Source organism: Megascapheus bottae, chromosome 14 (genome assembly GCF_031878675.1).
Source record: "Megascapheus bottae isolate mThoBot1 chromosome 14, mThoBot2.hap1, whole genome shotgun sequence".
NCBI classification, from domain to species: domain Eukaryota; kingdom Metazoa; phylum Chordata; class Mammalia; order Rodentia; family Geomyidae; genus Megascapheus; species Megascapheus bottae.
The window spans coordinates 34074113-34218291 of NC_143522.1; the positions used below are offsets into that span (position 1 = coordinate 34074113).

At 39.5% G+C, this 144179-nt stretch overlaps 1 protein-coding gene and 1 pseudogene across 23 annotated transcripts; one reads left to right on the forward strand and one right to left on the reverse strand.

Annotated features, from left to right (window-relative positions):
* Positions 1 to 9574: 9574 nt before the first annotated feature.
* Ktn1 (kinectin 1) lies at positions 9575 to 94190 on the reverse strand. 23 transcript variants are annotated; one of them, XM_090344977.1, is made up of 44 exons: positions 94116 to 94190; positions 77583 to 78135; positions 73638 to 73805; positions 71569 to 71736; positions 69902 to 70032; positions 69075 to 69191; positions 67250 to 67390; positions 65018 to 65124; positions 62745 to 62877; positions 61884 to 61971; positions 57982 to 58148; positions 57123 to 57191; positions 54951 to 54988; positions 54189 to 54279; positions 53495 to 53563; positions 52716 to 52753; positions 52055 to 52136; positions 51548 to 51616; positions 49658 to 49692; positions 49167 to 49257; positions 48436 to 48504; positions 47620 to 47657; positions 46363 to 46453; positions 46068 to 46136; positions 44383 to 44420; positions 43569 to 43659; positions 43425 to 43493; positions 42742 to 42779; positions 41410 to 41500; positions 38492 to 38560; positions 37549 to 37586; positions 35318 to 35408; positions 33069 to 33155; positions 29281 to 29370; positions 24550 to 24630; positions 24018 to 24107; positions 23205 to 23297; positions 21431 to 21502; positions 21128 to 21211; positions 20884 to 20967; positions 16155 to 16238; positions 13559 to 13651; positions 12020 to 12144; positions 9575 to 10063 (listed from the first exon to the last, which is right to left on the reverse strand). In XM_090344977.1, exons 2-43 carry the CDS (start codon positions 78103 to 78105, stop codon positions 12040 to 12042), a joined length of 4080 nt encoding a protein of 1359 aa, XP_090201103.1. In that variant the 5' UTR covers positions 78106 to 78135; positions 94116 to 94190; the 3' UTR covers positions 9575 to 10063; positions 12020 to 12039. The 23 variants fall into 23 exon arrangements, with proteins under 23 accessions (XP_090201103.1, XP_090201104.1, XP_090201101.1 ...); XM_090344978.1 differs by lacking the exon at positions 94116 to 94190 and adding an exon at positions 93619 to 93758 and having other exon boundaries at positions 49194 to 49257; XM_090344975.1 differs by lacking the exon at positions 94116 to 94190 and adding an exon at positions 93619 to 93758.
* On the forward strand, positions 85298 to 85735 carry LOC150055042 (large ribosomal subunit protein eL32 pseudogene; annotated as a pseudogene).
* Positions 94191 to 144179: the final 49989 nt, after the last annotated feature.

Here is a 144179-nt window from a genome sequence, read left to right on the forward strand (position 1 = left end):
TTGAGTTAACCCATTCTTGGGCTAGGTGTTAAACAGGGCAGTGAGATTATCCTGACGTGAATGCTCATAGGATCTGCTAGGCCTTGAGGCCAGCTAACCATCAGGCTGGAACACCTGATCCAACAGTCTTTCCACCTGGAAAGAGGGAAATGAAGGCTGGCATGGAATTTTAGAAGAATAGAAAGAGAGCAGACACCATAGGAAGAAAAATGATGTAGAAACAGCCATAGAACCACCTGCATGCAGTGCTTACACAAGCCCATTCTACCCCAGGCAACAGAGAAAGAACTTCCCGGTACACAGGCAGTAAGTACAGCAGGCCTGCGGACACAGGCTCTGCCTCTGCACCTGTACAAAACCAGTACCTATCACACACCGAAAGTCACACAGGGACCAAAGGCAAAACATTGGTTATGTTGTATCATTTGTTGGGCAATATCTACTATGGACTATTTGTGACAGACATCAGAGAAAGCTTTGTAGAAACATTTCAACAAAAGCACACACTCAACCTTTGCTTGAGATGGCAGCCAGTCCCTAATTTGAACCTTTGCTTGTCTGCTTTAAATCCCAAAGCATCATTTTTAAAGAAAAACGTACTTTCCTCCAAGATTAGGTACTCAGATGCATTGTCTGTTGCCTCCCCCTAGTGTCAGGATGGGTGAAATAGCCCAAGGATCCATGAACAAAGTTGGAAAAACTCAAACGGTGTCCTTTCCCACAAGATACCTTGGGGCAACTGGATAACTCTGGGAAGCAGGCAGGATGGATTCTACCACCAAACTTTCTCTCTGCATTGTTCTAGAGCCACACTGTGGGAAACAACCCAGGGGAGGTGGAGCCAGATCTGTGTTTGTGACCTGGTGCTATAATGCACCCTATTATTTCCACCCATAGGTTTCAACCCCAAGCCTGTGTTTCCATCCATGTAAAATGAGGCTGATTCTGCACTGCTTCATGAAGGTGAGTTCTGTAGAGTGAACTCTGTGCTGATGGAAGTAAGAACTCTTCAGATACTGTGTTGGCTGCTGCTGCTGGGGTTGGTGTATCTTTCACTTACTTAGAATATGTGATCTGCTTGGGGGATGCTGGGAAATCATTCCTAAACTCAGCTCCAAAAATAGTGTCAGCACCTGGACTTAGCAGATGTCAAGACAAAGAGCGAGCAGCTTGTTCCTAAGCAAACATTTTTGACACACCAGGAGTCACCCAGGAAGCCCTTGGAACAGGTGTTGGCTTGTCTCTGCTTCCTGGGAGAGTCAAGAGTCTGCCAGATCTCCTTGGGTTCTTGTGAGATAAGGAAGGACCAATCAGGAACCACAGAAACTTGTCTGTCCTGGTACCTCCCTTCCTAGTACTGAGATCACGCCATTCGAGCCACCACCAAGTGACAGAAGCAGAGATTCCACTTTCTTAGAGCCTTAGGAAGGTCCTTTCCAAACATAGCCCTCTGAAATGTAAGCCATCAGACACAAGCAAGACTGCCCCACCACAACCAGCTCTGTGGTGAGGCTAGCGAACTCATATTCCAGCCTATTAGGGCAAGCAGCAAACTCCATCTACCTATGGGCCTGCACGGAGAGACCAGGCCAACAGAAACAAGGCAATCCCAAAACCTGTCTGCAGACTCCATACTGCGAGCTGGGGGCTTGGATCCCTAGGCTTACTTTGCCATGGTTAGCAAGTTGCACCACGGTATTGCTCTCATCTGTTCAATCACATGGAAGGGGTCGCTGAATGTATACTGAACACACCTTTTCCTGCCTCTAAGAGCTGCATGGTAGAGAAGGAACAGGACCAGGAAGTGATCTCTCTAGCTCGAGAGATGAACACTCACCAAACACCTTCTAAGTGCTAGGTACTGTATTGGATGCCAACCTGTATTGACTGTTTAGCCTCATAATGCCCCATGAGAAAGAATCCTTGCTAGACAGATACAAGGGTCAGGGCTCTGAAGGTTTAGGTCCTTTTCCCATGCCTACACAAGCTCGAGGTGCAGAATAAGAATCTGAAGCCAACACCAGGACACGTAGAGGTTGCTCTCATTACAATGCAGATCCTGAGAGGCAGCAATTGAATACTGTTAGTGAGAAGTGATGTCTAAAAAGACACACACTCGGGTAGGGACATATTTGGCTAAGGCAGATTTTTCTAGGCAAGTTGTGTGCCTGATCAATCAGTGTGGACACTCAAATCTTGATTACAATTGGCAGTTTGGGCCATCCCTTCAGAAGTATGAAGTTGTTCCTTAACTCAATAAAGCCAACCAAAGAACTAGAAGAGAACTAGATGACTCCGTTCTTCCCAGCAAACAGAACTGAGAAAGGCTGTAGAATCACACTGGCAGTGAGGCCTTGACGGGACACTTTGTACAATCTTGGGCAAGTCAATGAACCTTTTTGAGCCTCAGATTTTTATTTTATACAATGTGGGGCTAGAGAACGTGCTATGAGGTACCCAGCGGAGGCTTGGGTAGTAATTTCCAAACTCTACTCAGTAGGATTAAAGAGTAACTTGAATGTTTACTGTTGTTTGGCTTTACATTTTATTCAGGTTCTTTTCTATGTGATATGACACACACACACACTCTTGCCTCATCATTTGTGTTGGACATGGCAGAGCATCCAGGTTGGTCAAAAGACAGCTGGTGTGGTCAAGGAACATTCACAAGGCCTGTGATCCAAGTTTGGCACTAGTAACCCCAAGTATATCAGAGCCCAATTACCTCGACTCCTTTCTCTGGAATCAGGTTTTTTTGTCGGTTGTGGGACTTGAACTCTGGGGCTGGGCACTGTTCCTGAGTTCTTTTGCTCAAGGCTAGTGCTCTACTTCTTGAGACAGTACCACTTCTGGTTTTACGGTGGCTAATTGGAGATAAGACTTTCATGCCCAGGCTGGCTTTGAACCACGATCCTTTGATCTCAGCCTGAGTAATTAGGATTACATGAGTGAGCCACCAGCACCTGAATCAGGTTCTTACTATTAAAAGCAAGAAATACCTTGTATTTGTTTCAAGTCCATGTCATTTGATAGCCTCCATTGCATTTTAAAAGGAAGATATTTTCTTCAATTTGCTGCCAGGTACACATATGGTAGTGCAGTGTATTGATTAGGAATCAACAGAGAGAGAAAGAGAGAGAGAGAGAGAGAGAGAGAGAGAGAGAGAGAGAGAGAGAGAGAGAGAGAGAGAGAGAGAGAGAGAGAGAGAGACCAGAAACAGAGGGATAGAGAATGAGAGTGCCAATAGCATTTCATATGTGTGCATATATAAATATATGTAAATATGCATACACACAAGTGTAGTTGGTTTGTTTTGGTTTTGTTTTTTTTTCCAGTCCTGGGCTTGAGCTCAGGGCCTGAGCACTGTCCTTGGACTTTCTCAAGGCTAGAGCTCAACCACTTGAGCCTCAGCACCACTTCCAGCTTTTTTTCTATGTATGGGATACCGAGAAATCGAACCCAGGTCTTCGTGCATGCCAGGCATGCATGTTGTTTGTTTTTTGAGACAGTCTTGCTATTTAGCCCAGGCTGGCTTTGAACTCATGATATCCTGCATCAACTTCTCAGGTCTTGGATTACAGGTGTGACCAGTACACTCCCATGCAACCTGGTAAAAGGCCACTGGTTGCATTACTGCAAGCCACCTCTGCCCTGCCACATACCTGCTGGCCCTGCAGCATTCTTCACCACCTCAAGACAGGACTCCCATCCCGCATCTTCTGTTATTTTTGTTGCTGAGCTTCATTGTTATTGTAGAAATCCACTAAGGACAGAGATTGCTATGGTGCCCCAAGTCTTCACATTAAAAATGAGCATCCCAGGCATGTGCTGGTGGCTCACACGTGTAAGCCTAGCTACTCAGGAGGTTGAGATCTATGGATCACAGTTCAAAGCCAGCCTGGGCAGAAAAGTATGTGATTCCTATCTCTAATAAACTATCGAGAAAAAATTGGAATTAGTGCTCAAGGGGTAGAGTGCTAGTCTCAAGCACAAAGCAGCTTAGGGACAGCACTCCAGGACCAGCATAAATAAATAAATAGCATCCCAACTGTTCTCTTCCTACCCCAAGTTTTCCACATCATGTTTAAAATGCTAAAAAAATGCATTCATCAGTGACTCAAGTCGTTAATGAAATCAGGGTCTCTAATCTCATTCTCTCAAGCTTATCAAATGACTCCAGCCCCACTTTAAAGGAAATCTTTCTTTCCAGTGATAAACAGTGAGCACCTTGAAGTCTTTCTGCTAGCCAGCTGGCTCTCCCACCTCCTTCCTCTTGGAATTCTTCCCGCACATTCTCCCTTCTCTCTCAGCCTCCCTGCCCTCTTCTGGCCTGCCCCAACACTCTTGGATGACAATTTAAACCTTGCCCTGTGTGCCAGGCTGTTACGAGCAGTGACATGGCCACTGTGCTTTCCAGGAGGGACGAGGCCCTGCCACACTCCAATCTTGCCTAAGGCTACAAATTAGTAGTGATAGCCGTTTTGAACCATTTTTTTTTCACCTCCTTCACCCTCTCCCCTTCCCCTGCCTAGGCACTGTCCCATCTGTTGAGTCTATCCCTTTCTCTCTTAAGAGACAGTCCTGCTGCTGCGGCTCAGCTATCACCCAGTGCCTACACATATAAAAACAGTGAAATGTGTATATACATGTATTAAAACACATCTGCATCTACATATGTGTACATATATATATTTACAAGATCAAATAATTTGATCAGGTATGCAGATATTTGGAGTAGGAAGGCAATTGTATACCCTTCTTCATGGCTATTTGTTGCTTTGTTTTTAATTATTTTCTCCTCATTTCTGTTGGTTCATTAACCAAATCTAGTTTAGCATTGTATTTCTCTTTTTTAGCTTTATTTTTTATTTTTTAGTTTTATTTTCAGCTAGTGCTCTGGAAGGGATCTAGCCAATCATCTGGTAAATGACAAGACACATGGGTATGTATGCGTGCCTGAGGCTGCCTGCCTGTATAGAGAATTGTGTATGACCCTTGAATTATGCGATAAATATCTAAATGGTCCTTACCAGAAAAGGGGTTCTCACCCCTTCAACAGATAGAATACATCTCCTTGACCCATCAGTCTACTTGCACTTAACACAGTAGTATCCTGTCATAAATACTTCCTTCCTTCCTACTTACACACAGAATTCTCAGCATCTTCCTTACATACTCCCTTTCATCCTGTCATTAACTTCCAGCTAGAGAGAACGACCTTTTAAGATGGCTTGTAGGGCCAGGAGTTTAGCCTAGTGGAAGAGTGCTCGCCTAGCATGAAGGAAGACCTGAGTTCGACACCTCGGTATCACATACATAGAAAAACCCAGAAGTGGTGCTGTGGCTCAAATGGTAGACCCATAGCCTTGAGAGAAAGCCCAAGGACAGTGTTCAGACCGAGTTCAAGCCCCAGGACTGGAAAAATAAAGCACTGCTTGTAGTGCAGGTGTGTAGATGATAGGCTCTCTCAACTCACATTCACTTGAAAAATGGTTACGTATATGGCCTTTTACAGTTCCTCTGTATTTTAGTGAAACCTTAGGAAGGAGGAAAAACATCCAATAATACACCTTTAATATGCTTCCTTTAATGTTAAAAGCTTGGCCTTCAGGGTTTTAGTTTCTTCCTGGCCTCTACCAAGGGCCCGTAACTTTGGAAAAGATGTGGAAATTATCAGCCGACCCAGACCTTCCACATCATGAATGACAGTCCTTACCCTCTCAAGCAGGCTCTATCCTATTAACAAATAATGTATGTTCATGCCCCAGATACTCATCTACCCAAGTACTTCTGAGAGCAACCATAGGACCCAGGAAGAAACTTTACTGCCTTGGCAGGGTTGTTGAAAATGGCAAGGACAGTAATGTAGCCATAAAAATAAAGCTATTCAAGAGAGCTGGATTTGAGTGATTTGCTGAAGGGAGCTGGAGCTTGAGTCATAGAATCACTTCCTAAGAGCAGGATGATGGGCAATGCAAGGAGGCCAAATGATTCCCTCAGAATCCTTCAGATCTGTAATTTGATTTGGGAGTGGCTCTGCTTACTGGATAATTTGTGATCTCATGGTCATCTCCTAATATTTACTATGTTTGATATTTTTATTTATTTTGGTTGGTCATGGGACATGAACTCTGCACCTGGCTGTTGGCCCTGAGCTCTTATGCTCAAGGCTACTGCCCTAAGCCCTGAGCCACAGCGCCACATCCCATTTTTCTGGTGGCTAGTTGAAGAGAAGTCTCACGGACTTTAGTGCCCAGACTGGCTTTGAACTGTGATACTCAGATCTCAGCCTCCTGAGTAGTTAGGATTACAGGCTTGTTTGATAATTTAGAATTATGCACAACTCTTACACACGTACAAGATTTGTAATAGAAACTATGAACAACTCAGATATTCATGCACAGATGAGTGGAGAAGCAAATTATACAGTATATATGCAATGCAATATGTAGTTAAAATAAGTTACTACCAAATACTCAACACTTTGCTCTATAGATTCTAAAAATATGTTCAAGCCGTACCTCGTAGATAGCTTCCAAAATCCATGTACTTAATACACTTAGCATGGTATCTGAAAGAGCATTTATTTGCAGTTATGATCACCATCATCTCTGCCATAATTATTAATAAAATGTTCCCAAATAATTGTTTTATGGACCCATCTGGTAAAAAGTTGAGTGATACATTCTAAGTGTGTATTCTAAGGGGTTAAAATAGTCCCACTTGAGTTCTAAGCTGTTCTGGTAGTTGCTAGAAGACCAAGAATAGAGCCAGTTGTCTAACAAAGCTACTTGTGACATTAAACCCAGGTGTTAATCACATAAAATTTTGTATTCTCTTCAAGGGTGGCTTTAATAAACTAGACACCATCTTATTCAGAACGAAGTTATCAAGATCAATCTTGCTTCTCTGACTAGATATACGTAGCTGTTCTGTAGAACACCATGTTTATAGACTTCAGAAGAACCTTTTCCCCAAGATTTTATATTGTTCTCACACAGATACACAAGTACTATGACCATGTTCCTGGTATCAAAAAAAAAACAACAACCAAACAACAACAACAAAAAAAACCACTGGAAAGGTGCTGGTGGCTTAATCAGGAGGCTTAGATCTGAGGACTGTGGTTCAAAATCTGTGGAGACTCTTATCTCCAATGAACCACCAGAAAACCAGAAGTGGCACTGTGACTCAAGTGGTAGAAAGCGAGCTTTGATCTGAAGAACTCAGGGACAATGCCCAGGACCCGTGTTCAAGCCCTCCCCCCCGCCCCCAAAAAAGGTAACATTAAAGCATATTAGACTCGGTGTGTGCATGTGCATGTGTGTAAGAAATGTACCAAAAAGGGGAGAAAAAAAAGGCTTTGATTTTAACATTTTGTTTTGTCAAAGCAGGGCTTCCTGCTATTGCTTACTTGAGTTGTCACTCAAGTCTGGCTCTCTACCACTTGAGGCATACTTCCACTTCTGGTTATTGGATATAGAAGTCCCTGGAGTTGTCCTTTTCGACTGGTTTCAAACTTCAGTTGTCAGCTTCCTAAGTAGCTGTGATCATAGGCATGAGTCATCAGCACCCAGCTTACCTTGCAAGAGGAGGAAATACCAAAAAAAAAAAAAAAGATTACCAACTAGCACCATTTTAGGCCTATGTTGGTAGAATTCAACAGTTATTGTAGTACACTGAGCATATGCTGCAATTTCTCTCTCCCCAGATCTTCCTGCTACTTCAGAGGGAAAAGCTTTGAGTGTTTTGGTGTGTTTGAAGAGGTCCCAAACCAACAAGAGTCTCAACTGTGATCCTAAAGTTCCTTAAATGTGTGTTTTAACTAAACTTACAGAAGTAAAGGAATTGCACAATTATACAATTCTGTGATCAGCTCTGAAGTGAGAGCGGAGAATTAAGAGGTTATTATAGAGGGCAGAACTTGACTCAGGTAGCAGAGACAAGAACTCTTACACAGGCAGAGGACAAAGGAGAATGGAGAAATACATCTACTTTACAGTTCAGATAGCTTGCTATGCAGCCAGCTAAGGCTGACACAGCCTAAATACACAAGCCAGTGCATTACTTGGCCACAAACGCCCTTCAGTTTTTCTCTGCATACTCTAGAAACAGTACTTTGTACCTGCTGTAATGAGAAATGGTTAGGCGGGTTTCACTCGGGATAGGAAGCAACTGAGTATATATTAGAAAACCGTAAGTATTACAGACAAAATTAAGCAAAATTAGGAGAGCCAGGGAGATTAAGGTAGACAGCAGGATGGTGAAGAAGCAGGCCAAAACTGACATTTAAAAAAGTCTTGTGGGAGAAGCATGACTGCTCTGGTTCAAGAAGCAGTAATGCACTCTAAAAAGAACCTTGTGTGCCAGGGGTGGTGGCTCACCAGAGACTCCTATCTCCAATTAACCTCTAGAAAATGAAAAGTGGGGCTTGGCTCAAGGGTAGGGCGGCAGCCTTGAACTGAAGACCTCAGTGACAATGCCCAGGCCCAGAGTTCAAGCCCACAAACCACAAAAACAAACAAACAAACCTTCTTTATATGGAGGGTGAGGAGAAGGGAGCAGAGGGTTGTTGGGGTTTGAAGTTAAGGGTTTCACAGATCACGAGGCAAGGCACTCTACCACCTGAGCGCCGCCCTTCTTCTGTTTTGTTTTCACTGCTATTTTACAGGGTGTCATTTTTTGTCCAGGCTGTCCTGGACCACAATCCTCCTCCTTCCATCCCTCGAAGCTAGGATGGCATACAGGCACCACATCAACTTATTGACTGAGATGGAGCCTTGCAAATGTTTTCTCTTTGCTGGCTTTGAACATGAATCCTCCCAATCCTGCCTTTCCAAGGAGCCACTGTGCTAGGCTGTAAAAGGTAGCTATTAACACTCCATGGCACAACTTCACTGCAACTGACATCTAAGAGAGCAAGTCAAATCATTTGTAACACTTTTTTTTAAAATCTCTAATCGTTGGTATTACTATAGGGTCTAGACAAGCAGTCGACCATTTGAACAATATCATTTTTTTGTTTTTCTTTTATGTTATTTCATGTTTTTGACCTGGGTTGGCCGTAGATGACAATAATCCTACCTATATCCTCCCACGCATGTGGAATCCCAGTTATGCTTATTCATTGAGACAGAGTTATTCTAACTTTCTGCCTGAGCTGGCCTGCAGACAACAATCCCTATCCATTCCTGAAGAGCCGGAATTACAGGATTTAACAGTACTGTTATCTTTTATTGTTTTTCTTACTACTATTTTGTTTTTCTTTTTTAAATAAAAAAGGTAACATATAAACTAATGCAGTATCTGAAAACAATCTCAAAAATTAATTTCACTACTTAAAAAAAAACAACATTCGTTATAGTAAGAATACTGAGGTCCTCTACTGTAAGTGGAGTGCTAAGTCAGCCCTTAACTTCCTATCTTAGCCTTTTCGTAATCCACAACTAAAATAAAAGCAAATAATCAGAGAAGACCCAAAGCTCCAATCAGCAAGGTTATATAAGTAATAAGACCTGCTTACCTGTAGTGCTAATGAAATCTGTTAAACCTCAATGAAAATTATAAGTCAAAGTTTGAATAATAAGTATCCCTTTATTTGTTGACTGCCATTACAAAAACTGATTTCATTAGCAACAAAAGTGTTTTTCTTGATGTCAGAGGCAGTTACTACCCAAAGTGTTAAGTAAAACAGTGTACAATATCAGTATTAAAATGTTAAATTTTATGTTGTTTTGACCACTTTGATCTTCTCAACAATTTCATTGAGCAAAATAAGGTCAAAGTTTACATGTTTATTTTTCTTTAGGAATGTAAAGGTCTAATTATTCAAACGGTTTTATTATAAAACTAAACTCTGAAGATGTCTACAGAGTTGGCTTTTTTTTTAAGCTTTTTTTTCCTCTTTAAATCAGTAGTCTAACAAGGATTAGAAAAGACAAAACCTGTTCAGTGTTTCTGACAAAGTAGAAAGGGTGAAAACATAAATAAGGCTTTAATTTGGCAAAATATAATACAATGCCTTCAGTTATCCTTGAACGAACAGTTTCTGAATAACTTCACTCTGTAAAAAAAAAAATTAATTTTAAAATAAAGCAAGAAATACAATCAGAATATGTTATTCTTGTAAATATTCCATTTGACCTGGCTTTCTTTCTACTGCTACAACAATCTGAGGCATGGGTTTTACAAGGTATACTAGAATACCTGATTCTTTTAGAACAAAGAGTCTCAAAAAGACTATTTGAGTTGGACACCAGTTGTTGGCATCTATAACCCAAACAAAGATGCAGAGAACATAAAGCAAGTTGGGACAAAAAACTTTCCAATTATCCAGCAAAAAAAAAAGTAGGGATGGAGACGTGTCTCAAGTGCTAGAGCATCAGCCAACAAGTGTGAGGGCCCTGACTTTAAAACTTAAGTGCTGAACTGGGCACCAGAGGCTCATGCCTGCAATCCTAGCTACTTACAAGGCTTAGATCTAAGGGTCGTAGTTTGATGCCACCCACACAGTAAAGTCCATGAGACTTACCTCTACTCAAAAAGACGAAGGAGAGGGAGGAAGGAGGAGGAGGAGGAGGAGGAACAGGAGGGGGGGGAAGGGGAAGGGGAAGAGGAAGGGGAAGGGAAAGGGGAAGGGGAAGGGGAAGGGGAAGGGGAAGGGGAAGGAGAGGAGGAAGAGGAGGAGGAGGAGGAGGAGGAGGAGGAGGAGGAGGAGGAGGAGGAGGAGGAAGAGGAGGAGGAGGAAGAAGAAGAGGAGGAGGAGGAGGAGGAGGAGGAGGAGGAGGAGGAGGAGGAGGAGGAAGAAAGCCAACAACAAAGTTGTGCCTCAAATGGTAGAGCAACAGCTTTGAGCAAAAACTTTTTGTTCAAGGACAGCTCTCAGGCCCTAAAGTTCAAGCCTCAAGATCAGTACCAAATAGGTAGTATAATTCATTCAGAGAAGATAAAACCCAGAAAACAACAATAAAGACCTGTATTTACTATCTACAATACAGCAAATCCCTTTTGCTTTTTTGGTGGTATTGGGATTTACTAATAAGCAGGCAGGTTCTCTACAACTGAGTAATGCCATTAACATTTTAACAGTCAGTTTAAAATGTTAAAAAAAAAAAAAAAAGCTAGGCTTTCCAAGGTAACAGATAATAAAAGCATATATTATGATTTAGTTAATAATGGGTTTATTCATCCTCATTTAAAACATTTATTTCATCATCAAAGAATAAAATTCTTAGCCAGACACTTGTGGTTAACTCCTAGATATCTCCCTCTCTCCCCCCCCCTCTCCATTCTGATTCAAAGCAGCTCAGGCAAACAGATCCAGCAACCTGGAAGGGGAAGGCTGGGTCAAGGGGTAGTGTTGGCCTTGAGCAGAAAAGTCAAGCCAAACCATGAGTAATTCTTAGATTATCTATAAAAAGCAAAGAAAGAGGTTCCTGTCTCACACCTATGATTCCAGCATTGAGGAGGCTAAGGCAAGAAGATCACTATCTTGAGCTGCAAAGCAACACATGGTCTCAAAACCAACAAAAACTACCACAAAATCCAGCTTCTTTAAATTTTAGTATTTCCTTGCCTTAGCCATGTAATAAATGTTCTGCATTATTTATCGTATTTTTAAAAATTGTGGTAAATTCCATTTTCAGTTCTGCAATCTTGTATCAGTTTAAAATGTTATAGTCAATTTGTTTATTATCAAGACCTAAAGAGAGGGGAAGGAGGAAGTATCATATAAACACATCTACTGACCTAAGATCAGAATAAAATGACTAATGGACAAACCAAGTAGCCAATTCATAAGAAAGCCTGATTTTTAAACAAGTCAAAGTAGGCAGAGAAAGGGTTTCCCCTCTTCCACATTAAAAGACTTTCAAATTATGGGCAAGACAGAGAAAGTAAAAGTTCTAAGAATGAAGAATGAGAGTTTCCTTCACTGAGGGTAAATATCTGTGTATATTAATGCATACTCCTTCCCCTTCACTAAACCAATTAGCCATAAATATATTTCACTTGTTCTTACCCAAGACCTGTTAAGTGTTGTTATTCCTCCTTTATGAGCTGTTGGTTTACTTCCTGAAGCAATTGTCTTAACTGTGTTAGAGTCTGATTAAGACTTACAAACATTGTTTCCTTCTCAGAAGATTCCTGAAAAAAGATGGAAGTGATTTAAAGAAAAATTTAAATGCCTCCAAGCAGAAAAAGAATGTAACCAAAAACAGAAAAATGCTTTTGCTTCAAATACAAACACGAAAAAACCTGAAATATGACATAAAAATTAACTACAGAAAAATGTCTGCTAAGTAACTGGCACCAAAGAAAGTATATGTTACAAGAAATGCCATTTGGCTACAAATGCAAAAGCAGATTCTATAATATCAGAAATAATTGAAGAATACATGAATAAACAGTTGTAAGTCAGAGTTATCATATACTGAACTCTACCCTCTATTCAAGGTATTTTAGATACACTCATTTCATTCCTTCCAACAGCCCTATATGATAAGTATTGTTATTATTGTCTTTTGTAAATGAGGCAACTAAATTTGTGTGACTGAAGGATTTGCAACAAGTCACAGCAGATTAAGACAGGGCCAACATTTAGATTTTCAGTCAACAATACTATTGCAACAATGCATTGCATGCGAATGTTTCACACTATTTCTACTATAGAGCCAGATGAAGGATGCCTATCAGGGTCAATTTAGCAACTACAAATAATATGGCCTATCTTCATCTTTTGAGTACCAAGGAACTGCATATGGCCTACACTCTTAGGCATTACACTGTAATACCTCTTCAGAAATATTTTAAAATTAACAAAATAGGAAGTGCTGCTGTGGCTCAAGTGATATAGTGCTAAGCCTTGAGCTGAAGAGCTCAAGGACAGCGCCCAGGCCCAGAGTTCAAGGTCCACGATCAATAAATAAATAAATAAATAAATGAATAAGATTAACAAAGTAAGCCAGGTGCAGTGCCTCATGCCTCTAATCCTAACTACTCAGGAGGCTGAGATCTGAGGATCAAGGTTCAAAGCCAGCCTGGGCACAAAAGAAACTTTTATTTCCAATTCATTAGAAAACAGGGAATGGAGCTTGGTTCAAGGGTAGGGTGGCAGCCTTGAGCTGAAGAGCTCAGGGACAATGCCCAGTCCCAGGGGTAGGGTGGTAGTCTTGTGTTAAAGAGCTCAGGGACAGCGCTGGGGCCAAGCTCAAGCCCCATGACCCACCAAAAAAAAAAAAAAATCAGCAAAGTATCTCACAAAGCCAAACTAAAGACCAACATCAATAAAAAATAGTACACTTGTTGAAGAAAAGATAACTTTCAGTTAGGAGGCTGGGTGGTGTATAGCACATGGTGCTTACCTGGCATATGTAACATATGTAAGACCTGGTTTCCATTCCTAAGTGCAAAAAAAAACAAATAACCCCAACAAAAGAAGTGTTACATATAACTGATGGAAGCATATTTTCCTAGTCAGAGCTGGATCTTGCACCACTTATTCTTCACGGAGTTTTCAAAATAATTAGCACAAATATTTAGAGGTAAAGAAAACACATACCTTATCTGGGGAAACATCACTATTATTAATAACAGTGGTGTCTTCAGCAGCTTTTTCTATTTTTGACTGGATAAGATCTAGAGACTGTTGAGCCTATAAGAAAAGCAACATAATAGCTAATAAATATATACAGAACAAGTGATTTTCTTATATATTTTCTAAGAAATTAAAGCTCCTCCTAACTTAGTGTAAAATTTTGCAACCCAAGTGAAAATACCTATACTTTACCACCAGATTATAAGAAAACATGCTCACTATTCCACAAGTTGAAACACAAATCTGAGTGACAATCACCAGTAAATCCTAGTGCTCAAACAGCAGAAGCAAGATAGACAATGTGAGACCATGAGTTCAAATCTAGTATGGTATTCCCACACCAACCGCCCTCCTCCCTAAGAAAATACAAAGCTGTTTTTTATAGCTCATAACTAAGAATGGTTTTGCATTTTCATTTCAACACATTGCTTAAAAATAAGCAAGAATATTTGAGAGATATCACATGTAACCAGTAAATACTTAAAATAACCTATGGATTTGCGCTTGCTAAATCCCTCTGTGCTTAGAGATGTTTTATACTTACTTCTTTATTAAGCATTTTGTTCATTTGCTCAATAAGTTAGTATGTGTATATCCAATTGGCAAGTGCACATTAGTTCTACTGTAGAGGTAGGTGACTGACGCCTACCTTATATAATATGACTTGTCTATAATTTTGAGCATCTATTATCTTAAAGTACTTTCTGAGAAGCTGCATTGTCAAGCAGAGGTCAAAAATTAGAACTGACATATCAAATGTCTAAGTCAAAATTCTAACAGTGTGTAAGATATCGAAGTTGGTGCTCTCAAACAAATACTTTAAGTTCACGTATCTATATTTTGGGATGTAGAAGGCAGTACCCAGGTTTGGAACAAAGGGTCTTTATACCACTTAAGCCTATTTTAGTTATTTTTCAGATTCAGTCTCAGGCTTTTTTTCCTAGGGTCTGGCTCCTGTCATACTCCTATTTCTACCTCTTGATTAGCTGGCATTGCAGGTGGTCCCTCCATACTCAGTCCCATTGATCTGTACTTAATGTGAAGCTCTTTGGGAACCCTATACTTTTGTATACAACAATCATAAACTATAAACACAGAAAAAAAATGAAGCTCTCTCTCATAGGTGATTTTTAAAAATCAAATACTTTAATCAGCTAGAGTAGCAAATGTTTAAATGTTTTACAATATCCAATTTAATAGAAGTATAAGAAAACAGGTATTCTCAGACCATGCTAGAAATGATTACTGGATAGTGTGGACTGATTTACAATAACTCTCAAATTTTAAGATGTGCATACCCCTTTTTGCTATGCTATGTATTTGTTTTGTTAATGACATTTCACAAACACAATAGAACTACAAAAACCTGCTCACCTAATACAAGGAAGAAATATAATCCTAAAAACAAAACCATTAGTGTTTTTTAAAATGCACTTGTACAAAAAAGGGAAGAAACTTATCAAATACCAGAAATTTATACTTCAACTTTTCCTGTAAGTATCAATATAGTAGGAGTGCAAACTTGTTGAACCACTATGGAAAGCAGTACGGCAGTTCCTTAAAAGACTAAACATAGAGCTCCCCTATGACCCAGCAATTCCACTACTAGGCATTTACCCAACCATCCAGAAACAAGGGCATACTAAATCCACTAGCACAGTGATGTTCATTGCAGCACTATTTACCACAGCAAAGATATGGAACCAACACAGATGTCCCTCAGTTGATGAGTGAATCAACAAGATGTGGTATTTATACACAATGGAATTCTATGCTGCTGTCAGAAAGAATGACATCACCCCATTTGTTAGGAAATGGAAAGACTTAGAAAAAATCGTATTAAGTGAAGTAAGCCAGACTCAAAGGAACATAGGCTCAATGGTTTCCCTCATGTGTCATAATCAGTAGAAACCTTGGGCTCTCCTAGCAGAGATTTGCAATAGAGCAAAACCTAGATACAAAAGGCCATATAGTATGACGCTAAATGAAAGGACCTCTAGGATACAGAAACAAAAGCCATATAATCAGTGATTGTTGTCCTTAATGTACTATGTTATCTCTCATCTCTTTTGCTGTCCCTTGGTTATCTCATATTGTTACAATATCTCACTTTGTTATCTGATATATTGGATATATTTGTACTTGTTTATTTGAAATTGGATAAGGAAGGGGGGAAACAAGATGAGGGGTGAGGGTAGGGGGGGAGGGAAATGGGGACCTAGACATGAAAAAGGGTATCAATGTATGTGAATTACAATTAAAAATATATGAAAAAAAAGAAATGTACTTTGTAAATTACCCCCTAGTTGAATTCCCATTTTTAAAAACATGAACATATTCAAATTTAAACAATTCAGATTAAATTTAAATTTTTTATGCTGAATTTTAAACAACTGCACAACTGTAATAATGAAGTGAATTAAGAAAAAGGATGTCAAAATATAGTTCCTAAAGAATAACTGCACCTAAACAAAATATATATGACCAAAGAGCAAGACTAAAATTAACAGATGCTTGCTAAAAACACAAGTCACAATATCATAGGCTCAGAATATTTTACCTTATGTAAATCACCAGCTACCCTCTGTCTTTCACTTTGCTCACTTCTAAGTTTTAAATGTGTTTCATTTAACTGTGTCTTCAGCTAAAAAAAACAAAGGAACAGCACAATTAATTTTCATTTTTCTTTGATTACACTGATACCTCTAGGATTGAAAAGTGAGTATGAAAGAACAGAATCACAAACAGTTACTACGCACAGTGGAATTACCCAATATGCTGCACCAGCTGTACAGAAAAGCTATGCAATGGAAGTTCCTATCTGTAGAGCTAAACATAAAAAAACTAGAGATGAACTAGAGCTTAAGAGTAGAAAACTAAAACTGCAAAAACAAAGCCACTATTCATAATGTACTATGAAAATCCTGAATTAAGAAACAAATACAAATTCTACCCTTAGTTTTTAAAGTCTTAATTAATCAATTTAAGTGTCAACTACAACAAAATTTCTCTTTTTGGGGGGGGGGGGCAGGGAGAGGGAGAGTCGGTCATGGGGCTTGGACTCTGGGCCTGGGGGCTGTCCCAGCTCTTCAGCTCAAGGCTACGCTATCCCTAGGCCTGGGCATTGTCCCTGAGCTCTTCAGCTCAAGACTACTGCCATACTGCTAGAGCCATAGTGCACCACTTCCGGCTTTCTAATTGGAAATGAGTCTTATGGTCTTTAGTGCCTGGGCTGGCTTTAAATGTTATCCTTAGACCTCAGCCTCCTGAGTAGCTAGGATTACAGGCTTGAGCCACCACCACCGGCTAACTACAGAATATTTTAAAAGACACTGAAAAAACAATTACAAATCCAGTAAAATGAACAATTCAAATGTTGAAGTCTGTAAGAACTTCACTAAAGACAGAGCAGTGCATGACCATTGGCCTAAATCATACCAATAAGGAAGGGTTGGATATATACTTCTCAACCAACTATTAAAAGTTATAAAAACTTAGTGCTGATAAGGCCTTTTTCTGATAACTGTTTCAAGGAAACATGAGAAAAATGCATTATGTGGACCACAAAGTAAATTTATTACTAATATATATATATTTTTACTTTTGCCTCTTACTCATCACTTAGAAATCACTTTCCAAATACTTTTTGAGCCTTAAAAGGGGAAAACAGGGGCCAGGAGTTGGACTTAGATGTAGAGTGCTTGACTAGCATGCATGAAGACCTGGGTTCGATTCTATGGTACCATATACATAGAAAAAAGTCGGAAGTGATGCTGTAGTTCAAATGGCACAGCTGTAGCCTTGAAAAGACAGTGCTCAGCTGCTGAGCCCAAGTCCAGGACTGGCAAAAAAAAAAAAAAAAAAAAAAAGTGGGGGAGACATAAGATACTGGCATTTAAAATCTGAGAGAACTCACAGGTGCAGGAGGAAGAGTGGGGAATTCTATTTGAAACTATTCTTTTCTTTTTTTCTTTTTGTCTTTTCTTTTGGGCCAGTCCTGGGCTTGAATTCAGAGTCTGGACAACCCGAGCTTCTTTTGTTCAAGGACAGTGCTGCACCATTTGAGCCACAGTACCACTTCAGTTTTTTCTGTTTATGTGGCACTGTGCATCAAACCTAAGACTTCATGCATGCTAAACAAGTAAGCAAGGTGGCCATTAACCACCTTCCTAGCCCTGGGAACTATTATTAGTTTTTGCTTCTTTACTGAAGCTTATACTATCAGATTTATCTTTTATCCAAAGAACACACAATATACAGGCAAAATGGATTTCATCTTAAAATGCATCAACAATTAACCTGAACAAACAAAAACATAATGACTGCAAATTCAACACAAAGGAAGAAAAAGAAATGTCAATTAAAATGGAGTAGAAGGGGCAGGGAGTTTGGTCTAGTGGTTAAAGTGCTTGCCTAGCATGCATGAAGACCCGGGTTCGATTCCTCGGTACCACATACATAGAAAAAAGCCGGAAGTGGTGCTGAGGCTCAAGTGGTAGAGCTCTAGCCTTGAGAAAATCCAAGGACAGTACTCAGGTCCTGAGCTCAAGCCCAGGACTGGCAAAAATAAATAAATAGATAGATAGATAGATAGATAGATAGATAGATAGATAGATAAATAAAATGGAGTAAAAGTGAAGTTGTGTGGCTCAGTTGGTAAAGAGCTAACATGAGATGAGGGGGGGAGGGGGAGAAAAGCAGGAGCACAAGCCCTGAGAGTTTAAGCTTCAGAACTGGCATGCACGCATGCGTGCACCTCAGCAAAAATAAAGGAGCATCTTGGAATTTGTCCTAAATGAAGATGCAACTATTATTTTACAGGTCTGGTGAGACTGTTCAGTTCACTTTGGAGCATCCAAGTTAAAAAAAAAAAACAACTAAATTTATGACAACTAGCTGGAAATCATTTCCTTTAAGCTAGGCATGATGGCTCTGTCTGTAACCTCGGTACAAGAGGAAAACTGTAAATTTAAGTGAAGCCTGGAAAATGGTGAGAACGTCTCTCAAGAAAAAAATGAAGATTAAAAAACTATAGGGTAGGGCTGGGAGTTTGGCCTAGTGATAGAGTGCTTGCCTAGCATGCATGAAGGCCCAGGTTTGATTCGTCGGTACCACATACATCACAGTCCCAAAATACTCCATGAATAGCAAGTGTATTCATAAAACAAGTCTTACAGAGGCTAGGAATGTGGCCTAGTTGTTAATGTGCTTGCCTGTAGGGCACGTCACATCAGGGAAATGGAAACCTATGCTGTAGAAAAGAAGGCCTACTCATGGCCCAGTGCTCATTCCCTGGTTTTGGGACCCAACCTGTCACCTGGTTGGAAGGCTTGGCTGTGGTTTTGTGATGTAAAGTAAGGCTACCTCTGGGATTGGCACCTGATTCTTTATCTACCTCCCACCGCCCCGCCCTGCCCACCTTTGTGCTGATTGGCTCCTGCGTCCTACACTAACGGAATGTACTTCCTCAATAAAGGAGTTCCTGCCTGACGGGTCTGATTGTCCTGACAAGGGAGCCGACCCTTCCTCTCTGGGCTCATCTTGGTTCTCTCTGTCCCTCTTGCAGGTTGGGAGGGATACAAGGACTAAAAACCCTGACACTTGCCTTGCATGCACAAAGCCCTGGGTTCAATACCTGGTACCACATACACACAAAAAGCTGAAAGTGGTACTGTGTCTCACTATCCCTCCCCCCCCCCCCCACCAAAAAAAAAAATCACTTGTCTTATAGCTGGGCACCACTGGTTCACATTCCTATCCATTCTCAGGAGGCTGAAATCTGAAGATAGCTGTTTGAAGCCAGCCTGGACAGGAAAGTCTTTATGAGATTATCTCCAATTAACTACTCAAAATTTGAAAATGGAACTGGAGCTCAAGGTGGTAAAGCACTCAGGGATAGCATGTAGGCCCTGAGTTCAACCCCGTGACCGACAAAAACAACGAAAAACTATTCTTATGCTGCAATGGGAGTAATTTCAATTGAAGCATGGGTAAATAAATGTTTTAAAAAACTATGTACATATGTAGACTGTTTTCAAAAATTAAATTTTGCCATGATTGCTAATGAGAATTTCAAACTATGTTAATTTGGTATAAGGAACTTATTCTAATATTTCTAAAATATGCTCAGAAACTTTAGAAAACATCAAATTTCATTCTTTAAAAATTTTAAGTCAGGAATGGTAGGATTATTGTGTGAAATGAGATCAAGAAAGCCTCAATCTGTTAATCAATATGAATTTCTGAAAAACAAGGACTGGAATATAGAAAACTGAACATCTTTAGTCATTTAGTTAACTTTACGTTTTTTTAAGTCTATACTTTGGGGACTATTCTATACTAAATAATATGTTGAAAAAGATGTTTTTTTATTTTTTTTTATTTTTTTGGTACTGGGGCTTGGACTCTGGGCCTGGGCACTGTCCCTGAACTCTTCAGCTCAAGGCTACCACCCTACCCTTTGAGCCACAGCACCACTTCTGGTTTTCTAGTGGTTATTTGGAGATAAGAGTTTCATGGTCTTTAGTGCCTGGGCTGGTTCGGGCTGGCTTTAAACCAAGATTCTCAGATCTCAGCCTCCTCAATAGCTAGGATTACAGGTGTGAGCCACCAGGCCCGGCTTGAAGACTTTTACAAAATTGTTGTCATTTGCAATTTATATAACTGAAGTGCTCATGGCTCACATTTGCAATCCTAGTTTCTCAAAAGGCTGAGATATGAGAATTGTAGTTCAAAGTCAGCCAGGCAGGAAAGTATGTACGGCTGTATCTCCAAATCATCATCACCAAAACGCTAGAAGTAGAGCTGTGGCTCAAGCTGTACAACAGCTGCAGAACCTTGAGCAGAAAATGTTCAGGACTGACACATACACACAAAAAGGAAGCTGGGTGGGATAATAGTCCTTAAATGAAGAATATATATCTATAATCTTCAGAAATCTTCTCCCAGGTTAAAACAGAAGAAGCCCAGTGAATATTTTTTTGTTTTTTTTTTTAAATTCACTGAAAATAACATTGTTCAAGAAATTAAGACCATACAAAAAGCAGAAAATTCTGAAAAAAAGATGAGAGCTAAACATGCTGTTGTTAGGAGCTAGGGAAAGAAGAATCATCTTAGGAGTCAAGAAAAGAAAGGCCATCTTAGGAGTCATCAGAATATGAAAACTGCCTTAAACTTACAAAAATGCCAAGCTTAAGATAGCAAAGAAAGAAGTTCGGATGGTTTCTCCACATGTCAACACAAGTGTTTTCAAAGTTTACTAGATACCCAGTGGAGAACAAGCCTCTTACCAAATTAAGCTCTTCATTCTGTCTTACTGCTTCAGAATATGAATCATCAAGTTTTTTCTGCAATTCAGTCAACAGATCTTTCAGCTGCAATGAAGTTAGAGTTTAAGATTGATCTCCTTACGGTATCCCATCTCTTGTATGGTACTTGGAAGCTCTCCCCAAAACAACATTTAAATACTTTATCACTCTATTAAAAACTTAATTTGAACTCAAAAGCAAGTATGAAAAAGATTTTTTTAAGTACCTCTCTGACTTCTGTAACATAGGTAGATCGTTCAATTTCTGCCTTCTCTAGTTCCATTTCCAAATGCTCTCGTTCTCTTCTTAGCTACCAATACAACAAAGGAATTATAACATGTTAAAGATTTTCTCTCATTGTTTCCCTACAATAGGAAGATACTTAAACATTAAACTGTATCAATTCAACAGTATTTGATATATTAAAAAGTATAACTAACATTAGATAAAGGTAACCTCAAAACACAGATTTTTCAGGCAATCCATTACGAAATGCACAAACTACAAAGCAAATAATCAAATAACATACATTTTCCATATCCTTATTTTCTCTTCTTAATCGCTCTAACTCTTGCTCTGAAGAAGAAAATGATGACTGCATCTGAAATGTAAAACAATGTATGATCAAGTATACCACCAAAGATACTGATGTCTCTACCTTAGAAATTATGAATAATTTAAGGCCGGGAGTTTGGCCTAGTGGTAGAGTGCTTGCCTAGCATGCATGAAGACCTGGGTTCGATTGCTCGGTACCACATACATAGAAAAAAGCCGGAAGTGGTGTTGAGGCTCAAGTGGTAGAGCTCTAGCCTTGAGAAAGTCCAAAGACAGTGCTCAGGCCCTGAGCTCAAGCCCAGGACTGGCAAAAAAAAAAAAAAAAAAAAAGAAATTATGAATAATTTAAAACATTGTTTCTGTAGCTTTTAAACTAATGAATTTTTAAAGACCTTAAAATAAGGCAGTAACACATAACTTGATCTCAATTACGGTCTATTTGTATAATACTTTTTTTAAATTTTATTTTTTATTTTCGGGGTAATGTACAGAGGGGATACAGTTACATTCGCCAGGCAGTAGGTGCATTACCACTTTCTCATGTTTTTTCCTCGTTTCCCTTCCCCTACCCCTCCCAATCATCATGTTTCCCCTCCTTTCCCTTTCCTATTTCAAATAAACAAATAAACATATGTAAGTATACCAGGTCAAATACAGTAACAATATGAGATTAACCAAAGGGCAAAAAAGGAGAAGATAAGTAACACAGTACATTAAGAACAACAATCACACAAGATAAAGCTAAGTTCTCATAAATCCTTATGGGTGCTAGTGGCTCACACCTATAATTCTAGGTACTCAGGAGTTGATACTTTCTAGGCAAGTACTCAGCCACTTCAGTCATGTGTTTCCAGTTTTCAAACAGTGTTGTACTTTTCCATAGGCACCCACAGAATGTACAATCAGCCCATTTCTGTGAGGCTGAAGTTACACCCATAAGCCACTAAGACCTGACTGCTTTTGAGATAAAGTCTAACTTTTGTTTAGATTGGCCCTAAACCTTGACGCTCCCATTTTGATTACCAAAACCTGGGAGTCGGCATGTGCTACCATATCCAATTCTTTATTAACAACTAACTAGGCATCAGTTATATTTAGTCCAAAATACACTAGTGATGTACTGGCCCAATAAGGTGACATTCTACCTCACCCACATAAATGGAACAAAAAGTGAGTGGTAATTTTTCTTGAATACATATCATGGGTCAAATATCAGGACTTTAAAACAGTGACACAGAATTCTCCACCTTGCGTTGTCATACAACAGTTCTATAACTGTCAAAGTCCTTTACATTCACCATCATCACTTTTTGGGCAAACTTTAAGCTACTGATTTCTTTTGTGTGTGTGTGCTGGTCCTGGGGCTTGAACTCAGGGCCAGGATGCTGTAACTGAGCTTGCTCAAGGCATCTACTCTTTAAGCCACAGCTCCATGTCTGGCTTTTTGGTGGTTAATTGGAACCAAGAGTTTCATAGACTTTCCTGCTATGGCCGGCTTCATATCTTGATCCTCAGATCTCAGCCTCCTAAAATGATAGGATTACAGGCCTGTGCCACTGGTGCACAGGTCTAAACTAGTGATTTTCAAATGTAGTGGGCATCAAAAATCCTGGATCATTGCACCACAGATTACCCATGTCAGTAAGTTTGGGTACCTCACACATTCCTAGGTGACATTAATTCTGCTGGTCCAGGCCTTACATTTGAGAAAATTATTCACTGTTTTAAGCACTTACTAAAAAAAATACCTGCTTAATAGTCTTCTGTGATTCATCAACCTTCACTTTCCATTTATTTTCTTCTTGTTCTACACTTCTTTGAAGCTTCTGTAAAATTCCTTCCTACAGACAAAAGTATAGCTGTTTTTATTAGTGTTATTGTTATTATTTACAACAGGTAACAACATTACATTTAGGTATTAGAGACAAAAATAAACAAGATAGGCCACTTCCTTAATCTCACGGAACTTTAAATCTAGTGACGATGACAAGGAACAAGAATTCAATGCTTTTGAAAATCTGAGATCTGTATAAGTGAAGCCTTGGTAAATTCTTAGTACATGTTTTTCAAAAGCAATGCAAATAATACACAAGTACACGTATGTGTGTGTTACAAAATAACTAAATGATCTATTTCTATGGAAATTCTTTTTTCTCCCTGCAACCTACACCTATAGGTAGATTCTTCAATTATGTTTAAAAATAACATTTAGACATGTGTGTACACATATGGTTTACATTTACTTTCATGAACAAAATTGTACTGTAAATATTATGTAATTTCAAACTATCTCTGGGAACATTTTCATACAAATATATAGACATACCATATGCTTTATTAAGTTCCCATATATGAACATAACATAATATATAGGATCATTCTCTCTGGGTGATTATATTTATTTGATCACTGTAATAAATTAGCCCAAACTAAAGAAATTTATTGTTTTACAGTTCTGGAAAAAGTATAGTTGCTTTGAGAAATTCATATTCTATTTAAGACACAAAGGAACAAGTTGCTGATTTAAAAATAAAGATGTAGTTTAAAGAATTATTTCCTACTGTTTCTGCAAGGACAGATTTATATTTTTCACATTCCAGCTGTAACAATGTGTGCATTTCATCTGCTTCTTTCAGTTTATGCTCTAGAACCTGAAAATGAGATAAAGAAAAATTCTAATTTTTTTGCCCGTTTTTATGCTTCAAATTTGTTTCATAACTTAATGCTGCATTATAACTTCGAACAAACAAAACATTAAATTTCAACCTTTCCATGTAGTAAGTCAATTTTAATCATATCCTATTTACTAACAGTAATACTTAAATGAGATTCTAACTATAGTTTATTTTTACTTTAAAACCTAGGCTAAAAAGAGGATAATTATTAGCTCTCAGAAATGATTAAGACACGGATTTACAGAAAGGGAAATAATAGTTTCATACACAAATCACATGTCAGAACACCTATACAGCATTAATGCTGAAATCTGTATGAAACAACCTTCCTTTACTTTCAAAAGAACATTAGTCTAGCAATAATATATCTTTTTACCATTCCAAAGCTCACAATAATGAGTTAACCTCTTGAACTAACCTTCAACTCCTCTGAACCTGAAGTTCCAGCTATACATTCTTTTGCCTTCTTTTCAAATCCATGTAACCATTCACTGTAATTCTGTAGGGGAAAGAGACTCAAAATTACCCACTTCTTAAAAAAAAAAAGTCTAAAATATATCAAGCATTCAAGTAACCAAATTAGCTTATTAGAAAAGAAACTTACATGGACAACACTATCATACTTAAAAATTTGAAGAATATAACTTTCATAAACTAAATGTAATCTAGCCTTAAAAGTGAAAAACAGACTGATGGGTGAAGGTAGCTCATGCTGTAACCCTATCTACTCAGGAGGATGAAATCTGAGGAAGACAGATCAGGCAGGTAAGTTCATGAGATTCTTATCTCCATAAGCTACTCAGAAAAAAACCAGAAAGAGAGGAGTGATTCGAGTGGTAGAGTGCTAGCCTTCAGCACACAGAGGCTTAGGAACAGCACTCAGGCCCTGAGTTCAAGCCCCAGGACTGGAGGGAGAAGGAGGGGGAGGAAGGAGAGGAAGATTGGGGGGGGGGGGGGGAGAATCAGGGAATGGGAAGAAGGAAAAGGAGAGGGAGAGAGGGAGATACTAGAGCAAAGGAAGGGGTGACACTGTCCAGAAATAAATGTACTCATTATCTAACTTATTTAACTGTATGTCACCATTGTAACAATTAAAAAGTTAAAAATTACTTATGCATCACCATCAAAATAGTCTTATTTATCCAGACCAAAAATATCTGCAACTGAATTTTGAACTCAAGAGTAGGAGCACTAGTTTGAAACTTGGTTTTGACAACTTACATTAGCCAACTTTAAAAGACTAAAAATCCAAAACAAATAATTTTTCAAAACTTAAGTAAAATTGTTCTTTAAAACTAAGTATGGGCCGGGAATTAGAGTGCTTGCCTAACATGCACAAAGGCCTGGGCTCGATTCCTGGGTACCACATACATAGAAAAAAGACAAAAGTGGTGCTGAGGCTCAAATGGTGGAGCTCTAGCCTTGAGAAAGTTCAAGGACAGTGCCCAGGCCCTGAGTTCAATCCCCAGGACTGGCTAAAATAAATAAGTAAGTCTGTCAAATTCAAAAAAATGAAAACTCAACTGAACACATTTTGTTCAGTGGATTCAAATTCTTTAAAATGTGGCAAAATTCCTGGCAATGCTTCAGTCAATTAAGGAATACAGCTGGATGTGGTGGCCTATGTGTATAATCCAAGTTACTCAGAAGGCAGAGACTCTGAGGATCAAGGTATGTCTATCATCTCAGCTACATGGAAGAAGGGAGACATAGCCCAAGAATGGCCCAGGCAAAAAGCTGGAGACCCTTGTGTGACAAATCACTGAAGCTTTTTAAAAGGGGGCTGGTGGCGTGGCTCAAGGGGTAAAATGCTTGTATACAGCAAATTCAAACCACAGTACCACCAATTCTTCAAGAAATATAATGGAAGTATTTTTAAAATCATAGTAAGCAGGCGCAGGTGGTTCATGCCTACAATCCTAGTTACTCAGGAAGCTAAGACCTCAGGTATGTTCTATGCCAACCTAGGCTTAGGAAGACTCTTACTTCCAATGAACTAGCAAAAAGCTGGAAGCAGAACTGTGGCTCAAGTGGTGGTGTCAGCCTTGAGTGAAAAAAAGTTCAAGGATAGTGCCCAGGCCCCGAGGAGTTCAAGCCCCACCACCACCAACAAAAACCCACATAGGACAAACACATTCATTTGCTTAAATACAACAAATGTTTGTGCTGATAGGTTAACTGATACAAACAATGTATATATTACAGGCATCATTTGCTTCTGGGAAGCAGAGATTAAGACTGTGGTTAAGGTCAGTTTGGCAAAATTTAGTTCAGACCACATCTCAACAAAAAAAGGTGCCAGGAGTTTGGGTTAGTGGTAAAATGCTTTGCCTACCATGTACAAAAGACCAGGGTTCGATTCCTTGGTACCACATACATAGAAAAAGGCCAGAAGTGGTGCTGTGGCTCAAATGGTAGAGCTCTAGCCTTGAGAAAGCCAAAAACAGTGCTCAGGCCCTGAGTTCAAAGCCCAGAACTGGCCAAAAAGTGAGTATGGCTATAGTGGGAAGTTTTAAGTTGGAGAAAGAAGGTGCAGGCCAGGCCAGGAAAGAAGGAAGACTCTACCTGAAAAATAACCTAAATGCAAAAAAGGCTAGGGATATGACTCAAGTGATAAAGTGCTTGCCTAAAAATAGCACCCCCTCTCCTCAAAGAAAAAAAAGAATGGATTTGGCTGGGACATGGTGATGCACAATGTAATCTCAGCACTCAAAAGGCTGTGGCAGGAATTGGCGCTGTGGCTCAAATGCGCAGATCTACCCTTGAGCTGAAGAGCTCAAGGACAGCACCCAGGCCCAGAGTTCAAGCACCATAATCAACAAAAAAAAAGGGGGGGAGGCCAAGGTAGGAGAATCAGGAGTTCAAAAAAGGGGCAGCAGAGATTTGTAACATTAAAAGAAGTATTTTACTGTTGGTAAACCTGAACCATTTTTTGAAAAACATAAACTACCAATGGCTAATTTAGTTGGCTCATAAAATATTGCTAAACAGCCAAACACGAGTGGTTCATGCCTGTAATCCTATCTGAGATCTGCGAATCTAGCAGAGGCTGAGATCTCAAGATTGTGAGTCAAAGTGAGCCCAGGCAGGAGTCTGTGAGACTCTTATCTCCCAATTAATCACAGAAACAACTGGAAATGATTCTGTGGCTCAACTGGTAGAACCCTAGACTTGTGCAAGAAGTTGTTAAGGGACAATGCCCAAGCCCTGAGTTCAAGCCCCAGTCACAGAGGGAAAAAAATAAATAAATAAATCCACTAATAATATGGAGTGAAAGCTAAAACAGATCACACCATAAGAAAAAATACAAAATGTTTTTATAACAGCCTGTTTTCCTGGCTACTTAGAGCCAAGACTTTTCATCAGTTCAACTATAGAAATTTTTAAAACCGGTCAGGCTAAAGCCTGATTATATTCTCAATAGTTACAATGAAGAAAAGAGTTTGTGTTCTATACTTTAATTTTTTAATTAAAAAGATAAAGGCTGGCCAGGAGTTTGGCCTTGTGGTAGAATGCTTGCCTAGCATGCATGAGGACCTGGGTTCAAATCCTCTGTACTACATACATAGAAAAAAGCTGGAAGTGGTACTGAGGCTCAAATGATACAGCTCTAGCTTTGAGAAAGCCCAAGGATAGTGCTTAGGCTCTGAGCTCAAGCCCAGGACTGGCAAAAAAAAAAAAGTTAAAGGCTGTATGTAAATGTAATCCAAGACAGAAAGAACTTAAACTCAGACTACAAAATAGAACAAGCTTAAGTTGGCTTATACTATCTTCAACATTCACATCTACAGAAACCAGAGCGCCCAAGAGAAAGAGGTGAACCCATACCATGAGCAGTTAATGAATATAATAAATTAGGTACAATTAACTGCCAAAAAGCCAGATATGGAGTTGTGGCTCAAGTGGCAGAGTGCAATCCTTGAATGAAAAAGTTAATGAATAGCACACAGGCCCTGAGTTCAAGCCTCAGTATCTGGAGTAGGTAGGTAGATAGATTGATAGATAGATGGATAGACAGATAGACAGCTAAGTTACTATGAATTATTTTTAATTATAAAAAAAACTGGGGGGGGGCAGGAGTTTGGCCTAGTGGTAGAGTGCTTGCCTAGCATGCACGAAGACCCGGGTTCGATTCCTCGGTACCACATACATAGAAAAAAGCTGGAAGTGGCACTGAGGCTCAAGTGGTAGAGTTCTAGCTTTGAGAAAGTCCAAGGACAGTGCTCAGGCCCTAACCTCAAACCCAGGACTGGCAAAAAAAAAAAAAAATTTTATGGCAATTAGAGGAATACATTGACTAAATGAAATTGAGGGTGTATTTTTAATGTAGCCATCTTAAGAAAGGAATTATTATGTTTAGTAATATACTAAAATATTTACAGATGAAATGTTCAGAGGCTTGAATTCTTTCAAAGTAATGGAGATGAAATATGATTGTTTATGCAGGCATGTAGTGATAATTGCTGAAATGGAGAACTAGATTCAGTATTCGAGTTTCAATACCATTGGAAACATACACACCTTTCTATTCAAACAGACAAAGACCTCCCCAGCATTTTAGGAAACTGACATGTACACTCACTGGCATTCTCAAATAGTCATATGCTTTCATATGCTAAAATATGCTCTCAAAGATTTACTGTATTTTCTGAGCAAAAGTCACTTTTCTTTCCCAACTTGTTCAACCTTAAGTAAAGAAAGTTGTTCTCTATTATCTTCAAGACTTTGCTTAAAGAAGTTAATAGATGACCAAAACCTTAAGTTCTGAAATGTAGAGCCTGGTTCATAGTATAAAATATGTAAGAAATAAATTGTTGTTAAAACTAAGATGTAATCACTTAGAATTAAGTTCTACATTGAACAAAGCCATCGAGAATATTACTGACTTCAGTGATTATTCAGAAATACTTTTTTCCAACTAAAGTGTTAATAAAGCTTAGAAATCTTATTCAACAGAATAAGTTTCACATAAATAAATATGAATTCTGAACTAAGTTTTTATTTCTATCTACTCAAAAGCACCCCTGATAAATAATAATGGGATAGATTAAGCAGACAATATAAAATCAAGTGCAGACATAACTGTAAATGCTGTGCAACCACAATGTTTTTGAATAATGTCAAGCTAATAATAGTAAATTAGTCTTACCAAATTAGAAGGGACAGATACTTTTGGAAATAATTTTCTGAGAACTTCTTTAGCCTCCAATTCAACGGACTGTACATGTTGTTGACTTTCCTAAGCAGAAGATATACCAAATAAAACTTAGAAAATAATAGAACTGAGAAAAAGTTCTTAAAAGGCTACAATATTTTAACCTCTAGAGGAAGAAAACGTCAATGAAAAATTATTTCAATACTAACAAATGAAAATTTTCCCATTTTAAGGCACTGAAAGTATTTACATTAAGAAATCTGCAAAATCTCTAAAGCATCCTATAAAGTAATTTTTTATATTAATCAAACCAAAACAATATCTAACAATATGGACATTTTCCTTGGCATTAGAAATCAAGTGATTTGTTTCTAGAGGAACCATTAATTCACTTATATTTCCTCTCTCTCTCTTTCTCACACACACACACACACACACACACACACACACACACACATCCTACTTCCTACAAGTAAAAGGATACCAACTGCCTCACAAAGAAATACATATCTGGAAACATAACTGAGGCTTACTAGCTAGTAAATCTCTAAAAAAAGCTTCAAATGTGTAAAAGATCACAAAGAAAACGCTTGTGCCAATATATGTGAAGTCCTCCGCTACTGTGTGTTAATTTTAGAAATCTGAGTTACAAAATACATCACCAATGAGACTATAATGCCCTATGAATAAAAGGGTAACTTGTGTATTTCCAACTTCAAGGTTAGATGATTCTATTTATATTAAACAAAGTACCATCAAAGTTGGATGGGTGGCAGAAATGGGAGAAAACAACAAGGAAAAAATGATTTTACTAACATCAAGCATTAAAAAGATTAATTCTGACACCTGCAAATGGTTTAAGTCTAAATTTGCTGATTATGAATTAGCTGTAATGGGTATCAATTACACACTCAAAATCATGGTTTGTCAAAATTAGGGTAATTATGCCATCACATAGTCAATGTCACCCACCACCCAAATTATGCTGAACCTACTTCTACAGATGGCTTTTAATTTAAAAAAAAAGAGAGAGAGAGAGAGAGAGAAAGAGAGAGAGACAACTTTTAAAATGCGCACCTAAACCAAGCCAACAAAAATCACCTCAAACAATGTTCAGGAATTTCAACAAGTCACAAAGCAAACAGGCTAGCAATGCCTCAGCCTTGTCTTTCAAATATCATTTTGATGGTTTTTTGAAATATATTAATGACTCCAAATGGACACAATTCAATTTCAGAAAATTTACTCAGATGTAAATCTAACTGAAACACAACAAAACTAGAGATCTCACCGTACCTTTTTTTTTTTTTTTTTTTTTTTTTTTGCCAGTCCTGGGCTTGAGCTCAGGGCCTGAGCACTGTCCTCGGACTTTCTCAAGGCTAGAGCTCTACCACTTGAGCCTCAGCACCATTTCCGGCTTTTTTCTATGTATGTGGTACCGAGGAATCAACCCGGGTCTTCATACATGCTAGGCAAGCACTTTAACCACTAGGCCAAACTCCTGGCCCTCACCGTACCTTTTACACACAAAAAAGCAGTTAATTTATTAAGGATTAGTGGCAATATTTCAAGATAGGTGTTTTACTGAGGTATTTTCAACTATTCAGTTAACCTTGCTAAACTGTAAGAATACAAACTACTGAGAATGAAGTATATTATCTTTCATTCAAAGAAAACCACTGCTTTTTCAGACAATTCAGAAATAACTTTGATCATTGTTAATGCAATGAAAAAGACACTGTAGAACAAGTATGCTCTAAAAACTTAAAAGAAAAAACAACTTAAGTCTGTAACATAATCCAAAGCCACAACGGTAAGTTACTTGTACTCTTTATTAACAACTGTGGCTGAAAATTTTTCATTTAACAAAAACAGTTTGAAACCCTTGAAAGCCAGGAAATATTAAAGTCTCCACTATACTTTCGTCTACTGACCGATTTATCAACTAAAACACTAAAATTTTCTAGTTTTTACTTCTTACAACACAACTTGTAACACTGGGTCAATCAATATCACTTTATCCCCTATGTTATGTAAAAACCATCTAATTTTGGTTACAATAAAAAAAACCCACTATAAACTCTACTCTGTAGATAATTGGCTATGCAAGAAGCCATCAAGCACATAAGTTGCAGTTTTCTTTAAAAATTATTATATGCAAGAAAACCTTTGGTGGGTAGCATTATCACATCCCTAGTAATGCTAGGATCAGCAGTTCCCAGCTAACAAAAGCAAAAAGGCAACTGTTAACAGAAAACAAAGACAGAGGCAACCAGAAATCACACCCAAGTCTTCTGACAAAAGGGACTGCAAAATGAAGCAATTAACACCTTACCTGACCCAGACTCTTCTATTCTCTGTCCTAAATTTCTCTAGTATATGCCAGCCGTCTCATTTAAATTTTAGTGGAAATTAAACCGATGAATAAGATTTTAAGTAAATACAAATCCACTGCATTAAAGGAAATAAAGCCACAAATATAAATATACCAAACTCATAAAACTATGTTCTGCCAAGCACTCTTTCAAATTTCCTTAAAACATGCATTTAAAATTTCAACAGAGGGGGGTGGGGGGGGAGGGAAACAGGTACCAAGACATGTGAAAGGGTATCAATGTATGTGAATTAATGCACCTTCTGTCTGGCAAATATCATGTAACCCTTTTACTAATTACAATAAAAAAAAATAAAAAAAAATATTCCAAAGGAAAAATAAATAAATAAATAAAATTTCAACAGATTACCTTGCTGCACAAAACATTTTTATAATGCTGAAGAAAACCATACAGGTTCCTTCATCTACAAATTTTTTCTTATTGTTTAATTCTCACAGTTCATTTCTCCATTATAATTCTTCATATACAACAGACAACTTAAGCTCAAGGAGAATGTCCTTCATTGTTTTGTTGTTGTTGTTTTGGTTGTCATAAGGCTTGAACTCTGGGCCCTAGGTGCTGTCTCTGAGCTCTTTAGCTCAAGGCTAGCACTCTACCACCTGAGCCACAGCGCCATTTCCAATTTTCTGATAGTTAATTGGAGGTAAGAGTCTCATGAACTTTGGTGCCTGAGGTTGACTTTGAACTTCAATCCTCAGATCTCAGCCTCCTCATTACAGGAGGATTACAGGCATGAGCCACTAGGCCCTGGCTGTCCTTCATTGTTTTGAAGACAAAGGAATACTTCAGAAGTACTGAAGTACTCTTTCTAATGAATATCATACTAATATTCTATACCAAGTATGATAATGGCATAATACTTTACAACTACTTAAAAATCCAAATTAACTCCCCTTCTTGTAATGAACTATCCCCAGAAACACACTAAGAACTAATCCCTTTCTGGTGATACTTAAGACTTTTAAGACTTGCTTAAGTCTTCTTGGTGTGTCCCATAAAACGTAGTTCACTAGGTATGAATCACAGATCATGCCAGGTGTGCAAATGTGTCTTCTAATTAAGTTTGTTAGGAGGTTTTCATCAAAGTTCTCTCAACTATTCCAAAAAACACATTGCCTGACAAAGGCCTGCATTTATAGTGTAAGTCTTCTGAAACTTTCCAGTTTACCAAAGATCTAATGATGCAGTCATTCCCAACCAAACAACAACATGCTCAAAGCCTCAAGGAATAGATGAAAACAGCATAGAGGACAGAGATGAGAGGTGTGGATGATAAGGAGATTTTATATTTAAATTGCAGTAAAATTCAATGCTTTAGTCTGATTTTAGGAAAAGCTGCAGATTTTCTCTGTTCAGTGGATTGCTTCTAGGAGTTAGCATTACAACCTTGGAAGTCTTGTTCACTTTGTCCTGCAGCAATTTTTCAGTTGATGCCAATGCTTCCATTGCTTCCCAGTTTTTCTCCCGAAGGTCCTAATCATTTTTAGAAAGAATGATTTCAGTTTATCCATTATTGAAAGATTTTTGCTTTTTATTTCATCAGTATTTTTGCACTGCATTTAAATGCTGGTTACTGAAAAATTACTTCAATGGGAAAATATTAGCAAAAAATAAAAAAAAATGTTTAGAAGTTTGAATGAGAAAAGAGGCCTACTTTCATGTTTTAGTATATACACCTAATATGCCAGCTTTTGAAACATTACTACATCTGACAAAGAAGAAAGCATACAAAGTAAAGACACAATCAAGACTACAAATACACCAAACATTAAAGGATTAAGGACAGAACAACATGTAAGTACTAGTAATATCTTCCACTTGATTATAAAACAAGGCCCAATATCATCAAGAGACAGTACAGTGCAGTGCTTACTTTCCTTCTAACTCTGTTTTAGCAAAAACCTTTAACAAAATTAATAGATTTCCAACCGATCTAGGAATGATACAGTAACTCGCTATGTTCTTTCTTGGCATGGTATGTACACTACAAAACCAGCTGACATGAATTATATAAGCTAGTCGACCTCAGCAAATAAGAAAGTTAGGAAAACCATAAAACACATTCTTTTTACAAGAAGCAAGTCACTGAAAACAGCTCTGATAGATCCAGATTTTAACAGATTTCATTAGCAAATGTACACAAAAACAGTTTCACCATATTTCAGGCTTATGTCAGAAGTAGGAATCTAAACAAACAAAGCCAATACTCAACTTTACTAAATAGTTATCAAATACTGTACTTGGCATTCATTCATCCTCATTAATGCCTACAATTTATGAGCTATTTGCTCATTTTGCAGATGAGGTTTAAGAAATCTGGCCAACTGTTAACAGCAAATGAGTGGCAGAACTAGAATGGACTGACCCTGCACCCTACTGGCTTCCAGTGTCCTGGCTCTTTCCACAAGCTCCACGGGCATGGGTAGTGCTGCTGCTGCTAATGTGTCATGTACTCCTTATCTCGGAATCCCAACAATAAAATACAGGTGTTAACAGTATACTGGCAAGTTCACCTCAAGTTTTTGGATTAAGCAATGCTGTTAATGGTATTTCGCAACACACAAAAGTCAACTCACATGCCTAATTTTGACAAACTCAGAGGTACAGGAAAATTCCAACTTGTTAAATTAACAACTTAACACAAACATAGAAAATCCAACTTACATTATAAACCACATATCCATTTAATATAAATATCCCTTAGATTTCATAACATTTTAGTCCTGCTTAAGACTTAGTAACCACTTTGTGTCCAAAAATGTCCTCTCTAGCAAGATGGTTGGTCTCTACAGGTTGTAATCGTCTGGTAGAGTGAAATTTGTAAGATTTACCCATATTCACTATTTATCTGTTCAATAAAAGTGCTAGAGAATGTTTCTATTTGAGTGTTGTTAGTGTAAAGGTTCTTAGGTCTCTAACAGACTTAATTACTAAAATTTGCACTTCTAAGTTTTAAAAGGAATGTTTCAGAAGGCTTGAGAATTTGACTAGTGAGAACGTTAAGTTTGAACACAGACCTTATTTTTAGTCTTCAGAAAGGCTAACCTACGTAAGAAAGACCTCTATTTTTTTATTTATTTTTTGCCAGTCCTGGGCTTGAGCTCAGGGCCTGAGCACTGTCCTTAGACTTTCTCAAGGCTAGAACTCTACCACTTGAGCCTCAGCACCACTTCCAGCTTTTTTTCAAACCCAGGTCTCCGTGCATGCTAGGCAAGCACTCTACCACTAGGCCAAACTCCTGGCAAAAGACCTCTAATTTTAAAAGGCTGAATTTGAAGGATTATTTTCCCAATGTGAGTTCAACAAAGTCAACTGGCATTTTTAATTTAAAGAAAAAATTTAAAGATGCAATAATTACAACTACTATATGATATTCCAAAGTATAAAATGACATTCCAAATTAATAATGAATATCATTACGATGACATTCCAAAGCATAAAATTTGGTCTTCTCACCAAGTAAAAAAAATTTGTTGCCCAAGAAAACAGTTAATAACAATCCCCCCAAAGTTATACATAATAAATCAATAATTTCTTGCAAGGAATTAAAGCATCTGAAGTACAAATCGATTACATCAATCAGCTCATCTTTTACCACTTAAGAAAAGCTTCATTCTGATAAAAGATTTACTTACATTGTTTTTTTTCCTCTGGTGTTCAACAGCATTCTTCAAAGAATCTAGCTCATTCTGGAGACCAATTATTTCGTTCTCTCTTTCTGAAATCCTAAATCAGAACGTAGACAATGTATTTTAGATAATCAACAAACAAAAAAATTCAAAATTTAAATTGCAAATATATATATATATATATATATATATATATATATGGGGGAGGGGGGGACCTTAAACTCTGGGCCTGGACACTGTCCCTGAGCTCTTCAACTCAACGCCAGCACTCTATCCTCTTGAGCCACAGCGCCATTTCCAGTTTTCTGGTGGTTAACTGGAGATAAGAGTCTTACAGACTTTTGTGCCTAGACTGGCTTTGAACCATGATCCTCAGATCTCAGCCTCCTGAATAGGTAGGATTACAGGCATGACCCATTGGCTCCTGGCAAATATATCTCTTTCTTAGGCGTAAGACAATATATAAGGATCTAACTACTAGAGATAAATCAGACCGCTACTCTTGAGAGCTATTTGGAGATCCTAGCTGAAGAGCATAGGTGTTCATACACTACTGACCAAAGAATTGTCCTTTTCTGTGGGGGATGGTTATCTTCTTCAGCAGAATGTGCAGTTTCATGCATATGTGCAGACAATGCATAAACTAGAGAAGGAGGGGGAACTGACAACTGCCTAGTCAGCCTCACTGCCTGAATCAACTCTAGTGATCCACGGGGCAGTAAAGTAACAGATGTTACAGCTATATCACCCACACAAATAGCTATAAGGATTGGCCAACTCACTGTCTGGTATGAACCAACAGTTGTTGATGGCTTTATTTTTATTAACTTCGTTTTTTAATGCCAGTCCGGGGTTTAAACTTAGGGCCTAAGCACTGTACTTGCAATTTTTCAAGGCCAGAACTCTACCACTTGAGCCACAGCACCACTTCAAGCTTTTTCTATGTATGCGGTACCAAGGAATTGAACTTGGGTCTTCATGCACGCTAGGCAAGCAATCTACCACTAGGCAACACTCCCAGCCCAATAGCTTTTTTTGAGAAGAAATCTCCTTGTTTCACTCAGCATTCCATGCAGTGGTACATTTGTGAAATGCCAAACTCTACCTATTTTGATGTTCCTGAAAGTAGCCTTTACTAAAAAGAAAGTAACCTTTACTAAAAAGAAAAACAGAATGAAACAAAAGGCTGATAAAGCCTAAAATACTCATTACCAGGTCCTTTACCAAAAATGTTTCAAAACTGGATTTAACTCAGAGGTAGATGGTATATCATGCTTTATATAGTTAACCACAAGATTCAATTTAAAATAGTAATAGCCTTAGTGAAGGACCAGCTTTATAAACAAGCTAAGAAGGGAAAGAGTCAGTTACCTTTATTACACATTAAAATACTTCACAAGGTTGGCATTTAGCACACTGAAATGTAACTTATAAGAAATAATTAGTAGGCTCTTAAGAGCTTTATTATTGCTCTCTTTGAAGATGATTTTCTTTTCTTTGCTGAAACATTTTTCTTGTCAGCCAGCAATTCTTTTCTAAGTTTTCTTAAAAATTGAAGAGGGGAGCCAAAATCTGAACAAGTTAATTATATATGATCCAGAATAAGCAAGCAAGTCAGGGTAGGAAAACAGCAATTTGAAGATAAATCATTTAAAGTACAGTTTAATTTCACTCAGTATTTCCTCATAACAAAATATTGAAAGAATGGGCCAGGAATTTGACCTAGTGGTAGAGTGCTTGCCTAGTATGCATGAAGACCCAGGTTCAATTCCTCAGTACCACATTAATAGAAAAAAGCCAGAAGTGGTGCTGCAGCTCAACTGGTAGAGCTCTAGCCTTGAGAAAGTCTACAAACTTTTTTAGAAGTTCAAAATGCAATAGGCACATCAGCCAAAGGCAAAGCTGTGATACACTGATAATAGATTGGAGTACAGCCACTGAAGTTAGTGATGCTTATAGTTACATTAACTTGTTTCTCTGAGAACTGTAATTTAGCATATAAAAAGTTACCAGTTCACTGGCAACATGGCTCAAGTGGTAGAGTACCAGTGCACCAAGCAGCGAGCCTCTGAGTTCAAATCTCAGTCCTGCAGGCTTCCTCCTCCTCCCCATCCCTGACACACACACACACACACACACACACACACACACACACACACACACACACACACACACACACACACACACACACACACACACTACCGCTTCCCAAACTGTCAACCAAACTTTTTACTTACACTTTTAGTAATTCCTCATGAGGGGGAAAGGAAGGTGCCTATTAAAAAAGGTAAATGTCATTTCAAAACACCATCTTCCCAGCCCATCAAAACTAAACATTCCTTACAATAAGAAAATTAAATTCTCACATATAAATTAAGACAACACTAAAGAAAAAAGTATTATACACGCCACATGCCAGAACCTTGATGTTACTCATGTGGTTTTACTAAAACTCAATGCAAATTCTCCATCCTTACCTAGACTACAAAAACTCTTTATTATTTATTTCCTATGTGTACAGCACTTTAATTTATATTTCACTATTTTTAAGATTTTAAGTGTTCAAAAAGTCAAAAAATGAAATCCACAAGTTAGCTTGCTCATGGATACCAGAAAAGTTAATTTTACATAACAAATACACTACTTAAGATATGGTATTTATTCCTTGACTACAAACTCCTAAACTACAGAAATTACTTGTCAACAGGCATTGTAATTCTTTGTCTTTCAAAACACATTCAGGTCTATCTGGTTCACCCATTAAAGAAAACATATGAGTATGTTTTTCTAAAAATTGTTTTTATAATTTTTTTATCAAGTGGAATTACATCTTGAAACAACTTCAGGTAATAAGATGCTATTGTTTATTATTTATATATTTATTTGTTTCCTTCCATTTGCTGATGTGAGAAAATATTTTTAACTGACATGCTATAAGAAGCATTGCATTCTTGAAGATTCAGGGCTAGAATACACACAGTAATATTTGTGTACACTTTCATGAGTTGTATTTTATCTTAAATATTGCATAGCAAATTGCTTTCTTTTATAGGAAAGCAGTAAGAAAACATTTTATTACCAATGAAAATTTACAAATGGCAAGAATATTTAAAGACAGTCAAGAGTTAACAACATTTTTTTGCAATACAAATCAAAGACAAGATATCTAATAGTACCAACCTGTTGGGAGTTCTCCTGCTTGATATGTTCTATTTGAGATTTAAGCAATTGGTTTTCATCTTGTACCTCCTATTTAAACAAAAATTAAACATGAATACCTAGAGATTTTTATTTCCATTATAAGCTATGAAACATAAACAATCTACAAATTTTCCAAAACCACAACCATTTTAAAAACATGCAACAAGCAATATATTAAAATATACTATGCAATTACCATGTGTATTTGGTAGCAGCTTAGGAGTCAGTATGTCTCAGTAGAAGAAATAAGTTTTAAGAAATAGACCCAAGTAGTGGTAGAAATTAATTCTATGAGAACATATGAATTGAGTAGGCACAGTCTCTCAAACTCAACACTAGACTGGATACATCTTTGTTTTAAGGTGCTGTCCTAGACACCATGGGACATTTAGCAATTTCCATGGCCTCCATAATCTAGTAGTTTCACTAGTAGCATTTTTCTCCCTCCCAAAGATGTCTCCGTGTTTGCTAAATGTCTCCTCGTAAAACTGCTTAAATAATAATGGGTTTGAGTTTTTTGGGGGGAGGGGTATAGTTTTTAGAGGTTAGGGTTTAAACTCAGAGCCTCATGGTTTGAGGCCTCATCCCAATCTAATAATGGATCACTTAATGATGCAGCTAACGTTTAAAAAATTAGCAGAAAGCATTCTGTGCAACAACCTGAAATAAATTATATATATATACACACACACACACACACACACATGGATATATTTGAAAATCTAAATAAAATAGCTGTAAATTTAGTAAAACAGGTTGGAATACTTTTATAATTACAAGTGAGAGATTCCATTCTTCCTAAGACTTAAAAGTAACTTATATTTGAGTAAAAAAGTTTTAGAAACCCACTGGGTGCCAATGGCTCATGCCTGCAATCCTAGCTACTCAAGAGGCTGAGATGTGAGATAGCTTTAGAACCAGTCCCGGCAGGAAAACCATGAGACTCTTATCTCTAATTAGCCAGTAAAAACCTACAAGTAGACCTCTGGCTCAAGGGGTACCGTCTTAACCTTGCAATAAAAAAGCTCAAGGACAGTACCTAGGTCCTTAACCAGTACAAGAACCAGCACAAAATGAAAGGTTTAAACTAATCCAGAAACTGGTGGCTCATATCTATAACCCAAGCTACCCAAAACCCTCAGTTCTGAGGATCTTGTCAAAGCCAGTTCAGGTAGACAAATCTGCAAGATTTTTATTTTGACATTCAATTAATCAAAACAGCTGAACTGGCAGAACAAACCACTGTTGAGTAAAAATAAATGATCAACAATAAACTCTGAGTTCAAGCCCTAGTAACAGAGTAAAAAAAAAGTTTCTAACCTCCAAAATACAAGGGAAAATACAAATGAATTCAAAAGGAAAGTTGGGCATAGTGGGTCACTCTTTATAACCTTAGCACTCAGGAGGTTGAAGCAGGAGTGCCGTTCAAATCCTGAGCTACATAGTGGGACTATCCGAAGGAAGGGAGGGAGGGAGGGAGGGAGGGAGGGAGGGAGGGAGGGAAACTCATTGCAAGTGGGAAAAACAAATTCCCTCATATAACAAGACTCTGCTCATAATATATATATATATATATATGCATGTATGTATGTATGTATGTATGTAAAATCATATATTGATAAGAATATCTATCCTAGAAGAAAAAGTGTAGGAAAAATCAAACACCAATTCATATATGAATGGCTAAAACTTTTGAAGAATGTTTAACTTTGCTCACATTCAAATACAATTTACAATACACCTTTCCAAGTTTAAAACTGAATGTTTCATCATATAAGTGGTGCTGTAGCTCAAAGGGTAGGATGGTAGCCTTGAGGTGAGGGAGCTTAGGGACAATGCCCAGGCCCAGAGTCCAAGGCCAAAAAAGAAAGTAAGAGAGAGAAAGAGAGAGGGGGGAGGACTAAACATATAGCTCCCCTATGACCCAGTAATCCCACTTGTTGACATTTACCCAAAAGTCCAGAAACAAGGACATACAAAAGCTACTAGCACAACGATATTCACTGCATCATTATTTACCGTGGTTAAGATATAGAACCAACCCAGATGAATGGATCAAGAAGATGTGGTATTTTTATACAATGGAATTCTATGTTGTCATCAGAAAGAACAACATCATCCCATGTGTAAGGAAATGTAAAGACTTGGAAAAATCATATTAAAGGAAGTAAGCCAGACCCAAAGGAGCATAGACCCCATGACTTCCCTCATTTGTAATAATTAGTACACATCTAGGACTCTCCTAGCAAAGGATCACAATAGCTTAAAAACTATGTACATATGGTCATACAGGATGCCTAAACAAAATGAACTCTAGGTTATAGAAACAAGAGGTTTATCTTTGTGATGTGAAGTTATTTCTTTTCCCCACTTATGGTTAATTTCATGTAGTTACTGTATCTGACTTTGTTACCCAGTATATTGTATATGTTTGTTTATTTGAAATAGGGAAGGGCGGGGGGAACAAATGTTCGGAAAGGGGTAGGAGAGGGAAAGTAGGACAAAAACATGAGAAGGGGTATCAAGTTTCAAGAAGTAACATACCAATTCCCTGATGAATGTAACTGTAACCCCTCTCTATATACATTATCCCAACAATAATTTTCTTAAAAAAAATTATCTATACTACAGAACTGTGAAATGTAAGGGAAGGGGGGGATGAAAAGGGATGAAGATGTTGAAGTGATAATGAAAACATTCAATATTAACCTGTTGGTTTTTTATTTTTCCTACATGTTTTCTTCCAGGATGGCTTTTTCTTAGCAATATATGATTTTAAGAATAAAAAAAGAAGGCCCATGTGCATAACTTACCTATTCTAATAAAAAAAATCTTATGAACACAAAAGCACACAGACAATAAATCCAACCAAAAATTAATTTTAAGGAATCATTTACCTGCAACAGCTTTGTTTTGCTAGAAAGATCACTTTCCTTCTCATTTAACATAGCTCCTGCTCTCTTCAGTTCATTTTCCTTTTCTTTCAATCTGAAATTTTTAAAAGACCTTATTTTATGGACTTACAAAAACAGAAACCAGATTATAATACCACCTCTAAGAAAGACAGCACAATGCCTACTAGCCATTTCTATCTATATTTTAGCAACAACAGTACTGTCTAGCACTAAGGTTATACTGTTAAATAAAAGAAACATCTGAAAAGGCTACATACTGTTATAGTTTCAATATGACATTTTAGAAAAGGCAAAATTATCTTAATAGTTGATCTTACATAGAAGACAAGTAGCTGCTATGACTTCACAAGGCCCAGAGGAGTAATTTAAGGGACAGTAGTATAAAAACATAGAAATGAGTGATTTTTAAGACAATGAAACTATTCTGTGTAATATAATGATGAAAATGTCATTTTTCCACTAGTTAAATCCTACAGAGCAAATTCCAAAGTAAACAATGGTCTTTAGTTAGTAACAATGTTTTTATAATTAAAGAAATGCAGAGAGTAAATTATTTTCTGTAAACTAAAACTGCTATAATTTATAAAGAAAAAAGACAAAAATGTACAGTAGAAATATTATACAAAATTTAATAAATGTATCTACTATATAGGGGCTACAATTTTGTCCAAAGGCTATGAGCAGATAAAAGAACTCTAAAAAGTTACACAACGTCCAAGGAAAAATTAATTTGTTTTGTAAATGTACAATCTTGGATCCAGGAGTCATTTATTTTGCTTTTTACAGCAAGTGATCTAATAAATACTCTCAATATATTATGCAAAAAAGTTGAGATCTAGATTCACTTCATCACCAGTAATGACTCATTTCATTTACAGAACTGGCATTTTATAGGATTAAATGAATATCTGAAAACGACATTTCTTATGATGAGTCAATTTATTATTCACTACATGATAACAAACATAGCAAGTCCTATTTTCCCCTGTAATAATGGATTTTATAGTCATTATCAGTATTATGGCTATTCTGATTAATTTGAAATTGATCTTATAATAATTACATGCTTTGCTTTGAAAACAGAACTTAAAAAATCTATCTTTACAAAAAGAATATTTGACGAAACATGTTAGATGGGTTTAAAAGGATAAAAACTTTAAATATCCTAAATCATTTAAAGAGCTTTTTTGCTTCTGAACTGTTTATACTTAACATTCAACACTTAACATGATTCCTAAGAGGAATCATAGGCTTTCAGCACATTCTGGAAAATAATGAGAAATTCTTCAAAATACTGGTTAAAAGTATACTTACACAACTTCAAGTTCTTCAAGCTGTGATGCAGAACATGCCTGAGAAACAGATTCACATTTATAAATAAACCAAATACTATAATATAAATGAAGACTCCCTCATCAATAAGATAAAAATGTAATGATGTAGTAGTTTAGATTAGGACATTTTTAACACATAAAGACAGAAAAGTTTCTCTATCAGACTTAAATTTTAATACTTATTTCATAAAAGATTACAGATAACCAACTAAACAGTTAAAAGTGCTGGGGGGCGGGGGAGAATGGGAGTTAGGCCTAGTGGTAGAGGGCTTGCCTAGCATGCACGACAACCTAGGTTTGATTCCTCGGCACCACACACAGAAGCAAGCCGGAAGGGGTGCTGAGGCTCAAGTGGTAGAATTTTAGCCTTGAGAAAGTCACAAGGACAGTGCTCAGGCCCTGAGCTCAAGCCCAGAACTGACAAAAAAAAAAGTGGTTGGGGTGCATTTTTAAAAAAAAGAAAGTGCATGCTTATATTTTACAAATCAGACAAATACATCTTTGATAGGAATAAAAAACTTATTTCAAAAACAATAAACAAAATTATAATACAAGATGGTTTCTCTGTCCAACAAATGGAGAATATTAATTTCTTTATTTTCCAGAACCTGACATAAGTTTCTCATCCCTTACATACCATGTTAAGATATTTTTATACTATACCTCTTGCAAGTTACATTGTGCTGCTTCCTGAACATAAGCCTTTAAAGATTCGTTTTCTTCTTGAAGATCCTTAAAAATAATAAGTGTGAATTGATATTCAATTATTTTAAAAGTTGTTTTGCACTTTTGTTTTTAACTTCTCACCTGTAGCCATTTCCCCCTACTGGCTAGGACTTTCTCCTTCTCTTCTAAAACAGCCTTCATAGTATTCATCTGCTCCTCCTTTCCTTTTAGTCTGAAAATAAGTTGGTAAGTACTATAAATGAAAATGCTGGATGACCATATAAAGCAAAAATACTTAAGCTTGGAAAAGTATGTCTCAGGTAAAATAAACTAATAACTACTTAAAGTAAAAGACATTTTGGAGAAATAACTAAATTCGGGAATTTATGATTTAAAAAATTTCTTTGCCAGAAGCCAGTGGCATTACAGGCAAGCCTATAATCCTAGAGATTCAGGATGCTGAGATCTGGACAACTGAGGTTCAAAGTCAGCCCAGGATGAGAACACCTTGAGACTCTATCCCAGTTAACTAACAAAGCTAGGCTGGAACATGGCTCAGGTGGTAGAGCCTAAGAATGTGAGGCATTGCATTCAAGCCCTGGAACCAGTTAAGACAAAACTATCTTCTTATCAAATCTCCAGATTTGGAATGAATCAGCTATATTAAACAATTATCAGCAAAGTTGGTTTGAGCATAAAATAGGCAGTTCTACATGGCCATTAAAACAAAGCTAGAGGCTATATTCAAATTAGTCAAAGAAAAATAAAACTTCAACCCCACCCCCCACCAAAAAAAACACCTAACAGGTTAAAGTATAATGAAAAATTTACAAGACTTTTGTCTTTCTAAACTAATTTGGAATTTTTTAAAACACTGGGATCAAACGAAAAGAAGCTATGGTTTTCATTATGTTTTATTTGTGGAAAATAGGGTAATTAGAAAAATGGTACTTACAAGTTCTGAAGCTCCTGAACTTGGGAAGTAACAGATAGCTGAAATAAAAAGGACAGGAAAAATAACTTATAATCCTTTACGTTATTAAGCTTTATAATAGAAACACTGATAAGATGTACACTTCAAACTTCAAAGATGTCAAATTACTAAGATGTCATTTTCATCACAGAATGATATGTGTTCTGTTTTCAAACATATATTGTTTTGTGGTTATGCTCTGTGTTTTAGTATCAAACTAACACTTTAACAGTAAAGAGGAAAGACAAAAAAGATGATCACAGTTAATAAGTCTAAATAATGTGATATTTTCTATAGTTGTGATTAAGCACATTATCTGTCCTCATATCCCCCCTCCATTCAATATCAGAACTCTTCTCAGCCTTATCTTTTAAAAACAACAACAAAAAAAAAAACCCTCATTACTCAATGATACTCTCGATTGTCCTTCCTTATCACCTTTTTAAAAGGTCATACAATCTAATGGTACCTTTTAGCCCCCATTCTCTTCCCACAGTCCACTTAGATCTTGGCTTACAGTGGCAATGCTTCACTTCAGCAAGAGCCTCTCCTGCACTCTCAACCACTCAACACATTATCTTCAATCATTAGCACAAGGCGATGGCAAGTAGAAAGAATTGCATAAATATTGTTGAATGAGTCTGCTGGATGAATGAATTCTCTTTTCCATGCAATCTCGTTATTTTTCTCAATGAAGATTTTTTCAAGTTAATTGTAATAAAATGCATCTATTTCCACTAATCATATCTACCTCTAGAATCCCCTATAGAAACTTGATATTTTGTTCTACAGGCAAAGGTTTGACGATATGTATTATATCACAAAACATTCTGGTCCATGCAGTTTCTTTATCTGTTTTTATAATGAGGACCTTAAAAAAGAATTTACAGGGCTGGGAGTTTGGCCTAGTGGTAGAGTGCTTGCCTAGCATGCACGAAGACCCAGGTTCGATTCCTCGGTACCACATGCATAGAAAAAAGCCGGAAGTGGTGCTGAGGCTCAAGTGGTAGAGTGCTAGCCTTGAGAAAGTCCAAGGACAGTGCTCAGGCCCTGAGCCCAAGCCCAGGGGTGACAAAAAAAAAAAGCGAAAAAAGAATTTACAAGTATTTTTAAGTTGGCAAAATTAATACAGAAACTATCTAAAAAGAACCTTTGTTAAAAGTTATTGAAGAAACCAAGTGGTGGCTCACACCTGTAACCTATTCAGAAAGCTGAGATCTGAGGATCAAGGTTCAAAGCCAGCCCGGGGAACAAAAGGACCTGAGACGCTTTATCTATAATTAACCTCAAGAAAATGGGAAGTGGGGCTTGGCTCAAGGGTAGGGCACTAGCCTTGCTCTGAAGAGTTCAGGGAGAATGCGCAGGCCCAGGGGTAGGGGTAGGGGTAGGGCCATAGCCTTAAGTTGAAGACCTCAGGGACAGTGCCCAGGCCAAGTTCAAGCCCCATGACCAACCAAAAAATTTAAAAGAAAAAATGTTTTTGAAGATAATAAATTAAAATATCAAGTACTCTTGGTCAACTCAGACAAAAAAACAAAGCAATTAAACCCAATATACTTAAAGCATACTATTACAGATTTTTTTTTCTCAGTAAGAAGAAAAACAAATAGCTCACAAATAATACATACACTAATAAATCTGTCATGCTATGGCTCTGAGATTTTTACCTGTTGAGCCTTTTCAAGCTGGACATTTCCTATTTCTTCTTTAAGAGCCTCTATTTCCTGTTTCAAATCCTTGACAATGACAAAATAGACGAGATTGGACAATGGAAACACAGAAGCTGACCAAAAAAAATGCAATGCACAGACAAACACATAAAATTAAATGATACTAACTTGATAAACAAAAAGGTCAGTTTTTCTCTCTCGTTTTCTCTGTCTCTCTCTCTCTCTCTCTCTCTCTCTCTCTCTATATATATATATATATATACACATATATGTGTGTTATACACATACATACCTGAATAGTTTTCTCCTTATTAGCAACTTTGAGAAGTTCAACTTCCAGAAGCTCTTCCACAGTCTTGATCTTTCCATCCTTTTCATGGATCCTTAAATAAATGATACATTTGTTTCAACAGAAAACATTGAAATCTAACAAATAAGTTTTTTGTTTCCTGGTAATAAAAAAACAAAAATCATAGCTGGGCATGGTGACTCATGCTGTAATCCTAGCTACTCAGGAAGCTCCTGAGATCTGAAGATCAAGGTTCAAAGCTAGCCCGGGCACTAAAGATCCTCAGACTCTTATCTTCAATTAATCTCTAGAAAAGGGGAAATGGGGCTGTGGCTCCAGTGGTAGCTTTCAGCTGAAGAGCCCAGGGACAATGCCCAGGCCCAGGGTAGGGCAGTAGCCTTGAGCACAAGAGCTCAGGGAATCGATCAATGCCCAGGCCCAGAATTCAAGCCCCATGACCCACCCAAAAAAAAAAAAAAAAAAAAAAAAGTGAAAAAGTTTTCTAAAGCAGCTCCTTTTTTCAACTAAAATATCAATTTAAGTTTGCGGGCAAAAGAGAGGAAATAAACACGTAAAAGCTCCTCCTAACTCAGAATTTCTACTTCAGCAACTATCTAGGAGGTATACATTAGCTGATGATGTGCTTTTTTAAAGTACATGAGAAATGTCATTTTCATTTACAAATCTTACATTTCATTAAAAATAAGATTCCAGGCCTTTGAAAGCTATGGCACAACTTACACACAGCACCACTTCTGGTTTTTTCTATGTATATGGTACCAAGGAAATGAAACTGGGTGCAAGGCAAGCACTCTACCACTAGGCCAAATTCTCGGCCTGATTTTTTTAAGGTACAATAGATGTGAGACAACATGACTAGCTTCCTCCAGCCATTAATGAACCCTTGTACAGTGGAAGTTAAATACCTATTAGGTGTCCCAACTAACCATAAAAACTAGATTTATGCGTATTAAAAACAAGAAGTCAAGCTGGGTGCCAGTGACTCATGCCTGTAATCCTAGCTACTTCAGAGGTATGAAAGTCCACGAGACTCTTATCTCCAATTAACCACCAGAAAACCAGAAGTGGTGCTGTGGCTCAAGAGACAGAGGGCTAGCCTTGAGCTAAAGAGCTCAGGGACAGCACCTAGGCCGAGAGTTCAAGTTCCACGACCGACTAACCTGCCCACCTGCGCCCCTCCTCAAAAATCCCCCCAAAAAAGAGGCCAAAAGAAAAAGACTAGTTTATTATATTACTTACACTTTCTTAAGTTCTTCAACTACAGATGCAAAAGAAACCTGAAATACAAAGGTATCTTAGTAATTTTCTTCAAACTAGGTCAGAAAAAATATATAATCTCTAAATTTGACTCTACACCAAAATCCAAATGAGAAAAATCCAAGAATTCTTTTTAGATTTTTTTTAAAATGTCACAATAATAAAAACAAGCATTTTTTTTTTGGGGGGGGGGGGGGGGTTGGTCATAGGGCTTAAACTCTGGGCCTGGGTGCTGTCCCTGAGCTCTTCAGCTCAAGGTTACCCGCCTGCCCCTTGAGCCACAGGGCCACTTCTGGTTTTCTGGAGATTAATTGGAGGTAAGTCTCACGGATTTTTTAGTGCCTGGGCTGGCTTTGAACCACGATCCTCAGATCTCAGCCTCCTGAGTAACTAGGATCACAGGCCTGAGCCACAGTGCACAGCTTACATTTTAGAAGTATACACTTGCGGCGTTATTTAAAAATATTTCAATTACTTAGTAATTTTACTTAAGTAGTAAGAAAATACAACAAGAAATTGCCTTCTATTTAAAGTCTTAATTACCATTTATATACCCAAAAACTTTTATCACTATAGTTAAAAAAAAAAAAGAAAAACACTCTATTTAATGTGGTCTACACAATGCCTGACATGCAGTCAGTTGTCAATAAACTTCGGCTTGATTACTAATCAAATCACTAATTAATTGATAAAAAAAACTTTCCCTTTGGAGGAGAAAGAGAAACAACAGACTATACATGTTTTTATATAGCAACTTCACCCACTGTTTGAAAGGAGCAGTTCTACAACTATTCTTACCTGATCATTTTGCTTAGCCTTTAAAGCTTGAACTTCTTTCGTCAGGGTTGAATTTTCTGTTCTTAGAGCCTTTTTCAAAGACAGGTAAGCACAATGTAATTTTATTTTCTATACCAAGTTTCCAAACTCACTAAGTTCTCCTTTTCTTTAGCTGATTCTTTTACTCTTTGGAAGGTCCCAAATTCCTTTAGTTTCTTTTGTCTACAGTTTCATAGCTTCTATAACTAGCCAACTATTATTCTAACTCAATTACCATCTATGTATTTCTACTTGTATTTCCAAAAACTACATTGTACACCAACTGAGCCATGGATCTGAATTTAAATATACTTTTTAACTTACTTTCCCCTCTCAGCAACTTTATTCCTACTCAAAAAAATCAAAAGAGAACCATAAAACATAGTTACATTTTCTTTCCATAACGTCCAATACTGTTCCCTGGACTTCTTAGGAAGTTTGCTAGTAATCTTTTGGTTACAATTTGGACATGGGTTCCAGTAAGGAATCTTTTATTATCAACTCCAACAACAGTTAACTACCTCATTAAGGTAGTGAATGCTAAATCAACTATATATATTTGAATTCCTGAAGAAATCTTAAATTTAATGAAAAAGGACATTTTATAAACATATATAAGGTAAGATATACGGGGAAATCTCACACTATAAGAACCAAACCCCTTGATATTCATGAAATAAGCACAAGGAAAACAAATCTACAAAATGTTTTACATTCAGTTCCTCCTCTTTAGTGGCCACCTGAATAAGTCCAGTTTCAAGTAATTCTTCTACAGTCTTTAACTTCTCATCTTTCTCTTGAATGCTGAAATTATGAATTTGGAACACTTTGTAAATAACGATACCATCAAATTTAGAAGATCAAAGTAAAAAATATCCCTAACTATTTTACATGTGTCAGCACCCTCTTAAGATTTCTTACAGCATTTTTAGTTTTAGAAATGTTTCTTCAGTCATGATCAAGATACTTCCTCTTGACTAACTAAAATGTGCTAGAGTATTACATGGTAGCCTAAACAAGTCAATCAACACAGGACACCCATAAACTATAATTAATCTCATCTTTCCAAAAGTATACCATACTCTATTCTATCCACAAAGTAGAAAGAATTTAAGAACTCGATTAACGTACTTTTAATAATGCTATCACTTCAAACTGGCAGAAATAAGTCATCAAAATATAAAAAGAAAAAGTTAAAACTTACCATTTCTCCATTTGTTCCACAATATCTTTATTAGGCTAAAAATAAAAATAAATCACAAAGAAGTTTAAATCTAGTAAGTCTATATGAATTAAAACTAGTTTAGAAATAAAAGTCTGCAAATTGTTTAGGATTCTAAATATTTCCAGAATTCAGGCAATTGTTCCTATTTGAAGATTAAAAGTCAGCACAAACTTAATTCAAAGACATGAGAAAAGAGATGTCTACACAGGTGATACAAAAAAATGAAATATATGGGACTGGCACAATGAATTATTAACTTATGAATAATTTTTGATCATTATCAAAGTTAATTTGAACAATTTTCTTCAATCTCCCTATATTCCTCTTATATCTTTAAAGTCAGAAGATTTTTTTTCTGTTCTAAAATTTATTTTTTGCAATACTAAGGCATAATTTATATAGGCAAATATACAAATTCTGTTTATAGTTCAATATTACTTTTTTGGGGGGATCTAGGGGATTGAATTTAGGGCACTGCACTTGTTAGATAGATGTTTTATTGCCAGTCACTCCTCCCAGCTCATTTTCTTGATCCATTCATCTACTGAGGGACATCTGGGTTGACTCCATAACTTAGCTATAGGAAGTAATGCTGCAATGGACATGTTTGTGCTGGTAGCTTTGGTGTAGCCTGGGTAAAAAGACCAGGAGAGGAACTGTTGTGTCACAGAGGAAGGTATGGGGGAGTGAACATGGGAGAAAAACATGGGAAGGGATAACAATGTTTAAGAAGTAATGCACTTACTACCTTACGAATATAACTATAACTCCTCTATACTTTGCCCTGGTAAAAAAAATTTTTTAAACTGAAAAAAAAGAAAGAAGTGAGTGGGGTGCCAGTGGTTCATGCCCAGGCCCAGAGTTCAAGCCCCATAACCAAAAAAAAAAAAAAAAAAAAAGTAAGAGAAAAAAGAACTCAGGGGAGTGGCGCTATGGCTCAAGTGGTAGAGCACTGGCCTTGAGCTGAAGAGCTCAGAGACAATGCTGAGGCTCAGAGTTCAAGTCCCATTATCCCCACACACACACAGCACCCAAGCCCCAAGTTCAAGGTCCAGGACTGGAGAGAGACAGAGACAGAGAGAGAGAAAGAGAGAGAGAGAGAGAGAGAGAGAGACAGAGACAGAGACAGAGACAGAGAGACAGACAGACAGAGAGACAGAGGGAAGGAGGGGAAAAGAGGGAAAGAGAGAAGAGGAAACAAGGAAGGAAGGAAGGAAGGAAGGAAGGAAGGAAGGAAGGAAGGAAGGGAGGAAGGGAGGAAGGGAGGGAGGGAAGGAAAGGGGAAAGAGAAAGAGAAAGGAAAAAGGGGAAGAAAATAAGACCTATTTAAGCTTAAGTAATACTCTTTTCAACTATTGGTCAACTATTAAGAGGAGACAGCCAGTCACAGTGACACACACCTTTAATTCCAACTACTTGGGAGGCTGACAGTTAAGTAGAGCATGGTGGTATGGACCTATTACCCTAGCCTCATTATAAATATAAAACAGCAAGTTGTAGGCCTATTGAAAAGTGAGCCCTTATTTCAAAATAACCAGAACAAAAATGTTGGAGGTTAGGCTAGGAACATGACCTAATAATGGTAGAGTGCTTGCCTAGCATGCATAAAGCCCTAGGTTCGATTCCTGGGTACCTCATACACAGAAATAGCGGGAAGTGGTGCTGTGGCTCAAATGGCAGAGCTCTAGCCTTGAGAAAGCCCAAGGATAGTGCCCAGGCCCTGAGTTCAAGCCCCAGGTAGAGCCTATTTAGTAAGTCTATGAATTAATACTTCAGAGAAAGACTGATGAAGAGATACAGAAAGAGACAGCATACCAGGTATTAGTATATATTGGATATTTCTACCTTATAATTCATGAAAAGCTTTACCTGCTCAGAAACAAGAGTCTGAAGCTTCTGTACTTCTAATTTTAATGTTTTGTTTTGGTCATTTAGAATCTAAAGGCGGAAAAAAAAATCACTTCTTATTAAGGAAAAAGATAGTAATGCAATCAGTTGGCTATCTAAACAACCAAACCCATAGATTTAAGTACTTGTAGAGTGACAGGCCAACAACACATTGATTCAAAAATTTGGATTCCATTGGACACTATGATGTGCCCTGGCCTGGCAACAGATGCTCAATAGTGGAGGGGGGAAAAAAAGTCATCAATGCAAAATATGTTCAAAATGGTTGGAGAAAAAAAAATCAATTATCAAAGCCTACTAAACAGGTAAGGTAGACTCTAGGCAAGAAGTCTATGATAAAACTACTTATCTAAAATCCCCATATACACCATGGAAACATTTTACAAAACTATTTCTAGATTCAGTAAAAGTGAAAATTATGTAGTATTGTTATGTAAAAATGCTTAGTAGACAAGTTCAATCACATACCTTAAATTCTTCCATTTTGTTTGAAATCTCACATTGTAGCTGTTCTTCAAGCAATCTTATTTTATCATCCTTAACATGAAGACTGTGAGAAAAAAAAATGCCAATTAAAACTACATTGTATATACAATTATTTATTTGAAATAGGAAAGGGAAGGGGAGAACAGGATGAGGGGAGGGGTCAGGGGAGGGATATGGGAACAAAAACAGGAGAAAGGGTATCAATCTGTGTGAAGTAATGCACTTTCTATCTGGAGAATATAACTTGTAACCCCTCTATTAATTACAATTAAAAAAATAAATGAAGTAAGCTAAAAAAAACAAACAAACTACTTTGAACATAAGTTTACATGGATACTATGTATACAATCATCAGTTATAGGGCAGTACTTTCTTTTTTTTTTTTTTTTTTTTTTTGCCAGTTGGAGCTTCAACTCAGGCCTGAGCACTGTCCTTGGGCTTTCTCTACCACTTGAGCCTCAGCACCACTTCTGGCTTTTTTTTTTATTCTATGTATGTGGTACGAGAAATTGAACCTGGGTCTCTGTGCATGCTAGGCAAGCACTCTACCACTAGGCCAGACTCCCGGCCCAGGACAGTACTTTCTATAACAATTACATTTGAACATCAATATATGAGTGCCTTTATATACCAGTTTAGTCACCTTTTTTGAATCTTCTCCAATTCATGTGCAGCTGTAGCCTGTATTTGGAATAAAACAAGAATTTCATTTCAGGCAGGTTGAGAGGGATGGAGAGAATACCAAATGGGGATTTCACACAGGGTGAATGACAGGGATAGAAAGAATATTGAAAGGGGTAATACTGATCAAGATACATTGTATTCATACACAGCTTTGTAAAATGGCAACTCCTATGTACAACTACTTAATGAGAGTAAAAACTTTTTTTTTTTTTTTTTGCCAGTCCTGGGCTTGGGCTCAGGGCTTGAGCACTGTCCTTAGACTTTCTCAAGGCTAGCACTCTACCACTTGAGCCTCAGCACCACTTCCGGTTTTTCTGCTATGTATGTGGTACCGAGGAATCGAACCCGGGTCTATCATGCATGCTAGGCAAGCACTCTACCACTAGGCCAAACTCCCGGCTCCGAGAGTAAAAACTTTTAAAGTCCATAAAAGACAAACATCAAAAAAAAAATTTAGCTCAAAATTATGCTCTCACTTATTTTTACATATTACATTTTCATATTATCTCTTAAACCTATTCATGGTATCTTAAAATTCATTGAATCAAACATTAATTTCAACATGAAATAATATCTATGTAAGTTGTAAAGAAGATGCTTTCAGAAACACATCCTACAGAAAAACATAAATAATCACTGTAGTTATTAATTATACAAATAAAATTGGGGCTTACAACATCAATCAATTAGAACAAATTAGAAGTCTGAGATAAATGCTCCAAAGCAGTAAAAACCTACCTGTTCATTTGTGAGGGCCTGTAATTTCTGCACTTCAGCTTTTAACAAAAAATTCATATTTTGTATATCCTAGATAAGAAAAAAGAACATCACATTTGAAAATTCTATTATAACTGACTTGAAATTTTAGAAAGCATATTGCCCTACCTAAGAATTAAGCAAACATCTCAAATTACAAATTTCATAAGTCAGAAAGAATATCAATGTCCTAAATTATTGTGAACCATACCACATGGGTTAAAGCTGAATTTTTTACCACTAAAGAATATTTTATAATTTAGAAGAGATATGGACACTTTTTAAATGAGTTCCAGAGTATTTTTCATTTTTCATATAAGTTTATACTGATTAGAGATCAGAGTAATTCAGTTCTGAGTTCTATAAAACATTGTAACTATTTACAAAAATTACTGTGCCTTGCCTGGCACTGGTGGCTCAAAATCTATAATTCTAGCTACTCAGGAGACCAGATCTGAGAATTACAGTCCAAAGCCAGCTAGGGTACTGAAGTCCATGAGACTTCCAGAAAACCGGAAGAGGTGCTGTGGCTCAATGTGGTAGAGCATTTGTCTTGAGCTGAAAAGCTCAGAAACAGTGCTCAGGCCCAGAGTTCAACGCTCCAAAACCCACATACATACATACATACATACATACATACATACATACATAAAAAATTAAAAAAGGATTATTGTACCTTAAGTTCCTCTTCTTTACTTGTTAAGTGATCATGTTCATTTGCTAAAGAATCTTCAGTCTGTTTAATCTGCTTATCCTTTTCTGCAATCCTTTAAATAAGAGAAGATACATTCATGCTTTCAATACACACTAATGTCATATCATAAACCAAAGAATTAAAACCCTTCAAGTTATCCTTAGTTAAGTAGTACTAATACAGACTATTTCTATAGTCCCTTTTCATGTTATTAATAACTATCATAAGCATTACTGTAACTCCTTAAGTACATACCCCTTAAAACTCATGGTCAAAGAAATGAATTAATAATATAAGCTCACAAGTCTAGCAATGTCAAACAAGTCTCCAGATCTTCTCAACTCAAATGATTCAAATCCATGTAAAATTATATTATCACAAAGCACACACAATTTTAAGTATACTAACCACATAACTAGAAAGAGTAGATATACCTCCTACCAGATACGGAAACTAATTTTTTCCTATCACTCTCAAAACACAATTACCTCTTTCGCATAATTGCCAGAATTCCAAATAAAAGCAAAACTTTCCCCAATTTTTTAAGATATCAAAATAGAAAATGTTTACAGATCCAACATACCATAAGTGAGAAATTTTATAAAGCACAAGTTTCTCCACATCTAATTCAAAGTATTTCCCAAATAGGTTAAAGTACAAAGTTAATCATAAATGTTGTAGCTAACATGTATCTGTTAGTGGTGACTAAACAAGTATAAGAGAAGGGTGAAAAGGCAGGCTTACACTTTATGTAATTCTTCTGCTAGAACTGAAGCGGATGTCTAAGAAACAAAAACATTACCATAAAAGAATGAGAAAAAGCTTACGAGCTGTACAATCACCATCCCAATACAGCTTTAAAAACTGAGAAATTAACACATGTAAGGTTTAATGCATGTAAGGTTGTTAAAGTATCTAGCCAATGAGGATTGCTTAATAAAGAATAGCTATCATTCTAGAAGCAAGTTTGATCACCAACAACCAGTATTAGAGAATTATAAATCACAAGACATTCAAAACAAATTGACAGGCCTAGATAGCTAATAAGCAACAAATACATAAAAAAAAGTAGTCACAATAGCCATTTTGCCTCCCTGTGCTTCTGTCCCTTATGATCCACTTCATAATTAAGATAATTAAGTAGTCTGAATTAAGCAGTCTGATGATACTTAGGCTATCTTTCCTTTTCCTTTGTGAAAGATATTTATAGCACTATAAATTACTTCTGATAAATCTTCTACAGTTACCTCTCAGATAACTATACATCTTGATCAAATTTGAGTTGGTAATTTACTTGCCCTTTTCCTAAATAGTTCTTTACAACTTACTTTAGACAATAGCCTCAACAAAGAAAGCCACTAGAAAAATGTTTACATGTTCAAAGCTTTTGAATTTGAACTTGTCTGAATTCAAAAAATAAGTTTTTAATATTAAAAACACATTCTAGGGTCGGGAGTTTGGCCTAGTGGTAGAGTGCTTGCCTAGCATGCACGAGGACCTGGGTTTGAGTCCTCAGAACCACATACATAGAAAAAAGCCAGAAATGGTGCTGTGGCTCAACTGGTAGAGCTCTAGTTTTGACAAAGCCCAAGGGCAGTGCCCAGGCACTGAGTTCAAGGCCCAGGACTGGCAAAAAAAAAAAAAAAAAAGCACACACACACGCACACATTCAAACAGAAAAGTCACCCTTTTCAAGCTAGTATTTTTGCTATAAACAATTTTTTTTTGTTGTTTTTGGCCAGTCCTAGGCGTTGAACTCAGGGCCTGAGCACTGTCCTTAGGCTTTCTCAAGGGCAAAGCTCTACCACTTGAGCCACTTTTTTCCTATATATTTGGTACTGAGGAATCTATCCGGGGTCTTTATGCATGCTAGGCAAGCAGTCTACCACTGGGCCAAACTCCTGGCCCCTATAAACTTTTATAACTTTCAAGTTGTACTAAAATTTACAGTATGTATATTATGGAATCAAGTTCTCATTCTTTTTTCCTTAATGTTATACCACTTATATTCTAAAGTCTATCAATAAAGAATGTCATAAAACAATAAATATTGCTGAAGAACATCTTTGGATCACTTACCACTAATTTGAAAGATTCTTTTTCTGAATATAATCTGAAAGCTATGGTTAATTCATACTACCTATGTAGTATATGAGACTGTTCTTTTTCCCCATGTTAGTATTTTACGAACATCTTTAATAAGCCATTGTTCCAGACACCACTTAACCAATTCCTCTTTTATTTATTTTTTTTTTTTGGGGGGGGGGTCAATCATCAGGCTTGAACTCTGGGCCTAGATGTTGTCCCTGAGCTCTTCAGCTCAAGGCTACCGCCCTATCCCTTGAGCCACAGCACTACTTCCAGTTTTCTAATGGTTAATTGGAGATAAAGAGTCCCAAGTCTTGCTGAGCTTGGTGGCTCATGCCTGTAATCCTAAGTACACAGGAGGCTGAGATCTGAGGATCTTATCTCCAATTAACCTCCAGAAAACAAGAAGTGGGGCTTAGCTCAAGGGTAGGGTGGCAGCGTTGAACTGAAGAGCTCAAGGACAGCACCCAGGCCAAATTCAAGCACCAGGATGGCTTTGAAGCAAGACCCTGAGATCTTAGCCTTCAGAGTAGCTAGGATTACTGGCATGGATCACCATACCTAGCTCCTCTTGTTTTATAAAAGGCTTGCAGACACTTTCTTCAGAATATAATAAGAGCTCTATAATGCTCTCCAGTTAATTAATACTTGAGTTTCTTTGAGTTTTCCCATAGCATTATGCTTAATACTGAATGTTTGGAATACTCAGGATCATCTTTTGCTGACACAATGACTAGTCTCCCAATTATTAATCTAATGCTTGCTAAATGATTGTTTAAATGGCTGAGAAGTCATAATTAACAATAAACAATTTTTTAAAGTCATTACCTGAGCTGCTATCTGGGAATGGAATTGCTGAATTTGAGCTTTCAAAGCTTCATTCTGCTCCAAAATATCCTTTTATAAATAACAACCAAAGAGAAGGAATGAGCGTGCTATTAATAAAAACCTCAATGATTAAAAACAAAGTGACTTACCAATTCCTTTTCTTCAGGCAATTTTAGTTTTTCTTATTTAAAACAATGATTTTGTAATTCTAGTTAATTTAGAACCTCAGATCAGTAGAATCACTATTTAAAGCCAGCCAGGACAAAGTTAGTTCCCAGGGCCCTTTCTTCAGAAGCATAAAATAGGCAGACAGTTGTCTAGGGCATATATCCAAGCAGAAAGCAAGACCCTACCTATCTCAAAAATAACCAGGGCAGGGGCCAGGAGTTTGGCGTAGTGGTAGAGTGCTTGCCTAGCATGCACAAAGACCTGGGTTCAATTCCTTAGTGCCACATACATAGAAAAAGCCGGAAGTGGTGCTGAGACTCAAGTGGTAGAGTTCTAGCTTTGAGGAAAGCCCAAGGGCAGTATTCAGGCCCTGAGTTCAAATCCCAGGACTGGCAGAAAAAACAAAAAACAAAAAAAAAAACAGCAATACAAAATGTGAAGGTGTGGCTCAGAAACAGAGGAAGTCTTGACCCTGTGTTCAAGCCAAAAAAAGACAATGGCTAAACATTCTTTTCTGAGTTAATTTATGAGGTACGTTTTTACTGTTGTTACAAAGAGTCTGAAACTGTGGAAACCACATATTCAAAAACATACTGGGTAAGATAAGTTGTAATTAGAATAAAATATACCTTACTCCCGCTTTTACATACACAACATTTAATCTTTACTTTCATAGAAGTAAAAATGATACCTGAACTTGCATTTGTAGAGACTCTTCTTTGTTCACTCTTTTTTGCTCTGATTCCATTAGCTGCATTAGTCTTTGCTCCAACTGTTGTTTTGAGACCAAGGTATCTGTAAGTTTACTATGCAGACTCTGGACTTCATTTTCTTTGGCCACAAATTTACTCTGCAAATCTGTAACAAAATATTACATCTTATAAAATCTCTTCATTCCTTTTCTAGGAGTTGTCTCTCTGGTAAACTTCATCAAATCCATCTATTTCCCTTCTTGAATGCTCCCTCAACAGATTAATTTTGCTTTCATCAGAGTACCTGCCATATTGTATTGTATGTATTTTGCTAGAAAAGCTTTTCAAAACCAGAGATCACTTTTATGTATATCCAGAACTATACTCAAAGGTGTGCATACATTATATATTCTAAATGGGACACAGATTTTTTTGCTGTTGTTGAGATAATGTATAGAGGGGTTACAATTACATCAGGTAGTAGGTGCATTACTTGTCACACATTGATACCCCTTCTCATGTTTTTGTCCCCATTTCCCTCCCCTAATCATCTTGTTTGCCCCCCCTTCCCTTTCCTATTTCAAATAAACAAAGGTATGTACAATATACCATGTAACAAAGTCAGATACAGTAACAGATTAATCATAAGTGCAAAAAAGAAAGAAAAAAAGAAAAGAGAGAAGAGATAACACAATACATTAAGAACAACAATCACACACGATAAAGCTCTGGTTTCCATATCCTAGAGCTCCTTTCATTTAGTCTCATCCTATGTGACCTTATATATCTAAGTTTTGAGCTACTGTAATCCTCTGCTAGGAGAGTCCTAGATGGGAACACAGATTTTTTTTTTTAAACTGTTTTACCATTTCTTGGCCATACTTTCTATTTCCCCAATGTTACTTGGTAAAACTATTTGAGTACCTTCTAAATTCTCTGAACTCTGATACCTTAAAATACTCTGTACCTTGCTACAAAGAAAAATCCTGAAGAAATCTATTGTCTGAAGGTTAGCAAATGCTTGATTTAAAATGATGGGTAACATTTCTGTCTATTTCACAGAAATGACTTTAAAAAAAGAACTAGGAAACTGAGAAGTATGAACTATCTTAATTTCATTTCACAATAAAAGAAGAGAAAGTAAATGTTAAAACAACTACTAGCTTGGCACAATAGAGGAACAACAACAATAACAACAACAAAAAAATTGCTCTAAAACCAAGAAAGGCTAGTGACAGGAGATGTATGAGGTATTAGGAGAGCTGCCTCACTGGCCCATTCCGTCTACAAGTTAAAAAGCAGAAAGTAGGGAAGACCACTACCATGACCATAGATAAAAAGATAGGAGAAACGTTTACATGTGTGCAACTCTCTATCTTATGTTTGGAGAAAGACAGAAGCAACACAATTGGACTTAAACTTGACCTAAAACTTAAGCACACAGTGGTTACATTTGGGATGGAACTTAGAACTTAGAACAACATAATTTCAAATTACCAATAGTAAAAGCTTAAAAATTAAAGTAATGCCTTCCAAATACTGTAGACAAAATTATTTCCAATTTATGATTTGACATCCAGTAAATACACCAGTTACATCCTGAAGAGAGAATAAAGATGCTTTCATTATATAGGCCATCTACAAATATATTTCTCAGCATACTCTCAGGCAAAAAAAAAAAAAAGTACTTTACAAAATGAAGGAGAAAGGCAAGAAAGTACAACAGATCCAGAAAAAAGAGCAGAAAAACAAAAGCAATCTCAAGAAGTCAGCTATGGAGCCAACCTAATGCACCAAATACTAGAACAAGAAAACTGAGACTGAACAAGGGCTACAGCCAGGAAAAACTTTTAAAAGTCCTTTCAGGGTTAGTATGCTGAAGAACATAAGGATGGGAGATATACTGAGTTGGGTAAGTTAGGCTGGGTGTGAGAGTAAAGAAAAAAATGGTAAATGTTTAAACTTTAAAACAAAAGATTAAATAGGAATAAAGCAATTAATTAACCCCAGAAAATAAACAGCCAGTAATCAGTTTTATATATAGCTAAGCATTCTCTTATACACACTGTATAATCCATATTTATATAATCAAAAACATACATTAACTATTCAGGACAATGACAAACAGGCAGGTAGGAAATATTATATTAAGTCCTCATTTTCTCCAATAGGAAATCAGACTTTATTAAGAGAGACGAGTGTAAGGACTGATATTATGTTCGCTTAGAAATACGAAGTAAAAAACACTAAATGTGAAAGGGAAAAATTCAAATTGATTGCATCTAGTAAGACATTTTATTGTCTATAGTTATACCACTTATAGTTTTAATCCTTTTAAGCAAGATTTCTGTGTTTCACTCAAAAAACATGAAACATCAACCTTAAACAAGGAAACAAGGGGGGCCGGGAGTTTGGCCTAGTGGTAAAGTGCTTGCCTAGCATGCACTAAGACCTGGGTTCAATTCCTCGGTACCACATACATAGAAAAAAGCCGGAAGTGGTGCTGAGGCTCAAGTGGTAGAGCTCTAGCCTTGAGAAAGTCCAAGAACAGGGTTCATGCCCTGAGCTCAAGCCCAGGACTGGCAAAAAAGGAAACAAGGTAGGGTACAGGTGGCTCACACCCATAATCCTAGCTACTCAGGAGGCTGAGATCTAAAGATCACTGTTCAAAGCCATCCTGGGCAGGAAAGCCTATGAGACTGTTCTCTCTGATTAATGACCAACGGCTACAAGTGGAGCTATGGCTCAAGTGGTAGAGCACTAGCTTTGAGCAAAAGAAGTTCAGGAACAAAGTCTAGGCCCTGAGTGCAAGCCCTAGGACTAGAATAAAAGAGAAAACAGAAAAAAGAAACAGGCCTTCACATACCTTCTGTACACTTAAACATTAAACAAGACAGTTATTCTAGAGATAGAGGATTAAGACAAAACCAAAAGTCTAATGACTCAAAAATCCCATCTATCCTATTATTTGGAACTATATACTAGTTAGCTTTCTCTTTTATGAGAGAAAGAGAACAGGAGAGACAACAACACACAGAACACAAGCTCCATTATCTTCAAGATGGAGCCTTCAAATTATGAAGAGTAAACAGAAGTTAACATTTATTAAATAGGTAGTTAATCTTCTGACAGCTATTCTCTTCCTAACAGAAGGGTGAAAAGAAAATTTTGCCCTTGGTCAGTCATGGGGCTTGAACTCAAGACCTAGGCACTGGCCCCAAGATTTTTGCTCAAGCCCAGCACTCTACCACTTGGAGTCATTTTCAGTTTTCTGGTGGTCATTTGGAGGTAACAGATGCATGGTCTTTCCTGCCCAGACTGGCTTTGAGTTGTGATCCTCAGGATCTGAGCCTCCTAAGCAGATAGGATTACAGGCCTGAGCGACCAGTGCACGACTTATGAATCTTTTCTTAGATACAAAAAGAGTCGGGACTGGGAGTTTGGCCTAGTGGTAGAGTGCTTGCCTAGCATGCACGAAGACCCGGGTTCGATTCCTCAGTACCACATACATTGAAAAAAGCCCGAAGTGGTGCTAAGGCTCAAGTGGTAGAGCTCTAGCCTTGAGAAAGTCCAAGGACAGTGCTCAGGCCCTGAGCCCAAGCCCAGGAGTGGCAAAAAAAAAAAAAAAAAAAAAAAAAAGTGAAGAGTCAAATCCAAGGCTGCCAAAGTAAACATCTACAGCTAGGTTTCTATTACCCTAATAAGTTCTGAAATTTTTCCTCCAACTTGGCAAAACTAGTGGATTATTTACTTTAAAAGCACCTAGAAAGTCAAAGAAATAAACTGAAAGGGCAACAGCTATTTTTACTGCAGTAAAAGAAACCAAAATGCCAAATACATTCTTCCTCACAGATGGACAATAAGTTGTATGTATAGCTTACGTGAATGCCTTGTCCCTTACCTTGCTGCGCTGCCTCATGTTCTGCTGTTCGCTTCCTAATGTAGCTTTGAACTTCATCCCATCTTCTCTCAGCTTCTTGTAACTGAACCTGGGTATTTAAAAGGAAAGGATAAATCTGCACCAACACAGATTTCAACTTTTAAAAAGGAACCAGGCATCTTCTACTTGCATCATTTAGAACAGTGTCTTCTATATTTTAATAAACCATAATATTCATAATCTGCCAACAAGAAGTGGAACTATGGCTCAAGTTGCCCTGAGCAATAAAGATCACACAAAGCACCCCAAACCCAAGTCCTAGAACCAGCACCAGAAAAAGAAAAGATAATGTATACAGCTCTAGAGTACATATGAGAAAAATCAATCTACTACTCCTGAGAAATTTCACACATCTTCAGTGTGAACACAGCATTCTATCAAGTACCATTGTGGTGTCTGAAAATATAGTTCAGGATTATTTTTGTTTATTGTAGCTCAAATATAAGCCACTGCAGCAGCACTTGTTTTTATTTTCAATTAAAAGGAAAATTAATAACAAAATCCAATATTCTAAAGATATTCAAGTTATGAATGAAAGATGTTAGAAGATAATTTAAGCCATTTGACATTTTCCTCATACATTTAGGCCTTACATACCCTCATATGTGAAATTGTACTCCAATACTTATTCATGCTAGCTCCCTATCTTCAGTCTATGGTTTCAAATTCAAGTTTGTTTTTAATTCCTTCATCAAGACACTTCTGTATAGCCAACGCACTTTAGCTATGGGTCTCATTCAACCTCAAATTGTTAAAACATGCACTTAGGTCATTGAGTAAAATATCGATTACTCATAAAGGGATAAAAATGACAATTATTACCTTCAACTGGGTGACTGCTTGTTCAGCATTCTTCTTTTGAACTTCTTCTTGCTGTAGCTTTCCTGTTTTCTCAGTCAGCTCATTGACCAACCTTGCATAGTCCTGGCGTAGTTTATTTAGTTCTGCAGACTGCCTGAAAACAGTAACTAGATTAGAAACCTTTTATTATTACACATACACATAATGAACAAATGCAGCATATTGTATGTTAGTTTTGCTGAACTGGTAATTCTGACAGAAAAAATGAACACAACTAATAATAATCAAGCTGGGGTGACAGAAATTCATACATAATTATAATAATGATTACATAATTTCTAAGAATCAACATAAAATATCAAGAAAAATGGGTGATCACAAACTCATAAGTATGACTAGACAATGTCATCCTTAAACTTCTCTTCTAGAAACTTAATAAGCTCAATCAATTCATTTCAACTGGACTATTCTGGTTACCCAGAGAAAGAACATTTTTTAGTTCTAATACAATAAATGTGTTATTGAACAATAAATAAATAATAGGAAGATGGAGTGCTTATTATTTCTGTATAACTATACAAGCTTCTATAGAAAAGTACTCTTGGTGGGACTGGGTGAGATAAGGAGGAACAACGGATGGGGTGAGAAAGATGAAAGAAATGACAGTCATCAAAAACTCAAACTGACATGCTAAGCTGAAATTCCTTTATATAACTACTTAAATAGAATTGTGTGTATGTGTGTGTGCACGCACACAGACCAGTTCTGGGGCTTGAACTCAGGACCTAAAAGCTACCACTTGAACTGTAACTTCACTCCCCGCTTTTTGGGTGGCTAATTAGAATCCGAAGGACTTTCCCACCTGTGCTGGTTTCAAACCAAGAGCCTCAGATTTAAGCATCCTATGTAAGCTAAGATTATTGGCATGGGCCACGGCGCTCAGCTTTAAATATTTTTCTCAAATGGCGTAAGAACCATTTTTATCAGATCTTATTTACAGGAATGTGTCTTCACTTGCAGACTACTGAACATCACCTGAGAGCCACTGGATCATAATCTTTTAGAGGTAGGACTCAAAAGTAAGCTTCTAAAATTAGCAATACCATGTACTACTCAGAATAATGAAGTCAGAGAATACTGTAGTGGGAAAGTATGGTTTCAAACTTAAAATTCAGTCTGGGGCCGGGAGTTTGGCCTAGTGGTTAAAGTGCTTGCCTAGCATGCATGAAGACCCGGGTTCAATTCCTCGGTACCACATACATAGCAAAAAGCCGGAAGTGGTGCTGAGGCTCAAGTGGTAGAGCTCTAGCCTTGAGAAAGTCCAAGGACAGTGCTCAGGCCCTGAGCTCAAGCCCAGGACTGGCAAAAAAAAAAAAAAAAAAAAAAAAAAAACCAACTTAAAATTCAGTCTGATAAATTATCACACTGTTCCACTAGCAGAAGTAATATTGCATATAACATACATACAAAGGTATAGAGCCGCTGGTGGCTCACGCCTATAATCCTAGCTAGTCAAGAGGCTGAGATCTGAGGATCAAGGTTCAAAGCCAGCCTGGGCACAAAAGGACCAGAGACTCTTATCTCTAATTAGCCTCTCGAAAACAGAAAGTGGGGCTTAGCTCAAGGGTAGGGTGGTAGCCTTGAGTTGAAGAGCTCAGAGGTGGGGTGCTAGCCTTGAGCTGAAGAGCTCAGGAAGAGTGCCCAGGCCAGATCATGACCCACAAAAATGAAAGAAAGGGGAGCAGAAGGGAGGGGAGAGAAGAGGAGGGGAGAGGAGGGGAGGGGAGGGGAGGGGAGGGGAGGGGAGGGAGGAGAAAGAAAGATATAGATTCTTGGGCAGGGAGTTCGGCCTAGTGGTAGAGGGCTTGCCTAGCATGCACGAAAAGCAGAGTTTGATTCCTCAGTACCACATACTTAAAAAAAAAGCTTGAAGTGGTGCTGTGGCTAAAGTGGTAGAGCTCTAGCCTTGAGAAAGCCCAAGGACAGTGCTCAGGCCCTGAGTTCAAGACAGGACTGGCAAAAAAAAAAAAAAAAAGAGGTACAGATTCATTAATATACACATATATGTAGTTTAGATGCAGCTAGAATTGTTTATAAAAAGTAACTCAATTTTAGAAGCAAATGTAAGAAACAAGTTTAATGAATTACTATCAGACATTGTTTTGATGATTTTTAAGAAAGTATTCTAAAAATAAATGCACTCATTTCCTGACTGATGTAACTGTAACCCCTCTGCACATCAACTTTATAATTTAAAAAATACCCAAATTTAACTTAAAACATTAGAAACATACTTGCTTTCCAGCTGGTTTGTAGTATTGCTGACTGCATCTCTCAATATACCATTTTCTTGCTTCAAGTGTGCTATCTCTGCTTCCATCTGCTCTCGAACTTGTTGAAACTGTTTTATACAAATAAGATTTAGAAAACAACTGAAAAAGCTACTTTTCTCCCCAACATCCAGTATTGAGTACTGAATTCAGTGCCTCTTGAACTATGTGCCTACTCTTCCTGCTTTTAGTCCATTTTCAGGCAAGGTCTAAAAGTTTTTGCTGGCATCAGGAAATAATTTCTACTTCCTTAGCAGCTAGAAATACAGATGTGCATGCCTCTCTGCCAGTTTGTTATTTAAGATATGAGCTCATTAATCCTCTCCTCCATCTAGCCTCTTATTCTCCCCACCGTTTCCCACAGCCTCCAACAGAGATCTGTCTCCATTTGATAAGAAGGCTATGGGCCACTATACCTGGCCCAAAAGCTACTTATTTAGAAGAAACTTTATTATCATGAGAATATAACAAAGTATGCAGAATAAAATCTGAATCATTCAGGTACATATAAACATATTTGAAGAATTATTTTTTACTAACAAATATAAATAGAAACAAGTAGAATCAAAAATAAGGTTAACCGTTACTTTAATTCAGACTAATTTCAAACTAAAAGACTATTTCAGTCTTTCCTACTCAATAGAGGACTAAGCCTCTCTCCCTGTCAGTTTGCTATTAGCAATACTTTTAAATGAAAGTGTTCAATTACCTAAAGTTTAAAATCGGAAAACACACTCAAATGCACTGATAGTAAGTCAGAAATTGAAACATAATTAGATACAAAAATCTACCTGAAAAATATCCTGACTGTTAGTAATTATAAGCATACTATAAAATGTATTAATATGCCAGACACCATGGCTCACACCTGTAATCCTAACCACTTAGGAGTCTGAGATCTAAGGATCACGGTTCAAAGCCAGTCCAGACACTAAAGTCTGTGAAACTCTTACTTTCAATAATCAGAAAACCAGAAGTGGCACTATGGGCTCAAGGAGGTAGCCTTGAGCTGAAGAGCTCAAGGACAATGCTCAGGCCCACAGTTCAAGTCCCATGACTGACCCCCGCCCCCCAAAAATTACTAACGTATTAATTATTTTTAGGGGGGAGGGAAGGGGTTGATCCTGGAGCTTGAACTCTGGCCCTGGGTGCTTTCCCTGTGTCCTTGTTTTTGTTTAAGGCTAGCACTCTACCATTTGAGCCATAGCACCACTTCCAGCTTTTTCTGTGATTTAATCTCCAAAACTGGACTTTCTACCCAGGCTGGCTCAGAATCTTAATCCTCAGATCTCAGCCTTCTGAGTAGCTAGGTTACAGGTATGAGCCACTGGGGCCTGGCATATCAATCTTCTTTAGGGTGATGAGAATCTGACTTACATCTTAAGTAAGCAAGCCCTTTACTACTGAGCTACATCATTGTCACAATATAAAGTTCAGCAGTTATAAACATATCATCATTATTGTACGATCATCACTACCATTTGCCTCTCTTTTAAAACTGTAGATCTTTCTCTTCTTCATTCCTATCCTAGTTTCCAATTCCCAGAACTCTTACTCTGTTTCGTACAAAGTGAAAACATAATCCTGGATCCTAAGACACATAAAAGTCATTATCCTTAGGTGTACAACTGAAGAATCATACTAAGGAGCACTTACACTGGTACCCTTTATTCATTCAGGCTTTACAATGCCCAATTCAAAAATTCAACAGTAGGGGTCGTGAGTTTGGCCTTGTGGTAGAGTGCTTGCCCAGCATGCACGAAGACCCAGGTTCGATTCCTTGGTACCACATACATAGAAAAAAAGCTGGAAATGATGCTGTGGCTCAAGTGGTAGAGCTCTAGTCTTGAGAAAGTCCAAGGACAGTGCTCAGGCCCTGAGTTCAGGGCCCAGGACTAGCAAAAAAATTAAAAAAAATTCAACAGTATATAATCACACCTTAGCTTTTTCCTTCCTCCTCTCTCCATGGCTCCATAGTAAGTAATGTTACATCTATTTTCATAATTTATTTCGTTATCTACTTCCAATCTCTCTACCTCATCCCTAACCTGAAAATTTATCTAAGAATGAGGAGTGAATTTGACTAGCAACTCTATGTCAATGGCCCAGCAAAATATCTTGCATATAGAAGACACTTTAAAGTCTCTTAACTAAACGGATTCATTTTATCTAATTTCCAAAAAAATGAAAATATACCTTCATCTGTATCTGTTGAGTCTCTTGATAACTGACATGCATTTTGTTTTGAAATACATTATGTTCCTTTTCCAATGTTCCAATGCGCTCTTTCATCCTTGCCATAACCACATTGCTTCTTTCTTTCTCGGTCATCAGCTCCTTGGTTGGGGGAGGGGGGCATACAAAGAAAAAACTGTGAAGAACTTATTTGAATGTTACTATAGGCCTTAACAGCAACAGCAACAACAACAACAAAAAAAAACCTTTTGACATTAGTAAACTTATCATGAATGCCTGAAAGGTGTTCAAAAAGCAAAAATCAAAGGTTTCATAGGAAAACAAGACATAAAAATCCTAAGTCAACCTGTTAGCTAATTTCAGACAAATCAGTATCATTTATAAGCATTTTGCCACAGAATTCTTTAAAAAATACACTGCTTTTTTGGTTTAAAAGTTAAAACACTGTGAGCCTAGAATTAATCCTGTACTCTACTTTGAATACTAAAAACATATTTAAATTTAAAAGTTAGTTATGACTCTCAAGGACCTGTTCTTTTTTGGGGGATAATGAAAAAGGTCTAGAAAAAAAGTTTGGTTCTTTTTGTTGTTGTTGTTGTTACTGTTTTGTCTTGTTTTCTCTCCTTCCAAACTAAAATGGGATTTGAAAAAGTTGTTTAAAAATTATAAATATAGGGCCAGGAGTTTGGTGTAGTGGTAAAGTACCTGCCTAGCATGCACAAAGACCCGGGTCCGATTCCTCAGTACTACATACATAGAAAAAGCCAGAACTGGTGCGATGGCTTAGGGCAGCCTTGAGAAAAGCCCAAGGACAGTACTCAGGCCCTGAGCTCAAGCCCAGGACTGGCAAAAAAAAAAAAAAATTAGAAATATAAGGGCCGGAGTCTGGCCTAGTGGTTAGAGTGCTTGCCTGGCATGCATAAAGACCTGGGTTCAATTCCTCAGAACCACACACACAGAAAAAAGCTGGGAAGTGGTGTGTGGCTCAAATGGTAGAGCTAGCTCTAGCCTTGAGAAAAGTCTAAGGACAGTGCTCAGGCCTTGAGCTCAAGTCCCACAACTAGAAAAAAAATTATAAATATACCGTTCATAAATAACTTCTATGAATGCTTTTCATCTATCTCATAAATTGAAGCTAAACAAGATTATATCAAGTTATGTCTGGAGTTTGGCCTAGTAGCAGTGTGCTTGCTTAGCATACACAAAGACCGTGTTTGATTCCTCGGTACCACATACACAGAAAAAAAACCAGAAGCGGGACCGGGAGTTTGGCCTAGTGATAGAGTGCTTGCCTAGCATGCATGAAGACCCGGGTCTGATTCCTCGGTACCACATACAGAGAGCACAAGTGGTAGAGCTCTAGCCTTGAGAAAGTCCAAGGACATTGCTCAGGCTCTAAGCTCAAGCCCAGGACTGGCAAAAAAAAAAAAAAAAAATCCAGAAGCGGTGCTGTGCTTCATTAGGTGGTAGGCCTTGAGTTCAAGCCCTAGGACTGGCAAAAAAAAAAAATGATTACATCAAGTTTTGTGCTTCTATAGAGAACAGATATAGGTCAGATCTATTTTAAAATACATTCCCATGCCTCCCAACAGAATGCTTCTGATGGCATGAAATAAAGGTATCTAATAAGTATCTATTTTAAACTAATAATTCAACTATAACATACGTTATAACATCATGAATGAGAAAATTTACTACAAAAATTTTGAAAAAGAATATTTTGGTAAAAATTTATTATACAAATAATGAAGTCAGGGAGTAGTGGCAATGTTTGCACTTTCACTTTTATTTAGGACATATCCCTTGAATATAAGAATGTTTTTACCTGGGTTAACTGTTTACAGCGATCCTTTGTAGACGCAGCGTCTTCCTTAAGAGCAACAAGCAATTTGTCCTTTTCCTGAAGCTGATGCAGAAGTGCAGTCAATTCTCCTTTACTTGACTACAATAAGACATCAATACAGAATCAGTATTAGTTGAAACAGCTAATTAAAATTATAAATGAAATAATCTAAAATCAAGTATTCTTGGGTCTGTGTACAGGTCTATGCACAGAACACAAAGTAAAGTGACCGAATAAATGGCAAAATGTAGGAAAATTATAACATTCATCTAAAATTACCCATCAGTCAAGAACTACATATCAAGAAACACATTTTTACAAAGAATTATAAGACTTCTAGTTTTCAGCATAAAGTCAAAATTGGCAATTTCCTTTCTTTTCCTTCTAGAAGATTAAAAGAATATGAAACCAAAACACAACCTACCTCCAACCTACCTCCAATGAAACAATAATGTATTTATAATCACAATACAATACTAAAAAAGACTGCCAAAAAGTGAAGCCCAAACCCTCCCAGGAGCGTAACAATCCTATCAGAGCATGCAATATGCTACAGAGGTTCCATGGGTATTTAGTTTCTCAAGTTAACAAGCATTTCACAGAAGATAAAACCAATAATCCCTCGTGTGACACAAGGAACAAATGCAAAGTCTCAAGTAAGTAGACTTCTTGTAAGTTTCTATAACTTTTACTCGTGATTATGATTCAGGGTGTTAAGAGACAGGAATAGGCAATAACAAGGTTCCTCTGGCTGAAGTCTTAGTTGATGGACTTCCAAACTGTTCACCAAAATCAAGATATAAGCTTACCTTCTTTAAAGCATCTTGTATTACACCTGACTTCTCTTTCAGCAAGTCTACAACACAAAGAGCCTCATCTTCAGAAAACATCATAGTCTTCAAGGACAGAAGAAAATCTTTAAATTTTACTTCTGCATTTTCTTAATTAAAAAAAAAAACAAAATTGTTAGAGGTAGAAGAAATAAATTCAGCAAAAATAAAAAACAAGAATTTCTGGCCCAGAAAGTTAATAGCCAAGAAAAAATAGACTTATACTTCAGGTCAAATAACAATAAATATTCTAGGCAAAGGGGGAACAGTGTATTTTTCCTCTGCACTATGAAATAATTACATCAAGTAAATGACTACACAAACTTCAGAATGAGAAAACTCCAGTATGTGCTACTGTAAGTATCAAATGTATATAAAACGTCCTCATTTAAGTTTAGTAATCCCAAGAGATAAACTAAATCCCACAGATGAATAAAGAAGCTCTAGCATAATTTAAAAAGTGAAATCTGATTCAATGAAGATCAAATATTTACAAGCAATTCTGACACTAAAAGTGTATTCATGAAATACATTCAGAATTCATCCATTTCTAGTCTCCCAGGGGTCTCTATATTAGGCACTAACTTCACCTTCTTGGTAGAACTGCAACCTATCCAACCCAAAGGAACTTTCAACACTTCAGCTACATAAATTTTAAAAGGCAACTTGTGTGTACGCATGAGGTTAAGAAGGCACATGGGAACTCTTTGTACTTCCCACTCAATTTTGCCATAAATCTAAAGCTGCTCTTTAAAAATTTTTCCCATTGTAAAGTAGGAGGGTAAAAGCCAGGCACTGTCACACCTGTAATCCTAGCTACTCAGGGGGCTGGCATCTGAGGATCAAGGTTCAAAGCTAGCCCAAGAAAGAAAATTGTGAGACTCTTATTTCCAATTAACCACCAGAAAACCAGAAGTGGTAGAGTACTAGTCTTAATCAAAAAGAGATCAGGGACAGTGCCCAGACTTTGAGTTCAAGCCCCACAACTGACCCCCCCAAAAAGTGGGGGAGTGGGTGTGGAATACATCACACAGGAAATAATGGCAGGAGGTAAAAAGATCACAAGAAGGAAAAAGAAGTTGGGCAAGGTGGCTCATGCCTGTCATCCTAGCTACTCAGGAGGCTGAGATTTAGGGATCACGGTACAAAGCCAGCCCAGGCACTACAAGGAGGCTGAGATCGAGGGATGGTGGTTCAAAACCACCCCAGGCACCCAAGAGACTCATATCCAATTAATCACTAGAAAATAGGAGGTGGGGCTATGGTTCAAGGGTAGGGCGATAGCCTTGAGCTGAAGAGCTCAGGGACAGTGTCCAGACCCAGAGTTCAAGCCCCATGACCCACAAAAAAAAAAAAAAGGGAAAAATAGTTGTATACCTACAGCAAATCAAATTCTACAAATTGAAAGGGTAACTACCAATAAGTCTTCTGGCAAGATTCTGATAAGGATTATATTAAACCTTTCCCAATTCATTGACTGGAGGAGGAGGAGGAGGAGGAGGAGGAGGAGGAGGAGGAGGAGGAGGAGGAAGAGGAGGAGGAGGAGGAGGAGGAGGAGGAGGAGGAAAATAGGAACATACTGAACCCCACCAAACCACAAACATGCCATTTTACAATTTAACCGATTATGACACTGTATATATTACCTTTGTCAGTTTCTATCTTCAGTTTTTTAGACCCAGATTTCTGGATCCCTTCCAGTTGGTCAGATTTAATCAAATCAGTAACTTCTCTCTTATCCACAAGATTTGAATTAGCATTATCCATCAAAGGAATGTAAGTAGTTGCATGAATAAGGGGTTCATCTACCAAGGCTGCAATTAAGGTTCAACAAGATTATAATTACTAGAGGTTTTATAAAAGTAATTAAACATGCAAGCCTGCTTAAAATTTAATTTTAAGTGCAGCTATGTTCCAATCTCTATTTGTGCAATTTAGCTTTAAATTCTTTGTCAAATATCAAAAGAGCCAAGTGCAGGTAGGTGGTTCACACCTGTAATCCTAACTACTTACAAGGCTGAGATTTGAAGAATCAAAGATTGAAGCCAACAAGGGAAAAAAAATCCCTGTGTAATTTCAACTCCAATTAACTAGCAAAAGGTCAGGCTACAATGTGATTCAAGTAGTAGAATACTAGTCATGAGCAAGCTTAAGCTGAGAGTGTAAGGCCTCAAGTTCAGGTTCTGGTACTGCCACCAATAAAGTCAAAACACTCACCAAATTCAAAAGTACCAATACAATATCCTTATTTTCTAGTGAATCATTTAAATCATCTAAAAAATGAATAGTACTCATCCCCTGAAAATCTTTTACATTTCTTACTGTCTCTGGGGTTCTGTCGTTGGGTTTTGGGTTTTTGTTTGGGGGTGGGAGGTGTTTAGTGTACCAGGCCTCATGCTTGCTTAGAAAAGCACTTGAATCATTCATTCCCTTTTGGCTTTAGTGATTTTTGCCTAAGGCCGGCCTTCTATAGTCTTCCTACTTAGTGTAGATGAGCTGTCACTAACTTTTTCCCCAGGATGGCCTACAACTGCAATCCTCCTAATGTCTGCCTGCTAAATATCTGGGATTACAAGTGTGTATCAACACATTTGGCCCATTTGTTTGTTTTGGAGACATGGCCACGCATTTCAAGCGGTCTTCAAACTCATGATTCTCTCCTGCTTCAGCTTCCTGATGGCTAATTTCCAGACTTGATCCTCATTTTAAATGTGAAGACCACAATACAAGTTTGAACACAAAATCTGATACCTGTTGTTTAAAGACACAAATTTCTACACACAGGTGGAAATTTCTCTACACTCCAATCTATCTATCAAAGCTTCTATAATTCCCTCTTACTTAAAATGGATATTTAGTATTATCAAGTATATTCAGGCAATATTTCTCATATCTGATAATTTTAATGCAAATAAAATTTCACCTTCTTCCCTTCCATGTTTACTATTTCTAAGCACTAACCGATATCACCACCCAATACTACTTGGAAAGCATTGTTTAATGGACATGAAGTTTAAAATTTTCTCTGGAAAAATTCTGAAAATGTAACAAAGCTTTGTCCCTTTTAACAGGATGCTTGTCATACCAACATGCAAACTGTATACTGAAATGATCAAGGATGAAGGATAATGCTAAATCTACCTAATATCATCAAGTATAATCTTAATATTATATTAAGTATAAGTATCACATGTGTTTTCTCATATTTGAAAAACCAAAAGGAAAAAAAAATAACAACTTGAAAGTAGAAGAGGGACTTTAGAGAAAAGGAAAGTGACTAGGGGAAAAGGAGAGAAGAAAAGGCACAAGAGAATTATAGGGAGGGTAGATATAACAAACATGTGACATTTGCATGTATGTAATGTCACAGTGAAACTCATTAATATGTATAATTAATGTGTCAATAACAAAAGGCTAAATGGAGAAAAAATTTAAAGTATTTCTGAACGATTTTTCTTTTATAAAGTTTATATGCTATTTTTCTCAAAAACTAAGAATGAGAATAATTAATTACAAGGCATAAGTGTCAAATCTTACCGCAAATTTATAATTATTCAGCGGTATGTGTTAAAGCAAAACAAAGCTATAATGCTAAAGAGAAAGTGAGTGATTCATATTAGAATTTCAATTACATGTAACACACATTAAAACTGGAAATTCAAAATCATGTAAGGTTTCCAAGGTTCCTCTCCTAATTTACTTCTCTACTATTAACCTTTATTAGGTGTACATATATGTATTTCACCATTTTCTGTCTTCTGTTTCTTTGATGAAACTTTCTTCTTTCCTGATCCACCTTCTTGTTTAATCTCTTGATGGAAGGGTAAGACTTCTTGTTTTTTTGAAGGTGTCATGAGCGTGTCTACCTTTTTCTCTGGGTCATCTTTATTAAACATAAACAAAAAAAAATCATCATAGCAAAAAATAAATACATCAGAAAGGTTTTAATTAATAATCAATGTCTCTTACAAATGGTTTACCATTAAAATCTGAATATCTGATATTTAACTCTCAGCAAGAACTTTTCATTACAGCTTCCTTATTCTGCTATACTAGTTTTTCAACATACTTGCCTCTTCTTTTGTATCTCAATTCCAGAGCATTACCAATCCTACTCAGCCTATAGTAATTAGGACTCTTATCATTTAAAAAGATTTACAATAAAACCCTCCTTACCACTATAATTCCCAACCTCTTACACCCATTTCTTTCTATAGATGGAAGTTTGTACTTCTTTTCCATCAATCAACTTTCAACTAATTTGGAAACCTTTTTTTAATCTCTTACTCCATAAAAGAATTAAATCAGGTCTCCAGTGTCCCAAATGCTATATATTATAAGTAATATCCAATCTTTATTTCACAATTGTTACAAGTCTTCATGTCTTTCTTAAAATTCCTCTCCATTATGCTTAGTGAAAAAGCTTCTAAAAAGGCCAAATACTGTATAATCCTACTTGTATGATGTTCCAAATGTAGCTGAATTCACAAAGACTAAAAATACAATAATGGTTACTTGGAGCAAGGGGACAAGGAAATTTCGGTCTAGAGATTCAGCTGGAGAAGACCAGAATTTTGAAGAGGCTACAGAATGTGAATGTACTGATTAACACCACAGAACTTAACAGAGGAGGGCCCACCATCTGAATAAGAAGGCTGCATGTGGTAGGGCTTTACTTGTCATCCCAGCTACTCAAGGAGGATTCCAGTCCAAGGCTGACATCAGGCAAAAAATCTAAAACTCTGACAATTACCACAGAAAGAAGGGGAGCAAGGCTGGAGGCTGGCTCAAGTAGTACAGCACTTACATAGCCAGCAAAATACACTGATTTAAAACCCCAGTCTTGAAGGAAGGAAGGAGGGGAGGGGAGGGGAGGGGAGGGGAGGGAAGGGAGGCAGGCTGGTTCATGCCTGTAATCCTAGCTACTCCGGAGGCTAAGATTTGAGGACCAAGGTTCAGATACAGCCTGGGCACAAAAGGATCTGAGACTCCTTTCTCCAGTTAACCTGTAGAAAACAGGAAATAGGACTTGGCTCAAGGGTAGGTTAGTAGTCTTGAGCTGAAGAGCTCAGGAACATCTCCCAGGCTGAGTTCAAGCCCCATGACCAACCAAAAAAAAAAAAGAGAGAGAGAGAGAGAGAGAGAGAGAGAGAGAGAGAGAGAGAGAGAGAGAGAGAGAGAGGGAGAGAGGGAGAGAGGGAGAGAGGGAGAGAGGGAGGGAATATATATATACATACACACACATAATATATATATATATATATATATATATATATATATATATATATATATATATATATATATTCTTGGCCTTAAACCCAAGTAGGCAACAGTTAAGTAACTTACAGGCTGCAGTTTGCCAATCCTGACCTGACAAATTACAAGATAGCTTTGATCCTGTCTTCACCTTTAACTGCCTATCCCTATTATAATGAGCTTGGTCATGTCATTCTTGATTTCATAAGCTTTAACTACCTCCTAAGTACTATATCAAATACTGCCATATAAAAGCTGTTGTCACAAGTTCTACCAAAGAACTCCACAAACTATAAATCTGGCCGTGTAACTAATCTGCCTGAAAATCTTCACCAACAGTTTATCTAAGAAGTCCCAGCTCTTGAAAAGATATATATAAATAATCAAGACCTAGCTACTAGGTTCATTTTAGGCTGGAAATAAAACACATTCTACATACAACTCCCTCTGTGCTATTCTGTCAATGTGGAATAAAGCCCATTTGCTTACTGAAGTGATTCAATCTTGAAGATGCAGCTCAGGCTTCCTCTTTGACTTTTATCCTTACCTCTACTCCTCTACCCACCCCCCCACCCCCCCACCCACCCCCCAGGCAGTTCCTGTAAGTAATAGCTGCTTTGCTTCCACATTTCTTCCATACATCTGCATACAGAACATTTTGTGACTGACTCAGATTTTATCTTTCTTCTTCACTTTACTTTTTTCTCTAAAACCATTCTTGGTCATATCTATAATCAACTTAACATTCTTGAAGATGAACAAATGAGGTTTAAGTATCTATAATCAACTTAACATTCTTGAAGATAAACAAATGACGTTTAAGCTCTTTCATACAAAGCATATTGTTCCCAGTTCCACATATCACTTGCCATTTTTAAGGTCCTTTCCATTGTGAAGTTATCCTTTGATATCCATTTGGAAATTGGTTCCAGAACTGCCCCGCAAATACCAAAACTACAGATGCTAGCTAAGGTCTCTTACGCAAAGAGTGTAACATTTACATATAACTTATGCCTTTCTTCCCATATACTTAAGGTATTTTAAAATACCTAATAAAATGTACATACTGCAAAAATGGCTCCTATAGTATTCAACGAGTAACAAGAAAAAGCCTGTATATGCTCAATAAAAGATGCAACTCTTACTTGACTATTTTAAACTGATGGTTAAATCTGACAGTATACAATCTGTGGATACAAAGAACTGACCTTACCTATACCTCCCTAGAGTCCCCATCACAGCCCTCCCTGACCGTCAAAAAAGTTACAGTCAAAAGTTACTCAAACTTGAAAATTAATTCCCAGAACTTTATACCCTAAGTAGCACACTTTAGAATTCTTACACTGGTTTAGATATACCCATAGTATCATACTAAAAATCTTATGTATTTTTGTGTTTAACCCCTGGGGGTCGAACTCAAGGCCCGGGCACTAACCCTGAGCATCTTTTGTTTATGGCTAGTGCTCTACCAGTTGAGCCATAGCTCCTTCCAGCTTTTTTGGCAGTTTATTTGAGAAAAGAGTTTCACAGACTTTCCTTGAAATGCACTATTCATCTCTATAGTCCCAGTATCTAGTAAAATACCTCACATAAAACAGATATCCCTGGGCTGGGAGTTTGGCCTAGTGGTAGAGTGCTTGCCTAGCATGCACAAAAACCCAGGTTCGATTCCTCGGTACCACATACATAGAAAAAAGCCGGAAATGGTGCTGAGGCTCAAGTGGTAGAGCTCTAGCCTTGAGAAAGTCCAAGGACAGTGCTCAGGCCCTGAGCTCAAGTCCAGGACTGGCAAAAAAAAAAAAAAAAAAAAAAAAAAAAAAGAACAGATGTCCCAATAAATGTTTGCAAAACCAATGACAGGAAAAGTATCTTTACATCTTTAATTCCTATCACAAACTAGAAAACATTAGTTCAAAATTAATGAGGTAGCTTCTGGATGCTGCTAACTACAGGTCCCTAGTTTAGTAAAACCGCCATTTGATTCATAAATGTCCATAAAGTCTTTTCAATTTATATACAATTTTTTTCCTAATTTTCTTTTCGTTTTGTTTTTTGTGTTGTGACTAGGGGATTGAACTCAGGGCACTGTGCTCTGCTCTTGCATGGCTTGGGGAGTTCTACCACTTGAGCTATATCTCCACTTCTGGCTTTTTGCTAGTTAATTGGGAATAAGTGTCTCATTGACTTTCCTGCCCAGGCTGGCTCTGAAGTGTAATCATCAGACCTCAGCCACTTAAGTAGCTAAGCTACCATTACAATTGGGAGCACACAGCTTTTTCTGTATTTCTAATGCTCCTTCATAACATTACTAATTTCATCAACAATACTGATAAAGTAAACACATAGTAACTTGAATTCTCAGACTTAATACAATCATGCAATAAAGCTAAATAGATTACAATACCATTTCCATTTTTAGACTTCTTCTGCCCTGGTTTCTTCTTTGAGGCAGATGCTTCAGAGGGTGGAGTAGGCTGTTTTATAATTGGGACAGGTTCTATTTTTTTGCCAGGAACCTTTGATGCATCAATATCTTTGATGACCTGTTCTTCAAGCAAAGTTTTTTGTTTCTTTTCCTTCTTCTTTCTTTCCCTGACACCACTTGAAGTTTCAACCACATTCAATGGAACAGGTACAACTTGTTCATCGTCTACAGCCAAAGCATCAGATAATTTAAAGTCTCGAGGTACATTCTCAGAATCAGATTCGTGAAGAGTCCCATTCTGAATTTCTTTCTTCTTATTTTTTTTCTTCTCTGCCTTCTTTTTATCAGTTTTTGTAGGAATAAGCTTTTGTTCTCTTTTCTGTTTTTCAAGAACTTCATCATATAATGTTTCTTTCATAAAAAGCCAGAAGAAGAGGAAAATTACTGTGACAACTACTGAAGGAATAAGGGCAATAAAATATGTTGATTCATAAAACTCCATGGTGCCTTTGTTAACATGAACCTGTAAAACCTAAATGGGAGGCAGGGGAGGAAAAAAAAAAAATCTTCAGTCAAATCTTATAAAAATCAAGCCATACATAAAAACCATTCTTTCAAGCGTCTTTTTCCCTTTTATTGTATGGCACTATTGTATACTACTTACCCACTTGTGAAAATAAACAGGTACTGAATACTACCACCAACACACTGGACAGTCATTAAAAGTCCTAAGCTTTTAGTTTAGGGGAAAACAATTGAACAGGATCATTCAAGGCCATCACTTACTGCATAAAACAAAACACTGTATATCCAAAGGCAGCCATCGCAGCCCTATTTAAATGATGAAAAGCAAGCAGCTTTTCCTTACCAAAAGCACATCGGCCTCATTCATATTAACTGTTAAAAGAAAAAAAATGTGATCTGAACACCTAGATCTGCCTTGAATATAGATATATCCCTCACCTCAGGAATAGTTTCTGCTAAAATTAATTCAAAGCAAAAAATGATTCTCATGTTGAGTTCTACATACATTATCAAAATGGACAAGCGACAGGTAAGTGGCCTGTATTCCAAAGTTACCTCAGATATGTTGTAGAAAGGATATATAATACAGATACACTTAAACCTTAGGACATGCTTAGGATAAAGACTGTTGGCTTTTGAATTTTTTAATGTACACAAAAAACTGAGAATTTCTAAACTTTCATATGAACTTTTGAAACTGGTTAAAGGAAAACACATCAAGACATAGACAATAACTTTCTTACAGCTTAGGAAATAAAAGCAAAAATTGACAAAGAGGGTAGCATAAAATTAAAAAGTTAATCTGAGCTACATAGTGAGACCCTGACTTCAAAATGTATTAAGTTCAAGAATAGCAATTAAGCTGGACATGGTGGCTCATGCCTGTAATCCTAGCTACTCAGGAGGCTGAGATTTGAGGATCTCGGTTCAATGCTTGCCTGGGCACGAAAGACCCTGAGACAATGATCTCCAATTAACCACTAGAAAACCAAAAGTTGTACTGTAACTTAAAGCTATGGCTCAAGGGGTAGGGCGGTAGCCTTGAGCTGAAGAGCTCAGAGACAGCACCCAGGCCCAGATTCCAAGCCCCAGGACCAACAAAAAAATAAATAAAATAAAAACATCCAGGTTTATATTAAAGTTATATACATATGAGAAAAGGACAATGTATTTTGAACATGACAAAATAAAGTAAATCCCTTATTAAAGGGCTGTGTCTTTGTTCTGGGGTTTTTGTGTGTGTTGGCCAGTCCTGGGGCTTGAACTCAGGGCCTGGGTACTGTCCTTGGGCTTTCTCAAGGATAACACTCTATCGATTGAGCCATAACACCACTTCCAGCTTTTTCCGTCTATGTGGTATGGAGATATCCAACTCAGGGCTTCGCACACACTAAGAAACATGCTACTACTAGGCCATGCTTTCAGCTCTAAGGTATCTTTTAAAGTTTACAAGTACAGGGGCTGGGCGTTTGGCCTAGTGGTAGCAGGGTTCAATTCCTCAGTACCACATACATGAGGGAAAAAAAAAAAAAAAAAGCGGGAAGTGGCTCAAGTGGTAGAGCCCTAGCCTTAAGAAAACCCAAGCACAGGGCCGGGAGTTTGGCCTAGTGGTAGAGTGCTTGCCTAGCATGCACGAAGACCCGGGTTCAATTCCTCGGTACCCCACATACATAGCAAAAAGCTGGAAGTGGTGCTGAGGCTCAAGTGGTAGAGCTCTAGCCTTGAGAAAGTCCAAGGATAGTGCTCAAGTCCTGAGCCCAAGCCCAGGACTGGCAAAAAAAAAAAAAAAAAAAAAAAAAAAGAAAAAGAAAAAGAAAACCCAAGCACAGTGCACAGGCCCTGAGTTCAAAGCCGAGGACTGCCTCCCCCCGCAAAAAAATTTTCCAAGTACAGAGCTGGGCACTAATGGTTTACAACTATAATCTTAACTACTAAGGAGGCTGACATCTGAGGACTGAGGTTTAGAAGCCAAGCCCAGGAAGGCAAATATATAGGTTCTTATGTCCAGGTAACCATCAAAAATCCAAAAGATGTGTTTCAAGTGGTACAATACCAGCTTTGAGCAAAAAAATTAAGGGACAGTGCCTAGACCCTGAGTTCAAGCCCAGTGCCAACACACAAAATATTTTTTACATGTATATTACATCTACATTAAGAACTTTTTTGTCAGTTGTAGGACTTGAACTCTGGGCCTGGGCATTGTCCCTGAGCTCTTCAACTCCTTGAGCCACAGTGCATCTTCCAGTTTTCTGGTGATTAATTGGAGATAAGAGTAGGACTTTTTAGTGCCCCAGCATTATCCTCAGATCTCAACCTCCTAAGTAGGTAAGGTTACAGGCATGAGCCACCATACCTGGTTACAATAATTTAAAAAAAAAAAAAAAACAGTACATTATACCTACAAGCTTTAAAGAACAGAATTTGAGACTTTACTCAAGTGGTAGAGTACTGGCCACAAGCAAATAAATAAACAAGCAAACAAATAATAAAAGTGATGAGAAAGCTTGAGACTGCATTTAAGACAATATGAGAAAAATAAAAGTCTAATTCTACAAAATCAAGAAAAAGAAAATCTGTAATAACAAAGCCATTAACCAGGCTGAGCATGGTGGCTCACGCCTGTAACCCTACTCAGGAGGCAAAGATCTGACACCACGGTTCAGAGTCAGCCAGAGCACTAAAGACCTAAAAACCATGAGACTCTTAGCTCCAATTAATGGCTAAAAAAGGGAAGTGGGGCTGTGGCTCAAGGGATAGGCCAGGCGGTAGCCTTGAACTGAAGAGCTCAGGGACAGCGTCCAGGCCCAGAGTTCAAGCCCCATGACCCACAAAAAAATAAAATAAAATTTTAAAAAAGCCATTAACCATTTTGAGAAACAGCCATCAAAATATAAATTTACATAAATTCTTGCTTCAATCACAACTCCAAAGCATACTGGACCAGAGTGCACAATAAAAATATCTTTAATATAAAAAGGAGGCCAGGAGTTTGGCCTAGTGGTAGAGTGCTTGCCTAGCAGGCATGAAGACCCAGGTTCGCTTCCTTGGTACCACATACACAGAAAAAAGCCACAAGTGATACTGAGACTCAAGTGATAGAGCTCTAGCCTTGAGAAAGTCCAAGGACAGTGCTCAGGCCCTGAGCTCAAGCCCAGGACTGGCAAAAAAAAAAAAAAATACATTCAAAGTAACCAAAAGACAAAATCATCCAAAAAATCAATTTCTCAGTTAATTCTATGACTCACATCTTATTAAACACATCTTAAATTACTTCAGCAATATTCACTATCACAATCTTAAGCTAAAAATAATTTCTGTATTACCATAGCATCACTTGAAATGTATGTGTGCACAGGTGCATGTTCAAGTTTATGTTTCATAGCTGGTGCTCTACCACTTGAGCCACCTATCGTTCCAGTTCAGTCTTTTTGTTGGTTAATTGAAGATGGAATCTCAGACTATTCTGGCCATGCAGTCTTTGAACCAATTTCACATCTCAATATCTGCTAAGATTTCAATCATAAACCAGTAGAGCTTCTATTTATTTAATCATACTTATTTTTTTCTTTTAACGAGACCATAAAAAAATCAGTTTAAACCAGTTCCTCTAGGAAACTAAAACCAAACGGCACAGTTCATAGTAGCTGAAAGTTACATTGGTATCTTTCATACTTCTGTTTACCCATCAAACCCAAACTAGCTCATTTTCTCAAGAAAAGTCATTATTGACTTACAAATACTTCCAAAGGAGATAATCTAGCTAAAAGTTTAATCTATAAAGATACCTAATTTATGATTACATAATTAGATAAATCGAAAAGTTTAAAGTTTTAATTATCAAGGTATTACTTTTTATTTTCCTTTTGCAGTGCTGGGAGTGTAACCCAGGGTTTCAAAGTATGCTTGTCAAGCACTACACTGAGCTAACACCCACAAGCTTCTAATAATTCCTTGCAAATGGCCAATGCAAATCAATACATAAAATCGGCTTCTAAAGACCAAGCAATGTAAGTCTTCAAAAACTTTTTTTTTTTTTTTTTGCCAGTCCTGGGGCTTGAGCTCAGGGCCTGAGCACTGTCCTTGGGTTTTATCAAGGCTAGAGCTCTACCACTTGAACCATAGCACCACTTCTGGCTTTTTTCAATTTTTGTGGCAGTGAGGAATCAAACCGGGGTATTCATGCATGCTAGGCAAGCATTCTACCACTAGGCCAAACTCCTAGCCAAGTCTTCAGAACTTTAAAAATCAATATTAAAATATAAAATTCCTACCAGAAGTGTAAATCGGCTATACTACAAAACGAACCTTTTTGTTCCCTAAAGTATATTGTGACCTATCATTACTTTCTGAGTTAAAAAGGGCCATCTAACCAACCATACCCTCCAACACTACATTCAGCTACATGATCAACCAGCCTACTACTCAAAACAAAAGATAAACACCTCCTGTAAGCCCCTTTTATTTCTTCAGAAAGATACTAGACAGAATCTTATCTTCATGTAACCTTTCCCTGTGGTCCTCTCTATCCTAATTACCAAATATATCCCAACCATACTACCACAAGGTAATCCTAATAACTGATGCTTATTCTCAAGTTACCAACAAACAGAAAACTTGCTTCAAATCTGAAAAAGCTGACATCCCTTACGATTTTAGCTGAAGTATTAAAGGTGAGCATAACAGTCTGATACAACATATCCAATTAACCAGCAAAACTGTCTGACTACAGTTAGGGCTCAAATGGCAGACTGCTAGCCAAGACAAAGAAAGGCAAATGAGAGCACAGTGTTCTAGTGCCAGCAAAAAGGAAATTAAACCAATACATTATATAAATCTAGTATGAAATTTGAATTCAGGGCCTCTTGCATTGGTACCCTACCACCAGTTCTGCATTTTGCTGGTTAACTGAAGATAAGTCTTGTAGACTTTTCTGCCCAGGCTGTCCTTGACCCATGATTCTCTAGGTATCACCCTCCTGAGAGATATGACTTACCAGCACCCCAAATTAGGAGAGAAATTATCTTATTAAGGTTATACTTTATGGAGCTAATTTCATTAACTGAATTTCTACATCCTTAAAATTGGCTTATTTGGAACATTACACATAGCACTTTCAAGTTGTGACTGCTAAAATCTACCTTACAGACAACAGAAATAGGACTCAAGAACCTGAAAGCTGATCAGTACCAAAAATCTAAAATATGGCCACACAAGTAGAAGGCTATCTGGCATTCCTACTCTCAACTGTCCTTAGAAATCATCTGTTCACAACAGCCTGTTCAACTCTGCCTTAAACAGATTATACACAGCTTGTCATGATCCTATATATCATGTTTTCTTTTAACGCTTCTGCTTTCCTCACTATTAGAAAATGCTTAAGTTATAAAGGAGTAAAAAAATAAAAGTTGATTGGCAGGGAGTTTGGCCTAGTGGTAGAGTGCTTGCCTAGCATGCATGAAGACCCAGGTTCGATTGCTTGGTGCCACATACATAGAAAAAAAGCTGGAAGTGTTGCTGAGGCTCAAGTGGTAGAAATCTAGCCTTGAGAAAGTCCAAGGACAGTGCTCAGGCCCTGAGCTTAAGCCCAGGACTGGCAATGAATGAATGAATGAATGAATGAATGAATGAATGAATGAATGTTGAGAGCCTGTGTGATCCTAGCTATTCAGGAGGCTGAGATCTGAGGATCGCAGTTCAAAGACAGCCAGGGCACTAAAGACCATGAGACTCTTATATCCAATTAACCACTAGAAAATAGGAAGTGGCCCCTTGGCTCTAGGGCTAGGGTGGTAGTCTTGAGCTGAAGAGCTCAAGGACAGAACCCAGGCACAGAGTTCAAGCCTCAAGACCAAAAATATACAGATAAATAAAGCCAAATAATATTGGTGAATTCCACTAACTAAAAAATGGAGGTGAAACAAAAACTCTCTACTATAATCAGTTACTATTAAAAAGTCATTTCAATATTTCTTTATTAGAATGGTTTTGCTTGTTTTTCTGATTGGAGGCATTTGTGCCGGACTAATGCTTGGGCACAAGTACTGTCTCTAAACTTTTTAGTTGGAGGCTAAAGCTGTATTACTTGGGCCACAGCTCCATTTCTGACTTTATGGTAGTTAATTGGAGAGAAAAGTATCAGACTTTGCTTCCCTAGATGGCTTTGAACTGTGATCCTCAGATCTTAGCCTCCTGAGTATTTAGGATTACAGGCATGAGCCACTGCCACCAACCTAAAAAGGGCTTTCCAGTCAGGAAAACCCAATGCATATTACAGAATTCTGGTTTTGGCAGAACACTTGATCAAATAACTCAGATATCCCCAGAGACAATACATTAAATCTTGAACATACCTGCAGAGTAGCTTAAATTGAGAAGTATTTTTAAAGTTTTAATCAACTATTTCCCAGAGCTGCCAATTAACAATGTAGAAAACAACTTAATCATATATCAAAAGATTGGTCTTAGCCTAATATTTAACCAATTATTTAAATATGAGTTTGCCAGTTTATAAATGTGTTGAACACAAGGATGAGAAAAAAAGCAAAACAAGTGTTTCATAAAACTGAAGTCAATTGTTTCTTTGTTTTCCTATTCTTTATAGTTATCTAGGTGAAATACCAGGGATTCCAATAGCATATCCCAGATAAGTATTTCATTAAGTTCTATAGAATTGCTCATTTAACCACTTTGGGTCAGAGCTGCTCTTAAGAATTACTTGTGGCTGGGTGCAGTGGCACATGCCTGTAATCCTAGCTACTCAGGAGGCTGAGATCTGAGGATCATGGTTCAAAGCCAACCCAGGCACTAAAGTCCATGAGACTCTTATCTCCAATTAACTACTAGAAAACGGGAAGTGGTGCTCTAGGGGTAGGGCAGTAGCCTTGAGCTGAAGAACTCAGGGACAGCACCCAGGCCCAGAGTTCAAGCCCCATGACCGACCCCCCCCATACACACACACAAAAAAGAATTACTGTGTAATTGTTAACTGTATAACTAGCTGGGTATGTGTGTGCACCAGTAACAGGGCTTGATCCTGGGGGCTCTCAGTCTTCTCTAGCTTCTATGCTCATAACATGCTCTACTACTTGAACCACATTGCCAGTTCCAATGTTTTGCTAGTTAGTTGAAGAATCTTTGTCTCACCTCTTCTTCGGAGCGACCTAGCTACCTACGGAGGTGGCTGCCATCTCCTCCTCGGCATCATGGCTGCCCTCAGACCTCTGGTGAAGCCCAGGATCATGAAAAAGAGGACCAAGAAGTTCATCCACCACCAATCAGAGCGATATGTCAAGATTAAGCGAAACTGGCGGAAGCCCAGAGGTATTGACAACAGGGTCCGGAGGAGGTTCAAGGGCCAGATCTTGATGCCCAACATCGGTTACTGGAGCAACAAGAAAACAAAGCACATGCTGCCCAGTGGCTTCTGAAGTTCCTGGTCCACAACATCAAGGAGCTGGAAGTGCTGCTCATGTGCAACAAGTCTTACTGTGCTGAGATCGCCCACAATGTTTCCTCCAAGAACCAAAAAGCTATCGTGGAACGAGCAGCCCAGCTAGCCATCAGTCACCAATCCCAATGCCAGGCTGCGCAGTGAAGACAACAAATAGGTAGCTCACATACCCCTTTTATTTGTGCTTACATAAACCACAAAAACTGAAAGAAAAAAAAAAAAGAATCTTTGTCTCAAACTGCAATCCTCAGCCCTCAATCTTCTAAGTAGCTAGGATTACAGATGTGAGCTACAGGCACCTAGCTGACTTTTTTAAAAAAAATCATTAATGGTTGCCTAAACTCATCCAAAATATTCTTTAAAAAAAAAAAGAGAGAGAGAGTGGGAAGGAGCTGAGGAACCAATGGGCCATGCCAGTAAACTTAACTACCCAGGAGGCTGAGATCTGAAGTTCACAGTTCTAAGCCAGCTTGGGCTTAAATGTCCATAAGACATCTCCAATTAACTACCAAAGCACCATAAGTGGGGCTGTATCCAGTTGCAAAGCAAAAAAAAAAAGTGGCTATGGAAACAGACCAGATAGCCTAGGACAGATGAGCAGATTTTTAAAAAGTGGTTTCTATACACAATGGGATCTTACACAACCATTAGAAAGAATATCTGCAGGAAAATGGATAGACATAGAACAAATCATGTTAAGCAAGTTAAGCCGAATTCAAGACAGACAAACTGCATGTTTTCTCCCATATGCAGAAATTAGATCAACTATACACCAGGACATAATAAATTATACAGGACTCGACACATACACAGAGAGACCAAAGGAAATTCTTAGAGGATGAGTACAAAGGTGCAATGCTATGTGCTTCTGACCATATAAAATATTACTTATCAAAATGAGCTCCAGGAAATGGAAAGGAGATTTTTTTTTTTATCTTTTTTGTAAAGGACAAAGAATGAACAAATGTAACAGTGGTACTGAAACACCATATTGAAAATGAATCATACAACTTGAGGGCAGGAACAGGAGGGGAAAGAAAAAAAACAGGAGACTGCGAAGGAAGGGGTGTCTGTGCAAAAAGAAATATACTCGTCACCTGATTTATAAAACCAACACTAACCCCTCTATACCTCACGTTTGTAATAAAAAAAATGTTAATTTAATAGTTTGTTGGGTTTTTTTTTTAAAGGAACTAGGTGCTGACAGCACATGCCTGTAACCCTAGCTATTCAGGCAGCTTAAATCTGAGAATCTCAGTTCAAAGCCAGACTGGGCAGACAAACCTAAAAGATTTTTTATCTCTAATTAACCAGTAAAAAAACAGAAGCAGAAGTATGGCTCACGTTGTAGAACAACAACTTGAGCAAAAAAAAAACAAGTAAAAGTCTTAGGTCCATACAGCAAATAAAAAAAGGCAAGGCCCAGATAGTAGAAAGCACAAGATCCTGAATTCAAGCACCAATACTTCCAAAAAGGAAGAAATCTATTATTTTCCACAATAATTTTAAAAAAATAAGAATAAATAAAAATAAGCAGGATGACAATGGTTTATGTCTGTAACTGCTACTCAGGAGGCTAGGATCTGGAAGATCACAGATTTAAGTCAGCCAATGTTTCCAATTCATTAGCAAAAAAAAAAAAAAAAGGCCTGACTGCTGGAAGTGTGGCTCAAATGGGAGAGCACCAATCATGAGTAAGCAAGACCAGTGAGAATACATGGCACTGAGTTTAAGACTGGCTATGAAAAATCCAGTCTGAAGGACAAGAAGAAAAAAAAGAAAGAAATCAAAAGAGCTAAGTCCTCTTTACAAAGATTTCAACCTCAACTTATTATAAACATCTAAGTCAAACTGGAAGTTATTATAATTCCGCATCCATCAGTGAATAATGAACTACACTAAGAATTTATAAACACTAAAAATTATAAACTTGAGTAATTTACATTATAGAAATTCAAAGCTGGGCACAGTGGCTCATGTCTGTAATCCTAGCTACTCAGGAGGCTGAGATCTGAGGATTACAGTTCAAAGCCAGCCCGGGCACTAAAGACCATGAGACTCATCTCCAATTAACCACTAGAAAACCAAAAATGGTGCTATGGCTCAAAGGGTAGGGCGATAGCCTTGAGCTGAAGAGCTCAGGGACAACACCCAGGCCCAGAGTTCAAAGACCCCCCCCCCAAAAAAGAAGAAAAGAAATCCAAGTATTCGGCCAACCCCAGGTATCTAGGATATGAAAAACATGTAAAATATTGTAGGACACACTTCAAACATGATTTCTCCAGTAATCTAGATAAACGTAAGTCAATACAGTATAAATGAATTTAAATGTGTTTGGATATTAGAAGATTTAAGGAAACAGCTCAGTGTTCAACAACACAGTATTTGGAACCCTAGAGAACTTTCAATTTATAGTTTGTTCAAGCTTACTTCAAAGATAACCAGATCAATCATACAGATTCCATTCAGAATACATACACTGGTGATCAACAAGGTTCACAGGTAGAGATACGAAATTAATATTTTAAACCGTTTCTGCTCCAAACATTCCCCTAAAAAGTTTCACCTTTACAATGCATTCCAAATTCCACTTAATTACCCAAGCTAATGGAAAGAAGGACAGGAAGCAAGTGAAACAGAAGACTGATCCTTTTCAAATCTCAGGCCATACATTCAAATCAAGTAGAGCATTGTCTTAGTTCAGTGATAAGACAAGAATTCTCAGCTCACAGTGTTAGATTCACATAGACAAGACAGGAAGTAAGCGTATAAACCAACACATATCCTAATGCCAAATGAGTGATAATGCAATGAAAAACTTAAGGCTAGAACAAAAAATAGAGATGGGCCGGGAATTTGACCTAGTGGTAGAGTGCTTGCCTAGCATGCATGAAGACCAGGGTACAATTCCTTAGTACCACATACATAGCAAAAAGCCAGAAGTGGTGCTGAGGCTCAAGCGGTAGAGCTCCAGCCTTGAGAAAATGCAAGGACAGTGCTCAGGCCCTGAGCTCAAGCCCCAGACCTGGTGACAAAAAAAAAAAGGAGGAGGTATGCTTTTCAGGTAGTGTGATTAGATTGCCTTCTTAAGATAATAGCTAAGGGCCGGGAGTTTGGCCTAGTGGTTAAAGTGCTTGCCTAGCATGCATGAAGACCCGGGTTCGATTCCTCGGTACCACATATATAGAAAAAAGCCAGAAGTGATGCTGAGGCTCAAGTGGTAGAGCTCTAGCCTTGAGAAAGCCCAAGGACAGTGCTCAGGCCCTGAGCTCAAGCCCAGGACTGGCCAAACTATGAGACTCCAAGGATTGGGAATTTGGAAGCCTTTCTCCCAAAATACTCTCAGCATGGTGAGAGCGTCTTGAAAAGGTCAATCAGTCCTGGCTTGATAAGAATTCAAATTTCTGCCAAGTGCAGTGGCTCACGCCTATAATCCTAGCTATTCAGGAGGCTGAAATATGAAGATCACAGTTCAAAGCCAACCGGGGGACTATGAGACTCTTATCTCCAATAAACCATTAGAAAAACTTTGGGGAAGTGAGGCTGAGGCTTAAGAGGGAGGGTGGTAGCCTTGAACTGAAGAGCTGCCCAGAGTTCAAGCCCCATGACCCCCCCCAAAAAAATTCAGATTTCTATCCATCCTAGGTATAGGTGAATTCAACCCCAAACTTTCTGGGAACTTGGGAATACACAAAAGCCTATGCAAATTTTAAGTCATTTACTGCTTACTTCTACTAAGATAAGTCATTTGTCACTTAAGATTGTAACACGATTGATGCTTGTCACTTCAAGAATACTGTAACCTCAATTTCTGCACATATGCTCCTGTAACCTACTAAATAAACTACCATGGCAGAAGGACCTTGGGCACCTGAAGCTGGCCAAAGGATACAGGTCCCCTGGTACCACAAACTTCAATTCCATGGTCCAGTCTCTGTACTGCCTTGTCCTGGGTTGCAGCGAGTTGCTAAACACAAATTGACAATAAAAAGGATGCTTGGAAACTAAAAGAACCACAGACGATCCATTGCTTTCCCATATAACTAAAACATTCTATAGCAGATTTTAAGTAGCTTTAAGGATTCTGTCCACTTGGAAAGCTTCTAAATCTTCAAATTTAAGTCACTAAAAGTCAATCCTCTCACTGAAATCTTCACAACCTTAGCTTAACTTTCTTACACATTAGACAAAGCTCACTTCCCACCCTCAAAACAGTATTTCTTTGCAAAACAGCTCACTGGATAAAAATGACCTCTAAAATCAAAATGTTTACATACAGTTCAGGCTCCTCCTTTCATTCTCTGTATCTTAAGGAAGACTTCTCAACTTGTCTTCCTAGTTTCTAGCAAAAAGAACCTATCTCACAGGATTGTTCAGAGGACTAAACATGATACTATACATAAAATATTTACAGAGGCTGACAGCAAGTAGGCACTCTAAAGTTAGCTATCATTTAGGTAGTAACTACTAATTCCATAAGTCCTTAGTTAATGAGCCTCAAGCAGATTAAGATAGATAAGCTCACCCAAGCAACAAAAGAAACTGACCAGCAAAGCCAAATTCAAACCCAAGCAGCTCTTCAAACTCCCTCACACTACTCTGGAAAAAAAAAAGAAAAGGAATATAAACAATTCACTTGTTGTATTTAGTAAACAAACCACTTTGCTGAAACCAGATTTAACCAAAGTTCAAAAGTTCTCAATTAGCCTGTCACCTCTCTCAAAAACCAAAAATTTATGTAAGCAACATTCTGCTACCTGACACACAAACTGTTATACTACCTTCCATCTTCTGGACCTAGATACACTAGTTTATCAAAGTCATTATTTCAGGCCACCTAAAGATTTTTCTCTTAGTGTTCAATTTCCTCCTTATAGAAAATAACATATTCTTTACACTAATGGTTTCCCAGTGATTTACGTATTTTTTTCACATCAGAACATTCAGTTAACAAAAACTGAAAGGAGAAGCAATGCAAAACCATTTGTTCCCAACTGTTCAGGTGTTGCTGCTTGCCTCTTCATATACCTTCTGTTTACTTTTCAAGGAACTAGAACCACAAAAAGTACACAGAACAAACAGGATGTGACTCTGAATATCTCAAATATATTTTGAAGACTTTATTCACTCTATATCATCAAACATAATCTGTTAGGTCAGATACCAAAACCAAATTCTCCACTAAATTCATCAACATTTTCTTTCCTCCTCTTCCCCTTCCCATCTGGGGCTTGACCTCAGAGCCTGAGCACTGTCCTTGGGCTTTCTGAAGGCTAGCACTCTATCACCTGAGCCAAAGCATCACTTCTGGCTTTTTCTTTCTATGTGGCACTGAGGAATCAAACCCAGGACTTCATGCATGCTAGGCAAGCAATCTGCCTTAGCACTGGGCCACATTCCCCACCCATTTTTTGTGTCAGTTATGGGGCTTGAACTCTAGGCCTGGGCACTGTCTCTGAGCTCTTCAGCTCAAGGCTAGTGCTCTACCATTGACTCACAGCGTTACTTCCTAAGTTCATTAACATGTTTAAATGTTACAAACTAGGGGAAATTTTTATAATGAAAGCTTTCTTATTCCAGGACTGGAGATATACTCACGCACGTAACATTCAAGAAACCCCGGTACTTCAAAAGAAACAAGAAAAAGTGTGTGTATATCTGTGTGTCTGTATGTATATCAAGTAAAAGAATGTGAAGAATATAGGGGCCGAAAGCATGACCTTGAGAAAGCTCAAGGACAGTGTCCAAGGTCCTGAATTCAAGTCCCAGGACTGGCAAAAAAAAAAAAAAAAAAAAGAATTCATAAGCGATGTCTATCTTTTCTATGTGTCCTTCAAAAGTTAAACCCTGGGATATACCTTCATGGTTTTAGCCCCTTTTTAGAAAGATCTTTTTTTTTTTTTGGCCCATCCAGGGCTTTACCACTTGAGCCACAGTACCACTTCCGACTTTTTCTATGTATATGGTACCAAGGAATTGAACCCAGGGCTTCATGTATGCTAGGAAAGCACTCTACAGCCAAGCCAAACTCCCAGCCCTGTAACATCTAATTCTTAAAATGCCTCTCTATAACATAAGCTAATTAAAGCCTATAAGCTAACAGGCTTATCAACTGACTTGGGGTTAAGTTTTTAGAAACAGTACATCAAAGAGAAGAGACAGATACTAAAAGAGAACACAGAAATATCTCACTATGGGCCCGGAGTTTGGCCTAGGGGTAGAGTGCTTGCCTAGCATATAGTGTGCAATTTCTTGGTACCACACACATAGAAAAGCCAGAAGTGGTGCTATAGCTCAAGTGGTAGAGCTGTAGCCTTGAGAAAGCCCATGGGCAGTGCTCAGGCCCTTAGTTCAAGCAAAAAAAAAGAAAAAGAAATATCTCAATGTAAATAAACTAAAAAATGTCTTTTCATAATGCTGATCCTGCAAAGGTTCAATACTGGACTGCCTTTATAAAATATACACACACACACACACACACACACATATATATATATATATATTTTTTTTTTTTTTTGGTCAGTCCTGGAGCTTGAACTCAGGGCCTGGGCTTGAGCCTTCTACCACTTAAGTCACAACACCACTTCCCCCTTTTTCTGTTTATATGGCCCAGAAGAACCAAACCCAGGGCTTTGTGCACGCTAGGCAAGCACTCTACTACCACTAGGCCACATTCCTGGCCTGCCTCTGTAAATCTGAGGTATCAGTCAGTACATTTAACTAGATTTTTCAATAGGTCTTGCTATATTTCTCTCAGTGTACCTCGGTACATTAAGTAGAACACCTTATTCTCTAAACGCGCCTGATAACTGAGACAGTCTGCTGAGAGCTACAAAATTAGAAGACACATTTCTAACTCAAGGTTGGGGTTGGCACCTGAACAATAGACTCAGCTAAGGAACTAAATTTTTTTTCAAAACATTAACCATTAAGCAACACCTCTCATACTAAGGTCCATTGCCAAGACACACAAAATACGGGTCGGATCAAGAGCTGGGTCGCTGTTCCTGAGTCTCATTTGGCGTTTGGCCGAACTACAGGGACTGGCAGTGGCTGCCCAGCAGGCGAGGTAGCGAGCCCACAGCAGCAGGGCTGAGCCAGCCTGGAGTCACTGCGGGAGGGTCAGGGGCCTCGCCTGGCCTCGCCCGCCTCGCAGGGCTCGCAGGGCTCTCCGCCAGGCATGGTCCACACCGCGGGTGGCAGTTGCTCCAACCGTAGCTTCCCGGGCGCCGCTTTGCTCCAGAGGCCTGCCCAGGGGAGAGGCCGTCGTCCCGGGGAGGCCGGCGCGGCTCCAATGCGGCCTCCAATCCTCCCGGAGGGACTGGGGGACGTCCAGCCGCGGGAGCGGGGGGCGGCGGGGCGGCGGGGCGGCGGGGCGGCGGGGCTCCGGGCCTCCGCCCCGCACGCCCCTCCACCCCCGGCCCCTCGCCCACGCGGGCCGCCTTCCCGCGCCCTGCGCCTGCTCCCCGCGAGGTCCTGGACGCCCCAAATCGCATCGCTGGCAAGTGGGGGTGCGGGGGGAGGGCGCGGGGGGAGGGCGCGGGCCCGCCGAGGAAGACACACCCCTCGGGACGGGAGGGACGGCTCCGCACGGCTCCGGTCCCGGGTGGGTCTTCCCTTGACCCCACCAAACTCTCCCGTCACGCCGCTTTCCCGTCTCCGACCGCCCCACCCACTGCGGCCGAGGGGCGCCACCGGGGACGGGAGGGAGGGGCAGCGCGCGGCGGGCGGGCCGGCGCCGGTGACCCACCCGGAGGATCCCGGGTCGGGTGGAGGAGAAGCCGGGCGGCGGGCGGGCGCCTCCGGGCCGCCCCCACTCCTCCCGCGTCCCTCCCGGGGCCTCGGGCCGGCTAAAAATAGTGCCCCGGTCACGCCCGCGGCCTCCGGGCCGCCCTCGCCCTCGCCCTCGCCCTCGGGAGCCGCCTCAGCCCGCCCGGCCCGTCCCCGGCGTCCGCGGCCTACCGGGCGGGCTCCCTCAGCCGCGCCCCCCGCCCGCGGCCCTTCCCCGCCGCCCCGCGACCCCGCGGCCGGCGCCCTCACCCTGCGCGGCCGGGAGAAGACACACTGCGAGGAGCGGCGGCGCCCACGCCGCAGCCCGGCCGCCCGCTCGGAGGCGCCGCCGCCGCCGCCGTCGCTCAGGTGCCGCCGCCCGCGCCGGCCCGCAGGAAACGGGAGGCTTCGGGGCGGGGCGGGCTCCCGGCGTGCGGCGTCGGCGGGCGGCGGCGGGCGGGCGGGCGCGGGGACACGCCCCTTAAAGGGACAGGCTCCCGCCCCGAGCGCCCGGGGCCCGGCCGCCCCCAGCGGCCCGCACACCCCTCCAGTTCCACGCGGGCCCGCACGTGGCTGGGATCTCCCACACCGCCCGGCCCGGCCCGCGGGTCTCCTCCGGAACCACGCCGGACCCCTGCTCCGGTGCCTGCGCTGCGAGGGGCTCGGCCTCGGTCCCCCAACACCCCGTCCTCCCTTCCTCCGCCTCTCCTCCCTTCCTCCCTCCTCTTCCTCCCCTCCCCCTTCTCTCCTCTCCTCTCCTCACCCACCTTCCCTCTTCTGCCTCCTTTCCTCTCTCCTCCTCCTTCTCTCCTCCACTTCGGTCTCCACTTCCCAGGGCTCCGCCCCTGGGCGGACACCGAGCTCCCTGCGCCCCCTGACCCCCCCCTACACACAGCCTGGCTTCCCGGGGTCTCTGAGCCCCGCCCCCTGCCCCCCCCACAGCTTAGCTTCCCGGGGTCTCTGAGCCCCGCCCCCTGCCCCCCCCACAGCTTAGCTTCCCGGGGTCTCTGAGCCCCGGCCCCGCCCCCTGCCCCCCCCACAGCTTAGCTTCCCGAGGTCTCTGAGCCCCGGCCCCGCCCCCGGCCCCGCCCCCTGCCCCCCCCACAGCTTAGCTTCCCGGGGTCTCTGAGCCCCGGCCCCGCCCCCGGCCCCCCCCACAGCTTAGCTTCCCGGGGTCTCTGAGCCCCGCCCCCGGCCCCCCCCACAGCTTAGCTTCCCGGGGTCTCTGAGCCCCGGCCCCGCCCCCGGCCCCCCCCACAGCTTAGCTTCCCGGGGTCTCTGAGCCCCGCCCCCTGCCCCCCCCCACAGCTTAGCTTCCCGGGGTCTCTGAGCCCCGCCCCCGGCCCCCCCCACAGCTTAGCTTCCCGAGGTCTCTGAGCCCCGGCCCCGCCCCCGGCCCCGCCCCCTGCTCCCCCCTCCCCCCAGCCGGGTCCCCAGAGCCGCGGATCTGGACTGCCGCCGGCTGTCCTCCCAGGACGCGGAAATGGATCCTTTCTGTAACGGAGCTTAAGGGCTCCCGGGTGCCCTGCGAACAGCCGCGCCACTCCTTCAGTGAACCAGAGTGAAACTTTGTGTCACTTTCCAGGCCCCGGGAGACCAAGTATCATTTTAGAAAGGAAGGCGGCACGGGGAGCGCTTACCGCGGGGCTGCGACTGTCACCGCTACCCCAGCTCCCGGGACTGAACCCTCCCGGACGCTGGAGGGAGCGCTGGCGGCCTCCTCCTTATTCACCTCAAAACAAAGCATTTCCTAGGAATGTGACTCACAGCATGACCTCTCAATTTTGAAATGCACTGTAACTAGCTGTAACTAACATATTATTAACCTAAGATATAACCACCTCGGGCGGCTTAGTTACTACCCTCCAGCCGTGTCACTGAAACCCACACCAACTTGATAAAAAGGGGAGGATCTGACTTATACTTGTAACAAGTAAAGGTTACACTGTATTGGAAACTGTAAGATAGAATACTGTTACCTAAAGACAACAACTCCTTAGTGTCTGCCTTCTGGTCCTCCTCAGCCTGCCCTCTGTGTGTGTGTGTGTCTCTCTCTCTCTGTGTGTATACCACACACATTTAACAAAAATGCAATTATAGGACACTTCTGATTTAGCATCCATCAATATGAAGCAATTCTCTTTTTGAGAAGTTTTAGACTAGATTAAAAACAAGAGGTATACATCTATACAGAAGATAGAAACTTGTCTATTTTTTTTTTTTTTGCCAGTCCTGGGCTTGAGCTCAGGGACTGAGCACTGTCCTTGGACTTTCTCAAGGCTAGAGCTCTACCACTTGAGCCTCAGCACCACTTCCGGCTGTTTTCTATGTATGTGGTACCGAGGAATCGAACCCGGGTCTTCATGCATGCTAGGCAAGCACTTTAACCACTAGGCCAAACTCCCGGTCCCCATTTACTATTTCTTACAACCACTGAGCTGCATGTAAAAAAAATCTTGGAGAGGCTGGGAGTTTGGCCTGGTGGTAGAGTGCTTGCCTAGCATGCAGAAAGGCCCAGGTTTGATTCCTTGGTATCACATACAGAGAAAAAAGCTTAAAAGTGGTGCTGCAGCTCAAGTGGTAAAGCTCTAGCCTTGAGAAAGCCCAAGGATAGTTGTTAGGCCTTGAGTTCAAGCCCCAGGACTGGCAAAAAAAAAGAAAAAAGAAAGAAAGAAAGAGAGAAAAGCCTTGGAGAGAGCCCCTGAGAGAAGGAGAAAGGAGAAGAGAGGGGCCAGCTGGACCCATCCTTCTAACCAATGATCCCCACTAAGCTGCCAGATAGATGGATGAAGTCTTCTTGGACTCCAGGCCATCCACACCATAAATTAAATACCAAAGTGGCTTCAACTGCTACCACGTAGAGTATAAGAATCCCGACAGAATGGTACACCCACAAAAGGAAAGTAACTTGTAAGTTGGAATGGTTTGGCATCCAGTAATAGATAAATTTTTTTTAACTTTTTGTGGGTCATGGAGCTTGAACTCAGCCTGGGCGCTGTCCCTGAGCCCTTCAGCTCAAGGCTACTGTCCTACCCTTGAGCCAAGCCCACTTCCCATTTTCTAGACATTAATTGGAGATAAGAGTCCAGGTCCTTTTGTGCCTGGGCTGGCTTTGAACCTTAATCCTCAGATCTTGGCCTCCTGAGTAGCTAGAATTACAGTCATGAGCGTCCACACCCAGCTTAAAAAAAAGAAACTTTTTTATGCTTTTCTAAACTTACAGAAATAAGAACTGGGAGCATGGCCTAGTGGTAGAGTGCTTGCCTACCATGTACAAAGCCTGGGGTTTGATTTCTCAATACTACATACATAGAAAAAGCTGGAAGTGGTGCTGTGGTTCAAGTGGTAGAGCACTAGCCTTGAGAAAACCCAAGGACAGTGCCTAGGTCCTGAGTTTAAGCACCAGTGCCCCCCCCAAAAAAGAATGTTTAAGCAGAAAGGGGTTACTACAGTGTTCATACAACCCTGTTTAAGCAGAAAGGAGAATAAACAGCAATGTCTATAACTTTGAAATGATAGAGAATATGGAAGAATATCAGCACTTGTTGAGTCTAAGTGATAAGTATACAGGTGTACTTTGCACTGGTTTTAGTGTTTCTGTATGATCAATGTTTTTAATCACTAAATATCAAGGGGGAAAGCCAAAAAAAAGTTGTAGAAACAGAAATATATATATATATATGTACACAGAGAGAAATTAATGTGGTTTCTGCCCTTTGTGGTATCATTTGGATTGATCACTTTTTTGTAAATGTTTGAAGAGTTTTTTTAACCTCAATCTTTCAGTTTTCTCCTTTCTCTAATTTAGTTACACACTAGTCTTATTTTCTCTATTCCTTTACTTTTGGGATTCTCTTATGAATATTTAACAACTGATAGTAGGCATTATTAATAACTTGTTTAAGATAATAGAAAGTAACTTTGTAATTCTTTAGTCTTCCCTTGTCCAGAATTATTTGGTAGATCATACCATTTTCACTTAATTTATCTTAGCTTTTGCATAAGGCCTAAATATAAAATTTTATTCATATTCAAGATGCTTAGTGTCCCAAATAATTGATAAATAAATCCTTCCCCTCCTCCACCACTCCCTACCCAACTTCACTCTGGCCCCATGATAGGTTACATAAAGGTTGCTCTGAACATCTTGAAATCAGGCAAGAGAATATAGGTCTATCAGCATAAAGCATCATACTGTTCCCCAGATAACACTTGAAGAATTTGACCTGGTGAGGCGAATCAGTAGCAACAAATCAAATCCAATCAAGCCAGCAAGTGTGTTCGTGTGCACAACACCATAGTTGGCGTTTGAAGCTAAATCATCCACTTAGTTTATTTTTTCCTTCTGTCTGGAATGGTGCTGATAATTTAAACCACACTTCTACTGGCTGACTCGTATACAGCCCCTCAGCAGTAGTTCTTAGATTCCAGCTAGTCTTTGCCCAGGGATTTTCTTCCCTGTAGGATGACAAACCTGAAATTATCCTTTGTGAGCTTTGTTCCAATTACTTCTAACCATGTCTTCAACTTAGCAATTTCTTTTGACCTGGCTGAACAATTAACAAAACATTTTATTATTTCTGACTATTGTTTGGGAAATTTTAGATTTCTGAGGGCCAGATAAGTACATTCCCAGCTGGGTTACAAATCAGTATTCTGTACAGGCCTCAGTGTAATTTCTCTGGATGCCAAGTCTCCTGACACAGAGCTCCAGCTGTCAGCCTTCTTGGCCTCCTGAGAGACCTCACTCCATCAGCACTGCCCTTTCTGCCTGTATTTTCAATCAATATTTCTCTCCCCCCTTCCCCCTCCCTCCCTTTCTCTCTCTCTCCTCCCTCCCCCGCCCTCATACAATGAGGGCTCTATCCACTTAAGTGGCAAAATTCTTCAGAAGGTCCTTCAAAGTCCAGAAAATTCCAACTATTCTACTGTTCCCTACAAAGCCAAGTTCCTGGACATTGTTTGACTATTGGGATATGAAGCACTTGCCTGAGTGCATCTTTTCACTTCTTACTCCCTTCCACATTACAGCAGTCTGCTTCTACACTAACGAATGCATTCTGCAAAGCATTTCCTAAAGTCACCAATAACGTCTCTGCAACTAACAGCAGGGCAGTGTTTCAGAGTTTATCTGATACAACTTCTTTATCATATATGACCCCAATTATTGTTTCTAGATAACCTTCTCTGGACTTTAGACCCCTTACCCACATTGCTCTTCTGACAACATGGCCTCTGATGAGAAAACTCACTTCCCAACATAAAAGCAAAGCCATGGGCTACAGCCAAAGGAGTTGCCTGAAGTAGCTGGTTATACAATCAAAGCCCTCATTTGGGTAACAAGTGAGAGACAGAGACAATGCCTTGCAAAATTACAGTGTTGTCCTAGGAGATACAAATGAAGTTCCCAATCAGCTATCAAGGTGTACATATGATGCAGAAACCAAGAAATAGGAATGGCTCCTCCCAAGATGGTACAGACCATATATTTGAGGGAAAAAAAAGATATTTCTGATGTCTTTGAAGACAGAACAATGTTTCCTTCTCAATTTGAATGGAAAGGACCAAACATCACATACTTCAGCTCATTTTTGCTCTTTGTTCATGTTTTCCAGTATTTTCTAGGGTGGATGTCAATACTGAGCGACTTGGTGATTTACTTTTTTGTAAGTTTTCTCAAGCAATGGGAATTCTAGGTTAGTTCTGGAAGGGATCACAGGTACCATCGAATTCAAACCCAAGTGTTTTCATGTTCTTTTGCAATTGCTCATTATCTTTTAGTTTTGGGCATTCATTTCCTCAAGTGACCAAAATTTACATTTGTACACTTTTTCCTGTGAGTAATTGACTTTTTCTTGGCCAACAAGAGTGAACTCTGGTTTTCAAAACTCTGGCTTTCAGTGTTTTCTTGGATTTTATCAAATCTCACTACTCAATGAGACCTTGCTCTTTTAAGTGTTGTGAATCGTTCTTATTTTCTATTGTGTCTTGTTCATGACATCGGTGATTGTGCAAAGATCTGCCTCCAGATGGACTTGGCTAACAGCACCAACCACAGAGTAGAACTCAACAATCCAAGATTAAGATTCATCTCATTTCATCCGAGAAACAACTTGGCTAGGACAATGACCTGCCACAAAGCCTCAATGAGTACTACTCTCAAACAATGCAGTAAATACATCACTGGTCTTGTGTTAAGTTCTTATGAGTCAATTCTCTGATTTTACTAGGGCAGCAAGTGAAGAATAGCAGGATTTGCAGAAACAGTTAGCTGTGATTTTTAAATACTAAGGAATAATCCGTACGCACAGAAAGCCTGCCAATTCATTAGTCCTTCTCTGGTTAGCTTGTCAGGAGAGAAAGGTTATATCTAAAAACAGATGTGTGTGTGTGTGAGTAAAGCAAATTGATAACTTTTCTTTCCATTCCTGGGGCTTGAATGCAGGGCCTGAGTACTATCCTTGGGCTTTCCTCAAGGCCAGGGCTCTACCACTTGAGTCACAGTCCCACTTCTGACTTTTCTATGTATGTGGTACCAAAAAATTGAACCCAGGTCTTCATGCATGCCAGGCAAGCACTCTATCACTAGGCCAAACTCCCAGCCCTAAAGCAATACTTTTTTTTTTTTTGCATTTTTTTATTGTAATTAGTAAAAGGGTTACATGATATTTGCCAGATAGAAGGCGCATTAATTCACATACATTGATACCCTTTCACATGTCTTGGTACCCATTACCCTCCCCCCACACACCCTCCACCCAGCAATACTTTCTTGTAACACTAAATATATATTAAATATAGTAGGGTTGCCACTACAAGATTGTAGAGTTCAGTTAGCTGATAAATAAATAGAAATTTATTTTCTCACATTTCTACAGGCTAGAAGTGGTCACCTTTTTGCTGTATTTTCCTGGTTCTTTCTGAGCATGTTTACTATTGGTGTCTCTTTGTATGTCCTAATCTTTCCTTATAAAGAACAGTAGTACCAGGTAAAGCCATTCCAACCAACCCATTTTAACTGAGTCATCTTTATAAGGCCTTCCCTCCAATTATAATCACCTTATGAAGTACTAGTTATCAGGGCTTCAAGATATGACTTTGAAGGAAACAACCTATAATCATATAAAATTCACCATCTCACTGAGAAGTTAATAAAAGATAATTAAGCATATGTATTTCCACAAAGGCTTACAGTATTGTTATTTTATTATCACTAAAACCTGTAAACATTAACACAAACACAAGTAATTTGGAAACAATTAATATCCATCATTGGATATGGAAATACAATGTGTGATATGTTAATACAATAGAACACTTTTTAGCAATAAAAGAACTTGGGATACAATCAATAACATGATTAATATTGAGTGTAATATGCAGTTATGAAGTGAATAAAACAGTAGAATGGGAAACTGAGGAATCATTCCTCCACAGAAACACAAGAGAGCTAGGGAAACCAATCAGAATCAACTTTCCAAGAATACTAGAAGATAGTCAAACACATGTGCTAACGTAGGAAAGGGGCCACAGGAGAGCTATGTGGTATTTTTCTTACCTTTGATATATCTCTCTCCCAAATTCAGCAATGGTCATGAAGATAAAAGTCCAAAATGGTGGGCCGGGAGTTTGGCCTAGTGGTAAAATGCTTGCCTAGCATGCACAAAGACCTGGGTTCAATTCCTCGGTACCACATACATAGAAAAAAGCTGGAAATGATGCTGAGGTTCACGTGGTAGAGCTCTAGCCTTGAGAAAGTCCAAGGACAGTGCTCAGGCCCTGAGCTCAAGCCCAGGACTGGCAAAAAAAAAAAAAAAAAGTCCAAAATGGAAAAGACTACAAGCTCTCTCTGTTCACAGATGACATAAACTTATAGACAGAAAAATTCTATAAAATCCACAAAAAAACCCTAGAAGTAGTAAATGAAATAGCGAATTTGCAGGACATGATATCAACATTAAAAAGTGTGTGGTGGCTCACGCCTATAATCCTACTCAGGAGGCTATCTGAGGATCAAGGTTCAAAGCTAGCCAGGGAACAAAAGGAGCTGAGACTCTTATCTCCAATTAACCTCTAGAAAACTGGGAAATGGGGCTTGGATCAAGGGTAGAGCTGTAGCCTTGAGCTGAAGAGCTCAGGGACAAGGCCCAGGCCCAGAGGTAGGGTGGTAGCCTTGAGCTGAAGAGCTCAGGAACAGTGCCCAGGCCCAGAGTTCAAACCCCATGACCCACAAAAAAAAAGTAGTGCTGTGGCTCAAGTGATAGAGTGCTAGCCTTGAGTATAGAACGGCTTAGGGACAGAGCCTAGGGCCTGAGTTCAAGCTCCAGGACACCCCTTCCCCACAAAAAATAGTAACTATATTTCTATACATTAGCATTAACCAATCAAAAAGAACATTTGTTTTTAATAGCACTGAAAAGAATAAAATACTAAAAATAAATTTAAGTCAGGAAGATAAAAGACACCATGCATTGGAATCTATAAAACACTGCTTGAGGTGATTCCCCCTCTTAGCATTCTTCTTCCAAGTTCAGGTTCTGAACGATTTGAAAACTTACACAATTATGAGGTAGCTGGAGGTCAAAGTATGGACTTCAGAACTGATCAAATGAACTGGAATTTCCTGAGGGGCAGGTCAGAGCAGAGTGTAGGCTTACAGCCAGAGAGCCCCGAAGGGGAACAGAAAGGAAATGGAGGTAAAGCAAGCCAGGCACGCGTGTCACTCTCCTCTCCAAGGACAGAGAGTAACCAGGCTGAAGTCAATCAGCAATAGGAAAAAGATGTCTCTAACACTGGGTTTTGCCACTCCTCAGATGGACAGTGGTGAGGAGTCGCTTAATCCTCTATTCAATTTTGCTCTCTAGACCAAGGGGTTTTACTAGCTCATCTCTGACATTGCTTCTAGGTCTTAAATCATATGATTATATAGATTACAAGGCTCACAGTAAATCATCTAGGAATGGATGGGACCTTATTTAGAAAGGAAATTAAGAAAGAAAAAAAAAAGCCTTTGGTCCTGTGAAGATGCTGTGACTTGAATAACAATTTTGTTTCAGAGGTTTGACTTTATGAGAATCCTTAAGAATCTTAAAATTGAATCACATTCTTTTTTCCCCCCCTCACATTCATCATCCATTCTAAATCTCATTTGAGGCTTGGAATTAAAAACAAAAAGTACAGACCCATGAAGTGCCTTCCTTTGGCAACTTGGGTAAGTGCATCCAATGTGGATAACTCAATGTTACATGACCACATTGTCTCCTGACACCTGTCCCAGGCTGAGATGCCACAGCTAGAAGCACCAGAGACAGCAAGAAAATAACAGGAACTCTTCACTTTGAGATGCGAAATAAAGGAAAACCAATAATGCCCTGCTCACATTCATGAAAACCTCCATGCATTCCAGAGCTGGCATATATGTCAGAAAAAATTAAACAGGATCTTTTGTTTACAGATTGGCTCAGATATGTATGTGTACTAAATCTCAGTTTGCAACTGCTTCCAGCTGTTTTAAATCAGAACTCTCATAATGCTTAGATCCATGATGCCTATATCACAGTATATAGATAGCATAAATAATTTATGATATAACATATTGATATTTTATATCTTTAAGTAGTTGTACAAAAGGATTACTGTTCAAAGTACAGTACATCTTGATTGATAATACCCCTTCCATCCTTCTCTCCCATTCCTCTAAACCTCTCAACCCAACCCCTCTTCAATTTTTCTAATTTCATAGGCTAAGAATTGAATATTATCTCATAGTTCTTTATCATACATGCTGTCATGTGCCGGTGGCTACGTATTAGAATTTAAGTTCAAAGCAAGCGCAAGCAGGAAAAGCTACCAAAAAGCCAGAAGTGGAGGTATGATTCAAATGGTAGAGTGCCAGCCTTAAGTGAAAGAGCTCAGGGACAGGGTCAGCCCCTGAGTTCAAGCCCAGTATTGGCACAAAAAGAAATAGGATACTAAACAGCAGTGAATTGTTCGACTTATAGGGAAGTATAAATGTAGGTGGAAAGATTAATGAAAGGTTTGTATCTTGGTATGTGGCTTTGGTCTCTCTTTCTCTCTGCCTCTTGAGCTGCCCGTTTCAATTCAAATGAAGCCATGGTTTTGCGGACTGGGCGTGCGTGCCAACGTGCTGTACGTGCAGCTGCTGCCATCCATCCACCACAGCCTCACTCACCCACTCCAAGTTCCAGGTCAGCATTTCTTGATTGCTTTCCTTTTCCCCTGGCATGCTCGAGCTGCCCTACTTCTAGCCATTCATCACCCAGCAAGTGTTGCCGTTAGCTGTCTTTATCACATAACCAATCCTGCAAAATGTGCCAAATAGGAATGTCAGAGGGCTGGCTATATACCATGATGTTGCCCAGGATTTGTAAGTGATTTTAAGTATCATAGATTAATATTACTGGTGAAATCGGTTCTGAAACCACATGCAGTATCCAAGGCCAGCCATCAAGGGCCCAGCTCTTTTCTCTAGGAAGTTAAAAAGCACTCTTGAGTCCATGATTGGGTTGCGGAGTGAAGTGATTTAGTCCTTAGGCTTTTGAATCAGAAGCCTTTGCTCAGTTTATTGCATACATCCTATAGCCATTTCAAGGATTGAATGAGTTAATGTAGCTAGAGCAATTAAATGCCCAATCATATTAAGAGCTCTGTGTTGGCTATTTTTCTGCTCGATCTGCTTTACTACGCTTAGGTTGAAACTTTATTCCTTCAATCAATGCTTACTGTGTGCCAGTGATGTTCCCTGCACTGTGGACAATGATCTAGTATCTTTGTGGTAAGCTTTGTGATAGTCCTTTGAAAACCGCTTTGCACTCAGGGCTGGGCTTCTATGAAAACAATAAGAAATCACTGACCAGTGTATCTAGGAAAGCAAATTCCTAGGCAGACTTTCTTTCCCTGCCTCCCTCCCTCCCTCCCTCCCTCCCTCCTTCCTTCACTCCCTTCTTTCCTTCCTTCCTTCTTTCCTCCCCCCCCCTTTCTTTTTTGTACCAGTACTGGGACTTGAACTCAAGGTTTTATGCCTCTTAGTTGGCTTTTTCATTCGAAGCTGGTGCTCTACTACTTGAGCCATACCTTCACTTCTGCTTTTTGCTAGTTAACTGGAGACATGAATCTCAGGGACTTTCCTGCCTGTTCTAGGATCAAGCCATGATCTTCAGATCTCAGTCTTTTGAGTAGCTGCGATTACAGGCCTGAGGCACCAGTGCTGGACCTTCATAGCCTTCTTAATGTTCATCTCCCATGTCCACATGAGAAGGACACAACAGAAAGGACATATGAGACACAACAACAACTTGATCTAATGCGTCTCCTACTCCCACCCCAGTACTTCCTGGAATTTGTCATGCGCATTTCTAGCAGCAGAATGTGGCCAGATAAAGGTTCAAAATAAGATGTACTTGATTTAGCATATTAAATTGCTGATAATTTTGACTTATAAAAATATCTAATCCCTATATAAACAATATAACATTCCTTGTCCTGTTTCTTGAGTTTACAGAAAATAGTCAGACATATTTATTTTAAATATCTTATCTAAAAAAAAGCTCACATATAGAAATCACCATCAAGAGATTCTGCATTCATTCAAAAAGCAAAAACACATTTAAAGATGTGGCTGCTTTCATTAGGACTTTGATGGTTGATATGTCAGAAAGCCCAGATCACAGCTGACATGTGGAAGGCTGATTTATTCTGCTCTAGAAAGCAACCTCAGCTGACTGGAATTTTATCACTTTAGTCCACTTCCTAATGCATCTTACTAGTAATAATAGTTCTCCTTCATAAAACAAGTTTAAAAGCCCAGACATTTGGAGGATTCTAGAGCTTTAATAAGGATCAAAGTAAATGGTGGGTTCTATTCTTTATCTATTTCTTTCTCCACTTAAATCCTTTTTCTATCTGAGACTGAGACCTGAACTCATTATCTGACACTATTTGCTTATTGGCTGGCACTCTAACACATAAACCATACCTCCAATCCCTCCACATTAAATCTTTAGAAATATTTTCATCTGGTTGGATGCAGAGTATAGATTACACATTCTTTATAGGGAAACACTATAAAGTCAAAATAATAGAAAATCCATCTAAAATAAATGCCAAAATGAGCACGATACTTTAAAAAAAAAAAAAGCCTACGCTGCTGGGTGTTGGTGGTTTATGCCTATAATCCTAGCTATTCAGGAGGCTGAGATCAGAGAATCACATTTCAAAGTCAGACAGGGCAGGGATGTCGGTGAGATTCTTATCTCCAATTAACTACAAAAAGCCAGAGGTGGCTCAAGTAGTAAAGCAAAAAAACCTCAAGGACAGTGCCCAGGTCTTGACTTTAAGCCCCGGGACCAACCTAAATAAATAAATGCCTATTCAATGTATTGGTTAATTCTCCATCTACAAATTTACTTAAAGATAATTAAACTATACATACAAAAGAAAATAACTGACACATTTTAATAGGGTGATCCAAGTGCATTGTTTCACAAAGATGTAGAGTTGTGGGAAAATGACAAGGAGGATATCCAGAGGTACTAGCAGACACAGAAGAGCTGTCTAGCACCCTTGCTTAGGCCCAGAAGAAAAGGAGAAGATAGGATAAAGGGTGATGCCTAGTGGTAGAATTTTTAATATGCATGAATTCTTGGGTGTGAGCTCCAGAATTACTCCTGTATATATAGGAGGATAGAGAGCTATATAGAGGTAGCCACCTTGAGAATAAAGTCCTTCAGTGTAGGATCACATCCATCTCTTGAAGACCTCAAAGGGGGAAAACAAAAACAAACCCAGAACTAAGACTCTGGCCTCACCCTTGTCCTTCCCTCCCACCTCCTGTGATCTGGCAAATGGAGAAGTTGACACAGACCTAATTCCTAAGGAGGCGTGGAGCTGAGAGGTTGGAGAAGAATAGGAAAGGAATCTGGAGGATTCCTTTCTAGCTATCACAAACTCAGAGGCTCACTGGAGCACTGTTTAGAATAGCATACTATCAGAAATAATCTAAGTGACCCAAACTGGAGTAGGGGGTGGATTTTTAACAATTTAAAGCAAATGTCCCATGTGAAATGCTATGTAAACACTGCAGCTATTGATGCAGGGGGGAAAACCTCCCTAAAATGGGTCAGGAGCATGGCCTAGTGGTAAAGGTGTTTGCCTAGCAAACACGAAGCCCTGGGTTTGATTTCTCAGTACCACATACACAGAAAATGCCAGAAGTGGCACTGTGGCTTAGGTGGTAGAGAGCTAGCCTTGAGCAAAAGTGTCCAAGGACAGTGCCCAAGCCCTCAGTTCAAGCCCCAAGACTGGCAGGAAAAAACTCCCTAAGTGTTACAATTTTTCACCTTGTTATCTGATATATTTTATATGTGCTTAATTGGTTATTTGAAATTGGATAGGGAAGGAAGGGAAATCAAGATAAGCGGGGGGAGGGTGGGAGGGAAATGGGGACCATGTCATGAGAAAGGATATCTATGTTTGTGAAGTTAAGCACCTTCTATCTGGTGAATATAATGTAACCCTTCTATTAATCACAATAAAAAAATATTTATAAAAAGAAAAAATAAAATAAAACATGAAAAAAACACCCTAAGACAATCTGTGTGTGTATGTGTATAATTATTTATTTAAATATTACATATAATATGTCATACATAATATGTTATATATATGTTATATTTGATCTTATCTGCATATACATGCACAACAAATTCACACACACATACAGTAAAATATACTCAAAGTAAATACAAACACCAAGATATAAATGGAACTTATACAGGGAGAGGAAAGTTATGGATAATTTTGTCTAGGTTAGTGTTTAATTTTGCTCTGTTTTGAGCAGGAAGAGTTTAATGTAAAGAATAGTAACTTTCCAGGCACTAGTGGTTCATACCTGTAATCCTAGCTGCTCAGGAGGCTGAGATCTGGAAGACTAAGGTTCAAGACCAGCCCAAGCAGAAAAATTCATGAGACTCCATTTCTTATTAACCAGTGAACAACCAATCTGGAGGTATGCTTCAAGCTGGTAGAGTGCAGCTAAGCAAGCAAGCCAAGCAAGCCAAGCAAGCTAGAAGTCAGGAGCCTCTAAGTTCAATCCCAATGCCCCCAACCCCCCCCAAATACCTATAATAGAGGAACAGAAAGTCAGAGTCAACTAGTAGGTAAAGAAAATCTTTTTTAAAAACCCAAAGAATGTCAGGTAGAAAGAACAGCCATATAACTCAAGTAAGACTCCCCACCTCTCCTAGGGCACAAAGCCAGACCTTGTTGAGGAGGCTGTAACACCTTAACAGCTGGAAGAAAAGTGGCTGTGCTGCTGTGCTGTCAAAACTTGCTGACATCTGTTCTCAAGGTGCTAGAGAAAGCTGTCCCAGGATGGTGAATCATGGGGGTATACTGCTAGAAAACCAACCGACAGGTCAGGGTTGTTGAGCAAGCTTCTAATTGCAGGAGTCTGCCTGCCAAGACCGCATATTTGTCCAGGAAGAAACCCCAACTTGTACAGTGCCACTCCAGATCCCTGCATTGATAAATTTCAATACATGTGCCAGCTGGCAAAGGCAAGCCATATAAAAGAGTTTGGCTCTAGTTTTGCTAAGCAAACAACGAAGGCTGAAAGTGGAGCTAAGAGGCAATAGACTAGGAACTGGCAAATATTCTAAGTTTTAGTATCTAGAACTGCTACATGAATGCATGCAGGTATGTATATACTTGTGGGGAGGATGTTTTTATTTTGTTTTTGTATTAATACCAACTTTTAAACTCAAGGCCTCCTGCTGACTCTGCCTTCTCCCTCATAGCTTAAAGCAGTAGAGGTCACAATACTCTACCACTTGAACCACATCTCCAACCTGGTTGTTTGCTGATTCATTGGACTTGCAGTCTCATGCACTTTTCTGCCCTGGCTAGCTTTGAATTGCAGTCCTCTAGATCCCTGCCTCATGAGAAGCTAAGATTACAAGAATAAGCCACTGCATGCACCTGGCAGGTTTTAAACCTTACTGTTTTCCTGCAATAGCATGGAATGAACATTTTTCCATGACAAAAAAAAAATGGTGCACACAAATATTTTCCATTGTGGAATAGTGAACGAATCTGGTTGTTTTGTTGTTTGTGTTTTGTTTTGTTTGTGCCAATCCTGGGGCTTGAACTCAGGGCCTGGGCATCAGCCCTGGGCTTCTTTTTGCACAAAGATAGCACTCTATCATTGAGCCACAGTGCTACTTCCAGCTTTTTCTGGTAATATGGTACTGAGGAATCAAACCCAGGGTGTCATGCATGTAAGACAAGCACTCTGCCATCAAGCCACATTCCCAGTTTGCATCTGGTTTTATATAACTTTTCTATATTACTCCTTAAAACAAAAAACTACTATGCACAACACTGAGGTGCACATCTTCGTTTGTGTTTATTTTTGAGATAAGGATTCCTTATGTAGCCCAGGCTGGCTCATGATCCCCTTGCCTCAGCTTCCCATGATGCTGGGATTAGAGGCAGTTTCTACCATGCCTAGAGTGAACATCTTTAAATAATCATTTTCTCATATTTTAATTGTCAGATTAACAGTTCTATGTTAAATTGAGAAGGATACCAGCTAGGTACATTATATATTATTGTAGCCAGAAAAGTTTTTTGTTTTGTTTTGTTTTCCTCTGTGCATTTCTCAATAAAGCGTGGGAAAGATGCCACATTAGACATCTGATTTGGTATGCAAGTCCAGTACGCTCAGCTATCACTGTGGATCTCTGAAAACTCACATAGCTTGGCGTGCGTTTTCAATGATGAGTGAGAACACCCCTTTCTACACTGGCTTGTCACTAAAATAGCATATGGAATTTTTTATAGTAATGGATGATTTTTCAGAGCAGGTTTGGAGGCCACAGGAAAATTGAGTGAAAGGCCAAGGGTCGTAGCCTAGTGGTAGAGTTCTCACCTAGCATGCATGAAGACCGGGGTTCGATTCCTCGGTACCACATATATAGAAAAAGCCAGAAGTGGCACTGTGGCTCAAAGGGCAGAGCACTAGTCTTAAGCAAAAAGTGTCCAAGGACAGTGCCCAGGCCCTGAGTCAAGCCCCAGGACTGGCCAAAAATAAACAAAAAAAATGAGTGAAAGTACAGAGTTACCACACATCCACTGACCTGGTCTAAATGCAGCCCGCCTAGTCATCAGCATCTTAGACCACATGGTTCCTCCCTCCCTCCCTCCCTCCCTCCCTCCCTCCTCTCTCTCTCCCTCTCTCCTTCTCTCCCTCCCTCCCTCACTCCCTCCCTTCCTTCCTTCCTCTCTTCTTTTCTTGCTTTCCAATTTTCTCTTTTTTCTTTCCTTTTTCCTCCCTTCTTCCCTTCCTCCTTCTCCCTCCCTCTCTCCCTCCCTTCTTTTCTTTCTTCCTTCCTATATGACAAGTCACAGGCCTTTGGGTTTTGTGTTTTGAGGAAGGTGTTTGTATTTGTTTTCCTTTGGCCATTATGGTGTTTGATGTTTTCTGATCTGTTGTTTGATGTGTAATACTAATTGGGATGTTCTCAGTCATTATTACTATTAATAATGATTTTCCGTCTCTTTCAGATAGCCCCAGTATATGTAAGTTATAGCTTTCATTCTTTCTCTTTTCCTAGCCTTTCTTTATTCTGTTGCAGTGTTCTGTTGTGTTAGCCTTGATTTTGACCATTCTTTCCTCCACTATGTCCCATCTCAACATGAGTCCATCCACGGCACTTTCCATTTCACTTACATTGTCTTTGATCTCTAGCAATCCTTTCTTATTCCTACCTCTCGGCATGCATTATTCATCTATTCTTGCACCTTGTCTACTTTCACCATTGAAGCTCTATTAATTCTAACATCCCTGCTATATCTGAACATGGTTCTGATGTTTGTTTAAGTCTCTTTAAATGGTACTACTTTTGTAGCAAGACTGATATTTACAAATACATGGGCATGATTCACCACCAGTAAAGAAACTGCAAAACAAAACAAAACAAAACACCTGTCTGTGTTGTGGTAGGGAAGAGAAGGAAAGAGTGTTGCAAGCCACAAGCAAATGTCAGTTCTTCTTTTCACCGACCATGAGCTTCCCCTGAGCTTCTCACCCCTGCCCCACCACAGGAAGTCAGAGGACCTGGAGAAGTCATTCCCTTCCCTACTCAGACAAGCTAAGTTCTGGTACCATTTCTTTTGAGACAGATCCTGCTAAGAAGAAAACCCTCTAGATATAGTTCCAAAGGGCTCCTTTTCTCTCCCCCCACCAGTTCTAATACTTACAAGCAATTCTTACTGTATTGAGCAAAGGCTCAATACAGTAACTGGAGGTCAAACTCCCAGAGGGCTAGAAAGTTCTGTATAACTGGTCCCTGGCATTTTGAACTCTCAGAGGAGCCATGCTGAGTTTCCATCATCAATGCAACCATCAATCCTCACTGTAACTGTCTCTCACAGAGGTTTCTGCTAGGCCAAGTTGTCAGTCTGTCTGTCTGTTTCTCTAGTTGTGAGGCAATAGACTTTGAAATTTACCTTTGCTGCCACTTGACCACAAGATGACTGTTGCATGTCAGATAGGCAATCCAATTTGAGGCAGGAAGAGGAAGGAAAGCCATGTAAGTCAGGACTGGCTTCTTTCCCTGGGAAAGCAGACTTTCCTGTAGAAAGTCCTCAAATGTGCTTGACCAGACCTGTGCTGCAGGCCTGCCCCAGCTACTCTGAGCGGGGAACAAGCCTCTGCCTGAGCATATGGGAGGCAGTGGAGAACAGGTGCTGAATTAGCCAATCCAGTATAACTTAGAACACTTGAAGGTGTTGTTAACCTTTCCTTGATCCTTCCTTTTGCATGGACAAAACCCAGACATTGTTTAAGCCTCTGAGCTTAATGTAGTTCAGCTAACTCCTGTGTTTATTCAAAACCTATCCCTGGAGATTTGCATGAGACTCATTTTTTTTTCATGAAATTGTTAGAATTTCGAGCAGGGTAAAACAGGTTCCTTTTGCCTTATTTTCCAGCAAATCTTTCCCTTTTCCTAGCCTTACTACTTACATTTTTGTAAGATCCTGGTTTATTCCTATATGCACTGCTCTTTATGGTCTTCTCTTATCCCTAGGTTAGTTTAAGAACTCTCTGCTTCATGTCCTCTTGAGTCCCTGTTCTTCCCTTATCATACTTATCAATACTTTAACTACTAATTAAAATCCTGCTTGCTAGACTGGAATGTGAATCTCATTGAGGACAAGGACCTTTTCTCCCCTGTCTACCACCAATGTGATATAGCGACTCGACAAATATTTGTTGAATGATGAACAAATGACTGGCCCCTTTTCCAATTTACCATCAAGAATCAGCAAGATTTGTATTATCTTACATTAATCATATATAGTCAAGTCAAGATGGTGAATTCACTCAAATGATTTCAGGTAAAGGGAATTTTCCACACTGAATTGCTATCACGGGAGTTAAAAGAGACTGAGATGTACTGGTAGGGATCGCAGCCATTACCAACACATCTAACAGTAAGCCTTAGGAACCTCAGGAGACAAGGGAAAACTGGTGTTACCGAACCCCAGGAACTGCCGTCCATAGGAGACAAATGTAAGTTCAGTGTGGCTCGGTTAGGTTCTTCATTTACAGTCTCAAAAGGTCAAAGCGAAGTGCTGGCTGAGCTACATGCCTGTTTGGAATGTCTAAGAATGAATCTGCTCTTATACTCATTGCTGGCAGAATTTACCACCATGCAAGAATCGAACTGAGTACAATGAGAATGAATCTCGAGGCTGCCCACAGGCTCTGATCCATGGTTCTTCTCCATTTTCAAAGCCAACCATGGCAGTGTTTGTCATGCTTCAGATCTCTCAGATTCCCCTGTGTCTCATCTCATGTTTGTATGTATGTACACGTGTGTACATGTATTACTAGGGTTTGAACTCAGAGTCTTATGATCCCAAGGCAGAGCTACCACTTGAGCCATGCTCCTAGCCCAGGGACACTCTTTATTGTTAAGGGCTCAAGTGATTAGAATGAATCCACCAGTTTGCGATGAGGCAGTGGACATCTTTGGGGGATTTTTAGTCTGTCTCCTTCTGATTCCTATTGGTCAAATCCAGCTATAGTCCATCTGATAGAGGAGCTTGGGAAGGAGGCCTCCAGAGAGAGAAGAATAAGGGGGAAAGCTGAGGGTATGCAGATTCAGGACCACATCTTAAGATGACAGCTTTCTCTTCCAAGTGACTTCACAGACAATCCATCTGCTTTCGACTTGCTGTCAAATACAATGAATCTCAAGCTACAGGTTTTATGTGATTTCACCCATCTATTTTTGAGACAGGGTCTAACTATAGAGCCCAAATTGGCCTAGAACTAATAATCCTCCCACCTTAGCCTCCCGAGTGCGGTGACTACAGGTCTCAACTGCTATGCCCAACTCGCACATCCTGTCATGTGATCCAAACATAATGCAATTTGTTGGGATTTGAACTCTGAGCCTGGGGGCTGTCCCTGAGATCTTCCACTCCATGCTGGTGCTCTACCACTTGAGCCACAGCATCACTTCTGGTTTTCTGGTGGTTTATTGGAGATTAAAAGTTTTATGGACTTTCATGCCTGAGCTGGCTTTGAACTGTGATCCTCAGATCCCAGCCTCCTGAGTAGCTAGGATTACAGGTGTGAGCCACCAGCACCTGACTTACCTAATGTAGTTTTTTTTATTGGGTTCCATTCTCTATCTTGTCCTAATCCACAAATGGGAGCCTGCTAAAAATCTTGTCATATCCATTGAAGAAGAAGGCTGGCCCATGTACAGAGGTGGAGGGAAGTCCCTGAGCCCACAGGACATTCCAGTCCAATCTCTCTGGATTGGGCCATCAAAATAAGTATCAACCGGGCCGGGAGTTTGGCCTAGTGGTTAAAGTGCTTGCCTAGCATGCATGAAGACCCAGGTTCGATTCCTCAGTACCATATACGTAGAAAAAAGCCGGAAGTGGTGCTGAGGCTCAAGTGGTAGAACTCAAGCCTTGAGAAAGTCCAAGTACAGTGCTCAGGCCCTGAGCTCAAGCCCAGGACTGGCAAAAAAAAAAATAATAAATTTGGTTATTTGAAATTGGATGGGAAAGGGGGGAAAACAAGATAAGGGGGAGGGAAATGGGGACCAAGACATGAGAAAGGGTATCAATGTATGTGAATTAATGCACCTTCTATCTGGTGAATATAATGTAACCCTTTTATTAATTACAATAAAAATATATGAAAAAATAAAAAAAATAATTATCAACTGTCCTAGAGATTCCTGTTGCCATCCCAGAAGCCTCAACCAGCCAGAGGACTTAGAATTGCCCCCAGGAAGACCACTGTGTATGAACTGCCCACCAAGGGACATCAAACTCTTGCAGGAATCTGGAGCTGAAAGTAGAACTCTCCTCTGCCTGTCACTCAATACTTTCAAACATTTACCATACCTGGAAACTCAATGATCATTTTTACTAGTCATCCTCTGATGTTTAACCCCTGCTTCTACTTAACAACCCTGTATGGTAACAATACCAACTTGTTGCCTGGTGAGCACAGCTAAGAATCATAGACAATGAGAAAGCGACACATGGAAGGAGACTGCTACAGCCTGGCAGAGTCACACACCTCCCATGCCCTGGCTGCAGGTGTTCCAGGAAACACCCTCTTCTCCTCTGAGGAAAAGTCTTCTTAAGATCCTTTTCATTTTTTTCTTTCTTCTTTTGCCAGTCCTGGGGCTTGAACTCAGGGCCTGGGCACTGTCCCTGAGCTTCTTTGGCTAGGACATACTCCAGTCCTGGGGCCAATACTCCTAAGGAGAGATTTTGAAGAAGCTTATTCTCTTCAATACCTCATAAAAACTCAGGCCTGTCTTAGCAGGTGCTCTCAAAAGGACACTTTCCTTTTTCCTCTCTCTGTCCGGGGCATCCTTTTCTCTTCTCCCTTCCCCTCTTGTCTTTCTCTCTTGTCTTCTCCCCTCCCTTCTTCACCCCTTTTCTCCCTTCCTCTCATTCCACTTCCCTTCCCATCCTCCTCCTCTCCTCCCTTCATTCCAGTGTGAGGTCTTTGTATTCTTTCCGTTCCCCCGACCCCCGGTCCCCCACCACAAATGTTCTCAGCTTTGCCTTTTGGGTTATAAAGATTGTCAGATAACAAAGGGTTAACTTCTTTCCTATGCTGAAGTCTGAGCTAAAAACCATTCCCACTTAGGCCCGGAGGCCGGAACATGTATTGTATGATCTTTGAAGTTTAACACTTCCCTATTATTCCTGGCTGCCAAAGCTTAGGCTATTTTTAATATTTTATTTTTAAAAATACATACAAGTAAAAATTTACTCTCCTGAGTATATACTTTTATGACTTGTGACCAATTTTGAACAAACCACCATGATGATCAAGATTCACTATAGTTTTCTCTTCCCGTAATCCTTCCCAAATTCTTGAGACTAGTCCCTTGGGAATCAGCTCCAATCCCTGTCCACCAAGTGATCTGATCTCTGCCATACAACTGAAATAATACAGCATATAGCCTTGTGAGTGTGGTTTCCCCCATGGAGTTTAGTGTATTGGGATTCATGCATAGTGAGATATAGATATATATATAGATATATACTAGTTCTTGTCCTTTTTGATCACTGGTTAGTGTTCCTCTGTGTGTATTATTAGTTCGTCTGGTTAATATGATAGACCACCATGAAGGTAGAGGCTACAAATCTAACATCCATATTACTTAGGCCAAAATCAATGTGTTGAAAAAGCCTTTGGAGGCTCTGAGGTTTCATCTACTGCCTACCCTTTCCACCTCCTGGTAGCCCATATATTCCTTGCCTGTGCCGCATCATTCTACTCTCTGCCTCTGCAGTCACCGTGCCTCCTCTTAGGTCTGCTTCGAATCAAAGTTCCCTTTACCTTTCTCTTATAAGGATACACATGCCTCTCCTCATCTCAAGGTCCTTAATCACTGTTGGAGTAGTTTGTTTTTCTATCATATAAGGAAACATTCCCAGGCTCCGAGTATCAAGACATTGGGTATCTCGTGGTATGGGGGGAGGGGGGAGGCAGGGAAGACACTAATCAGTCTTCCACTTGGATATTCCACAGATTATTTATTCATTCATCCCTTAAAAGCCATTTGGATAGCTCTAGCTTAGAATATTATATATATGTATATACATATATCATTATATATGTATATACAGTATAAATAAATAAGCATTTGGGTGGGAACATAAATTTTCATTTCTCTTGGATAAACAAGAGTAAGATTTCTGGGTCACATAGTAGTTTATGTTGAGCTTTATATAAAACTATAAGCCAAGTGCTGGTGGTTCACACTTGTAATTCTAGCTATTCATAAGGCTGAGACCTGAGGATTAAGTAAAGCTAGCCTGAACAGAAAAGTCCAAGAGATTCCATCTCCAAAATAACCAGCTTGAGTGTGGCTCAAGTAGAACACTAGCAGGTGAAGCACAGTGTCCTGAGTTCAAATCCCAGTACTGGGGCAAAAATTTGAAAAACAACCACCAAAAACTGTCAAGCTGTTTTCCAAAATGGTTCTACCATTATGCATTCTACCAGCAATACAAGAGTTCTGTTTCCTCTATATCTTTGTCAACAATTAGATTGTCAGGTTTTTTCATTTTAATCATTGTAGCAAGGACACAGTGATATTTCCTCAAGGCTCTAACTTGTATTTTCCCTAGTGAATAGTTGCGCTGAGCTTTTTTTTTGTTTTTTCAAGTGTTGAAACTTGAATGTTGCATCATTTCATGCCCTCTCTCACTTAGCTGTTTTCACTTAGCTCTCTTAACTGTGCTTTAGTAATACTTCAGAAATAATTAACAACTTAGTAAGTAAAAATTACTAGCATCAAATTAGGAATACTGATTTACTTTCTTTTTTTTTTTTTTCCAATCATGGGGCTTGAACTGAGTTCCTGGACACTGATCCTGAGCTCTTTTGCTCAAGATTAGCCCTCTTTGAGCCATAGCTCCAGTTCAGGTTTTTCAGTGATTGATTGGAGATAAGTGTTTTTGGCTTTGAAACATGATCCTCAGATATCAGCCTCCTGAGTAGCTAGGATTACAGATATGAGCCACCAGTGCCTAGCCCTGATTTACTTTCTATAGAGAGAAATTCTAACTATCAAAATGATCCAACACAGTATTCATAAAACATACCCCATATATATGGTTAGCATGAGGTGATTAGCAAAGTAATGGGTGATTAGTGAAAGGAAAATTATGTCTATAATATACATATGCTCTTTTACTTTTTGCCAGGCCTGGGGCTTTAAACTTAGGGCCTGAGCACTGTCCTTGGGCTTTTTCAAGGCTAGAGCTCTACCACTTGAGCCACAGCATGATTTCCAGCTTTTTCTATGTATGTGGTAATGAGGAATGGAACCCAGTTCTTCATGCATGCTAGACAAGCACTCTACCACTAGGCCACACTCCCGGCTCTGCTCTTTTAATTTTTATGAGCCTGTTTAGGTTAATAATCTGAGTGTGTTACAGCAATTCAGAGAATTTCAACTTAAAAGAACTGAGTGTAACATGACATTTATAATTCAGAAAATCTATAGAAGTAAATCTTTAGGGCATATATAGATGTGAAGTCCAATGAAATGACTTTGCTTTGGCCTAGTGGTTGAGGCATGAAGACCCAGGTTCAATTTATCAGTACCACATACATAGAAAAAAGCTGCAAGTATGCCTGGCGCAGTGGCTCATGCCTGTAATCTTAGCTACTCAGGAGGCTGAGATCCGAGGATCATAATTCAAAGCCAGCCCAGGCACTAAAAAGCCAGTGAAACTCATCTCCAATTAACCACCAGAAAACTGGAAGTGGCAGTGTTGCCCAAGGGTTAGGGGCAATAGCCTCGAGCTGAAGAGCTCAGGGACAATGCCCAGGACGAGTTTAAGACCCACGGCTGACAAAAATTTTTTTTTTAAAGCTGGAAATGATGCTGTGGCTCAAGTGGTAGAGCTCTAGTCTTGAAAAAGCCCAAGGACAGTGTTCAGGCCCTGAGTTCAAGACCCAGGACTTGAAGGAAAGAAAAGAAAAAGAAAAAGAAAAATTAGGCCACCAGGCTCCTCTTCCAGCAGCCTGGCCAAACCTGGCTGGAAACTGTATCACATTCACAGGTAGATCTGAGCATTTTCTGCGTTATCAACAGCAGCTTGGTTTTCTAGCAGACATTTGACATAAGGGGTTAGGGAATACATTCCAGACCATAAACATATAATTTTTCAGAAGTACCTTACTCTTGGTAAAAATCTCAAATGCAAATAAGTAAAAGTCAGTATTAATAATTTACTTATGTGTGGTACCACCCATCCCTGAGCTCTTCTTCCACTGATATAGCTTAATGGTTATACACAGGCTCTATCTGCATTTATTTCTAAAATAAGATCTATGGTCTCGTTTACTCTCAGGGCCTCTCCCAAATGCTATCGCTAACCACACGTAATATTCCCATCCCCCATCTTGTATGGTGAGCATCGCTTCCCGGAAGGACCCCAGACTGCACAAGTCTGAAACGGAACTGTTGCACCACACTCCAGTCAGACCTGTTGCTTCTCTGAGATAGAGCCTGCCTCCCACTCATTCAAGCAAGCCAGACAACGGGAGTCATTTGGTTACCTCTACCCCACATGCCATGAGCAGCTGCCACCACTTCCCACCTCTTAGGATCGCCCCATTCTTGGTGTTTCCACATCCATTCATTCCCCTGTCACCTCTCTGCGGACGTCTCCATGTCCTCACCTCTGGCTGTCACCACTTCCCACCTCTTAGGATCGCCCCATTCTTGGTGTTTCCACATCCATTCATTCCCCTGTCACCTCGCTGCTGGACATCTCCATGTCCTCATCTCTGGCTGTCATGCTGCTGGAATCTCTTTTCCTTTGTGGAAGAAAGAGTGCATTTTTGGATCCAAGTTTAAGTTATATGATATTACTACACTATATTTGAAATAATATGGGCTGGGAGTTTGGCCTAGTGGTAGAGTGCTTGCCTAGCATGCATGAAGACCCGGGTTCAATTCCTTGGTACCACGTACATAGAAAAAAGCCGGAAGTGGTACTGAGGCTCAAGTGGTAGAGCTCTAGCCTTGAGAAAGTCCAAGGACAGTGCTCAGGCCCTGAGCTCAAGCCCAGGACTGGCAAAAAAAAAAAAATGATAAACATAGCTAAACCCTTATGGCTCACATCTGTAATCCTAGGTACTCAGGAGGCTGAGATCTGAGGGTCATGGTTCAAAGCCAGCCCAGGAAGAAAAATCTGTGAGATACTTTTGTCCAGATAATTACCAAAAGGCTGGAAGTAGAGGTATAGCTCAAATGGTAGAACCCCACCTTTGAGCTAAAAAGCCAAAGGAGAATGTGAAGCCCTGAGTTTGAGTCCCAGTACCAAATACATACACAAAAAGAAGCAAAGAGAAGAGAGGAAAGGGGAGGGGAGGGGAGGAGAAAGGAGGGGAGGGGAGGGGAGGGGAGGGAAAAGGAGGGGAAGGGAGGGGAGGGGAGGGGAGGGAAGAGGAGAGGAGAGGCACCAATGGCTCACATCTGTAATCCCTGCTATTCAGGAAGTTGAATGCTAAGGATTGTGGTTCAGAACCAACACCATGAATTCTTATCTCCAGTTAACCACCAAAAAGCCAGAAGTGGAGCTCTGCTTCAAATGGCAGAGTGCTAGCCTTGAGCCAAAAAGCTCAGAGACAGAGCATGGACTCTGAGTTCAAGCTGCGGGACTGGCACACGTACACAAAAAGAATAGAATAAAATCATGTCTGCTAATATAAATCATACGGTATTTGTGAATCCAGCGATCTAATCTGTTGTTTATGTTGGCTCCTAACATGGTACTTCGGTTCCTTTGTGTTTTGGGATATTCTGTGCTTCACAAATTTACATTTATATATTATGATCTTGTCAGTAGAAAATTTGTTCAGATTTGTATTAAAAAGGTCATTTGGGCCGGGCACAGTAGCTAAAGCCTATAACCTAACTACTCAGGAGGCTGAGAGCTGAGGATCACGGTTCAAAGCCAGCCCAGGCATTACAAAGCCATGAGACTCTTATATCCAATTAACCACTAGAAAACAGGAAGTGGGGCTATGGCTCAAGGGTGGGGAGGTAGCCTTGAGCTGAATTGCTCAGGGACAATGCCCAGTGTCCAAGCCCCATGACCCACCAAAAAAAAAAAAGTCGTCTGGTGTTTGGGTGGAGGGACTAGGGTTTAAATTCAGAGCCTTGTACTTGCTGAGCAATTTTTCTACCACTTGAGATACCCCCCCCTTCAACCTTTACTCTTTGCCTTTTTTTTTCTTTTTAGTGTTTGTCCTGCAGCGTGAAGTCAGAACCTGGGTGCTTTCCTGTGCTTTTGTGCCAGGGTTGGTTCTCTACCACTTGAGCCACAGCTCCACTTCTGGCTTTTGATTGATTAATTGGAGGTAAGCATCTCATGGACTTTCTTATCTAGACTGGCTTCAAACTGGGGTTCTCAGATCTCAACCTTCCCAGTAGCTGGAGGTGTGCGCAATCAGCATCCAGCTCTTTAGCTGTGTGTGTGTGTGTGGTGTGTGTGTGTGTACAGTCATGTTTATGCCTGGTACATCTCGACTACTATTCTCCTACCTATGCCTTCCAACCTAGCTAACACTACAAGCATGTATTACCACACTCAGCTAATAGGCTGAGATGGAGGTTTCACTAGCTTTTTGCCCAAGCTGGCCTCACATTACAATCTTCATGATCATTACCTCCCAAATTACTGGGATTATGGGCTTGACCCACCAGGCCTCACAGCACAATCCTCTGATCGCCACCTCCCGATTGTGGACTGAGCCGCCAGGCTTGACCAAGAGAGGTTTCCTTAGCAAGGGGGCTGTACTTGCTTCAGCTAAGGATTTGATGAAATCAGTAATGTGGATCACTTTAAATAATTTTTGACCTGAGGTTTTCAAGACATATAGCACTACAAAGTTATTTCTCCTTGGGAGAAGTAAACACTGTGTGATTATTTATAGTGTTATCTGCATAATTGCTGTAACTCAGACCTAGTGAACAATGAGATTCTTTTTTCAATCTCCAGTAGTTGGATAAAAGCTATTAAAGAGTTGCTAAAACACATTGCTTCCAATGATCTGGACCAAGTTATGTATTTGAGCATAAAGTATATAAATGCTAAATTCTGAAGTACACACCATATGTCTTTACCAGAGCAGTTTCTAACATCTGTGTAAGCACAAGTAGAGTTTCTCAACAAAGTTAACCAAACAGAAGTCAGTTTAATAAGGTATGCTGTTATTGGCAGCTGATCACAATCTGAAATGATTAACTCAACAGGGAGTACTCATCAATGAGTCACTATTTAAAACAGATCAGTTGACAAAATACATTTAATTCCTCAGCTGGGTGGTGGCTCACACCTGTAATCCTAGCTACTCAGGAGTCTGAGATCTGAAGTTCATAATTCAAAGCCAGCCCAGCACTAAAGACCTTGAGACTCTTATCTCCAATTAATCACTAAAAAATGGAAAGTAATGCTGTGGCTCAAGGGGTAGGGAGGTAGCCTTGAACTAAAGAGCTCATGGACAATGCCCAGGCCCAGAGTTCAAGCCCCATGACCCACAAAAAAATGTTTTAAAAAGATACATTTAATCCCTCTTGGTTAATGACTAGTATAAAATAAAATCATAAAATCATGGCTATGTGAAATTTAAAAAATAAGAAAAATACAAATATTTCAGGATTTAGTAGTTGTTAGAGAGGGCCTCATGCTTTTCCTTGCTTAGAAAGTATCAAGTCCAGGGGCCAGGAGATTGGCCTAATGGTAGAGTGCTTGCCTAGCATGCACAAAGACCAGGGTTTGATTTTTCTGTATTACATACATAGAAAAAGCTGGAAATGGTGCTGTGGCTCAAGTGATAGAGTGTTAGCCTTGAGAAAGCCCAGGGACAGTGCTAAGGCCCTGAGTTCAAGCCCTGGGACTTGCAGAAAGAAAGAAAGAAAGAAAGAAAGAAAGAAAGAAAGAAAGAAAGAAAGAAAGAAAGAAAGAAAGAAAGAAAGAAGGAAAGAAAGAAAGAAGGAAAGAAAGGAAGGAAGGAAGGAAGTCTACAGATAGAAGCTACCATACTGAGTCTTTAACTCCCATTTCCTGGGTACAGAGCAGAAAGTGTTCTCTTTTTGCATTTCTCCCTACTTTACCCTGTTATACTAAAGTACGACCTGTCTAAAACTGCCACCTTGTGAAACACTCCTTGTGAGATCCCCATACTACGTTTCGTGTGTGGATCTGAAGTACCTATGATTTTCATAGAAAGTCCGAATAGGGAATGCCTGCCCTGTCACTCCTCACTGAGTGACAGATTAATAGGCCTGAGCTGGGAGTTGTCTCATAAGCTAGAGTTACAGTTTCAATTCTAAAAAACATACTATGCTGGGAAATAGCTAATGTGGTGTAAATGTTAGCACATTTTCCACATCTATCCACATACACAGAAGCCTAAAGTAAATGGTGTGAAGATAGCAAAGAAACTTGATGGCAATTGAAAACCTGGAGAAATAGCAAATTTTCCTAGGTAGGAAGATATTTAATTTACCATATATTTTCTTTTCCCAATAACATTTTTGCTTGCAAACCAGAAACCTAAATGCTTTAAGAATATCTTTTCTTATCCAAGCATGGTGGCTCATGCCTGTAATCCTAGCTACTCAATAGACTATTATCTGAGGTAACAGTTCAAAGCCAGTCCAGGCACTAAAGAATGCAAGACTCTTACCTCCAATTAACCACTAAACAATTGGGAAGTGGGGCTGTGGCTCAAGGGGTAGGGCAGTACCTTGAGCGGAAGAGCTCAGGGACAGCGCCTAGGTCCAGAGTCCAAGCTCCACAATCAAAAAAAGAGTATCTTTTCTTATAATACAGACATGAGATATATCCTTATGGTAGAAGGGAACAGATTTCTACTGAGAACTATGCCAAGAAATCACCAATAGTTGACTCACACACTCAGCATCATATGGGAAAGTGATTTAGATGTCCACACACACTGAAACCTCCACCCTTTCCTGATGACAGCACTTCAACACAGAACAAAAGCACTTAGCATCCAAGTCAAGTCATAGCATCATAAGTACTTGGTGTCCTGAAATCCAGCCTTCTTCAGAGTTTCCAAACAATTCCATCACCTATAGTTACAATTTTTCTTTTAAAGTGACAGTATCAATTCCAGCATTTCTCAGTGTTTTAATATTTAACAATAACAAAAACAACAGAAATGAAACATTGGACCTACCTAACCATATCTTTTTTGGGGGTGGGTCATACAGCTTAAACTCTGGGCGTGGGCACTGTCCCAGAGCTCTTCAGTTCAAGGGTGCCGCCCTACCCCTTGAGTCACAGCTCACTTCCCGTTTTCTAGTGGTAATTAGAGATAAGAGTCTCACATTCTGTTCTTTAGTGCCCGGGCTGGCTTTGAACCTCAGATCTCAGCCTACTGAGTAGCTAGGATTAAAGGTGTAAAGCACCACACCCAGCCTAACCACAACTTTTTACAGCTTGAAGTAAATTTTAAAAAACAAATAAACAAAAAAATGCTTTCCCAAGATTTCTTACTATTAAATGGGAAGAAGTATCAGTAACAATCATTTGAGAATTCAAAAAGTAAAAGGAAATACCTCCTAAGCCAGTGATTGAATCCTCCTACATAGCTGGTCCTGAGAATTATTGGCTTCTCTGAACACAGCAGTTTTAACTATGACATTCTCTATTGTCCATTTCATTCCAAATCCTGCTGCATTTCACCTGTAAAACTCAGTAGGATTTGAATGCCTTCGTTGTATATCCTTTGCAGATGAAACAAACCCGTAATTTTTACAAATGACAATAAGCTCTTGTTTATTTCATACTGTTCTCAAAAGCATAGCAACTCTTAGTGCAGGACCTTTTAATTAAGTTTTCAATTCCTGCCGCCTCTCATCATTATCACAACAAAGAAAGCTATCTGTTTCACGTGTAAGGTAAGATACCATACAATATAATGGCCTGCCTCAGTTCCACCATGTCTCATTGATGGGGGTAAGAAACTCTGAAATCACAGCACAGCATGGACCTGACCATATCTCCTCATGGCAACTTTCCATATTGTTTTCTGGCTCCTATACTTCTCCCTTCCCCACCCCCCCGCTTTTTTTTTTTTTTGAAATATGGAAGGCATTTACTGATCTAAGCAATCTCCCTCCTTCCTCACATATCTTCTGGGGATGTAAGTATTCAAATGGCATGTCAGGGATGATAACTTGTATACTTCAGCAAATGGGAGGAAGAAATGATGGTGATAACTTTCAAGTTTTTGGTCTCTCTGGAAACCAGCTGGCATCTCCTTGCTTCACTTACTGTGCATCAGCCAACACAAAATTAAATTGTAATTTAAAAACCATCCCAGAGTATGCTCACACACACACTGTGTGCTAGGTACACATCAATGTTTAACGGTCTGTGAGTCCAATCATAGGGAATTTGGACAAATCTATTCCTCACTACTCAGAGGGCCTTGGTCAAAGAGGGAAAGTGAGAGGTATGAGTAATGCGCTACTTTCAGTTAGCTGTCTCCTTGGCCCTTGGGAGGAAAATGCAAGTATTTTCTTACTGAGGTCTTATTGCTGCTATGACCTTCGTACCAGTCACATGTTGGATCAGAGGAGTAGAGGTTAAGGGGTCAGTATCTCTTGGCCTGCTCTTGATTTGCCTTCACTACTTATTGTGTGACATTTGGCAAGTTCCTTGACTCTTTTCTGCCTTTACTTCCTCTTCTGTAAGTAGAGGTGACTGTGGGAACTCTCTTTGTTGGTGTTGAAAGAATAAAATAATACTAAATACTTAGAAAAGAACTAGACAAATGCTAAGTAAATATCTATTGCTACTTCACTTTGATTTTAGGTGTAAAGATAAGTTACATAGAAATACATCTTTTTTGCATTTTTTGTTTGATTTTGTCCATTGTGGGGCTCAAACCTGGGCCTGCGCGCTGTTGCTGGTGGTTAATTAGAGATAAGAGTCTCATGGACTTTTGTTCCTGGACTGGCTTCAAACCATGATCCTCAGATCTCAACTTCCTGAGTAGCTAGGATTACACTTATGAGCTACCGGCACCCAACTCTTTTTTGAATTTTTATATTCTTATTTTGATGTCTATATCATGCATACTAATATATATGATTGTCCAATACATTCTGATGTATGACACATATCATACATGCTTATGCATATATACACAATACATACCATATGTGTGTGTATGTGTGTGTGTATACATACAACTTTAACATTTTAACCTTTTTTCCTACAAGTATGGGTGACACTTAATCTATGCTCTATGACACTTAATCTTTTTTTTTTTTTTTTTTGCCAGTAGTAGGGCTTGAGCTCAGGGCCTGAGTACTGTCCTTGGACTTTTCTCAAGGCTAGAGCTCTACCACTTGAGCTACAACTGCACTTCCAGCTTTTTGCTATGTATGTGGTACTGAGGAATTGAACCCAGGTCTTCGTGCATGCTAGGCAAGCACTCAAACACTAGACCAAACTCCTGGCCCTATGATGCTTTACTTTTACACCATAAATGCCTTTCCCTGCTGGGCACCCATGGCTCACACCTGGAATCCTCACTACTCAGGAAGCTGAGATCTGAGAATTTCAGTTAAAAGTTAGCTCTGTCAAGAAAAGTTCATTAAGACTTTTTTTTTTTTGCTGGCCTTAGGACTTGAACTTTGAGCCTGGGCATTGTCCTTGAGCCATTTTGTGCTCAAGGCTAGCACTTTGCCACTAGAACCACATCCCAATTTTTTTTTTTGAGTAGTTTATTGGAGGTAAGAGTCTTATGGATTTTCCTGCTGAGGCTGGCTTTGAACTCCAATCCTCAGATCTCAGTCTCCTGTGTACCTAGGATTCAGGTGTGAGCCACACCAGCAGCAGGCTTCCATGAGACTGTTTTCTCCAATTAATCACCAAAAAAGTTGGAAGTGGTAGCTCAGATGGTAGACTGTTAATCTTGAGCTATTTTAATAAAACTTGAGTTGATTTTATGAGACTTACAGACGTTGAGGTAGAGACGGTTAATATCAGGATTTGTACACATGATCACCAGCCAAACAAACGAGTAAAACAAACAAAAGAGCAAGACGTTCCTTTTGTTTTTGTTTTTTTTGCCAGTCCCGGGCTTGAGCTCAGGGCCTGAGCAACGACCTTGGACTTTCTCAAGGCTAGAGCTCTACCACTTGAGCCTCAGCACCACTTCTGTTTTTTTTCTATGTATGTGGTTCCAAAATCGAACCTAGGTCTTCATGCATGCTAGACAAGCACTCTACCACTAGGCCAAACTCCCAACCCCCAGCAAGACTTTCTTTACATCTTCCAAAACATTGGCATGACAAATTGTAACTTCTGATGCAACATTTACTCCTATATAAACTATAATCATCTTAGTTTCTTGCTTTCCATTTTGACATTTTTCTGAATGTAGGTATAATTTTTTATATCATCACTCTCGTCTTCATTTCAGTCACTGCTTTATCTCAAGTTTTCATTTTATCATATTATTATTATTTATATTGTTTATTGGATTTCATTATATTCCAATAACCTTCTGACAGCAGCATAGAATTCCATTGTGTACAAATACCACAACTTGTTGATCCACTCATCACCTGAGGGACATCTAGGTTGGTTCCATATCTTTGCTATGGTGAATAGTGCTGCAATGAACATTGTTGAGCTAGTGGATTTAGTATGCCCTTGTTTCTGGATGGTTGGGTAAATGCCAAGTAGTGGAATTGCTGGGTCATAGGGGAGCTCTATGTTTAGCCTTTTGAGGAACTGCCATACTGCTTTCCATAGTGGTTGAATGAGTTTGCACTCCCACCAACAGTGTAGTAGTGATCCCTCCTGGCCACATCCCCTCCAGCATCTGTTATTATTCGTTTTCCTGATCCTGGCCATTCTAACTGGAGTGAGGTGGAATCTTAGAGTTGTTTTGATTTGCATTTCTTTTATGACCAGAGATGTTGAGCATTTCTTCATGTGTCTATAGGCCATTTTTGTTTCTTCTTCAGAGAAGACTCTCTTTAAGTCTTTGACCCATCTTTTAATGGGATGGTTGTTACTTTGGAGATTAGTTTTGGAGTGATTCAATTTTTTGAGTTGTTGATATATTTTAGATGTGAGGCCTTTGTCCGTTGTTTGGTTGGTGAAGATCTTCTCCCACTCTGTAGGCTTCCTAATTAATTTACTAGCTATGTCCTTTGCCATACAAAAGCTCTGCAGTTTAATGCAGTCCCACTTATCCAGCCTTTCTCTGATTTGTTGTGATTCTTGGTCCTTATTAAGAAAGTTTCGACCTGTGCCAAGGAGGCCTAGTGTATCTCCTATTCCTTCTTGTAAAGTTTTCAGTGTGTCAGCTTTTACCTCCAGGTCTTTGATCCATTTGGAGTTAATTCTAGTGCAAGGTGACAAAGAAGGATCCAACTTTAGTTTTCTGCAGGTGCTTAACCAGTTCTGCCAGCACAACTTGTTGAAGAGGCTATCTTTCTTCCATTCTATTTTTTTGGCTCCCTTGTCAAAGATTAGGTGGCCATAGGTCTGTGGTTTAATATCTGGGTCCTCAGTTCTATTCCATTGGTCTTCAGGCCTGTTCTTGTGCCAGTACCAAGCTGTTTTGATAATTATAGCCCTGTACTAGAGTCTAAAGTTTGGAATTGAAACTCCTCCTGCGCTGTCCTTTCTGCTAAGAAGTGTTTTTTCTATACGGGGCCTTTTATTATTCCATATGAAATTTTGAATTGCCTCTAGAAGAGGCAAACTCTTGAGGAACAGAGACAGATCATTGGTGAGCTGGAGATAAGAGATAAGTCTGCAAACTTGTTCTCCTGATTATATACTTACTGCAATCGTAGAGCTTTCCACTCACAAAGGTGAACTTCACTACAGGTACATCTCAATCAATTGGACTTTTCTCAAGCTTTCTACAGGTTGAGCAGTGCCCCCAGGTTTTGTTGTTGTTGTTGTTTTTGCCTTGAGAAAACCAAGGACAGTGCCCAAATCCTGAGTTTAGGCCCCAGGAATGGGAAAAAAAGAAAGAAGAAGGAAGGAAGGAAGGAAGGAAGGAAGGAAGGAAGGAAGGAAGGAAAGAAAGGAAGGAAGAAGAAGAAGAACAAGAAGAAAGGAGAGAAAGTGTAAGAGAAAGAAAGACAGGCTATTAAGCTGTTTAAGTCCACTACTTACACAGCAAGAAGAAAATTTCAAAGGTACCTCTGGCACAGGAAATGTCACCAATTAATTCTACAAACCAGCTGAAACTCGCTCAAATTATGTGAAGAATGCATACAAGCTCCTAAACTGACTTTAATTACTATATAGACTGTCCCAATGGGAGAATTAGTGTATCAGGTTTGAGGCAAGAGCATGTTAGATTTTATTTAAAAATAACTTATACAGATTAAATGCTTAACAATTTAAAAATCCCTTTTACATGTCCTAGCTCAGTTAAGCCTCCAGGTGCTAGCATTCTAAGAGAGGACTACTCAGAGACTTAGAAACTGAGAACAGCCTCAGGTCATGTAGCCAGCGAATGCCGGGCAAAGGTTTCAAACTCAAGTAATCAGAATCAAAGGAAGAAAATTCCTGGCTAGGCTCTCAAGTCAGAGTAGACAAATCTGAGTGAGACATTCCTATCCCATTAATCAGCCAAAACCTGGCCTTGAGAGGAAAACCCAAGTCCCAGAATTCAAGAAAAAACCAGCTAAGAGCAAAAACAACAACCAGGGACATTGCTCAACCCGTAGTAAGCTTGTGTAACAAATGTAAGGCCCATTCCCAGTACCACAAAAAAAAGAAAAGAAAGGGAAAATGAACAATAAATGTGACATGTGTGAAGTGTACCACTCAGATGGCTCTGGGCAGAGGCCAGCCTCAGAGCAGCCCCTAGCATCTGACTGAGCTAGGGAGATGGCACAGGCATAGCCATTTCTTTTCAATATAGGATTCCTTGATAGGGTCCAGAATACTATCCCACTTACGGCACCTGAGTGTATGGAAAAGCATCAGAAGCAGGTCTCTTTGATCTTTTCTCCTGAAACATTCCTTGCAAAAAAAAAAACAAAACCCTCTGACCTTCCTCTGAATGAGGTCAAAGACCTTCATGGGAAAGGTGCCCTCACTGTAACTGCATGTCATTATCTGAAGACTCAGGGCCACAGAAAATAATCAATGGGCCTTGCTAAGGTTCCCACCTGTTTATTCCTATTAGATCATACCAACTTTGTCTAATTGTACTTTTCTGTGACAATCCACTCATTTGTCTAACTTAGGTAAAGATACGCAAGTATTTGTTTCTTTGGGTCTTCACTTCCAAGACCTTTTCTAGCACATAAATTTTATATTAAATAAATGTGTAGGCATTTTCTCCTGTTAATCTGTCTTTTGTTACAGGTGCCTCAGCCACAATCCTAGCAACAAGAAAGAAAGATTAACAACAACATCAACAAAAAAAACACAGATAATACCTTTTTATCCTCTACATCCTCTAACAGGCAATCATTGTTTTGGAAAGCCAACTGGGGCTGACAGAAACTTACTTGTCTGGAATACCATGCTCTCATGGCCCCACTGTTTCCTTCCTTTTTCTTTCACAGGTATTTTTCATTCCTAACGCCTGTCTCAGCATCTTCTTCCCATGAACCCTAACTTGTGACAAAGGAACACTTAGTTCACAATTCTACAAGTCATTGGCATGGACAGGGCTCGTGGAAACTGGGTTAGTTCTGCTCCATAAGGACTCTCATCCCCTGGTAAGTTGGTTATATTTAGTCACATGGATCCCTTCACTTATTTACATGGAAGTTGGATTCTAAGAAAACCTTTTAACATCTAGTCTGAGGACTGCTACATCATCATTGCCAAGTTCTACTGGCACAAATGAAATACAGGTCCAGCCAGGAAGATGAGGAGAGGAGAAGGAAAGACATTACAGAAGAAGTATCACCTCTTCATAAGAGAAGCTGCAATGTCACATTGAAAGGGGCTTGGTTATTGAGCAGAGGGAAAAGTTGTGGCCAGTTTTCAAGCTCCCATCTTAGGTTCAGTCATGTGCACTTTGGAGCCGGGTCTATAAGCACCCATTGGTGCCACCTCTACTTTCTTCCTCCTGTGCCTCCACCTGAATTTTCATTTTTTTTTATTTTTCTGTAGTACTGGGACTCATACTCAGGACCTCAAGCTTGAGAGGCAGACCCTCTACCACTTAAACCATGCCTCCACTCTCCATCTGCTTTTATTACGTAGTTGAGGTCATGCAGAGTTCTCCTTCAGATAGAACCTAGCTCTTGAATGAGAGAGCTGAAAACTGCTGGTTAATCAGCTGGGAGAGGTAGGGAAGGGTGTGTGTGTGAGAGAGATGGAGGAAGGGAGGAAAGGAAAGAGGGAAGCAACGAAATAAAACCACAAATCATTATTTTTCCTCCCCCACCACCTTCATGACGAACACTCTACCATTTGAGCCATACCTTCACCCCTAGCATTTTAATAGTTAGAGGGGAAAAGTTGAGGCTGGCTTTGAACTGTGAACCTCAGATTTCAGTCTTCCAAGTAGCAAGAATTATAGGCATGAGCCACCAGCGCTTACTGGCTTGTTTTTTCTTTTTTGCCACTGCATTTTGGGACTCTTTGTTATAGTACCTTGTCCCTGCCCTGACTAGTTGCCTATGAAAACTAAAATCTTGGGAAAGTAACAATGTTCGAAGATGTTTTCAGGAAATTGCTTGTATGGTATGTAGTTATTTATTCTCCCTCTGAGTAATCTGCAGTTAAGATCTTTATTCTTCTTTAGTGCAAATTTTGGCTTCTCTCTACCCCAGCCCCAGCAATATCAATAAGCTAGTAGATAAGTAAGTCCTAGCCTATTCAACAGGGTCTACTTGTATGTGGACTGCAGAATTCTTACTTCATTTCCAGACTCTTCTGCCTAGGCTGGCTTTGAACCGCAATCCTCAGACCTGAGCCTCATGAGTAGCTAGGGTAATGGGCAAGAACCATAAACATCCATTCTGGCCACGTGCCTATAATGCATCCTTAGGGACCATACCTGCCATTGGATAGAACAGGAGGCTTCCTTCAAAGATGGGGATACAGCTGGGCACTAGTGGCTCATGCCTGTACTCCTCTCAACTCAGGAAGCTGAGATCTGAGGATTGTGGTTCAAAGCCAGCCTGGGCAGGAAAGTCTCTGAGACTCATCTCCAATTAGCCACCAGAAAGCTGGAAATGACACTGGCTCAAACTGGTAAAGTAATAACCTTGAGCAAAAGAGCTCAAGAACAGCACCTGGGACCTGAGTGCAAGTCCCACAATCAACAACAACAACAAAAGATGAGAATACAGGGAATAAAAATCCTATTATTCTCAATTGTTTCAAGGGAATAATTCAAGGGACTGAAATACTGTTTTCATCAGTTCCATGTCAGAGATGAACACAGTCAAATAGTAGCGAGAAAATAAAATTGCTTAAAGACAACTTGTACAGCAAAAAGGGAGGGGAGGGGAACTTGTGTCAGGCCATTCGGAGATACACCCGAATTTCCCATGATAAACAGGAGCAGGTGCCTTTCAAGCAAGCATGGGTGTATATGGCCGCATTGAGGCAGTGTCTTGAACATAAACATCAGTGAGTAGAAAGAAATGCAATTTCTTTCCTTCTTCTGTGAGAGGAGTTCTTACATGGAGGTTACGGAGGGTCAAGGGTAGATCTACCATACTTCCCCAAGAGGATTTCAAAGACTTAAGGCAAAGAAGGTTTTTGAAAACCTCCACAGATACTCAGCAGATTTACTGGATGACCACTGAAGACAAATTCTAGTTCCTATCTGTGGCTACCCTCAGGAAGGAGACAAGAAATTAGAAGTTGCTTGTTAAAATGAAGTCAAACATTTCAAAAGTAGATCAGCTCAAAAATTAAAGGCAATGATGGCGCACAAAGGGAAAAAAACCTATGCTTCTATGAGTTACAAAATAGAAACAAAAGGAAGTGGCCTGCAATAGTTCATAGGCACTATTAAACACACACACTGCAACTGGCAGAGGCAAGTTCCAAGAGGAAATGCACGCCTTGCAAAGCGTTTATCATCAAAGCCCTAAATATGCTCTCTCTTTGTCGTAGGACCAAAGAATCCCCAGATCAACAGGGCTTGGAGGCCTCTATCGTCAAATGAGTTATGCCAGAAAAGGTATTTTAAAAGAAAGACTGAGCTGCACACCCATGTCTCATGTGTGTAATCCTACTACTTAGGAGGCTCAGATCTGAAGATCATGATTCAAAGCCAGCCCAGACAACAAAGTCCATGAGACTCTCATCTCCGATAAACTACTCAGAAGAGACCAGAAGTGGCACCATGCTTAAGTGGTAGAGTTCAAGCCTCAGGACTGGCAGAAAAAGAGAGAGAGACAGAGACAGAGTTAGAGACAGAGCGATACAGACACAGATACAGACCCAGAGACACAGAGAGAAAGAAGGAGAAAGTCTGGCCTTTTGTGCTCAAGATACTAGTCTAAAGCCAGGAGCTGGTGGCTCATGCCTGTAATCCTAGCTACACACAAGGCTGAGATCTGAGGAATGGAACCCAGAGCTCCATGCATGCTAGGCAAGCACTCTACCACTGAGCCACATTCTCAGCTCCATCTATTGACTTTTTTTTTCCCGCCAGTCCTGGGGCTTGAACTCAGAGCCTGGGTACTGTTCTTGGACACTCCAGGGCTTTGTGCATTTAGCACTCTGCCACTAGGCCACGCTTCTGGCCCCAATCATCTATTGACTCTGAAACACCAGTATTAATATATCCTCACACAAACTCAGAATTTCTGAGTCTGAACTTTATAATACTTGAAAGCCTTAAGCCAAACCTAATAAACAGCTACACAAACATTTACAAATGCGAGATGCACTTGTATAATTATATATAATGTTCCTTTGACTCCCACTTCATGCATAATAAGCACTCTTTATGTTCTTAAAGTTGTAAATTTGTTATAAGGACTACTTTGATTCAGTTTGCTTCAGCCTACTTTCAATTAATACTATAATTTATCTGAAAAGTATCTTTTGATACTACTTACATAGCGTTTATGTCTATGTTCAGAACAACCATCTTTCAAATTATTCCATATCATTTTATCTACAATGAAACAGTAGCTTAAAAGTGGCTCATTGAAGTGGAACAGCATTAATAAAAGCAATCATATGAACACGATACTTGAGAGCAACACAAATACAATAGAAAATGAATAGGAATCCAAGCAAACAGAATGTGAGTCTCTTCGTGCCAGGACACGTAAGCCTGAGCATATACTGATTTCCCACGCGGAATCAAAGATGAAAACAGGAAACATTATTCAACTTTGAAATTGTCATCGTTTTACACTTTCATTTTCGGTGTGCAGTTGGCCTCAAAATGTCAAATGATGATATACCAATGCATCCAGAGACTACTGACAGGAACTGATCACTTATCCTACTCCAAACAACACGAAAACAATATTCTCTAACATGAAAACACTGGAATTTGTTGCTAGCAGGACTGCATTCCCAGCACTCAGAGGGTAAGACGGGAAGATTGTAAGTTGAAAGCCCGCCTGGCCTACACAGTAAGAGTTTGTCAAAAAACTAAAAGAGAAAGATATTTGCTGCTAGGCTGAAGCAACGATTATCACACATTCTTAGGGGTCTTTCTAAAACTAAGCTTATCATCACATTAGTAAACAAGAGTTGCAAGGTGATTGCTAGGAGTTACATTCACAGAAAAGACAGAAAAGGCTCAGGGGCAAAATCTTTTGTCAATGGCTTTAGTGTAGCGCACGGTAGTTGTGGCGTGCAAGGCGGAAGGCAGTTACTATTAGTGGCCCACACTACCGTATCACAGTAGAAGGAAACTGCTGATAAGTGTAGGGTATAAATCAACCTCGAGAACATTGTAACATGCTGAATTATTGAGAAGTGCTGGATGCCCTTCCTCTCCTAATCCTTAAATGCCAATCATTCATTTGTTCATTCAAAACTCTGATACATTAATGGGAGAGAGTAGTCTGAAATCAGCACTGACAAAGCCCTAGATAGGTAACTCACAAGAATGGTATTCGAATGAAATAGGCTGCACTAAACTCCCATGCACACAGTGCTTTATTTCAAGAGAACAGAGGAAAAATGACTCTTATGTGTGGTAGAGCACTCAGGAAGCTAAGGTAGGATGAGGATCATGAGTTCAAGACCAGCTTGAGCCATATCATGAGATTCTAATTATATCTATCTGTTCGTTTTCCTGCCCATCTATCTATCTACCTGTCTACCTACCTACCTACCTATTTTTGCCAGTATGCAGAGCCTCATGCGTATTCAGCTTATTTGTTCTGCTGGCCCTCTACGACTTGAGCCACATCTCCAATCCTACTCTTCGCTTGTTATTTTGGAGTTGGACTCTGGCAAAATTTTCTGCCTAGGCTGGCCTTAAAAGTTGATCTTCCAGATCTCAGCATCCTGGGATTGTAAGTGTGAGCCGCTCGTGTCCAGCTCAATATCTTTTTTTTTTTGTATTCAGAGGCACCATTTAGTAGTCACATGTCCTTCAGCTTCTCTCTATGTTGAGTGGATCATGAGCAATGAGATCCCGTAGAAATGAGTCAATCTAGCCGGGTGCAATAGCTCACACCGTGATCCTAGCTACTCAGGAGGCTGAGATCTGAGGATCAAGGTTCAAAACCAACAGGGCCACAAAAGGACCCGAGACTCTCTTATCTCCAATTAACTTCTAGAAAATGAGAAGTGGGGCTTGGCTCAAGGGTAGGGGGATAGCCTTGAGCTAAAGAGCTCAGGGACAGCGCCCAAGCCAAGTTCAAGTCCCAGGACCCACAAAAAAAAAAAAAAAGAAAAGAAAGAAAAAAGAAAAGAAAGAAAGAAATTAGTAAATCTAGATCCTAGAACTTGGTTTCTATTACCATTCTCCAATAAAAGGAACCAAGGCTCCCTGGAGAAATGGCTTTTAAAGGGAAAATAGAAAATATGTAAGATGAAGTGAAAGACAGTAAGAATGTTATACATATACACATGCACACATGCACGTGTGCGCACGCGTGCGCACACACACACACACGCACACACACACACACACGCACACACACACCACTGATGTAAGTCAGAGTGGCACAGACCCAAAGGAAAAAACTACCAATAGCTAAAGCTGCAACTCTTTAAGCAACAAAATAAAAGTATTCTATTATAACCCAAAGAATAAAATAAATATCAGTCTATGTGAGAATAATAAGTATATAGACAAATTTTCTGTGCAAAAAAGAATTGTACATTTATGTTCTGTACTCAAGGAAATAAGGCAAAATCCATTCTTTACGCTAGTGACTTCCTTTGAAAAAATTCAGTATAGAAGAGGGAAGAAACATAATAGCTGCAATAGAAGAACCTAAGAAACAGCCAGATGGTCAAATTCAACATAAGGCCGTAAGTTCTATTCCCAGTGCTGCAACAATATTAAATAAATAAAAATTAAAACAGGGGAAGGAAGTCTATAAATCCAAAGACTAGCATTACTGCTGGGAAAGGAAAGCCTGCACTCAGTCACATTATATACGTTTTCATCTGTGTGTGCAATGGACATTATAATATGTATTTCCTCATACTCATCTCTCTCCTTTCCTCCCTTCCCCTCCGCTGATCTCCTGTCTCTTCCCAAAAAGTCTCTCTTCTACTATCATGTCATTTTTATTTTTTAATCTAAATTCCACGTGAGAGAAATCATGTGAAATTTGTCTTACTGAGTGGGACTTATTTTGCCTAACATGATGATCTCTTAATTAAGTTCTAAGTTAGTTTTCCAGCAAATAACATAGTTTTGTTCTTCTTTGTGACTGAATTAAACTCCCTTGTAAATCTACACCACATTTTCTTGGTCTGTTCATATGCTGAGGAGCATCTAGCCAATTCCATAACGTGGTGAGAGCAAACTTCCCAGAAAAGACTGGGTGTACAAGTATCTCTACTGTGCGATGACTTTGATTCCTTAGGTATATATGCCTTTAGGAATAGTCCTTTGGGTGTACTCCAGAGTGGTATACAAGGATCATACGATAATTCTATTTTATTTTTTTGAGGACTCTCTAAACTGATTTCCATTTTAGCTGGACTAATTTACATTTTTGTTGTTGTTGCTGGTGGTTTTCGTGGGGCTTGAACTCTGAGTCTGGGTGCTGTCCCTGAGCTCTTCAGCTCAAGGCTACTGCCCTACCACTTGAGCTCCAGGGCTACTTCCCCTTTTCTAGTGGTTAACTGGAGATAAGAATCTCACAGTCTTTAGTGCTGGGTCTGGCTTTGAACCAAGATTCTCAGATCTCAACCTCCCAATTAGCTAGGCTTACATGCGTGAGCCACCAAGCCTGGCCTAATTTAAATTTCTACCAACAGAATATAAGCCCACTCCCATTCCATCCTTACAAGCATTTGCAATTGTTCATCTACTCAATGATAGCCATTCTGATTGGGATATGATATAATTTCAGTCTAATTTTATGAGATTCTTTATCCTCCCTGGAACAGGGAGATACTGCAACTGTAAGACAACCCCTATCAGAAATGCCTGCCAAGTACTTTCAAGTTTGAACAGAAAGTATGGTGAATACAAAGAGCCTTAGCTCTCAGACAGGTACAAGTATTCCTAAGATGAGGTGACAGTTTTTAACAAGTCTCTGCTTCAATGACATGCTGGCGGGACTGTGAAGAAAAAAGAACCCTACTACACTGCTGGTGGGATTGTAAGCAAGTTCAGCCACTCTGGAAAGCAGTGTGGAGGTTTCTTAAAGAACTGAAAATAGACCTTCCCTACTATCCTGCCATACCACTCCTGGGCATCTACCCTGAACATCATAACCCGAGATATGATAAGGACACCTGCTCAGCTATGTTCATCTCTGCACTATTCACAACAGCCAGGAGATGGAAACAAGCCAGATGCCCTACTGCAGATGAATGGATACAGAAAATGTTATACACACACACACACACACACACTAACACACACATAAAACGGAATTCTACATAGCCAACAGACAAGATAAAATAATGGCATTTGCAGGGAAGTGGATGAATCTAGAGGGAATCATGTTGAATGAGACAAGTCAAGACCAAAGGAACAAAAGGAGCATGGTATCCTTAATATGTGGCTGTTAGATCCAAACAGTATAAGAGCGAGGACTCAATATTTGCGTACCCAATGCTATGGACATGGTATTGGAACTATAAACACAACTAGATAGACATAAAAATCTATGACTCTATAGACATAATGTTTTATTACATAGATTAATATGTATCCATGACATACAAACTCTCAGCCTAATTTTAATTATGTTCTAAAATCTAAGTGCCAGTGATTGTATATAGAGATTCCCTTCTTGAATACTTGTTTGTTAAATACGTCATTTGAAATATGATGTAAAAAATCAATGTTCATAAATTCTTTAATTAAAAAAAGTCTTTGCTTTAAAGATCAAGATTCAGCCCAGGTGCTGGTGACTCATGCCTATAATCTGAAGAGGCTGAGATTTGAGGATTGTGATTCAAAGCCAGCACAGGCAGGAAAGTGCATGAGACTCCTACTTCCAATTAACCACCAAAAAACTGAGGTTGAGCATTAGCCTTGAGCAAAACTGCTCGGGACAGTGCCCAGACCCTGTGTTCAAGCCTCATGACTGACAAAAAATTAGAAAAAAAGAATAATAATAATTTTTTTTTAAAAATCAAGATCCAGGAACATGAGGAAACCACAGAAGAAGTGGGGTTTTTTTGAAACAATCAAGTCTCAGTGTATAAAAACCAGCCCCAAGATGTCATGGGTTATAAAGGAGTATCATTTATTAAAGACATATTGACAGAGACTGTTTCTGGGCTACAACAAAACTAGGTAGAACCTAGGCACAGTGGCTCACACCTGTAATCCTAGTTACTCAGGAAGCTGAGATCTGAGGATTGAGTTTAAAGCCAGCCCTGGCACTAAAGAACCTGAGACTCTTCTCTCCAATTAATCACTAGAAAACAGGATGTGGGGCAATGTCTCAAGGGGTAGGGCAGTAGCCTCGAGCTGAAAACTTAGGGACAATGCCCAGATCCAGAGTTCAAGCCCCATGACTGACAAAAACAAAACAACAACAACAAAAAACTAGATAGATCCCTACAACTTGAGTTGGAGAGATATATACATATAAAGCAGTCAGGACAAAATATCTTTTCTCTAGTTGGACTGTGGCTGGTTTATCTCAACTTAGTACCAACGAGTCAGGCCTCAGTGTCTAGTCATAAAGTCCCTCCTACCCCTGCAATAGCTTTATCTATTTATAGTATGCTGGGAAATCACACAGAGAACGCTGAGTAGGGTTGCTCAGGGTGAGCATGACGGTTGCCATTGGAAATGCTTATGAGCATGTCAAGCTGAGCTAAACTTGCTCCATTTTGCTCAAGGCAATTGGCTACAAGCATGTCCACACAGACACCAGGCCGGCAGTGCGATATCAGTTCTGCAAAGTGGCAGGAATAGCTGAAGAAGAGGTGGCCATATAACTTCCATTGTTTACAACCTGTTCCCCGAGCTTATGGGAGAGTTAAAAGTGTTTTTTCCAGATAGTTTAGGGTTTTCAGTTTTGGAGGTTGAAGGTTCAGACAGGGCAGCACCACTTGCCTGTCCTCAGGTGAGGGCACCCTGGGCCGTATCACAAGCTGGCACATGGCATCATGGTAAGGACATGTGCAAGGGAAAGTATTCACGTAGTAAAACAGAAGCCAGAGAGATCCTGAGACTCTTTTTCTAACAAGCCACTTTCAAGGGAGTGGCCTCGTGGGAAGTACAGTTAGTCCTTTCTGAAAGTTGTGCCTCCCAATGACCTAAATGCCTTCCACCAGGCTCCACCTCTTAAAGGTTCCTCCATCGCTCACATCGCCACACTGGAGATCAAGCTTCCAACCCAAGAATGACAAACCATAGCCAGTGTGGTGACGCACACCTACAATCCTAGCTACTCAAGAGGCTGAGATCTGAGGATAGCAGTTCAGAGCCAGCCCAGGCACTAAAGTCTGTGAGATTCTTATTTCCAATTAATCATCAGAAAACTGGAAGTGTTGCTGTGTCTCCAGGGCTACTAGGGTAGTAGCTTGGAGCTGAAGAGCTCAAGGACAGTGCCCAGGCCCAGAGTTCAAGTCCAATGACTAACAAAAAAAAAAAAAGAAGAAGAAGAATAGCAAACCACATCCAAACCATGGCAGGCCCTATACCCTATAGACTTGTACTTGAGTACAAGTGATCCGTGACAATGGCCAAGAAACTTAAGTTTTAGAAGCCTTAGTTTCACCTATAAATGGAGATGATAATAAGATCATTCTCATGGTTAAATGAGAGTTAAATGAGTTAATTCATGCAGAACATAAAGTCAGGGCTCAGTGTTAGATATTAAACGTTGTCATCGTCATTATCATCATCATTATCTCTACCTTTTCATTGCCCAGTACTAACTTCTTTGCACATAATTATAATCTCAAAGGTGCTTCCATCTGGCAAAATTAAATTATCTTAAGGTGCCTGAGAGATATCTATCACAGCCTATATGATAGTCTGAAGTGTGTAGACTAAATTTCAAGATTAATTACTATTAATATACCCTATATAAAATGACAGTGAAAGGATCATTGAATTCAATTTTAATTTTAATATTCTGTCATTCATAATAGGTTCTTTATATTACTTTTAGTATTACCTATAATGTACAAGTTTTATTTCTGCAATGCTCTGTAGTATTAATGTAGCACATTAATTCAATAAACATTTATGGAGTACTTTCTATCAGACGACAAGTTTGTAGGACATTAATTTCAAGAAACTAATAGTCTCATGGATATGTAGAAAAGTGAATTAAAATGAACAGTGCCAGCTGAGCGCTGGTGGTTCATGCCTATAATCCTAGATACTCAGGAGCCTGAGATCTGAGGATTGTGGTTCAAAGCCAGCCTGGGCAGGAAAGGCTGTGAAACTCTTATATCCAATTAATTACAGAAAAAGGCCAAAGTAGCACTGTGGCTCAAGTGGTAGAGTGCTAGCCTTGAGCAAAAATGGAGCTCAAGGACAGTGCTCAGGCCCGGAGCTCAACGCCCACCAAAAAGGGAAAAAAAAGTTATAGTGGCATGATATTCAATATACACTATATATAGAAAATGAGTTATGCAACTTGTGGGCAAGGAAGGGAGGGTGAAAGTGAGGGAAAGCAAAGAAAGGTGTGACATTGTTTAAAAGAGAAATGTATGCCTTACCTAACTTGTGAAATGGTAACCCCACTTATCTATACAGAACCCTAATAACAATAAAACTATATTTTCTAAAGTTATAGTGAGGCCAGGAGTGTGGTCTACTGGTAGCATGCTTGCTTAGGATACACAAAGCCCTGGGCTCGATTCCTCAGTACCACATACACAGAAAAAAACCAGAAATAGTACTGTGGGTCAAATGGTAAAACACTAGCCTTGAGAAAGTGCAAGGACATTGCCCAGGCCCTGAGTTCAAGTCCTGGGACTGGCAAAAAACACCAGAATATAAGAATTCAAAGTCTGTGAGTTAGCCTTTCCCAAATTGTATTCTGAAGACTATTACTTAACAGTGGCTCATGCACAAAATACACATTTTAAACCTTCAGACTCTTCTTGCACCAAAGAAATTTGTCTAATGGTGTTTCACTAAGCACTTGGGCACATTGAGCCCTTGAACTACTAAATCCTTTTGTGAATGTGATATCTATTAATGATCTTCTAAGCTGATGTTTTCCCAAATGGCACTCAGCCATTCTACTCTGTATGTTACATGTTGAAACTCTTACACTGGTAACATGAAGAGAATAATTATTCCAGCATGTGATCTTTTCAAAAATATCTGCTTTGATGCATTTCAAAACGAAAAGAATGTTTTCCTATCAAAATTGTATATAAAAGTACAATAGACTTTAAAAAGCTTTAAAAGGGATACATTTCTTTAGACTAATTCCTTTGGTTTTATCTTCCTTTTCTGTAAAGGTAAATAAAATCAACCTCAGTGTGTTAGATAATTAGGGTCAGGATTTAGCCACAAAGACATTTTAGTCTGCATTTGTGCAGCCCATTTTGACCATTAAGCAGCCTTCTGCTAAAACTAATTACTTTCCTGCTGTAGAAAAGACACTGAAGAACAAAGGTTCTGATGTTAATCACATCAAATATGTATTTTTTTAATCCTCATAATAAGAATTCTGCCAGATACAGTAAGAGGAGTAAAGAGACATCATTAACAATTAATAAATAGGAAAGGCCTCCGTTTTCCTTTGCTCCACTACCTAAGAACAATAATTAAAGGAGATGTATGTAGTGTAGACCGGATGAATGTCAGCCCTCCTCCTCCCAATAGGAGAATTATCTTGCCCCCCTCATAGACATGGGTCATTTAAAATCAGAGGCTTTAGGAGTCAGGACCTAGTGTCATAAAACTAGCACTATCACAGGGAGAGGCTACTCTCTCAGCAGAATGAAAGTGTCATGACCAGAGCTTTAGCTCTTCCCCAAAGGACAGGTGTCATGACAAATAATTCCTTCCGATGCTGGCTATCAAGATTTGGGCATCATTTGTCACCACAGCAAAACCCAACCTACTCTGACTGATAAAGAAATCACATTCTCTTCCCCCTATTCAGTTCCAAAACCCGACAACTATTCTTGATCAGAAACCCAAGTAATGACAGAAGCAGAAAGCTGCCTCCTTCGAAGTTCTGGAACAGTGTGACAAATTGGTTTCATCTCTCCTGTCACCTCTAATGAGCTCATAATGACAACCTGAACCTAGTCTGTGGAAGATTCTAAAGCTGTCCCCTTCCTTGGCAGAAAGCAGTGCCCTTCAGTAGAAGGAGACGTAATTAGCTGTCTATCCTCAGCCTAGGTGGCACAGCATGACTCACTACTATTTCTGGGCCTTATCTGCATTTGTACAGAGGCCTTATGTCTTATATGCACCCAGAAATAAACAAAAACTAGTCATAAAACATTTAGATTGGTGCCAGGCATGGTGGCTCATGCCTATAATCCTAGCTACTCAGGAGGCTGAGATCTGAGGATTGCAGTTCAAAGCCAGCCCAGGCACTAAAGAACACAAGACTCTCATCTCCATTTAATCACTAGAAAACAGAAAGTGGCACTGTGGCTCAAGGGGTGGGGCTGTAGACTTGAACTAAAGAGCTCAGGGACAGCACCCAGGCCCAGACTTCAAGCTCCATGATCAAAAAAAAAAAAACAAAGTTAGATTGATAAACAATATCATTTTACTTACTGATAAAGGGAAGAAAAAAAATTACTATCAAATCTAACCACCACATCTCTCCTCAGTCCAGGAATTACCTTGGTTGAAACATCTCTAATGGACTTTAGTTATTAAGGGCCCCTTGAGGCCAAGTCTTGATAGTTTACAGGAAGGAAATCATGAAACCATTTTTTTTCTATTAGAAATGCTCAGTAACTTAACTTTTGGAGTCTGACCGAATGGACGCGGAATTGGCTAGGGAGGAACCAAAAAGAGAGTGAAACGGATCCAGCATGATAGGAGGCGGGGGGGAAGATACACCATAGGGAAGATATGTCAGAGCAAGAGACACCATGGGCAAGATACAGCACGGGCAAGATGTGGCACAGGGAAGATATACTCCAGGGAAGAGACGTTGTGGGAAGCCCTCCTTGTTCTCCACGGGATAGGTGGCTGGGGAAGAGCTGTGACATTTAAATGTGCTGTTGCAAGCCTTTTACTTGTCTAGTGTAAAAGATAACACCTTTTGCCCTAATATACACACACAGAGACACACATGTATGGATTGAATTATGTCCCCTCACAATCCAGATCCAGATCCAAATGTAGCTTTGCTTGGAAACAGGGCTGTTACAGTTGTAGTCATGTAAGATGAGGCCATTGTGTAGCAGGGTGGAATTCTTGTCCACTATATGACTGTTATCACACAAAAGGGAAATTTATGCCCAGCCTGTTACCTGGAGTAGGTCATATGAAGGTTAGAATTACAACACCACAAGTCAAGGAGCAGCCAGAGGCTAGAGGAAAGGCCTGGAACAGATCTTGTCCCAGAGCAAAAGTTCAAAGTAGAAATGAAACCCACCAATAAACTACTCAGAAATCTCCAATCCCAATCTTAGTATACTTCCCTTTGAAATGTATGCATGCATACGCTGTGTGTGTGTGTGTGTGTGTGTGTGTGTGTGTGTGTGTGTGTGTGTGTTGGTGCCAGTACTGGGCCTTGAAGGCCTTGGTGCTGTCCCTTAGCTTTTTCCACTTAAGGATGTTTCTCCACCACTTGTGCCATGTCTCCATTTTCTGAGTGTTCTCCTGGTTACTTGGAGATGAGACTCATGGATTTTTCTGCCTGGGCTGACTTTGAACTGGGATCCTCAGGTTTTAGCCTCCTGAATAGCTAGGATTACAAGTATGAGCCATCAGGGCCCAGGCAGTTTATGTGGTTATATTGTTGACAGAGTGACAGATCCAAAACACAAAAATGGGATTCAGTTCAGCCCTGCTACCACCTTGATCTTAATTGCTTCCAGAAACACTGAGAAAACCAGACAATGCATTTCCGTTACTTTGTATCACTGCATTACAGCAGTCCTTGGAAGCTAGTTGGCAAGGAGCCCAGGAATATGTAAGCTATGCCAAGGAAGGCAAAGGCAGTGTGGAAACCCGAGAAACCAGGGAAGACAAAGATAGTGGCCCTTTCCCGCGCACTACCAAGCAGGAGTCCTTAGAGCCTTTTGTGAAGCTGCCGTGCTACCTACTCCATAGCGATGGGGACTTTAGGTCATTCTTCCTAAATCACAAAGGTTCCATGAGTGAAGTAAGCTGGAGAAGTTAGAAACAGCTGGAGGCTGACATCTGGCTCCTACCACCCATAATGTCAAATGGGTGTCTAGTTTGCCTTTAGGCACCAGTGTAAGTAATGAGAGATGAGGGCAAAGGGCTCCCTGCCTCCTCCGAGGGAAAGCAGCCCCCGGCACAATCCAAGCTGCTCTGTCCTTCAGGTTCTGCTCTTGATTCTCCACGCAGCAATAATGACTTGGCTGCTGGTGGGCTGTGGAGATAAAAGGAAGGGATGAGCTGATTTTAATGGCTGCTGACTCAGACACCGAAGAGGCCCTGGTGCTCTGATGTGATGTCTGCACTTAAATCAGGAATGATTTCTGTTTCCTCTCCAGCTAAGAGCCTGCCTAAGAAGGGTTCACCAAGCAATAGAGATCCTGGGACCCTGTACCTGCTGTTGCTGAGATAGATACCAGGCAGAAGGAAGGAAAGAGCAGGTCCCTTGCTTTTTGGAGCTACTGCAGATTGCTCTCAGATAGCCATTAGAAGAAGCACTGTGGGCTTTAGGGAAGGCTGCCGATCTTACCCATTAACGGGAATGAACTGCCTTGCACGCCTCGAGGGATCATCCAGAGGACAGGGTAAACAGTGAAATAGAGGGCGAGGTAGAATGAAGTGCTGCCCGTGGCGGTCTAAAGTGCCACGGTGCGTACATTAGAAGAGAAAACTGTCTTAGCACATGAAGAAAAGGACGGCTCACTCAAAGGTGGCACGGGAAGAAATTCCGAAGGTAGAAAATTGGGAAATGCTATTCCTAACAGAATTTACCACTGGAACAATGATATGCCATTTTTCTGAGCCCAGAGGAGTTATT

Bases quoted from the DNA above. Each gene is read 5' to 3' on its own strand.
- Ktn1 (XM_090344977.1), bottom strand. From the start codon at position 78,105: ATGGAGTTTTATGAATCAACATATTTTATTGCCCTTATTCCTTCAGTA. The intron at 57,192-57,981 runs GTATCATTTTTA...TATTTATAAAAG, and splicing joins CTCTACAAATGCAAGTTCAG to GATATTTTGGAGCAGAATGA. The intron at 46,454-47,619 runs GTAAGTAATATA...CATTTATTTAAG, and splicing joins GTTGAAGAACTTAAGAAAGT to GATCCATGAAAAGGATGGAA.